The 144,179-nt window shown below is 42.9% G+C and overlaps 1 protein-coding gene across 1 annotated transcript; it reads right to left on the bottom strand.

Moving 5' to 3' along the window:
* Positions 1-12,860: 12,860 nt before the first annotated feature.
* On the bottom strand, positions 12,861-118,561 carry LOC124553941 (ankyrin repeat domain-containing protein 65-like). Its single transcript, XM_047127959.1, has 3 exons — positions 118,441-118,561; positions 44,259-44,835; positions 12,861-13,353 (listed from the first exon to the last, which is right to left on the bottom strand). The coding sequence occupies exons 2-3, from the start codon at positions 44,822-44,824 to the stop codon at positions 12,861-12,863; spliced, it is 1,059 nt and encodes a 352-aa protein (XP_046983915.1). The 5' UTR covers positions 44,825-44,835; positions 118,441-118,561.
* Positions 118,562-144,179: the final 25,618 nt, after the last annotated feature.

Consider the following 144,179-nt stretch of genomic DNA (forward strand, 5'->3'; position numbering starts at 1 on the left):
AATGCCTTTCGTAAGACAACGAAAAATTTTGGGTGAAAAGTAGATGCTTTTGTCCCATAGTGGGCAATGATTTTGGAAGAAGGCATAGAGATGCGAATCGCGCAGATTTGTGGAACAACTTTATGATGTCCAGTAGTGAAATGAGGCGGATGGCTCAGTTTACAAGAGGAGATAAGGATTACAATTTTTTATTCGTTTCACATAGTGATGAAGAAAACTAACAAGGGAATGTTCCAATAAGACAAGTCGAAATCTAGCCCTCTAATTTTTTTCACAGGAAGAAGGCAACGAAAGAAATGCACTGTCAAAATATTAGCTGGTAAGAGACACTACCAAAAAAAAAAAAAGGAAAAAAAGTTGAAAATTGCCAAATGCCTTGCGCGCCAGGCGGTGGTAGATATGTACACCCCTACTGATGCTGTAGCAGCTGCGCATGCGCAACACAGCCGACATCGGTGGTGCATTTATAAACAGGAAACACGACACAACCCCAACTGTAGTTTGTAAAGGACATCTCAGGTAACCTTTCCTTGATAGTTTCTCGGACACTATAGTACAATGTTACTATCGTCTGGAATTAGCCAGTCAAGAAACTTTTATTACAAATTATCAGTTGTATTTTGCAGTATTGGGAGCTACTGAGAATAAAGATAGAGCTGAGTTAATATTTAGTGAGGTTCGGGAAGGCACGCCTACTAACAGAAGATTTTTTTTTGTTCTTGTTTCACAATAATGTGGATTCGAATTAACGTTCTCAATTTAGCAACGATGAAATATGGACAACGTGGCTTCCAGCTGAAATCACCTACCTCTCCTGAGGATGTGCATATTTGTCATTTGTTACTTGATTTCCTTGACATTCATTCGAATGATGTCGACATTTCGTTTGAAACTGTGGATACGTCGGATGAAATACGAAATAACGGTGACGATTCCGTGAACTGTGGTTGGGACGGCGTCTGCAGTGCCAGTAACAGTTGTGAAGGAGAATACCTCCCAAGTCTGAAAACAACACACGTACTGCAACAGCTTTCAGCGACAAAGAGAAGGCAGCGAAGTATCGGTCAGACGAAGGACGGGAAAACGCTCGAAGTTACGCAGTGTGCGAAGGCGTTTTCGTTTCGTACAATCGGAGCGTGAACTGTAGAAGTGGAAGAAGGAATTACAGGAAGTAAGGAATGTGCGCCAAACGGAGGCCCGAAACCACCTGAGTGGAAAACCTGTCGGGGGAAGATGGGGGACTGGCCGGATGGAGAGGCTGTGCGCCGTCGGCGGCGGAGGTGTGCGGGGCTGCAGCCGGCGCGGCCACTGCCGGCTCTGGGCCTCTGGCCGGCCGGCTGCGCGGCTTCCAGGAGTCGCACAGAGCAGGAGGCCGCAGAACCACCGGGTTTACGTCACGTGACCCTGTGGAGCAGCTGCCGGTGGCGGGCAGTGCTGCACGGGAATTCGCGGCTGACTTAAAGGCGAAACCTGCCGCCGTCGCCGCAACTGGCGTTTACAGCGCCGATCAGTCGGGTTTGGTGAGAGAACTGCGTGCGGCCCGCTCTTTATCGTGTCGGGGTGGAAAAGAGGCGGAGTCGGCTGCCCACCCAGTGAATGCAATGACACATTGTTGTACCGTAATGCCGGTGGTAAGTACGGGAGGTTTACTGTTTCCGCAGCTGTACATCTGTCTGCGAGAACCGCAACACAAAGTAGGGACCAAAAATAGAGAATCGACTGTCTAGTGCCAAAGATCTTGTGATCAATATATCAAAATCTGTAAAAATGGGAAAGAATAATTTTCAACATTTCGTTCGAGAAGTATTCCTACCAGCTGCAGAAACCAATTCATTGCTTTTGCTGGATTCATGTTCTGGACATATCGACGCGTCTGTTTTTGTGGAGGGCGACGAAAAATCTGTGGACGTAATGTGGATTCCGCCTGGAATCACTAGTGCGATTCGACCTCTCGATAAAGGATGTTTTGGACAGTGGAAAGCATTTTATCAGGAAATTACCGGACAACATCATTTCCGATACCTCTCTCTCGTTTCTGGTTTATCAGCGGAAGAGTATTCTTAAGCTACCGTCATTCGTACATCGGCAGTTGTCTTGGCCACACTTTACGAATTACGTCAGTCACGCCTGGAATGAAGCGCAATATGCAGAACAATGCCCGGGACCACTTGTGACTCCATCCCAGTCCGGTCTAAATAAAACTAGTGGTCGCTGCATCAACATTTCCTTTGCCCGGTTTGTTTCTGACATTCAAGTGACACTTTGCATTTTTGTCACGACTACACAGAATAAACAAACAACTGTTACGCTGATAGTCAAATGTACAACATTCGATCATCATTGCAAGGAATGGCCTACAGGAAATGTTATAAAATGTGGTACTGCAAGACACATTCCAGTTCAACAAGTTACAAGTCCCCATTGATGGAAGTCGTCTGCCACATCAGACACTGCCATGATTTTACTGTCTCTGCTAGCCACTGATACATGTGCAAGAGTGCAACAGCCGGTATGAAGTTATTCAGACAGTTGTCTGCACAGTTCAAGGCAGGTTTCCACAGCGGCAGACGGGCTGATGAGCGCGAGCGGCAGAGAACCCGCCCGGCAGGCCTCTTGCAGGTCTCTCTGGCGGCCGCACTGCAGCTGCTGGCGCCTCCCTGGCCCTCCCCTGTCACCTCATCGCAAAGTGGACACCTGCAGTTTGACGTGGAGTCCCAGCCACGTGTCTTTCGTGGCCACTCCAACGTCTCAGGAAGTGCATGCTCAGTTAAAAATCACAGTGGAAGCAGTTGTGGTCTGAACGGGATTTGATCCCGCTCTCTCTGGATCACGAAGCGGGCGCTTTGCCACTACATCATAGATCTTTTAGAGAGAAAAAAGGAACAAAAAAGAATATGACCATTAGACGTTACAAACCTAGTGGAAACGCTAGCTGTGTCGCCTCCTCTTCAGATGATACTCGAAGTCGGTAACTGGCGTCCTGCTTGTAATTTTCCCTCAGTGGTAGTGAGAAGCCAGGGAAAGGCGGCAGCCGACATACGAGGAAAACTTTGGACCAGTGGTAACGATAGATGGAGATGCAATTCCAGTGCAAAGTGCACGATCTCCGCGCATGTCACGCTTCCGTAGAAGTTGAGACACTTAAATTCTCGCTTCCCTGCGCCATTTTGGATGCTCCGTCAAGAAGAGTGCGCTTGACACGCAAAATAATCCTCACTGAACACCAAAGTTTCGCGATGTGGCTGTAACAGGACGGAGCTGTATCGTGTGTGCCGAGTATTAGCTCCAGAGAGTAGAAACCAGTAAGACAGCGTTCACAGGCAGTTCTCCTCCGTACAGACGGTTCCAGCCGCACACCAGAGAACGGCCTCCCTCCAGGACGACAACGCGCCACCAGCGGCCCCCGCGTGGAGGCGGCGTCGCCGCCGCCCCCGACTGGAGGCGGACCGCGGCTTCGGCGGCGGCTGCCCCTGCGTAGCACAGACTTGTTCGTCTCTTACGATGCAGACTGACTATTCTGTATCCCGCCCGTTGCCTGCGACACGTATCAAAGTTGAGTAATCGTAATTGTGTTTCGCAATGAAACTGATTCGTACGAGTTGTTTGACTGTTTATGTCTAGCGAACCGAGTATGTAGGATTCCTAGACACAACGTAAGCCAGGCTTCAGGTGCTCAGAATTGCTGTCTGCGTGTCCCGCGCTAGCCGGGCAGGGCTGTACAAACCGCTGTCGTAAGCCGCTCTCGGCGCGGCAAAAAAGGGTGCACCGTAACGTCAACATTTTTTACAAAATACTTGCAGTGCTCCTTAGCAGCTAAAAGTTTGGCAATCCATTTCTTTCGATGTTTTCTTCCTCTGTAAAAAATTTCAGAGTAGATTTCGACATGTCTTACTGGACTGTTCCGTTGTAAGTCATAGTTTGTGTATACGCCCTGAACACGGAGCAGACTGCAGCAGAACTTCGAGACGGAAGACTTTATAGCAGTGGTGACCTGCAGCCAGCACAGGTCACGTGACCGGCTTGTAGAGGCAGGAATAAAGCGGGAAACAGGTACTCGTTTGGCGCTTCTAACCCGGAGCGTAAGAAACGGTCTGACAGATGCCCGTCAATTGTGTGTCTTCAAGGTGTAGCGCAACTATATTATAACAAAAGGTAGACACAATAGAATCCAAAACTCTTTGTTTCGTCATAAAAGGGTGAATCTTTCAGGGTACTAAATGTATTATATAGGAGAGAAGAACACGAGGACAAGCTCACTAGGGTATACGTCATGGTGCGAAATCGCTCGAGATAAATTCTTCGCGGCTGTCCGTGTTGTGACGTCACCAAAGTCTGTCGTGGAGAGAGCACTTCCGCTATCCGTGCTTACTGGTACAACGTCGCAAAAAAACTGCACAAATACTCACTAAGGCTTTGAAAAGATTCTTCCCTACGTGTTGCACGGCAGCAAAACATTTTCGTATTGCGATCAGAAAGCCGGTGACCGAAATTTCGTATAACATCTCGCCGCATGGAAAAGCGCCACTATTTTAATCTCTGCCACCCCATCTGCGGTGTCGTATCCGTGACACTCCCCCCACTAATTTCGCGATAGTGAAGAAGAACTCTGAAAATGACCAGTTGCTGCTCGATACAGTCTGGAGTTGGTTATTACAACGTTTACAATCTCCCTGCCTCGCGGTTACACAAGAATATGTCAGCAGGATCGCAAAAGATGGGAGGTAAACTACACAGCGGTCTAAGCCGGCGTGTCGAGATTCCAGAAGCACTACGGCTGGTCCCGTGTAGCGGAATGACGACGAGAAGAACGCATCAGAAGCGCACAACACAGAAGGCTGGCTCCTCAAACAAAACTTATTTTCTGATCTGAGGGGAAAATGAAAAATTTCCGCAACAGGTATCGCGAGCTACGTAAGTGAACAAGGAGGTTGGAATGCACTCTAGCACGCAACCAAACCGACAGCGGAAACTGGTGTAACGAAACGTTAAAAGTTCACCGCCTCAGGCCTAGCTGTTTTGTGCATAAAAAGCCACACTGATGCGGTATCTGACTACCAAGTAGCACATTTAAGGCATTTGCAGAAGACGGTAGGAAGGCGAATGAGGTGTGAAAAAGTTGCATTGGTGAGGCATTTGATTTTTTTAAAACAGGTTCCTTCAAACCACGCACTTAGTATAGGACATTTCGTGAACAGGAAGTTGTAGGAAGACAAGGGACGCGTGAAACAGTTTACCTTTTCAGAGCCTAAGCTGTTTTGCGCTTAAAAGGATTCGTCGGTGTGATATTTAGCCGGCCGTTGTGGCCGAGCGGTTCTAGGCGCTCTAGTTCGTAGCCGCGCGACTGCTGTGGTCGCAGGTTCGAATCCTGCCTCGGCCATGTATGTATGTGATGTCCTTAGGTTAGTTGGGGTTAAGTACTCTACGGGACTGATGACCTCAGATGTCAAGTCCCATAGTGCTCACAGCCATTTTTTGTACTTAATGCAAACAGGTGTGACGTCACACTCGTCGGCAGCAGTCTGCTGTTATGAGATACTCCATAGTCTTCGTCCTAAAGCCTTTGACACTTTTGGCGTTTATCAGTTCTTACCAGTCAAACTTACGAAAGTTTGACTGCAGACTAAAACAATGAAAAGTTCGCGGCATTTTAAATATACCACGTTTTTCCTAGTTTTCTTCCGGATGAAAAAATTCCCGGGTTTCTCGCGGATTTCCCAGTTGTCCCGGATCGCATACACCGTGAAGACGCAATCGATACCTTCACTGCGCGATAGCAATGGTGATCTTTTTGATGACAGCGCCACGAAGGCAGAGTTACCAAACCGTTTTCCGAATTTCTTTCACAGGAGAGGACGAAGTAAACATTCCAGAACTCGAATCGAGGACAACTGCCAATATGAGTAATTCAGAAGCAGAAATTCTTGGTGCAGCAAAACAGCGTGAACCACAAGGAAGGCAAAGCTTGCGGTCCAGATTGTATACCAGTCTGTTACTCTCACAGTATGCTGATACAGTAGCTCCACACTTAGCAACCATATACAACTGCTCGCTGGCAGAAAGCTCCGTACCCAGCAGAATGGAAAGTTGCGCAAGTCACACCAATAGCCAAGGAACGGGATAAGAGTAATCCACTGAATAACAGACCCACATCACTAACCTCGGTTTGCAGTAGTGTTTTGGAACATATACTGCACTCGAAGACTATGAACCACCTCGAAGAATACGATTTATTTAGAAACAGCCAGCAGGCATTTAGAAAATAAAGCTCTTGTGAAACACAACTAGCTCTTTATTACCACGAACTAATGACTGCTATTGACAAGGGACGTCAATTTGATTACGTAGTTTTTAGGTTTCCATATCGCTTTTGACACCGTCCCTTCTGGTTAAATTGCGCACCTGTGGAGTTGTGTGACTGGATTCGTGATTTCACGTTGGAAAAGTCACAGTTCTTAGTAACTGAGTCATCGAGTAAAACAGAAGTAACGCCTGGCGTTCTCCAAAGTAAGTGTTAAGAGGCCCTCTGCTGTTGCTGGTGTCCGTACACCACTTACGAGACAATCTGAGCAGTGCTCTTAGACAGTGTCTAGCTGGTGCAGCCACTTACCGTTATGCAATGTCATCAGATGACCAAAACGAATTGCAAAATGACTTGGACAAGGTATCAGAATGGTGCAAGGAGTGGTAATTGACTACAAATCATGGAAAGTGTGAAGTCGTCCACATGAGCACGACAAAGAAACCACTAAGACGATAAATCACAAAAATCTGAGGGATATAAATTCAGCTAAATACTTAGAGTTTAAGTTGTTTATACCTTAAACTGCAACGATGACATGGATAATGTTGTGCAGAAAGCAAGCTAGAGACTACGATTTACTGACAGAAGAAGTAGAAAACGTGACAGGTACATTAAAGAGACCGCCTACACTACACTTGTGCGCCCTCTTCTGAGTACTGCTGCGCAGTGTGGGACCCGCCTCAGACAGGATTCACGGAAGAGATCGAAAAAGTTCAAAGAGGGCAGGTCGTCTTGTATTACCGCGAAATGGGTGAGACAGCGCTACGGATATGATACAGGAATTAACATGGCAGCCGTCAAAACGAAGCCGTTTCTTGCTACGGCAGGACCTTCCCATGCAATGTCAATCGCCAGCTTTCTCCTCAGAGTACGATAATACTTTTTTAAGTGTTTGTTTCTCCCGCGACTGTTCGAGAGCGGAACGGTAGGGGAGTAGCTTAAAGGTGGTTCGATCAACCCTCCGCCAGGCACCTAAGTGTGAATTGCAGAGTAATCATGTAGATGTAGATCAGGATCTGCACGGCCCCTCTCACACTGGACATGAGCCACACTCTCAGAAAGAATGTTACCTCCTGCCTGCTGCTACTTCCGTGGCATCGCGCAACACGCCCTTCAGCTGCCACCTTTCTGTTTAGCAGCGCGCAGTCTGTTTTCCGACTAATCGTCCAGTCACCTACGTTTACTGTTTACGATATTCGCAGTGTGCTCCGAAGTATTTAACGGGTTCGTCTGCCGTCATCTGAGCAGAGTTATCTAAATGAAAGATGTCGCATCCTCCAGCCACGCCACAGCACCCTCTAATGTAACAAATACGAGTCGCAGACCGGGGACAGCGAGTACATCAATTACCACGTTACGTGTTTTACGGCGAAGCCCTCCAACCTTTGGAGTCTTCTGCAAGTAGCGGAAACCGGTAAATACACCTGTTGCACATGAATAATAGTGGTAAACGAAATGAATGGTACTTATTCTCGGCAATTCCTGTAGTTCCCATTGCTAGTGGAACCAACACGACAATATCAGTCAGCTTTTAGAGTAATTTACCCGAGATTTTAGGGGCAGAGCGCACCGAAGTCAGGTTCCTGATACAGAGAATAATTCTTACCCGACGTCTTACTTACGTCGTGGGAAAGTGTATTTGCTGCTTCTTAAAGGTCACGCATTTTCTTTGGCCTCCAGGATTCTCACCTCTTTTTTGGTTGATTCTTTTACTGGTAATTCAAGGTGTAAAAATATACTTTTCCCCGGGTGAAAATACACTTTTTCCGTGCTAAGTGACGGTAGGTTCCCAGTAAATTTTCCCTCGGAACTGTAAAACTTATCAATCCTTTGAATGGTTTACGGTTTATACACTGGCGTGGAACTTCCTGGAAAAAATGGAACGAGGAGAGAAGTTTTTGAACGGCCTTTCATTTGCAGCATCATATAGGCCTACGCTGCATACTTTCGTATCGCGAAACTATAAATTTGAATTGCACCAAACACGGCACCCTAGTTTCCGGAGCTTTGAAATCGAGATTGCGACGTCATGGCACGTGACTTGGCCAGCCGATGACAGCAGACATTCAGAGCATAGGACACGCGCTGTATTAAGCCAATAGCAATCACCTACGTAGCGCGAACACACAAATAGGAAAAGTTAGGGGTTTACATTAAAATATGTAGTGTAGCAACAAGAAAAGCCAAGCTTTCACATACAATGTCGATGTTTATGGCGTGTGTTGTACTTTGAGGTACGTCGCACAAATTTGCCAGTAAATTTAAAATACTGACGTAAATGTCTGGTCTTCAGGGCTCGAAACGAGAGTCGAACGCTCTGTTTTTTTAAGACATTCATCCCACTTCCTCACACGTAACATAATTCATCCTGCGTAGAAGCATATTTACTTTGAAAGTAACACTTTTCAAACCACCATTCGCAAAACTATCCCCAGACTGTCACGAATACCTTCGGCTTAGCAGTAGCCACAGAGCGCCAGAAAACAGGCATTACTGCGCGTGCGCAGCTGCAGTGACGTAGGAAGGCCCCGTGTTTGTGTGTATAAAGCACAAAGAGGTGTTACATTACGCCATAAAAGAAACAGGACGTCAGAGGATACTCCGAGTGCATCGGAATTTCGTAAACTATACTAACGTGAATACTTCGGTCTGATGTGCACACTGTCCAGATTCACAATTAAGTAGGTCCCACCTGACATTATGCTTTTCGGCGTGGTTCTTGGAACGTAAGTTTTCTTTCAGTAGCAGTACTGTAGCATCTCATGTTTTTTTTTCTCTTCATTATGACATAATGCCATACATGGCAGAACATGGAAACGTGCACTTTCCATTCAACGAACAGCTGTGGAATGAAACACTTCGTTTCAAATAAATTGACTTCCTCAGCGAGAATAGTAACGCCAGATTTGTGTAGCAAACTGACAACAATAACTTCATAGTTCTGCAAAGCAATTAATGCTTGACTGCCAAAAACTTTGAAATAAAATCCAGAAAAGTGAAACTAATAATATATTTTTGCCTTCAATAAATATGTTAATGTATTTTAATTCGCTTCATAGCTCCCGGCCACAGAAATACGTATTGTGTTCATTTGACGTGGGAGCTGTAAATGAAGAGGAAGCAGCCAAATCACGGAACGCAAACACGGGTCACGTGGACACTACCCCCCCCCCCGCCGCTGCAACTCAGATAACTCTGCGCATGCGCGAATGCGGCAGCCAGGGCGCGCGACGCAGCTAACGGCCGGAGCAGTCCGAGCAGCGGGCGAGTCAACTGCGCATGCGCAACAGCCCGCTGGCGACTGCCCAGATGAACCTGACGTAAGCAGCTGTGACGTCACGCTCACAGAAAGGAGTTTATTGTTACAAAGTATTACATCGTCTTCGCCCCAAGGCCTTTGACATATTTTTAGCTGTGTTTTCTTGTGAATGGCGCATTTCCTTTGCAACTAAAGATTTATTTTTTTCCCTCCCGTTCATGTTTCATTGCTGCAGTGTTATTCTCCAGTAGCGGGATACAATTTGCCACAGAATCAGTTCCCACCAGCCAAAATTACAAAAAATTATCTGAAAACTAAAACAATGAAAAAATTCACGGGTTCTTCCCAGATTTCCGGTTGTCCTGAGTCGTATACAGTCTGTAATTTTTGAACACCCGTTCTTTGTACAAGTATTTACTCCTTACTTTTCTTCCGAACGCTTTTTTACGCGCAAGACCCCCATTTGGTACGAAATCTCCGTACATGTTTCTGAATGTAGCCACGACTCCGAAGGAAGCAATAAAGACACCGTAACTTCCCACCTGAGACTGCTGCACTTAACTATTCCCTGTACGATGTTAGTGAGCCGACGCACCACAATCCCTCCTGCTTGTTCTTCGTACGTCTCTCGCTGATATGGCCACTTGGGCAGTTCTTGCAGCAGAACGGATAGCTATTTAGATGCAAGCAGGCGATCTGTGTGTCCAATTTGGTGGTGAGAGTAGCTAAACCATTTGAAGTAAATTCCAAGACGCCATCACAGTACATTTATTAAAGAGTGCAGTAAAACAGTTTGCATTTGAATAGGTGAAACGGTTCACCACATGAAGTTACAAAAATCGGGACGTGTGTGTGTGTGTGTGTGTGTGTGTGTGTGTGTGTGTGTGTGTGTGTGTGTGTGTGTCGGAGGAGTTTAAAGTCTGACATGTGCCGAGATGAAATCTTGTTCAGAGCCCAAAGGCGACATTGCAGTTGTGAAAATAACTCTTACAGTAAATGAGTAAATGGCGAATATATACATACATTATTGAAAACAGGTTCCCCTTTTATGCAGAAAGAGTAATTTCTCTTGTTACGAAAACATGTTTAGGCACCTCTGTGCCATCCCCAGTGGACATCTGATTATTGTAAGCTGTAGAAAGTGAACAATTTTATGTTTTAATTGATCTAACAAAGACAGGCCTAAAGCAAGTTTTTTTTTCTTCTTACCGTGATTTTTACATTACGCAGTTTAGCAGGACTATCTGTATGGTGTCCTGCACTGCACACCTCTTTATTCAGCGACGTAATTTTGGCGTCAAAACATTTAGCGTATACATGTTATTGCTCAATTTTTTTGCGACATCATTCTTTTGCGTTCTGAGGGGACTGCACACACAAACACACGTTGTGTTTGCCAAAGCCGTTAGCGTTCAACTCTTCTCGAGAGTATTTGGCGACGAATTTGAATTTTGTTTACACTATCGGTCTCTCTCTCTGTCTCTCTCTCTGTGTGTGTGCGCCAGTTTCTTTTCTCTCTACTAATTTGTTGGTTTAATTTCTGGATCATATGGGACTTGCCACTATTTTCCTCTGGTATATGTTTTATTGTGTGTAGCTGCTTTGTGTCATGGTGTTTGCTTACGGATGTTCTGTTCAGTCTGTGGAGTTCGAATCTGAAGCTTGTGCGGCACCGGGTGATTCGGCGGTTTGTGAACGGCGATGCTTCGTGGCTGTCGGTTTCCCGAATATTGTGAAGCCATGTGTGGCGTTTCTCTTTCGGACGGCGAGATTCAGAAAATTTAGTGTGTTTCCTGTTTCCGATCATAGCCTGGTGTGAATGTGTGGGTGTAAGTTGTTTGTCTCGCCGTGTAGCGGTTACACACGTGACCACCTGCTGCGCCACAGGTGGGCCCTGGCGGCCGATGCTGACTGAGGGGAAGTTGCAGGTCCGTCTCGCAGCCGAGTACTGGAGGCTGGCGGGCGCGAGTCTCTGTCGCGGCCCCACGGCTGGCTCGCGAGCCCTCACCCCAGCCACTCACCGTCACGCCGAGCGGCGAATCCGCTGCCGGCGCATGCGCGGAGAACGCCTTCCCGCTCCCCGCCGCCACTGCTGTATTCTGCACTGTTCCCTTGGCTGCAGCGTCACACTGAAACCTGAAACCTGGAAAAATAAGTTGCTGTCGATAGGGAAAGGAACCTCACACGCTCAATCTGGCCAGTTCCCTTTCGACGTCAACGTTTTATGAGTCTTTCACATCGCTTGACACTTTATATAAGAACCTCTTCTGTGCACAGTGGACATGTATCTCTTCCCTATGTGTAACCACCAGGTATTCGCTTCAGTGCAGCACTGCTGTCAGAGGAACCGTGTTTTAAAAGTTAGTTGTCGTAGTGCGTTTCGTTTTTGAAATCCCCGCTGCTCGTTCCGTCATTTTTATTGAACGTCGTAGACTCAGGTGACGAAAGTTAGGAAATAACGACACGCTCATGTACAGATGGCGACAGTATGGGAAAGTGTGTAATTTACATCGAGAGTCAGATCTACATTTGAATTAACGTAACAGCAAGTCGCTCATTAGAATCTCACCAGCAGCTGGAAGCACTTGCTCGATTAGTGGGCCAAAGTAGAGAATTTTATTTATTTTAGTTTTCGTCATAGTGTCACCTCTACGAATCTGCCTGATGCGTGACTCATTCCGTGTGCAGTGTTGCCTGGTATGTGGTGTAACTCTTGCTGGCAATGTGAGGCTGCAATTAAAGGCGGCAAGTATTTGCGTACTGCAGGTACATAAGTGAACTCGGCGTGAGATCGCAACTGAAGACACATTCTGAGTGAACGACTTGTGTGCCAGTAATCTGAGTATGGTGCAGTTTATGCTGGTGTAACATAGCACCACGCATGCTAGCAGCATACAGTTTCCAGTAATGGGGTAATGCAGTGGTCTGGTCCGAACAACGAACGTTAGTGCGGCTGCATGATGTGGTAGGCAACCAACAATATTGCGCCATTCGTGTCTTCAAAGAGATTGAGTGCTGACGTTATCTTGAGAGAGACAGGTGGTGCTTAGTAATAGTGCAGTGTTTATCAGTTGTTACTCAGCTTTTGCAAAAACTGATTGTGAAGTATTTTACAGACTGAAGGGCTCCTCACGTTAGTTTACAGGTATCTCTCGTCGTTGTCCCGGTGTTACCGGAGTTGTCATACGCAGCACAAAATGGTATGTACAAATAAATGAACAAAGGATTGATTTTTTGTATTCTTTATTTGAAACACCAACGCATATGATGTAACTGCTTGTGCTTAATGAATGCCATATGTCAGCGTTGTGTCAGGATATCCACCAGCTCCTGCTTTCCCCTCTCCCTGGCGACGTCCAGGGGGGTCCTGCCATCCTCATCCCGGGCCCCCCTGTCCGCCCCCGCCAGGAGGAGCTCAGCCGCCGCCCCTGCGTGGCCCCTCTCTGCCGCCCTGTGCAGCGGCGTCCGCCCCCACCGATCCCTGGCGTTGGGGTCAGCAGAGGCGGCGACCAGCAGCCGCACCACACCAGCGTGGCCATTGTATGCAGCCCAGTGCAGGGGCGTCCACTGCCCCCAGCTGCTCCTGGCGTCGACCTCCGCGCCGGCGCCGACGAGGCAGCTGGCCGCCGCCACGTGACCCCTCTCTGATGCCCAGTGCAGGGCGGTCCAGCTGGTCCACTCATCCCTCGCCCCCACGTCCGCCCCCGCCGCCAGTAACTCGCGCAGCTGCTCCGCCGCGCCCTGCCTGGCCGCCTCTATCAGCCTCCTCCCTCTCTCCTGTTGAGAGAGGCTCCTGCACAAAACATCGACACTCTCTCACTCTACTACACACACACACACACACACACACACACACACACACACACACACACACACACACACCGAATGAAAGAAACCATCACAGACGCGAAACTTCCAGCAGCCCTCAATACACTTCTGCCTAGCCATGAGTTACAAATGTAGAAATCTTTCCTCTACGATACAGATCAACCAGCGTATGACAGACACATACCAGTATCCCACTATCGAAATCTGCAGCCGCTTCCCGTTAAAAAATTTGTGCACTGCATCTCATTACCAGCTGTTTTAACTTTTTCTCCTAATTCACTCCGAGGAGTCACCTCCTGTCACCTCAGCATCCTGCTGGTAACCGATCTTTGAGCTTCAGAGAAACACACCTCTAACGGTTACTTGTGTGTGGAGCAACCCCTTCCGACACTCGGGAAGGAAACACAGGCAACTAATGGCATCTCTGAGTACAGAAATACAACTTCCTCGTCTGTTAACAAAACGTAGATCGCAACACAGGCCAGACCACATCGAAGGAAAGGCTTAAATTCTCCAGTACACCTGCAGTATGTGTTGTTTAAAAACCGTATCGGACGGAATGTATGCGCCAATTGTGGATGAAGTTGTACACGAACACGCATTCAGACCGACAGGCATCCGCTTTTATACTTCTAAGAGATACGGCAACGCTGACATTTGATTCCTGTTCCCGTGTTAGTGCAATTTACTCCGTAATGTCGTGTTTTTCTGGACAGGGCAGTCGCTGAGCTGGGAGTGAGCGGCGCCAGGCTGTGTGGCCAGACTGGGTCGCCGGGACACCACTGCGGAGCGGACAGGGCGCACGACTTGACGGACACACTGTACCGCGTCCAGGGCAGAGGGCGGCCAGGGCAGGCGACCCTCACAAGCGACGCCCCCTACCGCCTGTCAGCGACTGTCCAACACACTTCAGTATGTGCTCAAAGTATTTAAATAAAGTGTATTCCGTCTACGTACAATTGCGAGTAGTTTGTAATTTCGACCTGAGACCAGGTGTTTCACCGTCAGGAAGCAACCGCGTGCCTTCGAGCAGAGACCAGGTCGAATGTTAGGCTGAGCCGTGCGACAGCCGTGTCTGCAGACGCAGGCGGCTGCGGCGTGGCGCACGCGAGCTGCAGGGAGGGCCGAGCGTCGGCCGGGCTGCCCCCTGTACTCGGCTGGCTCGCCTGCAAGGCCTGCCGCCGTCTTCTCTGATGGCCGCACGGCCGCAATTGACACACTTCGGCTGCGGAACGGCAGTCGGCGCTACACCAGGATGTCGATATTTTTAAAAATATGGAGTGTCCAATACCTCGATACTAATTAAAATGTCAATATCGACACTCGATTTCTTGAAAAAAGTGTGTATCGGCGGGCAAAATATCGGGACACTACTGCCTATAAAAATATCGGCTGCACATTGTAAATATACTGCTGGTTCTAGAGTTGTGCAACTATCGACTTATTATTACATGTTCTGTACATCAACAAGCTATACAGCGTGTATACGTGGACAAGGGGAAAAAAGTTCACGCATTTTTCCTCGGCTTCTCGGTTAAAAATAGACTTTCTCCCGGGTCAAAATACACTTTTTCCGTGTTAAGCGACACTATACTCTTCCTCGCCATTGTAGAACTCAACAATTCTCTGACTGTTATACCGACGTACAATTTCCCGCCACATTAGAAAACGAAACTAAGCGGGGGAAAAAAAAAAAACGTTTTGCAAGACCTCTGATGTCGTCCATATGTTCCTATTATGGAGGTATAAATTCGGATTCCACCAAACACCGCATGTTACTTTCCAATGCATTGAAATCGAGATTACGGTGAGCTTTTGTAAGCCAGCCATAGCTCAAGTCACGTGATCTCTGCAGGTGATGACAGCACACGACACGCGATGTAGTCAGCCAACAGCAACATCACTCGTAAGTAGCGCCAAGACACAAATAAGAAAAGTTGACAGTTTAAATCAATATACACAGCATTCACATATAATATTTGTGTCAAAGATTAATAAGCTGCAAGAGAAGCTTGCACATATAATCTTGATCTTGTTTGCGCGTGTTACACTTCAACACATCACACAAACGTGTCAGTAAAATTTTTAATAACGCGATAAATGTCTGATCTTATGGACTGGAAATCCTTCTAAACGGTCCTCCTCAAAGAGTTATTTTTAAATGAGAGTCAAACGCTTTGTGATTTAATAAATTCATCGTACATTCTCGCACACAGTCCACCTCGCGTAAAAGGAAATTTGCTTTGAATGTAACGCTTCTCGAACCACCATTCTCAGTATTTTCCCGCGACCTGCGCGCAGTCAGGAACCGTGCAACTGCTACGGTCACAGGTTCGAATCCTGCCTCGGGCATGGATGTGTGTGCTGTCCTTAGGTTAGTTAGGTTTAAGTAGTTCTAAGTTCTAGGGGACTGATGACCACAGCAGTTGACTCCCATAGTGCTCAGAGCCATTTGAACCATTTTTTGCTAGAAATATGAGGTTCGTTTGAGCAGCTGACAGAGAGCACCAGGTGGAAGGAGTCACCGCGCTTGCCCAGCTACGATGACGCAGGAGGTCCTCATGTTCCTACGTGTGAAACACTCTGAAAGATCTTACATTATGCTACGAAAGAAACAAGACATCACAAGATTACGTCAAGAGCATCCGGATTTCGTGCACCACGCTAAAATGCACAATTCGCCTTAAAGCGCGCATTCCCAAGTCGAGATTCCGATGTTAATTTTCTTGCAGCACCAGTACTTCATTACATCATGTTTAGTTCTTTATTATGCCATAATGCCATAAGTGCACTTGATGCGCAGCGAACAGTTGAAACTAGGCAACAGTGTGAAATTAAACACTTGGTTTCAAATAAACTGACTGCCTGAGCGGAAAAGATTATTAAAAGCCCAATCTCTTTAGCGAACCTTGAAAAATAACTTGATTCTTCTGCAAAGCGATTACTTCTTGACTGTCAGAGAGGTGGAAATAAAATCTGAAACTCTTAACATACTTTAGCCTTCCTTGATTATGCGAACGTATTTTAACTCAGTTGATAGCTCCCTGTCACAAAAATACGTTTTGTTTTAATTTAACGTGAGAGCAATAAACGAGGAGGAGACAGTAAAACCGCTGAACGTATACACAGGCCACGTGGAGGCGACCCACCCGCCCACCACAGCTCGGGCTGCTCTCTGCACCAGCCCCGGGTCCACCGCATTTCCCAAGGGCGGCGACGGCAGACGGCGGCTCCCAGCCACACTTCTGTAACCACAACAGGGAGCAGGGACTGCTCACACGCCACTCAACTGCGCATGCGCGAGAGGCAGCCCGCAACTGCTCACACGAATCCAATTCAAACAGTCGTCACGTCACGCTCGTCGGAGGCAATTTGCTGTTATCGATCACTGCACAGTCTTCCTAAAGCCTTCGACATAGTTTGCTGTTGGCAGAAGCTTGTATGAGCACTGTGTTTTGTTGTTGTATGTGGCGCATTTCCTTCGCAACTAAACTTTTATTTTCGTTTCTTTTCTGTCGTTCATGTTTTGTTGCTGCAGTATTATTCTGCAGTAGCAGGATGAGAGAATTGTTTCTCACCAATCAAAATGACAAAAATTTAACTGAAAACTAAAACAACGAAAACTTCCCGCAATTCTAAACAATTCCCGGTTTCCTGACAGATCAAAAAATTCCCGGGTTTTTCGCGGATCTCCCGGGTCGTATACACCCTGAGCTAGCACCCTGCCTATCCCCTTTAAAGCAGAACGTTGGACGTTCAGGCATACCGATAAACACTTCGCTAAAAACGGTACCTGCACGCAGGTGGCACAATGAAAGGCATGTGATGGGTCCATCGTCCGCTTTAGTCACACTGCGGGTTTGTCCGGAACACTTCATGCCCGCTTCCCTGTTCTTTCATTTCTGCAAACCCCAGCGACCTACCAGCTGCGTTCTCTTCACCGTGAACCACCATCACCTAGTCGATTAGATCTGAGGTCATTCATCCAAACATACTCAACAGAAAGTTGCTGGCAGATTAAAATTGTGTGCCGGACCGAGACTCGAACTCGGGACCTATGCCTTTCGCTGGCAAGTGCTCTACCGACTGAGCTACCCAAGCACGACTCACGACCCACCCCCACAGCTTTAATTCCGCCAGTACCTCGTCTCCTACCTTCCAAACTTCACAGAAGCTCTCCTGCGAACCTTGCAGAAGGATATTGCGGAGACATGGCTTAGCCACAGCCTGGGGGATGTTTCTAGAATGAATTCTATATACTCAACAGGTTCTTTTGCTATTGACTGGTGACTGGCCACTGATGTAGAATTACTACACAAGACAAACGACTGCTACATCGGAATAATGATGATGTACTTTTCACTGCGGTTTGACTTGGTTTTATTCGTATTTGCATCATAGTGGTGAAATATTGCATTAGTTTCCTTCAGCATAGTTCTATATGCTTCACGCTCATCAGGCGTGTAGTCTTCGAATGCTACGTTTTTTTCGGGTTAGCAGTTTCATGAATTCATTGCTGGCACTGAAAACTGCTACCTTTGACAGAAATAGTGTCATTGTTAAACGTTAGTTCGGAACCGCCCATGTAGTGCTTTCGACTGTCAAACCTTAAGCCAAATACTGTACGACGACACCACCCAAGCATTTTGATACTTTCAGCCCAACATAATGTGTTGTTTAGTTTCTAACAGCCTTCATGTCCTCCCGGTCTTCTTCCTCAATTTTCTGCAACGAGGGCTCAAGCCTCCTACGTGTCTTTCGCGTGATCGGATCATCATCCACAAATAAACTTCTTTCAAAAGGTTATTCCTCAGTTGTAGGCGGAATAGGACACACATTGTCATAATTCCCTTCCTAAGCAACTAGCTCTTTCAACCTCTCGATTTTTCGCTATAGCACCAGTAACTTCTTTCTCTAAAGCATTCAGTTTATCCGTCACAGGCTGGATGCCTTTCTTATACTCCTCGTATTCTAATATCGGCTTCGTCTTCCACTCGAACTAACTTTTCAGCTGTTCAAACGTCCTGTTTTCTTCGCTTGTTTAACAAGCTTTTAATCGTACTTTGCAAATATATTTAAGGATAAATTTTAAAGTCTCACGTTTACTGTGATTTTTATCGTCGATAAACCGTAAGAATTTAACAGACTTCGATATCGTCAACGTCACAGCCATTGACATTCTTGTAACCTTTAAAGTGTGCCTTTCAGCGTTTCATAGTCCTCGTAATTCGGCACATTGTTGTATCTATCTGGTAAAAGAATCTTACTCTTGCAATGCATTTCCGTAACGAGTAAAGCGGAACACGTACTGCAGTAATTTACACGGCGCAAACCTCGGCGACATCTGTTGACGGAAGAGAGCAGCTGCTGACAACGCTGCCACATCCTGCTTCTCTTAGTGTGCCACAGATTACAACAGGGAATGCTTTGCAGCGGTTCGTGCGCACAAACAGTGTCACGAAAACTGAATTAGCAGAAACACGGATTAAAAAAATATATAACGTGTAACAAAATTTTCAACAATACTATTAAACATGGAAGGAGCAACACTTGGTAACCATTTGGTAGAGTATGACTGGTTTTAGAAACTGCAGATTTTGCTGAGAACAGATTTTCAACCTACAGTCCATAATTCGTCATAGATTTACATAGTCCAAAGATATAGTTGTAATATTTATGTATTTTAAAAATGCATTTCACTCGGTTTATAGCGAAACACTTGATAAATGAACAGAGAATCTGGCATCAAACCTAAATTAGCAAACCTTATTCGTTGAAACGTTTGCAAACACCACATCAAAAGTAAATTTTCGGGGTGCTATATCGAAGGCATTCGGCATAAAAACAGGTGGAAGGAAAGGTAATGGCTTGTCTCCACTCCTCTTAACTGTGCACTAGAGAAAAGAGTAAAACTAGTAAGAGAGTGGAAACAAAAACTGAAAGAGCAGAAGCTATCACCAGTCAGACTGGGAACTAAAAACAAAGGTATTGAAATTCACTGTTTAGCATTTCCGAATGATTTTGCCATTCTTTCTGAAAATCTAACAAATGCTGGAATACAAATCAGTCTCTTAGAAGAAATAGCCAACAAAGCAGGTTGAATATCTTAGACAAATAAAATTTATGACAAATATAAAAAATGCTCTGGAATCCACAGCAACAGATATTGGCCAGATAAAGATGGTAAATAAATTTAAATATTTGCACTTGTGAAATAACAAGGAATATCTGCAACAAAAGATGCCTGTCTAAAAATTTGAAGACACAGCACTACAACACAGTAGAAAAACCAGAGTTTCTTTATGGAAATTAATGTTTAGTACTGAACTACGAGTTATACAAAACTGAAGTCCTAGAAAGAAATTCGAAAAATATTTGGACCACCAAAAAATACAGAGGTATGGAAATCAAGAAGCAATGAAGAAGTTTATCGTAGCATTGAAAAAATGGAACACTACAAAAGAGGCAATTGCTATTTTTTGGACACTTACACAAAATGAACAGCAAGAGGTTAACCAAACAGATTTTTAGATGTCTTTGGGACAAGAAGTCAACAATAGCCTGGACTCAGGAAGTTAGGAAAGATATGGAAAGAAACAACATGAGTGAGAAAGATGAAACAGAAAGAGATTTTCAAGAGGGAAGCGTAAAAAAATGAAGGATTCCAAGGCAAGAGGGAGAAAAAGACATGTCAAAATGGTCCCAGGATAGAAAAAGCATATGTAGTGTTAAAAGATGAAAGAATACTAAAGGAAAAAGAAAGAACAACAATGAAGGAGGCACTGAAACTGGTGCGTGGTCCTTAGATGAGCCAAATGAAGAAAAAAACTTGAAGGTTAAAGAAAATAAAACTTAAGGAATTAAGAGCCCTTGCATAAGACTTCACAATCAAAGGTTTGTACAAAATGAAGAAAGCAGCACTTGTTGAAGCTATAGAATGAGTTTCCTCAGCAGCAAATGATAGTGGTTTGTTTAACTACGGAGACTTTTCTCCGAAAACTTCTCGTGAACTGAAAAAAATAGCAAGGAAAAGTAGGGTCAAAGGTTACTCTGTAGTACATACAAAGAAAGGCCTACTGGACTTGGTGAACTCAGAAAAGGAACGTTTGGAAGCAATTCGGCACATTCAATTCTCTACAGAGGTTTTCGAAGAAAAATAACGGCGCGGCTCCACGAAAACAGGAAAACTAGGCCAAATATTTCTGTTCAAAAAAGAACTGTTCACTTCAGTGAAAGAAAAGAAGCTACCGCTCGAGATTCAATCCTGTGATCGTACAGTATTGTTAAGGAAATAACGTTTGGCAGACAGCTTATATCGTTACAATCAAAGACTCTAAGAAAGGTAATCCCGAGTAACTAATGAAAGCTGTTAGAAAGGCTATACAAATGCAGTAAGAAAATTGTCCGATTTCAAGCAATGAGACGAAACGAAAACAGTTGCTGAAAACTATTTTAATCAATCAATTTCATCGAAAAGGAATTTAAATTCAACGATTCACACCTACTTGATCAGATTGAAAGAATAGTAACGTCCAATGATCCAATGAAAATATAAACACAAACACCACCAAATTTTACTTTGAGGTCTACGAAATAGGTGGAGGTAGAGGTTCAAAGTGAAACAAAAATAGTAAATATTACGAAAGATATAATTGGCAAGAGAAGTATAAACAAAATAAACAACAACGATAGCCTGTGCGGTCCTCGAGCAATGATCACTAGAAACATACTTGTGCGATGAACTGACAGATAATGACGCTCTCTACACTAGGAAAGGGAGAGCTCCGCAGGAAGGATTAGCAAAAGAGTTGTGAGCGAGACTCATAGAACTGTGAAGAAGGTTTCAGTCTGGATGATATCGACAATGCAGCAGCTTTTTTTTGAATGTTCAGATTAAAGTTGTTTCCGCTGTTAATTTTAACACAGTTATGCATTCCTCTGGCGGCGAAAAGGGAACAACACTATTTGTACTTAAATAATGACCACCACAATGGCTTCAACAATATGAAGAGTTTCTTTTAGGCAGAATGTCTATTGCAAGATGTGTGACGAATCCTGCAATCACAAGGACAAATACTTCTGCAAAAAAGATACAGGAAAAATGTGCACCTTGTGTTTAAGACCAAAGCATAAAGGTAAACAGCCAAGGATTTAATGCAGAAAGTGCAAGACACACAGTAGAGTCTCGATAGTTCGAGGTAAATGGGACCGGAACCACCTCGAACTGTCAAAAACTTGGACGACCGAAATTTAAATGGGAAAAAGAAATGATATTGTAAGTAATACAGGTCAAAATATGAACTTTATTAAAATAAAAGTATTTACACATGCATTTCCATTGGCAGAATTATTTATTTAGCCAAGTAATAGTGAAGTGTGTGCGACGTTTCCTCGTGGCAGAGTGACGCCACCGGTGTCGCCTCAGGCCGCTGTTCCACGGAGCACATGGCGGCCTCGAGGCCAGCGCGGCCATCCGTGTGACTCGTCACCGGTGCAGCCGCTGCCTCGTCACCCTCGCACTGCCGTCGAATGTCAGCCGTGCCAATTACAGAAGAGTCTGTCACTTCCAACCGTTGGTCCGGATTTAACCACTCGCCTCCTTCCACCTCTTCACACCCTGGCAATCCACTGATTAAATTACACAGTGGCTGATCGTCCTCATCTGCTGAATCTTCAGTTTCTGTGTCCGGCACACTTTCCTGTAGAATTTTCCTCTACCACTTTTAAATTGTGTGACTATTTCGCTCCAAGATTCACTAATCCAGTACACGACGTCCTTCAAAGTCACTTTCTTCAAAGCTCCTACAATGCTTTCGTTGTCTTCGGAATGCAGCATTGACTGTAGCAATCGCCGTCGATACTTTTCTCTTTTTTTAGACATTCCAGAACGCCCTGATCCGTGGGCTGAATGAGACAGGTGACATTCGGAGGGAAAAACAAGGCGCAGTTATCGTCGCACTGTAGTTCTCCTGCACTCGGATATGAGGACGCATTATCCGTGAGCAAAATTGCTTTGCATGGCAGTCCCCTTTCTTTTAAAAAATTCTTGCAGTCAGGTAAAAATAAGTTAAAAAACCAGTTCTTGAAGATTTCCTGATTCATCCAGGCATTATTCTGGTGTGTATAATGACAACCGGAAGAGTTCAGATGTAAACATTCTTGAATGCTCTTGCCTTGGCAAACTTCCCAATCACAACTAGTTTTAGTTTGTGGTTTCCAGTTGCATTGGAAGCTGCCATAACTGTGAGCCGCTCTTTGCTATTTTTGTGCCCAGGAGCAATTTTTTTCACAAGTTCTCGGTGGTAACATTTTAAAATTTAGCCCAGTTTCGTCAGTTATGATTTTTTTAAACTCTACAATAAATTTTTAAACGGCCTGAGCATCACCAGAGAGTTTTTCCTCCACATACGTCTAGTTGACGCACTCCATACCTCTTCTTCCACTTGTCGAGCCAGCCCACATTAGCAGCGAAATTGTCATCTGCTTCCTGCAGCTGGTTTCTGAAAAACGAAGCTTTTTCTTGCAAGGTTGCACGAGAAATCAGAGGACCCTTCTGTCTCTGTTGGGTAAACAACATAAACAATGCCTTATTTTTTTTGGAAGTCTGACTTCTTTATACTTCTTCGACTGAGAGATTCGTGGGAGCATTTCTGTGAAGAAAACTGTTCCAATTTAAGTCGCTTTCTTCGCCAGTCAGCAACCGTTAACTTCACCTACACCATATTCGAGAGCAAGATTTTTTATTGTTTCTCCTTAATGCTTTTAATTTTAGATGCAAAGGCACAAATTTCCTCTGTTTTGTTACAGCACTCATCTTTGTAAGGCGTACAACGGAACACACAGTCAACAAACAAAACGACACACAACACTGTACAGTACAGGTGCTGGGAACTACAGCAGCGTATGAACTCCCCAGTTTTGATCGGTAGCAGCCGGCAGCAGTCGGGGTATTTCGTGCCATACTGACGACAGATGTTCGTGCAACAGGGCAGCGAGCTAACCGTCGGTGTTGACTGCATTGTTGTCTGCTTTGTGCTGAGCTGTACTCTCCCTTTCATTATTTATCATGTCTGTGAAAAAAAGAAAGTAGATCATTGCAACCTCTATTTTTTCTTTTTTATTAAAGGGGCTCGGATTATTGGGAACTCTGACTATCGAGACTACAGTACTGTTTTGGTAAAAAATGCATGGGTAATCACAAGTGAGCGTGTGAAAAGATTTGTGTGAAAAGATTTTCAAGTGCGAAAAGTGTAAAAAATAACGCAGAAGCAGCCTCGGCAGACAACCCTGGCTTCTCTGATTGCCAAAATTGCGCTGATGAGTGTGTGAAGGTAAGTGAAAACAAATGCTACATGCAAAGGAGAAAAAGACGTGGTGGTTACTGCGATAATAAATATACTCGCAATGGGAGTGGCACTAAAAAATTTAAAAATGCACTTACAAAGAGAGGTACTACTTTTCCGATTTCGAAGCAGAACAAGATACAGGCATACACACGCCAAACTTTGTGGCCGTGCACGACTTCAAAGGAAACACATACGAATTTAGAAAACAATGAATTTTGCGAATGGTTGCTGTCACACAGTAACAGGGGCTATAGGTGTATAGCACACAATACAAAGACTTATGATGTGTACTTTATTTTACAGTATTGTGTAAATAACTGAATGAAGATCAAAATCATTTACCAAGGACCGAAGATTATAGTGCTAAAAATACCTTCCCTAAGGCTCAGAGTAACTGACAGCATAAACCTTACCGTATTCACTCGAATCTAATCTAAGCCGCACTCGAAGAATGAGACTAAATCAATGAAAAAAAAATTTCCGAATCTAATCTGCACCTGAAATTTGGGGTTCTAAATTCAAGGGGAGAGAAAAGTTTTTGACGACCCTAACGTGAGACACAATTGGAGCCGAATAGATGACGATACAGCTACAGTAGTGTGGTCCGAGTCGTAGGCTTCACAGTTAAGCTTTATCAAGTAGCCATTGCTACGTCAATTAATCAAAGCGACACTCACAGCCACATTATTTTGTCGCCAACCGGTTTCAACCTGACATGGGGTCATCTTCTGGGCAATCTCCACTGTAAAGTTATAGTATCAGTAAGTAATCATGTACAAGCAATCGCTGCTATCTCCACGCAATAATGTTGTCTGAACATTCATTGCTGTGTGTCAGGCATTATACAGGTACCCTTCCTTTTTCACGTGCTTCGTCTGATTTGAACAGATTGCTTATTTTGCTTTGCTCTGTTTAGTGCTGTTCTCTTTGTCATAGGTGTTTAAGTCACTCTAAGCTGAAAATGCATTATTGTACTGTGTCATGCACTGTTTGTCGCATACTGACAATGAGTGTTTACAACCTGTCCCCGCTTGCGGCATGGCTTGCTTTTGTGCGTGCTTCCGTGGCTTACAATAAAAAAGAAAAAGAGAAATTGTCTCATATGGGAAACAATGGCAAGGGACTGCCATTTGTTGTTACTTACACTGCTGCTTTGTTTGGTAATGACCAACAAGAACCAAATAATAGACAGCGTATGAGAGAAGATGTTGTGAACTGGAGTTTAGCGAAAAATTTTCTCCGTTTGAAAATCTTTGCAGACGCCTCTTTAGTGCATTGCATTCTGCACAGAAATCAACGTCATCTTAGATTTAAAAATCTAGTCAGTTGCTCAGGTTCATTTCTGTCTATCACTATTCAGCATAAGAATAATACGAATATAAACATGACATGATATGTATATTCTTCCGCATTTGCTGTTGTCTCGCTCTAGCTTCGTAGTTTATTAGGCAGACAGAAGTTCAGTGAGACAGCAGCAAACACAAATGAATACATGGCATAATGTTTACATTCTTCTACCTTTTCTTTCAATTTATTTACGGACGCAGAGGTTTTGGCGCCAGTATTTATCTTTTCTGCCTGCAAAGCATGCCTGTGTAGCGCTACATATATTTGACGGCAGAAGTTAGTTGTGGCGGCACCTACCAATATTTTTCAGAAGTTCCGCTTACTTTGCACTCGATTCTAGGCCGCAGGCGGTTTTCTGAATTACAAAAACCGGAAGTACGGCTTAGATCCCAGTAAATACGGTATCCAAGGAAATCTCGCGACGTTTTCCAAGACAATCAGTCTGAAAGAGCTGAAAAAAGGTTACTTTCCACACTTCTTCAATAAGCAAATCAAAATTACGTAGGGCGACTTCCAGCAAACAAGTACTATGGTGTTGACATTGTGGTGTGTAAGGCTAGAAAAGCATTCTTAGAATGGCACGCTCAGGAAGTGGGTGAAAATTACGGGTTTGACTTCCAGAAGGAATTTTCAGAGTATTTCCATTCTGACCGACATATTGCGCCGCAGCTGCCTTGAATTTAGGAGATATTTCCTGGATATTAGTAACATTGATCCTTTCCAGTACATAATTTTTAGTGTTTGTATGGCTATTTACAGGTCAGAATACATTGAACCCAATTGCTGTAGTCAAACATCAAAAGAAGGAAATGTTCAGCGAAGAGTAAATTGTGTGGTTAAATTCGTTTCCTAATGTACAAAATGCATTGAACGGTGGAGAAGTTACAAAATGTGGCGCAAATGTTGACAGCTAGAACGCAAACACAAAATCAGTTTACCAGTATCACAATTGCTTCTGGCACGGCTGTCCAGTGTGTTATTCGCCCAATACTATCGACAACGGCCAACAATGAAACCATGGATCTCTTAGAACTTACACAAGAGTTGGGGTACGCCGGTTGTAACTGTACTGAAATATGGAGCTGTAAGTGGAGTAATTCAAAAGAGAACGTAAATGTCATATAACCCCTTAATCCTAGAGATGTCTTTTTCGGCGCAAGAACAAACGCTGCTAAATTCAAGGTTTCAGGCAAGAAGCTGCGATATATAGACACGGGCAAGCTATATCCAACAGGGATGTTTACGACGATTATATGTTGGTCATCCCGTACAGATACTGAGGCCAAGAAAATATGACGACGAATGATTTCGTTTCGTTAAGTGCAAAGTGCTTGTGCTTCACGGCTTGTACCACTCTGTGCTTCCAGTTGAGCAGGAAAAGCTTTCGTTTGCTCTACATTCAAAAAGTGTAGAAGAAAAGACTGATAGTAGTTGCAACCATAGTGAGCATTTGTACGAACTCTGGAAACTATAGAGCTCAACAAAGCCATCGAGAAGGCTGCACAATACAGGAAATTTACGAGGTGTGGCACTTTGAATGGGAAAGTAAGTGACCTTCATGAAGGTCAAACTAGTCCTTGGGAAGGTAATCAGAAGTCTAACGAAGAATACGGTCGAATTATCGAGGGAAAGCAAGACATCACGCACGATATTAACAATACTGAACCGAACGCTGGCAAGCGGGCTGTGTCCAAAATATGCAATCCCCTGTGGAGAAAATTCGGCCGGGAACAGAACTAGTCACAAACAGAATTTATAGACAACATTGGGCAATGGTACGAGCTCTTACTCGAAATAAATGAGAGGCAATTAACGTCATACTGATCAACGAAGAAATAAGAGGTCCGAAAAAAATATTTTTTGAAATTTGATAACTGATGTACTTTTCAACGCCAATTTCAAAAATGCAATCCAATTTTTTTCTGTAACATCAGGTTTTCTCACAAAAAAGGAGTATTTCTGGGTATAGTAACAATAAAATTTTATTTTATTTAAAAGTAAGTTCTAAACTAGATTTCCCACAGACTTCCACTTCTCTTTAAGCTCATAAGTCATTATAATAACGCTTTCGCTTTCTGTCGAAGCTCCTCTTATTGCTTCTCCAGCTGTGGGGTCGTTGAGGATCACCACATTTTATCATCCAGTAGTAGTCCGCTATAGTGTTGATGTTCAATCTTCCTTGATCTGTTCTTTCCATTTTTTGGGTGTCTTGGTGGAATCTTTCGCCCTGCTCTTCACTTACATCACCAAGGTTTTCAGGGAAGCAGTCAAGATGCGAGTGGAGGAAATGAACTTTAATGCTCACGTTACAGCCCAGCTTCTTAAAGTTGTCGAGCATGTCTGCGACTATTGTCTTTTAGTTTGGATCTCTCGAGTTTCATAGGAAACCTGTAACACCTGATTTAAAAAATGTCCATGCTGTCTTTTCTTATGTTTCCATTTTGTCCACAAACTTGGGATCTGTCATTAGTTTCCTAATGTCTGGTCCGACAGATTCCTTCCTTTAGCTTTGCCTCGGATGAACCAGGAAACTCTCCACAAAGCTATCTGAAGCATTCCCCTTCTTTTGGCAATGTCTTAAATTGTTTCATCAGTCCCAACTTAATGTGAAGTGGTGGAAGTAACACCTTTTGGGATCCACAAGGCTTTTCCTCTAAACGTTCTTAACCCTTACCTGTAAGGTTATTCTGAAGGGCCAACCTTTTTTGATGGAGTGTTGCTTTCTATCTCTACTTTCCTACTCACAGAGAAAGCAAGGGAACTTTGTATAGCCCTTTGCTGACCAAACGGCATTGAAATCACTTTTAAATCACCATGTAATGTCCATTTGTGGTCTGAATAGCAGTGTTTGCTTGAAGCCAGTTCAATGCCTGCGTAACATTGTTTTAAATAAACCGAGTGTCCAACTGGTATAGCAGCGTACTTATTGCCGTTGTGTGGAAGTACTGCTTTAAGGCTTTTTTTGTTTTGAAGAATCAATAAAAAGTCTCCACTCATCAGGAGCATATTCTATTTTGAAACGTGCCATAAGTCCAGGGGGGAACATCACTGCAAAACACCATGTCACCTCCTTGAGGGAAGAAAGATACAAACTCCTTTTCCCTCGATCGATACCAAGAAAAGGATCTACCTGGAGCCAATATATGTTTCTCTTTCAATCTAGATCCTAAAACGTCTGCCGATTCTTTAGAAAGGCCTAGGTCTAAATCGTTCAGTTCAGTTTGTGAGAACAGAATGGGATCGGTTGTGCCAGAATCGTAGCAATCTCTGTCTTCTTGCACTGGAAGAACAAAAATAGCAGTCATCACTGAGTTTTGGGCTCCTCCAAACCATTGGTATTCCAAAATGTACGGACTGCTTTTTAACGCTGAAACCACTGCCTCAGTTCTTCAACACACACTGAACAAACTTTGTGTGGGGTCCAAGGCTTATCTTGATCACCTAACTTTATACAAAAATAGGCGAACTATACCTTTTCAACAAAATCGGAAATGTTTCTTTGTTGCTTTTTAACGGTATAGTTACCACAAATGTAGCACAAGCGATCTGGCGAATTTATATATCGTCTGGTAGCCATTGTCCATAGAACAACTTCACAGCACAAGGAAACAGTCACTAGTTTAAAGCAACAACAACAACAACACGTGAACATCACAGAGTTAAGAGGTACTGTGAACTGAAGGACAACAGCAGAAGCTCACTGCTCAGTGATGGCGGGGGAAGGGGCAGCACGGCAGACAGGCACTGACCTGAAAATACTGCTGGTTTCTCCGGATTACTCTTTATTTTGCGTATATTTAGCATAAAAATGGCTAAATAACAGTTTACGGAGACCCTAAAAACCAAAATTCAAACTCACTAGAGTGCTGAAATATCGAAAAAAGCTAAAACTAGAGAAGACGTTTGTGAAATAACTGTACGTGATGGAATTTCTTCACCAGTTTCCCTGAAATCAGTGTTGAAAACACTATGAAAACCACTTGATAAATTTGGAACGATTTTTATGTCGCAGACCTGTGTAATCCAAGTTATATATCAGTACTATGTCTAAGATCGTACCAACCTTTTTGTGTCCACTTTCACCACTTCCAACACTAGAATGAGGCCGTACGATATGCTCGATAGATTAGGTGATGAAATTGTGTCCTACGACACCGACACTCGTGTTTATATTGACGATGGTATGAATACTGTAGAAACAGGTTGCACGCTTTGTGAATCGACTGACGAATTTGGTAAAGATGATTGCAGTATTCAATGGACAGGAACAGGACCAAAAGGTTGTGCATACAAGACGTACAGAGGTAAACAGACTACCAAAATTACAAAGCTTCACTCTTAACTACCGTAGTGATAAAGGTTTTGAATATGGGAACAATGGCCGAGCTGGTACATTGTTCACAAGACAAAGTCATAGTAATCAACGATATAACAACACACAAGAAACAAAGAACTTTGTAAGTACAGTTACAGGTAAGGAATTTAACTGTAACTACAATAAGCTTATGGCTTTAGAAGAGAATACAGAATAATCGATACACTTCCCTGGGGGGGGGGGGGGGGGTTAGCAATTAATAATGAAATAAAATCTACATGTATAAATAGAATACAGCTATGCTTTCCGCGAGATTACAGAATGCATTGATGATACTGATTGTTGCTGGATAATAAAATAGAGATAACTGAAGAGACACCTATCAACCAGTAAATAATTGAGGTGACTTGTAAGCACAACACAACTGTCTGATTTTAAAGGGTGGACACCATTTAAAATTTTCGAGTGTTGTTTCAGATAGTCATCGCAAAAATGGGCTCGCAAGAAACTGGTAGCTAAACAGCGACCACGGAAAAGTGCCTGCCGAGCGACGACTGAGTGCAGCCTGGAAATCTCAAGAAAGTGGCCGCAAGAAAGTGGACGCAAAATGTCGTTGCAGGAAGGTGGCTGCCGTCTTTTCGTCTAAAACATGCGGGTTCGTGCCATACCGCTGCCCTTACTTAAAATCGCCAAGGTTTCCCAAAAAAGTGGCAGCCAAAAAGGGGCTGCCATCTTCTGCTCTGCGCAAAAAGACTTGTTCAAACGGACGACCACTTTTACGCAAAATGTTTTAAAATCTGCAGTGATAAGATGCGGAAAATTTTTATGCGGAAACTATGTTAATATTTTTACGTGGAAAACATGTGGAAATGATGAAAATAGTCTTTTCGATACAGTTTTCTTTAAGACAAACAGCGAATTTTTAAAAAGGAAATTGGAAATATTTAACAGAAAATTAAAGTGGAAATTTTATAAGACAAAAATATTTTTACAAAAAAATATGTGGAAACGTATATTCAGAAAAAACCGCGTCGAAATATTTTCAAGTCAGGAACACGTCGAAATATTTTCTAGTCAAAAACACGTCGAAATATTTTCTAGTCAAAAACACGTCGAAATATTTTCTAGTCAAAAACACGTCGAAATATTTTCTAGTCAAAAACACGTCGAAATATTTTCTAGTCAAAAACACGTCGAAATATTTTCTAGTCAAAAACACGTCGAAATATTTTCAAGTCAAAAACATGTGGTGTCCCATACCAACGCCTATACTACTGGCATAGTTTGAAACAGTGCTATAAAACTGAAAGAAATCAGGCAACGAAATTTCAAATAAAGCATTGACTCGACAATGCACAGTGAACTGCAAGTTTGTAGGTGAGACAAACTCGTCCCATCATTCAGTAAGGAATTTGTTTTTAACATCAACCATCCGTGATCTGAAGATAAAGTGGATAAAAGAGGGGTTAAGAGGGAATTGTAAGTTCCACAAGATGTATATCAAGGTTAACTACTACCAGTGCAGATTAAAACTGCGTGCCGGGCCGAGACTAGCTTGGGAACTTTTCCTTTCACGGAGAAGTGCTCTACCACGAGCTACCCAAACACGACTCACACCCCGTCCTCACAGCTTTACTTCCGCCAGTATCTCGTCTCCTACCTTCCAAATTCACCACACTCCTCTGCAGAGTGAAAATCTCACTCTGGTAATATCAATGCCTTAACGCAGCAGTACGCAATTATGTCGAGTGTTAATCTGGTCGGTAAATTGGTTGGAAATCTATTTATTGTGCTGCGACAAGTTGGAGGTGCTCTGCCCCCTACGATTCTTTCTCGTGTGCGCCATGTTCAAAGGGCAGTAGGCAGTAGTTACCTCAAAGCAAACAAGAGCAGGAAAATAGGCGTAAGAGAACTACAGCTGTAGTATGAGCACTGCTTCTCACCAATGGTTGGTTAAAGCAAGTTTCTTTTGGTCGTTCTTGGTCTGCGTATAAAAAATCATACTCCCTCAGAGCAAACTATCCCTCCTGAAAGCCTCCTGAAGCGATTGCGACATTGTGATTTGTATCATTGGAAGATTCAGCCTCTAGATGTTTTGTTTGCTCCGTGCCTATAAAACGTATTATCGCATTATCTGCACGTGCACCTCGAAGGAAGACCAGTTCCACGGTTTAAGGTCCACGACAGTGTTCACCTTCAATCTCGATGGTGCGAACCTTTGTGACCACCGGGATGTGCTGTTTTTCATTTGGTGCTTGTTGTTCAAGTTAATTATCTGTCCTGAACATTTCTCTAATGTCGACGATGTCTATTTTGTTATGTGTAATAGGTGTGTCTCATAGGAGGTTTATCTCTGTACATCACGGACACTCACTTTCTGTAGCCCTCCTCATGAAGATGGTGAAACATTAGCAGCTAATATATTCCCCCATCACAACTGTTAATACTATCCAATGAGCCTCACTGAAGACTGAATGTGAGATCTCGCACTCAAGAGGTTCCCTGTGAGAACTTCCACACAGCTGTATACTCACTCATGTGACATGTAGGTTTCATTGAATAACAGTGCACTGACACAGTGGCTCCGAACCCACTTCCTTCGGAACTAATTTCTAAGATACGTAAACACCATCAAGAGCAGCAGGTACATTAAATACACATATAAAACGAAGAAATAATTTTTCCTGACAACTGTAAGCTAAGCTTTATCGAAAATTTCAAGAATGCTTAAATTAGATGTTTTTAGTGTAATATTTGGTTGACGCGGCACTGAGTGTTCAGGCCGGCAGCGCTCACCGCAGGCGACAGACGGTCGCGTCGTCTGGTGGCGGCGGAGCGTGGCGGGCAGCCGCGGCAGAAGAGCAGCCGGGGTCGCCGAGTGGCCGAGTGGCAGGGCTGGGCCTGCTGGAGCCACGGCCCGCGCTGCAAACAGGGGGCGACTGTTCAGAGTGGGGCGCGAACCACAGCCCGAACGTAGGGGACAGCGACTGTGCTGCACTGACAGCACGACTGCCGGGCAGAGTTTTGGAAGCAGTTCAAGTCAGCTAGCTGTGACTTGCTTCTCAGGTTATTTGGAACATAATGTATGGAAGCTGAATATCACTAACAGGGGAGGGGGGGGGGGGGGAAATAGGGGAAACAATCGGACAAGTTCTGTGAACTTACGAGGGTCGTTCATTAAGTAATGCCCCACTTTTTTTCCCCATAATGTATTTATTGTTAAGAGTCAGAATTTGGTGACATACATCGACACGTCTTGCTCGTGTCCACTGTAAGACTGACACACTCGTCCTCTTCAAAGTTGTGTTCCCAGTAGAAAATCTTTAAGCGGCCCAAAGAGATGGAAGTCCGAGGGTGCCAGGTCCAGAGTGCAGCGTGGATGAGGCAATGCGCTCCCGGGCTCTCGGACTTGTGTGTGGGCGTGCATTATCGTAATATAGCAAGATTTCTGCTGGATTCTTGTCCGATTGAACACGTCGGAAACGGTTCTCGTGTGAGTCTTCTCATATGACCCTGAATTGATGGTTGACCCTCTTGCCATCACATCCACAGAAATGACGCCATCACAATCTCAGAAGGCTGTCACCGTGACTTTTCCAGCAGAGGGGGTCGTCTCTAATTTCTTCTTTTGTCACGAATGAGGGTGGCGCCACTGCATAGACTGCCTTTTTGTTTCTGCCACGAAGTAGAGCTCCCAGCTTTCGTCCACCGTAACAATCCGTGAGAGAAAGGCGTCTCCGTCGGTCTCAAAACGCTCTAATAGTTCAGATGAAATGGCCCTTCTTTGACTCGTGTAACCCGCTGTGAGCGTTACTCGAATCCATCGGGAGCACCGCTATCGGAATAGCCGAGATCCCTGATCATTGCAGACGCACTTCCAATGCTGACCGACAACTATAGAGCCAATTGTCAAGTTTTGATGCACCGGTCGGCACGAATAATGGCATCTGCACTATTCAGCGTGTCTGGAACAGTGGCTGTGGCAGGACATTCTAAGTGTGGCTGATCATGGAGCTTGTTTCTGCATTTCCAGAGCGTGCAACTTTCACCACCCGTTGCCCAACTGTGCTATCAACTGCAGCATTGCCACGCACTGCACACAAACGTTTATGGATGTTCACCACGGTTTCTCTTCTTGCGCACAAAAACTCAATAACAGCATGCTGCTTGTAGTGGAACTCGTATGCAGATGCCATTTTGACGCTGTACTACTGATCTGCCATCTGCCAAAACAGTTCGAAACTGCAATGGCATACAAAAAACATGAAATAGGAGGCACCAAAAAGGACTTTTGTCTATGTATATTAACGGCATTTTTTAAAATTTAAGGCATTACTTATTGAACGACCCTCGTACAATGAAAAACACATGAAGCTTGTCACAGATACACAGGAGTTGTTTAATAAACTGTCATTTAGATCAACAGTGGAAAACTAACATACAGTATTTTTTGACGCCTGAGGGAGTGAAGGAGATGATGGCCAGGAATTACAACAGCTATACTGTAAAACTTACAAAAGAGTTGTTTCAAAATTTGCTTCTGACTAAAGCAGACAGAACCATATATGCATGTAATGTCTCTTGATAGCAGAGGTGATGTACTTCTTCCTCAAACATAAATTTTCATGTTAAATTAAGCTGAACAAAACAGACAGAAGATTCCAGTACAGGCTACCGCTAGAAGAAAAAATGGATTACACAGGATAGGCAATATTGTTTCACGAACAATGTTTATAAATTGTCGAGTTACCAGTAGTGTAACACATTCAAGAAACTCCAAAAAGAAAAAGACTTAATATGAAGCATATGAATCAGAGAGAACATGCCGAACAAAATGAACACCCGGCCGTTCAAGATTGTTCCGAAGTTCCTCATCAGAGACTGGTGGGGGCGGAGGTAATGGGCACAGGAATTGTGCCAAGATGGTTACAGGCACGAAGGGCCGCAGACTGGGCAGCTGAAGCAATTTTGATCAGCAACGAACCCGACCACATCTTGCTCAGGGAGTCCACTTCGCCAAACTTGTCTTCAATGTGTTCCACAAAAAAAGGTTTGGCATTGCTGAAGGTATCCACGTCAGTCCTGGTGCAAACCAGATAGCGGCGAAAAGGTTTCGCTACTAGCCGGTGGGCAACCCTCCTCCAAGGGTGTAGCCACGGGAGGGAAGGCTGAAGGGGCAGGAGAAGTAGCACTAAAAGAATCAGTTCCACGGGGAGAGACGGCCGCAAAAGAATGGCCTGAGTTCTGGATCCGTATTCAGTGTCCGCCCTGATACCACCCACTCCAATCAGGGGCTCTCCTCACGTGCACCACCCAGCCACAGCAAGGGCTGTCTGGCACAGCAGCCACTGCCGTGAGATCCAATGCTCCATGACGACAAGCAACCACTGCAGGTGTGTGATCCCTGTGTGTTCAGGGGGCTCGACCAAAAGTATACTAGCGACCCCACCACACGGGCTGGCTACCGAGCAGGCTATGCACCCTAGCATCAGACGACGTGAAAGAACAGGTTGAATGAACTAGGAGGGCAAACGTTGGAGACACTAGGTAAGGTGCTCTTACCCAAATGGCTCACATGACGCAATAGAAATTTAGTAATGGAGGCCAATCCCCAGAGGGGTACCAGGGAATGCCAAAAGGATGAGGTGATTACGCAACAAAGCCAAATTACAAAACCAACATAACCAGGAGGATAGTGGGGCCAACATAAGCAAGGACACCAAGAGAGGGAGAGGAGAGGGCAAAGGAGCAAGGAGAGGAAATGAGGGGAAGGGCAAGGAAATGCAGCCCTGTAAAGAAGGATGGCTGCACTAGCTTGGCACCCCGTGCTCACCACGCACATACTCACGGAAGAATCGTGAGCCCCTGGGGGTATCAGACTGGAAATCATACCCTGCTCTTTGGAGCTCAAGGTCTAGGAATATAGTCTTTAATTAGCAATCAAAAACGTCCTCTGTGCTGGGTTCATTTTGAATAAAAATTGTCAGCGTTGGCAGCCGAAGACTTCCGGCTTAAGATGTCACCATTACTCAGTCAACAGCTTTGTCAAAAGTGGGTGGAGGGGCAGACAGGTTCAGGACACTCTTGCCATTGGGTTTGGAAGCTTCCACTTAAGGCAGATGAATCAGCAATGATAAAAGGCATGAGGATGCAGAAGACAATGAAAACTACTGCATTAGACACAAAGTATCAGCAGGACATGTGGCCGGTAACTGACAAAAGTATCATCATGATCTTGGCAAGAGATTCCTGACTATAGTTCAATTCATTTATCTTGGCGGCTCGCGCATGCCCGCCCAGACGCGGGAGATTGCAGCGTTGCCAGTTGTACGCGCCAAGGGAAGCAGCGCCGTAGCAGTGTAGTTCTCAAACTTACATTTAGGGGGGAGCGCGCAGTTTATGAAGCAAAGCCACCAAGGCTGCACTAAACCTTTCGCTGCTACAGAGACGTGCTCCCCGCATTCCACGCCGTGCGCGATTTTGTAGCCACTGCACTGCTCGCCTGTGCAGACACATAGTGTTCCGACTGCTTTGACACACTTATCATTCGATTTCACAAAAACTATTTGGCCCAAAAATTTGATTTTGACACATCTTCTTGACTGATACCTTCCCTCCATAAATGACTTAATTTTGTTTCGCTTTTCAACGCAGTTATATTGCAGCATTAAATGTAGTAAACCATTGCACGAAATTTTGAAGAGTTTGCAGAGGTAAAGTTCATAGCGTATACTTTCCGTATGTTCGATTGTAGTTACCACAATGTTGAGAATGAAACGTGGACAAGATACCTAAATTTCATATAAAATTTACTGTATAACAACATCTCATTTAATTTAAGTATCAGATTGGTGTCGTATGTAAAATTGAGAAATATTCCGTCTTTTGCGACTGTAATAAAAGTTTTATTTACACCGGGCGCGTTTGACTTTATTTTAAAGCACTTCAATCAATCAAAAGGAAGTACACAAAATACGTTAAACAAAACTGTGGACTTACAAAAACATTAGGACTTGAATATACTGTGTATCAGTGCTCTGAGCTATGTCAAATATAATTTTTGTGTGTGGCACACACGAAAAGCATTTATTTGCTAAAACACTGATCGGCCGACACAAACGTTGAATATTGTGTTACCTCAGCACAAAACTATGAAAGGTGACTTGGCAATGGAGGAGACAAAATGCTGTCCAATGAAGATGCTTCAAAAGAGAAAAACGCGTCTGGTCTAAATAAGACGCTTATTACAGTTGCAGAAGAGGAATATATTTCAATACCATTGGTAAAATTGCAACTGTGGAACAAAAACAAGAAAGAGAACATGAGTATTATTGTGTATGTGCCTTACCCTTCATTGTTGTCAATCGCTGCAATAGTCTTCTGCATCGCTGTAGTCAGTGTCGCAGTCCGAATCATCAGGTCTTAAGAGTTATGGCGATGGGTTCAAGCAGATTGTCAATTACAATTTCCCTGTCCATGTCCTCCCCCTGTAGCCTTTGTGCATGCCGAACACATTCAGCCCATGCTGAAGGAGTAATTCTGTCAAGTGCTTCGTGCAGAAGCCTTTCTGTATCGGCAATTTTAAATGTCACGTTTCGTTCTGCGACATACCCTTTCACTTGTGCCCAAATTAACTCTATCGGATTGTATTGGCAATGGTACGGTGGCAAACGCAAAACTGTGTGTCCATGTTCCTGTGCAATACAATCGATTTCATAAACTTTTGTGCGAGGCTTATGAAGCACTACAAGATTCAACATTTCAGCACAAGTTTGGTTGGCAGTATGTGGAATATTTTTACTTGCAAGCCATAACATGATATCGGCTTTTTTTGTACTTGTTGTGGGTGTCTTAACAACAACAGAGTGATAACTCGCATTGTCCATTACAATCACCGAGTTTGCAGGCAAGTAAGGGAGAAACTGATTCCTGAACCACAATTTAAATGTCTCAGAGTTCATTTCGGAATGATAATCCCCTGAATTTCTCTTTTTTGCCCGGAACACTAATTTGCTTTCTGGAATGAATCCAGGAGCAGAACCAGCGTGAAGCACAATTATTCGTCCACCTTTACCAACTGGTACTTTAAACCCACCCGAACCATCACTCATTTTCCAACACACTTTCCTTGTGTGATTTTGGTTCACCCATGTTTCGTCCAAGAAAAAAATGTTCTTATTCCTGGATTTTCTTACTTCAATAATACGTCTTAAAAACTGTGCCCTTGAAGCAGCGATATCACTACGTTCCATTAAAAACTTTCTTCCGTCATTGGTATGTACATATTTGAATCCAATGTTTTTAAGTATTCTATTCATTGAAGTCATGCTACCTTTAAAATTTATGGTTTCACGCATTTTCAAAGTGATTTTTTTTACAGTAGGAAATTCGCCTGTGTTGTACATGTTGAGCACTTCTCGTCTTAGAACATCTTTGTCGAAATTATCTAAATTAGTTACAGTCCTCTCACGAGTGCGATATTTCCCTGGCGATCTGAAAAGTGGGCTTCCACAGGTCTCCGTAGATAACTTTCCTTCATTGGCAATCCGCTGAACGGTTCTCATGCTAACGCCTGTCGCTTCTGCAGTGCGTTCCTGAGATCTGGCGACATCCGTGATAGGTCCACCATTTTCTGCTTCGCGCTTGAAAAAAGCGTGAATCTGGTAAATTATGTCCCTCGCCTGTTTATGGAGAGTTTGTCGCTTACCACCATTATGAGCCATGACAACTTGCAACAAATGCGATAAAAATTCACCAAAGAATAACTACAATCACATTTAACACTCGCACTCGCCAAGACATTCCCAGCAGACCGTTCAGAAAACTACTGAACACTCATTGGCTGTCAGCGGATGTGTGACGTCAGGTGCGTAGAACGAGCCTTAAATCGACCGCAGTCGTTCATGGTTCCAACTATACAGTGTTCATTTTAATTGGAGACATTGAAATATCCGCAAATCTACACATCGGATCAAACAAATTTATAACTAAATTTTTTTTGTCTCAGAGGGGGACATCCAATGATACCAAATTCGACGAATTTGTAGTCAAATTTGTTATAATTGGATGTCCCCTTCCGGGAGGAACTAATTTTCATTAGGATTTCTTTTGGCTCTGTGTGTCGTTTTCAAGAGATTTCAATGTCCCCATAAAATGAACACCCTTTATAACATAAACAGTGTTTATAAATTGGGAAATATTCTATCTTTAGCAACTGTAACAAAACTTTCTTTATACCAGAGTCATTTCGCTTTTTTCTAAAACGTTCTGATTAAAACGAAGTTGGCGAAGTACACAAAACTGAATTTTGGACGTAATAAAACATAAAACTAAAATATATTGCCAGTGAGGCACAGTGCGCAAACATTTTGTTTTTGTCACAACAGACAGCAAATACTTGCCAAAACATAGATCAGTCGACGAAACCATTGAATATGATGTTGCCAAAGCAGCGAAGCAAAGAATTCCGTCAGACAATCAAATAGCTCGGCAACGTACGAGCCGAAATTCTGCTCTAAATAATACTTTTAATACTGCCGCAAAAGAATATATCTCAATATGAATAGTAAAACAGCGACTGCGGAAGAGGCGATATACAAACAAAACGGATAACATGAATATTGTATGTGTGCCTTTTCGTTGTTTTTAATTGCTGTGAAAAGAAATATTGGAGGAGAAAATTACAAAAACTGAAAACTTATTATGATTATAATGAAGCACAGGAAATTTCAAAACATTACATTCAAACAAATAAAATTCATTAAGTAAGACACTTCGCTATTGTTTTTAAATAAATAAAATATTAAGTATGCAACAAGCCTTGAACTCAGAATCTTCCGATTAGCAGCCCAACCGCTTAACCATTACGCCAACGCAGCTACTCATTTCTCGCATCTCGTGGAGCACTCTATACGTCTGCAAAATACCGACAAACACTGTTGGGATGACTATGAATTACTCACGTTGCGTCGAAGTACAATAGGAAATAAACAATTACCGCTGTTCTTTATTGCGAAAAAGCGGTTCGTGAGACTGATACAAACACCTTTCCTTGCTATCGCCTGAATTAGGAGGCTTATTGTTTGTTTGGTTTAATTAATTAATAGAATATGAAGCAATTGGTGTAAAGAATGCTTTTTCCAAACTTTCTATAAAAGAAAGTCTGCTATCAAGACATTGCATTTGTTCAATTACTTCATTTATGACTGAACATTTCTAAAATTGAAGACACTCGTCCGTGCTCTGCACTGCAGTCGAGATCTGGCAACGTCGTTCTCTGTTCATTGGCTGACTGTGATTTGTGACGTCAAATGCGCAGAACGAACCTAAACTCGGCCACCAAGATATATGACGCGTACCTTAGTGCCTATTTGGATACCTGGGGGAGACTGCCAGAAGTGACATGACCACGAGAAAAAGATTGAATGACCAACGAAAGGATGACATTATACGAGTCGAGGCGTGGAACGTAAGGAGTTTGAATGCAATAGGAAAGCCAGACAATAACAAAAGGGAAATGCTAAAGCTCGATTTGGATACGGTGGTGGTCACTGAAGTGAAATGGAAATAAGGCAAGGACTTCTGGCCAGACGAGAGTAGGGTAATATCAACAGCAGCAGAAAATGGCGGAACAGGAGTAGGATTCATTATGAATAGGAAGGTAGGGCAGACGGTGAGCTACTGTCAACAGTTCGGTGACAGGGTTCATCTGAACAGAATTGAGAGGAAACCAACACCAGCACAGACAACGAGAGTTCAGGTATACATGCCGACATGACAAGTTGACAATGAAGATGTAGAAAAACTATGAGGGTATTGAACACTTAATCCAGTATGTAAAGGGAGATGAAAATCTAAAAGTGGGGGGAATGCAGTTGTAGGGGTAACAGTAGAAGAAAGGGTTACAGGAGAAGATAGACTTGGTACTAGGAATGAAAGAGAAGAGAGACTAGTTGAGATGTATAAAAAATTTCAGCTAGCAATAGCAAATACTCTCTTCAAGACTCAGAAGAGGAGGAGAGGGTACACTTGGAAAAGGATGCGAGATATGCGAAGATTTCAGTTACATAGCATCTTCAGGCAGAGATTCACAAATCGGATACTGGACTGTTAGGTTTACCCAGAAGCAGATACGGATGCAGATCACAGTTTAGTAGTGATGAGTAGGCTGAAGTATAAGATACAGTCAGGAAGAATCGGTGTGCAAAAAAGTGGGATATAGTAGTACTAAGGGATGAAGAGTCTCTGTGGTTATAGATACTACCATAATGAACAGCTCAGGAGGTAGCATAGTTGAAGAGGAATGGAGATCTCTCCAAATAATCACAGAGGCTGGAAAGGTAGAAAGCAGGTAATTGCAAAGAAACCGTGGGCAACAGAAGAAATACTTCAGTTGATGAATGAAGGAAGTACATAAATGCTCAGGGAATTCAGAAATACAGATGAACAAGTCACTTAAAAATGAGAAATAGGAAGTGCACAGAAGCTAAGGCAATACGACCACAAAGAAGAGAAGAAATCTGTTGGGAGCACTCAACATACAGAAAAGCCGAACAAACTTTGGTGAAATTAAGAGCACAGAAGGTAACATTAAGACAGACTGTTAAATGCACAGAAGAGAGCAGTTAGTACGAAATTCCTGTATGATGGGGAAGACTTGGCTGTCGTAACAGAAGGAGAAACAGGAGTCGATATGGAGAAGATATGTGGTCTAGTATTAGAATCAGAATTTAAAAGAGCTTCAGAAAATTTAATATCAAATAAGGCAATATCAAAAGATACAACATTCCGTAAGATTTTCTAAAATGATTGGGAGAAGTGGTAACAAAGTAACTATTCACATTAGTGTGTAGAATGTGAGTCTGGCAATATACCAACTGACTTTCAGAAAAAGATTATCCAGACAATTCTAAAGATTGCAACAGTTGACTAGTGCGATAATTATCACATCATCAGCTTAACAGCTTATGCATCCCAAGAATGGAAAAGAAAATTGAAGTTGTGTTAAGTGTCAATTGATTTGGCTTTAGGAAAGGTAAAAGCAGTAGAGGCAGTTGTGATGTCGCTGTTGATAATGGAAGCACAACTGAAGAAATATCAAAGCACGTTCATAGCATCTGTCAATCTGGAAAATGCGTTCAACAGTGATAACTTGTCAAAGATGTACGAAACATTCAGAAAATTAAGGGTAAGCTGTAAGAAGACACACAACATTCAATATGTACAAGAGCCAAGAGGGAACAATGAGACTGAAAGACCAAGAACAGAGTGCTCGGATTAAAAGTGTGGAAGACAGGGACACAGTCGTTTTCCCCTACTGTTCAATCTATACACCAAAGAAGCAATGACGGTGATAAATGAAAGGTTCAAGAGTCTAATTGAAACTCAACATGAAATGATATCAATGATAAGATCCACTGATGACATAACTATCCTCAGTGAATGTTAGGAAGAATTACACAGCATGCTGAATGGAATGAACACGCTAATGAATACGGAATATGGATTGAGATTAAATCAAAGGGAGACAAACTTAGTGAGAAGTAGCAAAAATGAGAACAGCGATGAGCTTGACATCAGGATTGATGACCCCAAAGTAAATTAAATTAAGAAGTCCTGCTATCTACGCAGCAAAATAACCGCCAACAGAGGAAGCAAGGAGTACATCAAAAAACAGAGTACCACAGATAAAATGGCATTTCTGGTCGAGAGAAGTCTACTAGCATCAAACACTGGCGTTAATGTGAGGAAGAAACTGGTGGAATTGTTCGTTTGGAGCACAACATTTTAAAGTAGTGAGACATGAACTATGGGAAAACTGGGAAAGAGAAGAATGGAAGCATTTGAGTTGTGGTGCTACAAAGAACGTTTAAAATTAGGTGGACAGGTAAAGCAATAAATGAGATGATCTCTCCACAGAATAGGCAAGGAAAGGAATATATGGAAAATATTGATAAGAGCAAGGGATAGGATGATAGGACATCTATTAAAACTTCCATTGTGCTAGAGAGCTAAACAGAGCAAACACTGTAGAGGAAGACACAGATTGAAAAACAGCCAGAAAATAACTGAGCACGTAGGATGCAGGCGCTAGTCAGAAAACTGATTGGGGGGGACATGTACAGCAGCTTCCTACGAATGTAGAGAAATGTAAGTTAATGCGGATGAGTAGCAAAAATATCTTATCAATATTGACGTTGTAGGAGATGTATCAGACTCCAACAGATGGGTTAGGAAATGAAATCTGCTGTATCCTAGTAGAGGAAAACATGGTGGGATTCACTGAGTGGCCTCTGGTAATGCCAGAGACGATTTCAAGCAAGACAGGACATACATTTGGCACACGCTCCTGCAGCATGCACTCAAGTGATGTAAAAGTACACACCGTTCCTGCATGTTTGTAAGGGGAACATGCAGCACATATTCCAGGCACTGGCTGAACAGAGGGGAGAAGGAAATGTGGCTGGAAGGCCCAGCATTGTGTGCGACCATGTTGTCTTGTTTACTGCATTATTCTTTTGTTGTTTGGTTCAAGTGACTCTCAGCAGTATGGGACTGAACATCTGAGGTCATCAGTCCCCTAGATTTAGAACTACTTGAACCCAACTAACCGAAGGACATCACACACATCCACGCCCGAGGCAAGATTCGAACCTGCGACCGCAGCAGCAGCGCGGTTTGTTGTTTGGTCACGGAGTGTCTGGGGAGCCCCTGTGCTTAGACCATGTTGTTTACTGCACACACAACCATATGCTACTCTCTGGAGCCTGGCATATTTAATGTGGTGTGCCTTTTAAGTCATACCACCACTTTACTGTTTGAGGGTAGCAAAGTAAGTTTTGTACTGAAGTTGCTGGCCTATTGCAGACATATACTGAGGAAATGGAAGCCAATTACTGCCGTACCGTCCTATACTGTGTCGGAAGCTCACTGTGGCACAGACGGTGACACCAGATCTCGATTACCCCGACTGACACATCGCACTTCTGAGTAGCCATTCTATGCTTGTGGGACAGACCTTTAACGCGAACGTCAGTAGTGGTCCAAGGCCGTCACCTAAGTCAGCACCTCACGGGATGTTCGCGCAGCAGCTGGCAGTTGCAGCTTTCACGATCAACCTGTGCCCAGGTCTGGCTGTCAGAGCCGCCTCGGCCGCTGAATGCACACTGCGAGGCGTCAGTGTGGCACTCGTGTTGCGACAGCAGTATGTTTACTACGCCTAGAAGGTAGGGTAGGTCAGTATCTGCCACACTGGTACAAGAGAAATGCGAAACTGAATACGTTGCTGTCCTCCTCGACGTGTCGCAGAATGCTAAAATCTTTCTGGTGCTGTGCAACATACATAATAGTCTTCAACTCCTCATTATGCAGCACGATGCCAGTTGGAGCTATCATACTGTCAACTGCAGCAGTGGCACCGGACAGCTGATGGCTACTTTTAGTAAAGCTGCCGAACATCACAGCACGAGCATTCATCTGGTCGGCTACAAACTGCACCCGTCACTGTGTCCGTTTTGTGCCCACAGCAGTAGTCTCACTTCCTAGGTACACTATCAAAGTATCTTGTTCAAAGGCTTGATGCCAAAATCTAGATGAATGGGCTCTACACATGCTTCATAAGAGAATTAATCAAATGAGGACGGATTTCTTCAACACTGAAATTATCCCCTCTATGATTTGTTTACTTAACATAACTGCTAACAAAAAGGGCTGAATATGGAGCTTTGATAAACCATTCATGACAGGACAATGACAGCATTGTGAGCTATAAGGAGAGACAATCACAAATATTGTACTGTTAGAAACACACACACACACACACATTATTGGTAAACACAGAATAACGTCTTGCCCTGGGCTCACCTGGCTTCTGCTGGTGGTTCACTGAGCAGCCGACTGACTTCAATCAGATGCTCAGGGCAGCTACGCATAGCATCTGCCCAGCCCTGCGTCGCCATTACTTTGTGTGTTTGAGACCTTATGAAGTGGATGGCGGCCGCAGTTAGGCTGGGGCACGAGTGCCTCACCGCCAGCACAGCTGCAGCCGCCGCCGTCTCCACCTCCAGCTGCGCCGCCACCTGCTGTTCGCAGGCGGCCTTCAGGGCGGACAGGCCGTATTTGTCAGCTGCTGTCAACAGCTCCGGGGCAGTGTCGGTCGTGTGGGGTGCCTGCAGGGTGTACATGTAAGACAGTAGCTGCCTCAGCACCGGGCCCTCCACGTCCGCAATTCTGACCTCGCCGCAGCTGGCCTCCAGCGTGTCGTGCTGGAACATGGCTCGGAACACGGGGCTCCTGGCGGCCAGGACCGCGCGGTGCGCCGCCAGCCGCGTCTCTCCCGCCACCAGCGTGACGACCGCGCCGTCGCCCGCGTCCAGCAGGGCGCCCAGGTCCACGGCCGCCGTCCTCTGAACCTCAGCAGCTGCCGACATGGCGGAAGGTCCTGAAACACGGCGCCACCGAGCCCACCTTACACGGCACCCTCCACACTTGTACGACGCACGTGCAGACCTGTACAACAACAGCTGGTGAATGTTGTCCACCAGTGATCCATTACAATGTCACGATATCCTGTCTGCGTAAAACTCTTCCAACAGCACAGCTTTCGAGATTTCCCATACCGTTGCAGCACCCTGATTTTGGACAACGTGTCTTCAGAAGGGGTGCAGACCTCATTCCCCCAACTTCTTTCTATAGAGTAGGGTTGTTCAATCACGATGTGTTTCTAAATGGAGATAGTAACTGTCTCAATCTCTCTAGTTATTTACAGAAAGAATGACTTGACACTTGGTATGTGTATTCTCTGCTTTTAACAGCTATTTCTGCAAGTCTTGTAGGAGCTGCCTCACGCAGTGGACAGACAATCAATCTGCTACAAGAGTTGGGGGTGACTTAGTGGCAAACAGTGCTACGGGGTAGTTGTGGCACCCAGACCGAATCCCCTGACATTTCCGACAGATTCCAGCAAGACAACACCAAACCGTCAACTGGTGAACTCTTAGCAATTCGTAGAGAATTGTCTCTTCCAGTTAGCTGAGACGTGCTATCATTTTGTTACTGATGTCAGACAGCCACAATACAGGAAACTGTTCTCTTAACACCAACACGTTGTAAAGCCGTCACTGATAGGAGAAGCGGGCTCGTTGTGAAGTTAAGTCAGTAAGGCCAAATGTATCATGGACACAGTGATTTCTCCACCAACAGGCTCTGGCAGCCACGGTTTTACCTTCTGATCTGAAAGACGTGCTTAAAGAAAACGATCAAAGCTCTGAAGTCAAATAAAGTGTTGCAAACGACTGTTTAGAATCATCAGAATCTCCTCAGATTTGGTAGCTTTCCAAAGGAGAGGTATTGAATTCTGGAACTTGAAGCTGAATTTTAAGAACATTAAAACAAGATTCCAAATCTTTTTATTTGAATTATTTCTGCGATCCTCTTTCACTAGTGAAGTTAGTATTACTCGCAATTCATTTTAATCACTCAAATATTACAGAATAGAGCCTCCAAGGGAGAGAAGAAAACGAATATAAAGGTGAAGGATAAAATCTAAGCAGTCCTGGCAAAATTCCGTTTGTGGTCAAAGTCTTTACTGAAGGCAGTGTTTCAGTCTGTCCCTTACTTTCAGAAGGCTGTCAGAGAGAAGTGGGCCAGTTGGTGGTGTAATTTCTCACATTCCTTGCACGATGCACAGCTTGACTAACTTTGGAGAAAAACTATTAATTTACTTTCCAGAACTGAACTCTCAAGCTAATAGTGGGCATAGATGGATGCGAAATCCTTTTGCAGCTATGTCAGTACAACTGAGCGATCTGAACACGAAGATGACAAACAGTCTTTGCTTTGGACATCACGCTTACATAAAATTTAAATCGTAAAAGACTCACGTGTTCTGCATGAAGAGGAAAGACAAATATCCACAGCTGGAGAGCGAAGCTTTAGAATTCTTAGTGCGATTCACGACTTCCTAGCTATAGAAGTTAGCACTCTTCATTGGTGAACATGAAAACTAAGACCAGAAATAGGCTTCCATTAGGAAACGAGTTGGTTACTTTATCTCAAAAACAAAACCACAATTTGACAAATTATTAATAAATGAACAGGTACGGCCGTCTCATGAAAATAATTATATTTTTTTCGCAGTTTAGCACCTACAACCCTTGCTCACATTTACCTGGCAAAGCCACACCAGTAACAGATGTCGCCAATATCAACCTATGAATAAAAGCTGTTAATAACAGTAAAATCCTTGTAAGCGTCAAGTATGATTTTAAGTAATACAAATCAAAGACGGACATTATTCATCAGATTGCTGTTCACTGTTCATTTGCAAACACTGTTCATTAGCGTATATTCGCTGAATGTGCCACTTTGCTCTTGGTGGTACGGCTTACACTACGCGGGAAAGAAATGACATAACGGAAAAGGTGGAAGAATAACTAGTGTAATGTTTACAACTGTTATAACCAAATCATCAATTGCTAGAATTCTTCTGTCAGCAATTCGGTTCATTTCATCAGTGAAGTTACAAGAGCTTTTCGGTCTGCAAAATGACACTATAGAAGAAATAAATTGTCGAATCATATGTGAAAATTTAATTTACTTTGTGAAAACTCAGGGAGAGCATAAGGGAGCAATTGACAGGAATGGGGGAAATAAATACAGTAGAAGAAGAATGGGTAGCTTGGAGGGATGGAGTAGTGAAGGCAGCAGAGGATCAAGTAGGTAAAAAGACGAGGGCTAGTAGAAATCCTTAGGTAACAGAAGAAATAATGAATTTAATTGATGAAAGGAGGAAATATAAAAATGCAGTAAGTGAAACAGGCAAAAAGGAATACAAACGTCTCAAAAATGAGATCGACAGGAAGTGCAAAATGGCTAAGCAGGGATGGCTAGAGGACAAATGTAAGGATGTAGCGGCCTATCTCACTAGGGGTAAGATAGATACCGCCTACAGGAAAATTAAAGAGACCTTTGGAGATAAGAGAACCACTTGTATGAATATCAAGAGCTCAGATGGCAACCCAGTTCTAAGCAAAGAAGGGAAGGCAGAAAGGTGGAAGGAGTATATAGAGGGTTTATACAAGGGCGATGTACTTGAGGACAATATTATGGAAATGGAAGAGGATGTAGATGAAGATGAAATGGGAGATATGATACTGCGTGAAGAGTTTGACAGAGCACTGAAAGACCTGAGTCGAAACAAGGCCCCCGGAGTAGACAATATTCCATTGGAACTACTGACGGCCGTGGGAGAGCCAGTCATGACAAAACTCTACCATCTGGTGAGCAAGATGTATGAAACAGGCGAAATACCCTCAGACTTCAAGAAGAATATAATAATTCCAATCCCAAAGAAAGCAGGTGTTGACAGATGTGAAAATTACCGAACTATCAGCTTAATAAGTCACAGCTGCAAAATACTAACACGAATTCTTTACAGACGAATGGAAAAACTGGTAGAGGCCAACCTCGGGGAAGATCAGTTTGGATTCCGTAGAAATGTTGGAACACGTGAGGCAATACTGACCTTACGACTAATCTCAGAAGAAAGATTAAGGAAAGGCAAACCTACGTAGACTTAGAGAAAGCTTTTGACAATGTTGACTGGAATACTCTCTTTCAAATTCTAAAGGTGGCAGGGGTAAAATACAGGAAGCGAAAGGCTATTTACAATTTGTACAGAAAGCAGATGGCAGTTATAAGAGTCGAGGGGCATGAAAGGGAAGCAGCGGTTCGGAAGGGAGTGAGACAGGGTTGTAGCCTGTGCCCGATGTTATTCAATCTGTATATTGAGCAAGCAGTAAAGGAAACAAAAGAAAAATTCGGAGTAGGTATTAAAATTCATGGAGAAGAAATAAAAACTTTGAGGTTCGCTGATGACATTGTAACTCTGTCAGAGACAGCAAAGGACTTGGAAGAACAGTTGAATGGAATGGACATTGTCTTGGAAGGAGGATATAAGATGAACATCAACAAAAGCAAAACAAGGATAATGGAATGTAGTCTAATTAAGTCGGGTGATGCTGAGGGAATTAGATTAGGAAATGAGGCACTTAAAGTAGTAAAGGAGTTTTGCTATTTGGGGAGCAAAATAACTGATGATGGTCGAAGTAGAGAGGATATAAAATGTAGGCTGCCAATGGCAAGGAAAGCGTTTCTGAAGAAGAGAAATTTGTTAACATCCAGTATTGATTTAAGTGTCAGGAAGTCATTTCTGAAAGTATTCGTATGGAGTGTAGCCATGTATGGAAGTGAAACATGGACGATAAATAGTTTGGACAAGAAGAGAATAGAAGCTTTCGAAATGTGGTGCTACAGAAGAATGCTGAAGATTAGATGGGTAGATCACATAACGAATGAGGAAGTATTGAATAGGATTGGGGAGAAGAGAAGTTTGTGGCACAACTTGACCAGAAGAAGGGATCGGTTGGTAGGACATGTTCTGAGGCATCAAGGGATCACCAATTTAGTATTGGAGGGCAGCGTGGAGGGTAAAAATCGTAGAGGGAGACCAAGAGATGAATACACTAAACAGATTCAGAGGGATGTAGGTTGCAGTAGGTACTGGGAGATGAAAAAGCTTGCACAGGATAGAGTAGCATGGAGAGCTGCATCAAACCAGTCTCAGGACTGAAGACAACAACAACATGTGAAAACAGGTTCGGTTAAGCAATTTGCGAAATTTTCGAGTCAAGTACCTGGACAGACGACTACCAGCAGAGAGAGAAATACAGAGCCTGTATAAAAACAGGCGCACCTACGGCTCTGTGCAAAACTTAGAACGACGGAGAATTCCTTCAGTTGGCACACGCAGAAGTTACCGCAGACACTTGCTGAATAATTGTTCAGAGCCCAAAGAGGTCTACATGTAAATTGTTCCAAAAGGTGCTCTTGAGTAGGAGTTCCTGCCAGATGTTGAAGAGCTTTAATCTGAAGACGTAACGTGTTGTGCAACAATTAGTGGAGGATGTTTGTCAAACGTTTACGTTACTGAAGGCGGCTTTTCAGTAACATCGACGATGGTTTGTTAGACCCTTTCCGTTAAATCACGAGTGACTGTAAGCATGGTTTCACCTTTCTCGTCACTTGAATTCACAGAACACGAGGTACTGGGCAACAGAGAACCCCAATATAGTTTGTCAGCAACCACTCCACGATGAAAACGTCTGCAATTGGCGCGGTGTAACAGGAACGCGCATTACTGGACTGTTTTTTTGACACGACCCTCAACAAACGTTTGATACATTCTGTGCTCAGCTCACTGAACATGGAAGACAATACTGCTGCTTATAGCATGATGGGACAACATGCCACACGTCTAAGGTATCGCTGGAACGAGTCCACGATGTCTTCACTGAGGACCTAGCTGTCAGCAAACATTCATGGCCACCACGTAGGCCGGATCTAACGACGTGTGATTTTTGTTTTAGTTCCTCGCTTCTGTAATTTCACTTAATTTCCCTCACACTTAAACAGGTTACCTTTCTCAGCGCCACCCTGTATTATAGCGATGAAGAAAGAACAGTCACACTTCACTTAACGAGCACCTCCTATGAGGGTCATTCAAGAAGTCTGGTAAAATAAGGCGAGAAAAACTTTGTCGTAAACAACTCAACTAACCTCTGGACAGTCACCTTTGAAGCATATAAGCTTGGTCCAGCAATCTTCCACCTTTCTCATCCATCACAAAAATAGGTCATGTCAAACTGTGAAAAATACTTGTTGACTGCAGCTATCACTTCCTCAATGAAAATTTGTTCCCAGCAAGGCAGTTTCAAGTTACGGAACTGGTAATAGGACGTGCCAATGCAAATTTCTAACGATCCAACAATGAAGAATAATAGAGTCCAGTTCTGTTTCTGCCCTTTTCCAAGTAACGGGTGAGTATTATTGCCTGGGAAGTCCGAAATCAGTGGCCGTAACCTTACCAGCTGACGAAGTGGCCTTTGGCTTCTTCGGTGCACTTTCGCCTGCCTTTGTCCACTGTTTTGGCGGCTGCTTCGACTCTGGTGGGTAGGCCGTGTCTCAACAGCCACGAGTCGGCATGAAGAGTCTGGAGCAGTGCTGTTTACGGTCGGCAGGCAGTGAGCCGAAATGTGGTGCCGGATGGGCTTTCGGTCGACTGTGAGCTGCCGCGGCACCCACATCGGCCACAGCTTCTTCAGGCCACCAGGCTACTCCTCCATGCTGGGAGTATCCTTTGGATTATTGCTATTCCCATTTCTTGTAACATTCAAATGGCATTTACGTTCAATACCCTAGCAGAAAGTTACTTTTACGTAATTAAAGCTTAAGGATCATTAAATGTCAAGATTTGGGCATATCACCGAAAACACTTCGTTATTGGCTGAAAGTCTAAAGCTCTCCTGACGTCACAGGCTAGGAGTAACACGAAGGTTCGAGTGCGTTACAGGGTGTGTGTTGGCCCAAGTTAAGACGTTCTTACGGACTACTTCCGCTACGTAGTGATGGGAATCGCAATTACAACTTCTAAGTAACAATAGAAAGGAGTTGTGTGGACACTTAAGTGGAAACCTTGCCCAAGTTGATGCGTTTATGTTCCACCCATTTAGAGCGGCGGTATGTGCAACGACCGATATTCTTCTCTCTCCAGTTCGTAGCATCATTAATGTCGCTCAAAACTAACGAAATGTGAGAGTTTGCCAAACGTGTCGGTATGTTGTAACCAGGTTGTCGAGTACAAGTCACGAGCCACGACCCCCGAAGCACAATAGAACTGTTCTCTGCAAACCCCTGAGCTGATTTCCTTCACTGAAGGCACTCGCCAGAGACCGCAGCCAGCACGCGCTCGGTGGGCAACGGACAGACGGCAAAGAGGTCGCAGCTTCGAATCCTGTAGCGGTCACGTACTCCTGAAAGTTTTACACCAAACACGAAAATACCGCTAGCACGAACTGATTGCAGTAGCTGCTTGGGTGGTGAGATGTATTATTTACAGCATAGTTTGAGAAATGGACAACAAAGGCTAAATGCATTTACTTCGCGAACCCACAACTCAGGTTTTTGGAATTAACTGCTAATAGTTGAGAAATCACCATACGCCCACAGTACAAAGAGGCGTACGGCGATGAGGTCATACGGAGAGATATGAAGCGTGTACAAGATGCAGGTAACACAAACGTTAGGGGTGTGATGTTTGTGTGTAAGGTAACGTCAGTGTCTGAAGCAAACTTACTTCATTTTTCATATAAGACGATGAAACCTCAAACGGTTAAACAGTAAGGATCATAGCTAGACAGTAACAAGATAAAAACATTCTTTGTATGAAATGAAAAGTGTGTGGCCACAAACTGCAAAGTATCTTTTTGTACGTGACGTGTGTGAAGAGAGATTGCAACTGAAGGCACATGTAAACAGCAAGGAGAAAGCAATCACATTCTGTGTCTGATCGGTGTGGTGAAGTTTTGTAATTGTGATTTGGCTGCCATACGAGAGGTCTGTCGAATCGTTTCACACCTAAGTTAAAATATTCTTTCGGGTTAAATTCGAACCGGCGACCTATGGTACACAACTCGTAAAATTTGATGGTCTACCGGTCTAAGAACTGAGCTACCAACTAACTGACAAGGGAACCTCCCCATCGCACCCCCCTCAGATTTAGTTATAAGTTAGCACAGTGGATAGGCCTTGAAAAACTGAACACAGATCAATCGAGAAAACAGGAAGAAGTTGTGTGGAACTATGAAAAAATAAGCAAAATACACAAACTGAGTAGTCCATGGGCAACATAGACCACATCAAGGATGATGTGAGCTCAAGAGCGCCGTGGTCCTGTGGTTAGCGTGAGCAGCTGCAGAACGAGAGGTCCTTGGTTCAAGTCTTCCCTCGAGTGAAAAGTTTAAATTTTTATTTTCAGACAATTATCAGAGTTCAGGCACTCACACACAATCAACTTCGCTCTCCAAAATTCCAGGACATGTCCAGATTTGCTTCGACATATGCAGGATTTGACGGTCTACACACGGAAAAACTTGAAAACGTTAAAAACATGTTTTGACAGAGCACAGAGAAAACTGTGCGACTGTGAAACTGTTGCATTCATTTGTTGCAGTTTATGTGACAAACTCTTATGTTTTCATCACTTTTTTGGGAGTGATTATCACATCCACAAGAAAACATAAATCGGGCAAGGTAGAAGAATCTTTTTACCTATTCGACAACATATTTCTGTCATGTGACGCACATGCCGGCACATGTATCAGATGTGTTTTCCTGGATCAAATGTTTTCGGTTCCCATTGCAGAGGCACATCCATTCGTCTACTAATCGCACGGTTTTGCGGTGCGGTCGCAAAACACAGACGCTAAACTTATTACAGTGAACAGAGACGTCAATGAACGAACGGACACATAACTTTGTAAAAATGAAGTAAGTAAACTTTTGGCTCGAGGGAAGACGAACCAAGGACCTCTCGCTCCGTAGCCCCTCACGCTAACCACGGGACCACGGCGCTCTTGAGCTCAGATCATCCTTGATGTTACCTATGTTGCCCATGAACTACTCAGTTTGTACATTTTGCTTATTTCTACATCTACATCTATACTCCGCGAGCCACCTTACGGTGTGTGGCGGAGGGTACTTATTGTACCACTATCTGATCCCCCCTTCCCTGTTCCATTCACGAATTGTGCGTGGAAAGAACGACTGCTTGTAAGTCTCCGTATTTGCTCTAATTTCTCGGATCTTTTCGTTGTGATCATTACGCGAGATATATGTGGGCGGTAGTAATCTGTTGCCCATCTCTTCCCGGAATGTGCTCTCTCGTAATTTCGATAATAAACCTCTCCGTATTGCGTAACGCCTTTCTTGAAGTGTCCGCCACTGGAGCTTGTTCAGCATCTCCGTAACGCTCTCGCTCTGACTAAATGTCCCCATGACGAATCGCGCTGCTTTTCGCTGGATCATGTCTATCTCTTCTATTAATCCAACCTGGTAAGGGTCCCATACTGATGAGCAATACTCAAGAATCGGACGAACAAGCGTTTTGTAAGCTACTTCTTTCGTCGATGAGTCACATTTTCTTAGAATTCTTCCTATGAATCTCAACCTGGCGCCTGCTTTTCCCACTATTTGTTTTATGTGATCATTCCACTTCAGATCGCTCCGGATAGTAACTCCTAAGTATTTTACGGTCGTTACCGCTTCCAATGATTTACCACCTATGGCATAATCGTACTGGAATGGATTTCTGCCCCTATGTATGCGCATTATATTACATTTATCTACGTTTAGGGAAAGCTGCCAGCTGTCGCACCATGCATTAATCCTCTGCAGGTCCTCCTGGAGTACGTACGAGTCTTCTGATGTTGCTACTTTCTTGTAGACAACCGTGTCATCTGCAAATAGCCTCACGGAGCTACCGATGTTGTCAACTAAGTCATTTATGTATATTGTAAACAATAAAGGTCCTATCACGCTTCCCTGCGGTACTCCCGAAATTACCTCTACATCTGCAGATTTTGAACCGTTAAGAATGACATGTTGTGTTCTTTCTTCTAGGAAATCCTGAATCCAATCACAAACCTGGTCCGATATTCCGTAAGCTCGTATTTTTTTCACTAAACGTAAGTGCGGAACCGTATCAAATGCCTTCCTGAAGTCCAGGAATACGGCATCAATCTGCTCGCCAGTGTCTACGGCACTGTGAATTTCTTGGGCAAATAGGGCGAGCTGAGTTTCACATGATCTCTGTTTGCGGAATCCATGTTGGTTATGATGAAGGAGATTTGTATTATCTAAGAACGTCATAATACGAGAACACAAAACATGTTCCATTATTCTACAACAGATTGACGTAAGCGAAATAGGCCTATAATTATTCGCATCTGATTTATGACCCTTCTTGAAAATGGGAACGACCTGCGCTTTCTTCCAGTCGCTAGGTACTTTACGTTCTTCCAGCGATCTACGATAAATTGCTGATAGAAAGGGGGCAAGTTCTTTAGCATAATCACTGTAGAATCTTAAGCGTATCTCGTCTGGTCCGGATGCTTTTCCGCTACTAAGTGATAGCAGTTGTTTTTCAATTCCGATATCGTTTATTTCAATATTTTCCATTTTGGCGTCCGTGCGACGGCTGAAGTCAGGGACCGTGTTACGATTTTCCGCAGTGAAACAGTTTCGGAACACTGAATTCAGTATTTCTGCCTTTCTTCGGTCGTCCTCTATTTCGGTGCCATCGTGGTCAACGAGTGACTGAATAGGGGATTTAGATCCGCTTACCGATTTTACATATGACCAAAACTTTTTAGGATTCTTGTTTAGATTGTTTGCCAATGTTTTATGTTCGAATTCGTTGAATGCTTCTCTCATTGCTCTCTTTACGCTCTTTTTCGCTTCGTTCAGCTTTTCCTTATCAGCTATGATTCGACTACTCTTAAACCTATGATGAAGCTTTCTTTGTTTCCGTAGTACCTTTCGTACATGATTGTTATACCACGGTGGATCTTTCCCCTCGCTTTGGACCTTAGTCGGTACGAACTTATCTAAGGCGTACTGGACGATGTTTCTGAATTTTTTCCATTTTTGTTCCACATCCTCTTCCTCAGAAATGAACGTTTGATGGTGGTCACTCAGATATTCTGCGATTTGTGCCCTATCACTCTTGTTAAGCAAATATATTTTCCTTCCTTTCTTGGCATTTCTTATTACACTTGTAGTCATTGATGCAACCACTGACTTATGATCACTGATACCCTCTTCTACATTCACGGAGTCGAAAAGTTCCGGTCTGTTTGTTGCTATGAGGTCTAAAACGTTAGCTTCACGAGTTGGTTCTCTAACTATCTGCTCGAAGTAATTCTCGGACAAGGCAGTCAGGATAATGTCACAAGAGTCTCTGTCCCTGGCTCCAGTTCTGATTGTGTGACTATCCCATTCTATACCTGGTAGATTGAAGTCTCCCCCTATTACAATAGTATGATCACGAAACTTCTTCACGACGTTCTGCAGGTTCTCTCTGAGGCGCTCAACTACTACGGTTGCTGATGCAGGTGGTCTATAGAAGCATCCGACTATCATATCTGACCCACCTTTGATACTTAACTTAACCCAGATTATTTCACATTCGCATTCGCTAATAACTTCACTGGATATTATTGAATTCTTTACTGCTATAAATACTCCTCCACCATTGGCGTTTATCCTATCCTTGCGGTATATATTCCATTCTGTGTCTAGGATTTCGTTACTGTTCACCTCCGGTTTTAACCAACTTTCCGTTCCTAATACTATATGCGCACTATTTCCTTCAATAAGAGATACTAATTCAGGAACCTTGCCCTGGATACTCCTGCAGTTTACCAATATTACGTTAACTTTTCCTGTTTTTGGTCTCTGAGGACGGACATTCTTTATCAACGATGATAATGTCCTCTCTGGTAAGCCGTCAGGTATTTTATCGTTTCGCCCAAGGGGGGGTCCCTCTAACCTAAAAAACCCCCGTGTGCACGCCACACGTACTCTGCTACCCTAGTAGCTGCTTCCGGTGTGTAGTGCACGCCTGACCTGTCTAGGGGGGCCATACAGTTCTCCACCCAATAACGGAGGTCGATGAATTTGCAACCATTATAGTCGCAGAGTCGTCTGAGCCTCTGGTTTAGACCCTCCACACGGCTCCAAACCAGAGGACCGCGATCGACTCTGGGCACTATGCTGCAGATATTAAGCTCAGCTTGCACTCCGCGTGCGATGCTGGTTGTCTTCACCAAATCAGCCAGCCGCCGGAAGGAACCAAGGATGGCCTCAGAACCCAAGCGGCAGGCGTCATTCGTTCCGACATGTGCTACTATCTGCAGCCGGTCACACCCAGTGCGTTCAATAGCTGCCGGAAGGGCCTCCTCCACATTACGGACGAGACCCCCCGGCAAGCACACCGAGTGCACACTGGCATTCTTCCCCGACCTACCCGCTATTTTCCTGAGGGGCTCCATAACCCGCCTAACGTTGGAGCTCCCTATAACTAATAGGCCCGCCCTCTGTGACTGTCGGGACCTTGCCGGAGAATCGGCCACTGGCCCAACAGGCGAGGCATCCTGTGGTGGCTCGGAAACGATGTCATCACCACTAGGAAGCACCCCGTACCTGTTGGAAAGGGGTAAGGCAGCTGCCACGCGGCCAGATCCCACCTTCGCCTTTCGGCCAGGCACGCGCGAGCCCACCACTGTCCGCCATTCACCCTGGAGTGATGGCTGACCGGTAAGATGCTCACTGCCGGAAGACGCAGCGACATCAGGGGTTCCATGTGATTCCAAGGCCACCGAAGTAGGCATAGGTCTCACCACAGTTGCCCCAACGCCACTACGAGCCGACGCCTGCGCCTCGAGCTCGATGAGCCTAACAGACAAAGCCTCCACCTGCCCCCGAAGAGTGGCCAATTCTCCTTGCGTCCGCTCACAACAACCACAGCCCCTACACATGACTTCATAGTTCAACAAAACTTCTTCCTGTTTTCTCGATTGATCTGTGTTCAGTTTGTCAAGGCCTATCCACTGTGCCAAATTATAACTAAATCTAAGGGGGGTGCGATGGGGAGGTTCCCTTGTGAGGTGTAGTCGGAAAAACGACAATTTTCGCTAGGAGTTTAATTTCGTGGAATGACGCTGTTCTTGCTCGCAAATGTGGTAAAGTTTATCTCTGCCGTGTATCGATGTAAACTTCACAGTGCAAAACGTTTTTCATTAAATTAGGGAACTCTTGCGTTAACGTGGTGGCAATTTGCCGGTACAGTGAAAACCACATTTTACTGATCTCTGGAACACTCTGAAACCACTTTTCAGGAGTTTTTATAGATGAATTTGTACAGTATGGTACTACTCATTTGCAACCCGTTTTCCGAACCGGAAACTCCAAAACAAGAGGTCAATTAGCATTACGACAGTAGGACTTTCAGATTATTCAAATTTTATTTCCGTTTCTATAGACCAATACTGATACTAAAGAGGAAAAGAAGCATGTCAAGCGCGTAAATGACCATCATTCAATACAAATTCCCGAAAACTCTCAAATACCCCATAACACGTGTAGCACATTACACACACACACGTCTCGGCAGTCCAACTTTTATTCGGCGCCCCTGCATTACCGTGTGTTCAGTGATGCTGCACACTGCGCGGGAACTCGATCCAATTCTGTTTTTAGTTGTGCGGCAGCCCAACCCTCCTAATGAAAGAGAAAGTTTAACAACAGCACGAAACTTTCTCTCCATTTTCAGTCGCATTCGGTACACTGACCAATTCTGTGAACTGTACGATGTGCACCGTTGAAATTCTTCAACGCCACCTTTGGAATAATCACACTTACGAAAGAGCAATAAAAAATGTTGCGCTCTTTCGTCGGAGTTTAGCAGACTCGTGAGACGGCCCCCGTACACAGAGGGTGGCCCGCAGGACGAGTCCCTCCCTCCCTCCTCCTGCTGGACTCCAGGCTGGACACCGCTGCCCTCCAGGCCGTCGCCGACTCTCCTCACGTCTCACTCACTGCTGCTGATTCGCGCCTTTAAGTCGCAATTTATGAATTTCATTTTAGATTCGTCGTCATTAACCGACACGAATTCGACGAATCTTCAGATAGCAGTTCCAGTCAACAAGCCGTCTTCAGTGATCAGAACTCATGTTTGAAAGTAGGGAAGGACAAACACCTTTCTTGTTAAAAAGGATGTACGTTGTTATACTTTACGTTACTATCTAATAAACTGTTTTAGTATTTTTTACGGAATGAAGCGAATTATCCTACTTATAGGTGTATTCCTACAGCAAAACATGCTTCGGATAATTTACTGCACGAGAGACTCAGAAGTGAATTTTGTTAGCTTTACCGAGGTGCCACTTCATCGTCAGTTTGTAAATAAGTAGGTATTTATTCGAATTTATCCAAGTTCCTCACGCGATTTTCTTGAATGAGTTATCGAACATTTCCCTGAAAACAGTTTACAGATTTTTTTATTCATCGTTAACACCGAGTATTTTTGATAAATGAATCAATCCGGAATTTATGTTAAACAAGAAATTACGTAATTTTTAATAAAAAATAAATTATTAGCCCTATGTTTTTGTATTATGGGATCTGTAGTACCCGCACAGGGAGTTGGCTGGTTCTTTCATTTCCTTTCGAAAGACGAAATCATTTTTCATTAATTGCAAATGTGTTTGGTATATTTCATTAAAAAATATTGCACTAGTTTTCTTTAAAGTATTTTTCAATTCCTTGTGAAGCATCATCGTAATCGCAACGATTCAATTCACGTAATCACAATCGACAAGAAAAATGAACAGGGCGACAAACAACGACGATTTTGTGGCAATCCCGATCACACTACAGCGCTAGGGGAACAGAAGCGACGACGACACACGGTGAGTCCGTTGCAGTCTGAGGCCGTCTGCAGAACGTTTCCCAGAGACTGCCGCACTTCACGCCTCCTCTCGCTGCAGTCAATCCTACCCGTCTACTGTTTGTGGGCCGTGGTGTCCTTCCATCGCCGATGTCGATATCCCGTGTGACGGAAGAGTCTCCGGTCGGCGCTGGTCGAGCCAGCTCGCGTTGGAAGCCAGCCGGCGTCCCTAAAGCCGTCGGCACACGGACCGTGGATCCCAACGTTGGGTGTGCCGAGTTTCTGACGTCATAGCGTGGAATAGCACGTTCTGGAGTCTTTCCGAACGTGCGGAGCAGTATCTGGCATGTCAGATATTCTGAGCGTTGACCAATGAGATGTCACAACGCCACCTACGTCACACGCACGCCGTGTCCATTCATTACAGAGTTGTGAGGCGCCATATTGGCATTCATTTCAAGCTTACATGTATATATGCCGTTTGTGAGCACCAGCAAATTGAGAATCACTGGAAAACCCGTTGTTGACAGTGTGGTTCGTTGCAATAAAATAATGAGAAATATATTCGTGGCAAAAGAATTGTTGTAACTTGCGTCTTATGAGAGTAGGCTATTTGAAGGCAGCGACACACTCAAGATCCACCCAGAACGCATTATTCTTGGTTAAATTTGATATAATTAAATTTTAATTAGTAACATATCTACGATAAGGTTTTCTGCAAGGGGTAACATACTATCATTGCCTACTATGGATCTGTTGTGGGTCTAGCGCAAAGAGCAGCGTCATTGTCTAGTATTGTTTGTTGGTTGGGCCGCGTCTTGACATTTCTAAATTTTATTTCCTAACATTCGCGTTTTTATTAGGTTCTGATACTTTATTATTAGTTTCATATAAGTATATACTATAATATTTGATGTTATGTAAATACAAGTTCACCTTTTTCTGAGGGGGTGACTGTTCGATTGGCTTAATCTACAAGACAGCTTGCGCTACTTGTATAAAGATATTTTGCTCCTTTTTCTTTTACGCTTCGTAATTCACATGTTGCAAAGCTTTTGCTACTGGGTAGGAACCGTGATTAAGTAAGACTGATCTTGGGGTTGTACTAAAATGTGGGAATGTTTATGTTATGCGGAGAAGGATCCCAAATTTGTACCGCACTGTTTGTAATGCAACTTTCCTAAGCCTGTGTCCTTATTGATTGGACATGGTAATTCCCTTTTCGTGGACGATGGAGGAAACGTGCGTTTTAATAGAGCTAACGTGGGAATTTTACGCGCGCCCGCTGAGTAAACAGTGTGATTTACGAACTAGAAACATCCCTCGACTGCCGCTGGAGTGCGTTGCGATCGCATATACCACGTTGGGGGCTCACGTACCGTGTGCACAAGTAGCATCGTTCCTGAGCGATCAGCAGCGCGTTGAACTCGGCACGCTCAACGTTCACGTTCGACAGCACGGTCCGTGTGGCGACGGCTTAACCGTGGTGCACGGGCCTCGCCGCGCTCGTCTTTTGTCGCGCCGGATGTACGGTGGCGATCACTGGGCGCCCCGACGTGCGAGTTTTTTGTGGATTCGTCGTCTCACGCTGAACAGCTTCCCAGCTCGTAACTTGCAAGCTCCAACTTATTCTGTCTTTAACTATGGCGGTTCTTGAAACTTATTGTGGCATGGGTAGCTGCCGGAGATGGTTCTCAACTTGGTTCCACAGTGGCCGTTTTAAGGAGGCTGATGTTCCTCATTTCGCTTCTCATCGTCTGTGGAGTGAGTGTTTTAAGTGGTTTTCATGCAAGTATTGTTTTAGGCCATAGTGGCCGCTTGGGGGCTGGTTGCCGTTGTGTAGGCGCCCGACAGCCGTACAGTTAATGGTTTAATTATTTGTCACGGCAGGATTGGGTGTGTGTATTTGATGCTGAAAGTGCCTCAAGGCAACTGGAAGTGATCTCTTAAGTTTCCAGCTAATTTAGTCGGAGACGGGTCCTTTAGAGTATTGCTCCACAAGAACTTGGGGGCACGCTTACTATATATTCGAGTGTGGCTGTGATTTGACCTTGTTTTCGTTGCAGTCTATTTGTGCTGCAGGCCATTTGTTGAGTCTGCTCGTTTCGTGGCGTCGGTGGGGTTTTGGATTCTCGTCAGGACAGCTCACTGTGAGGCTGGTCGGGCTATATATATAGACATACACCGCCTGCTAGTGAGCCCTTGCAGAAGCCGTGGGGAGTGAAGGCTCGGACTGCCTGCCTGCCGCAGCGGTATTGCTTCCGAATACTGCTGTGGGCTTTAACGATGTTCTCTAAAGTTAGGTGAGGCCACTTTGTCAATATTAGCGTTTCTGTAAGTCATTTTACAAGTTATTACTAGCCATGCTCATTCAACACTTGTGTTAATCATTTGTGTATATGCACCTCGCTATTTTCCTGTGTGCCAGTTTTGCGACCTTGGTTGGCCCACTTTGCGTTTTTAGTAGAAGCATGTTCACTGTGGACCTTTATGTGGCAAGTTCAGTTTTATGAAGCTTTAAGATCTTTGTTTCTTTTAATGAAGTTGTGGTATTATGCGGCTGTGTAACTTTGCGTTAGAAGTGTTTAGCGTTACTAGCCTTTTGAGATACGGTGAAACAAGAACGAATGTTTATGATTGATTATTCACCGTGCCTGCTATCCATATTTTGGTTGCGTATGCAAAATATGATTCTTATTCGTGTTTGTGCAATTCAATTAAAGTGAAAATTTTTATATTGCATCAGTAAGAGGGCGATTGTGTAAATGCAAGTTTATAACAAAGTCAGTTTTGAGTGAAATTAAAATTGTGAAACAATCACAAGCTTGTCCACCACCAGTGATCCCGGGCTTCCTATTTCATTTAAACAACTTTGGTGACATTGTAATTCTGATTTTCTAAAGAATTTAGTTCGGTTTGGTTTTGAGCATGGTTACCGACATGCATTCCAGTAACAGTGGTGTGGAGCCTTGCACGTGAGCTTGTATGAAATATACGTGTGTCTCGCTCTCCACGAGTATTTCTGTTTCCGCGTCATATCGCTACCACAGCAGAGGATCGGCGCGGAAGCCCGAGTTGTGAGTAAGTACTGCACGAGGCGCTGGCCTGCAGCTGCCCCTCTGCCACGGCTGGACTGGAGAACACAGTCTGCACACAGGACTCTGCCTCTGCCGCCTCGGCGCCCCCCTTCCGTCCCGTTCCGCAGCTGCCCGCAGAGTTGGACGGATGTCGCGTCACTTCTCACCGCTCCAAGTCTCTGCGTGTTGCAACTCATCGACAGGTATAACTACATTCGAATTTGCTACTACTGCAGTTGAACCTGTGTGGCTTTACAATGTGCTTTCGCGAAAACTTTTCAAAATTTTCGTTTGACATTTACACCATAGCAATGATCTTCACGAGACAATTCTGGTTGTACAATTTGAAGCGATTGAACTTTAGTCGATACTGCGACAGCGACCCCTGTGATTTTGTGACCCCTGTGGATCGCTGACCACACGCTGGAGAACTCTGTTGTAGAGAAACGGAAACACTGGGTGTGCCCAGAAGTAGTAATTCAGACAGGACGGAATAGGGCGTGCACAGGACAGCACGTGGGTGGTGGAACCGCATTTCGGAATAGAAATCTAAACCATCCCTTCCCGGGCAGGTTTCAATTGACATTGTGTATAGTATTTCATATCGATCTCTGTCTCAATCACAGCGTTAGACCATTCATAGCTGTGTCCGTAGCGTTTCCTGTATAACTGTTCTTGTGTCAGGAGCTGCAGCACGAGTAGTTCTCGCCAGTTTCTCAGCTCAATCTGTGTGCGGTAACAGGATACCTCTCAACGTGTTGTTCTAGGACAACATGTGCGACGTTTGACGATCTGTTTTTTCTTGGCCTGTGGTTTCCTCTTTTCTATTTGTTACTAGTCTAATAGTGACGCCCCGGCTAGACTTGACGGATCGAGATGCCGACCGCGGTCGGAACAAGAGCAGAAAGGCAGCTGCGGTTTAGCTCGCCAGTCTATTAGGGAAACCAGAAAACTGACAGCCAATTTAGTCGCTGCTGGAACACTTGGAATTTCTGTTTTCATCTCACGCCACCTCAGGAATCGACCAGCCACAGACGTGATCATGACAGGATTAAGTTTCAGTCATTTCGTGGAGCCGTCTCGTCGCCTCGTTCTTTCCTTTAGCCACTACTACATGTATCGGGAACAGGGACGATACAGCCGGCCGCTGTGATCGAGTGGTTCTAGGCGCTTCAGTCCGGTACCGCGCTGCTGATACGGTCGCAGGTTCGAATCCTGCCTCGGGCATGGATGTGTGCGATGTCCTTACGTTAGTTAGGTTTAAGTAGTTCTAAGTTCCAGGATACTGATGACCTCAGATGTTAAGTCCCATAGTGCTCAGAGCCATTCGAACAGGAACGATACCTATTTTCCCACATTAAATACTCAAAATGGCGAACGGTCTTGTTTATCCTAGTTGCAGAGAGAGAGAGAGAGAGAGAGAGAGAGAGAGAGAGAGAGAGAGAGAGAGAGGGAGAGAGAGAGAACTGTCTCTGCTGGACGCAACTAAAAACATGAGTCATGAGGCAGGGCAGGGAATCGAACGCAGGCCTGTAGGGCGGTAATCCGTCACGCTCGCCACTTTTTTTCGTTTCCTTATTTTTGTTCGGCGGTGTTCATTGCGTTTTGGTCTGGGCGGACGTCACATAACGTCCGTTCAAGTCGATCGTTGACTCCTTTACTCACGTTGTTTTTCTTTATTACAGAGAGCCACCGGCCTTTCTGACCGAACACGCTAAGCTACCGTCCCGGCTACAAGTGTTTTCAGTAGTTCATGTTACTGTGTAAACTGATTCGAAAATACAAAGTGAAGTGGACTGACAAGGCAGCCAGTCCACAGTGACGGGTAGCCGATAGAAAGGCACGCGTACACACTCACGCCGACGGGCGTCAATTCTGGAACAGGATAACTATTGAATGGTAGCAAGAAAAGTACGTAGCTGCTTTATACTTAACTTTATTATTTGATGACTACAGCATTCTTCTTGAGACATTTATACTGTAACTCTCAAAGTAGGTAAGGCTAATGGCGCCTTGCTAGGTCGTAGCCATGGACTTAGCAGAAGGCTATTCTAACTGGCTCTCGGCAAATGAGAGGAAGGCTTCGTCCGTATGGTCGCTAGCAATCTCCTCGTACAACTGGGCGAGTGCTATATCGTCTCTCGAGACCTGCCTTGTGGTGGCGCTCGGTCTGCGATCACTGACAGTGGCGACACGCGGGTCCGACATGTACTAAATGGACCGCGGCCGATTTAAGCTACCACCTAGCAAGTGTGGTGTCTGGCGGTGACACCACACAAAGCACTGACGCAGTCCTAATGCCCTGCGTCACTTCAGCTTCTGAAGAAGCACAAATATCACTCATATGTCGGTTGCCCATGTTGTGGTCGATTAGCGGAGCTTGTTCCTTCAAGGACACCAGCCCCTGCACAACTGAATATACCACAAGCACAACCCATCTAGTGCCAAGTTTCTTTATTTGTATGGTGGCTTGACAATCAAAATACACACCTGTATTAACATGCTGTCTGCTTTCACAGCACTGCAGTGCTTATTCATAAGTAGGGCCCGGATTTTAATGACAAGTCCTATTTTTTTCTTAACTATAGGGTGAATTTTAGAACAACTTATACACAAATCTAGGGATTTTAGTGTCCAAAAATGTATTTTGATTGTGCACAGTCATATTTCAACAATTTTGCGGCTAACTTTTGATATAGTAAGTCATATTTACGTCAACTTTTGCCAAAAATACATATACCGTTTTTCTCGTATCTTACGGGACACACGAATAAGAAAATGAATATGTTGCTCACGAGACGATATTTAACGTGCTATAATGAAAGATAAAGAGACAAATCAGTACACAGCTTTATTTCTCAGGACTGTAGCAGAAATCGGTGAACCACAACAGTCGTTTCGCAAACATAGAACATTGTTGTGCAGAGTCGACAATACGCTCTCAGAGCCAACAAAGGCAGCCTCTGCCGTAATGATCATCGCAGTCGCACAGGTGTTCCCAGTAACCAGATTGCACTGCAGCCTTCGCCTTGTTCAACATGCCTAAAGCAAAGTGCTCCGACAGCGTGAATTTGCGAGGATGTGTTCGAGAATTTGGAGAAAAGTTCTTTAGTGTTGTCGTTGTTGTTGTCTTCAGTCCTGAGATTGGTTTGATGCAGCTCTCCATTCTACTCTATTCTGTGCAATCTTCTTCATCTCTCAGTACCTACTGCAACCTACATTCTTCTGAATCTGCTTAGTGTATTCGTCTCTTGGTCTCCTACGATTTTTACCCTCCACGCTGCCCTCCACTGCTAAATTTGTGATCCCTTGATGCCTCAGAACATGTCCTACCAACCGGTCCCTTCTTCTGGTCAAGTTGTGCCACAAATTTCTCTTCTCCCCAATTCTATTCATTACCTCCTCATTAGTTATGTGATCTACCCATCTAATCTTCAGCATTCTTCTGTAGTACCACATTTCGAAAGCTTCTACTCTCTTCTTGTCTAAACTATTTATCGTCCATGTTTCACTTCTGTACATGGCTACACACCATACAAATACTTTCAGAAACGACTTCCTGACACTTAATATTCGATGTTAACACATTTCTCTTCTTCAGAAACGCTTTCCTTGCCATTGCCAGTCTACATTTTATATCCTCTCTACTTCGGCCATCATCAGTTATTTTGCTCCCCAAATAACAAAACTCCTTTACTAGTTTAAGTGTCTCATTTCCCAATCTAATTCCCTCAGCATCACCCGACTTAATTCGGCTACATTCCATTATCCTCGTTTTGCTTTTATTGATGTTCATCTTATATCCTCCTTTCAAGACACTCTCCATTCCGTTCAACTGCTCTTCCAAGTCCTTTGCTGTTTCTGATGGAATTACAATGTCATCGGCGAACCTCAAAGTTTTTATTTCTTCTCCATGGATTTTAATACCTACTCCGAATTTTTCTTTTGTTTCCTTTACTGCTTGCTCAATATACAGATTGAATAACATCGGGCACAGGCTACAACCCTGTCTCACTCCCTTCCGAACCGCTGCTTCCCTTTCATGCCCCTCGACTCTTATAACTGCCATCTGCTTTCTGTACAAATTGTAAATAGCCTTTCGCTCCCTGTATTTTACCCCTGCCACCTTTAGAATTTGAAAGAGAGTATTCCAGTCAACATTGTCAAAAGCTTTCTGTAAGTCCAAAAATGCTAGAAATGTAAGTTTGCCTTGCCTTAATCTATTTTCTAAGGTAAGTCGTAGGGTCAGTATTGCCTCACGTGTTCCAACGTTTCTACGGAATCCAAATTGATCTTCCCCGAGGTTGGCTTCTATCAGTTTTTCCATTCGTCTGTAAAGAATTCGCGTTAGTATTTTGCAGCTGTGACTTATTAAACTGATAGTTCGGTACTTTCCACATCTGTCAACACCTGCTTTCTTTGGGATTGGAATTATTATATTCTTCTTGAAGTCTGAGGGTATTTCACCTGTTTCATACATCTTGCTCACCAGATGGTAGAGTTTTGTCTGGACTGGCTCTCCCAAGGCCGTCAGTAGTTCCAATGGAATGTTGTATACTCCCGAGGTCTTGTTTCGACTCAGGTCTTTCAGTGCTCTGTCAAACTCTTCACGCAGTATCGTATCTCACATTTCATCTTTATCTACATCCTCTTCCATTTCCATAAAATTGTCCTCAAGTACATCGCCCTTGTATAGACCCTCTATATACTGGTTCTTTAGTACTGATGGGAAAATATTTTGTAAATTGCTTGAAGTTAAAGTTAGTGCAGAAAAGCGCTTTAATGTGCAACAACACCGTAGTACTGCACTCCAGCACGGCGCGTTCGCGGCGAATTTATTTTTCAAGACTGCCGCATTACTGAGAAGCGACAGTAAAATTCAACACCTCTTGATACTTTCATCGTGGATAAAATTGTTGTGGGGGGGGGGGGGGGGGGGCACCACACCAGGTAAGAAATTATTTCCTAGCAGTATTGCAGCCTTACGATAACTGCCGTTTTAGAACGAAATGTAGAGTGACGATTTTCTATTTCGTTACCATTTTATTGAAACGTTAAAGATAAAAACACAGAATTTCAGCGAATATTACTTGTCCTGCTTTCCGCTACAGGATGGACGCCAGGTACCATTTGTTTTCGAGTAATGCTGATCCGGAGTTGAAGCCTACCAGTGAGCTTGCGTGGGCGGATTTCGTCCTCTCCGTAGAGCAAAAGAGCAGCGAGTAAGTGTAAACATAGACACATTGCACACACGTGAAAATTTACATCGGAGCGCACACAAGTCTACGAGGCTAATTTTCCTAGGAAATCAATCACGGAAACGTCACACCGTAGGTGTGCCAAGTCCCCCGGCTGTGGCCGACCGAGTCTCCACACTGCCAACGTAACGCGAGAATCGATGAAACCGCCCAACACTTTGCAAGCTGAAAGGCGGTATGGCAACTCGGCCTAACTGCAGATTTTCTCCTCAAAACAGTACTGTATTATCGTACCGAAAATGCTGGGAAAATCATTGAGACGTTTATTTCTCTGCTCCTGCATCACGAATATTTTCTTCAGTCTTTTGCCAGGAATGTATTGCAATGTAGCCAACTCAATTTCTTCGTCGTGTTCAACGTTTTGAAGCACATTAATTGAACACACGTAGACTAGGAAGGCAGCCTGCACCCACCCGCTGGTGTGTGTGTGACCGCTCTGTAGTTCCTAACCCGACCATCGTGCTACTTTTTATCCCTTTTAAAGAAAGTACGTTTCATTTCAAGGCGAGGCTACGCACTAGAACTTTATTTTTCTTCAAAACAAATTTAATCAGGGTGTATACGTGGACAAGGAAAAAATTCCCGGATTTCCCGGTTAAACATACACTTTCTCCCGAGTGACAGTATATTTTCCCTTATCAATCGTTTGAATGATTATAGTTTTATACATGGGCATACAATTTCCAGGCACTTTAGAAAACGAAACTCATGGGAAACGACACTATTTGGAAATATCTTTGATGTGCAGCAACATGTACGCTGCGTATTTTCGTATTACGACAGCACACATTGGAATTCCACCAAACACCGCATGTTACTTTCCGAATCATTGAAATTGAGATTTCGATGCGCTTTTGTAAGCCGTTCGTAGCTCATGTCACGTGATCTCGCCAGCCGATGACAGCGGATATTCAGACCATAGGACAGGTGATGTAGTCAGCCAACAGCAACATCACTTAAGTAGCACGAACACACAGACAGGGAAAGTTGATAGTTTAAATTAATATACATAGTGTTGCTACAAGAAAAGAAAAGCTTTCACATATAATATTGGTCTCAAGCTGCAAGAGAAGCTAAGCTTTCGAATATCCTGTTGATCTTTTTTGCACGTGTTACACTTTACGATGTATCACACAAATTTGCCAGTAAAATTTTTAATGACATAAATGTCTTATCTTCAGGGTTCGAAATTCTTCTGACTGGCTCGTCATTAAAGAGTTGATTTTTAAATGAGAGTCAAACGCTCCGTGATTTAATAAGTTCATGGTACATTCTTGCACATAGCTCAACTTACGTAAAAGTATATTTACTTTGAAAGTAACGCTTTTCAAACCACCATTCGCAATATTTTCCCGCGACCTGTTAGAAATAGGTTCGTTTCAGCAGTTGCCAGACAGCGCAGATAACTGGCGATACCGCGCTTGGATAGTTATCACGCCGTAGAAGCCCGTATGTACGTACGTGTAAAACATTGAAAGATCAAACATTATGTCATAAAAGAAACAAGACATCAGAGGGTACTGCAAGAGCATCGGAATTTTGTGAACCATATTAAAATGTGCACATTTAAAGTGCATACTTAAAGGGCACATTCGTATGTCCAGATTCCCAATGAAATAGACCTCGACCTGATATTAAGCTTTTCAGTGTGGTTTTCGGGGTGTACACTTTCTTGGAGCACCAGTACTGTATTATATCATGTTTGGGTCTTTATTATGGCATAATGGCATCCGTGCTAGGAAATGAAAACGTGCACTTGAAATGCAGCGAACAGTTGAAACGAGCCAGTACTGTGGAATTAAAAATTTCGTTTCAAATACATTGACTGCATTTGCAGGAAAAGTTAACAAAAGCCTAATTTCTTTAGCAAACAGACAAAAATAACTTCATTGTTCCGGAAGGCGATTAATGCTTGACTGTCAGAAAGGTAGAAATAAAATAAAATCTGAAACTAATGACATTTCAGCCTCCCGTAATTATGTGAATGTGCTTTAATTCACTTGACAGCTCCCGGTCACAGATATTCGTTTTGTTTTCATTTGACATGAGAGTAAACGAAGGGGAAACAGCAAAATCACTGAATGTAAACACGGGTCACGTGGAGACTACCCACTGTAACTCGGACTGCTCTGCGCATCAGCCCCGGATCTACGATACTTGCGAACCGGGTCAATATTTCAAAAAAATCGAATTTTCAAAATGTGTCCATCTCGTAGCGCACATCTTTCTGAAAAGTCTGAAACATAAAACATACGTATTCGAGGAAATGTAAGGCATATTATTTGGTCTTAAGTATGGCAAAGTGCAGTGCCACGCCTCTTCAGAAAGCCTTTTTCTACCGCACGTCGAAACTATATTCAGAAGAGTGGAAATTTAAATGTCCTCTGGTGCCTCTCCTGCTCCCAGTCGGCCGGTTTGACAGCCTGCCCCTCCTTAAAAAAAATCTCAATTAATGGCGGATGGGATTATTTGCAATCAAGAAAACAAGGACTCTTCACAAAATCTGAACTCTTCATTGCCTAACAGCTAATAATTTGCTGTTTTGTGACATGAAATTAAATATGGGATATATAAAGCAGATACGGACAAGAGATAAGCAAGAAAGTACACATTTCTTCAAACCTTAGCTCTTAGAATTTTCTCTCTAGTCTTGCTACAGCTTTACATGGCGTGCTTTCCTTTCTGCGAAAGAATCTATTACCTCATCAAAGTTCGTCAAACGTTTTGCTACATGAAAAATCGAAATTTCGTTATCTAATATTAAAAAAGCTGTTAATACAAATAATAGCGGAGACTGGTGTGGTTTTCGATCTGATTACATCTAGTTTGTCACTCTCTGCTGGATAAAACAAAATACGCCTTTCTAATATGGCAGCAATTTTGTAACGCACCAAATAAACGAGACTGTTTTGGCACAAACGGCCATTTTTATAACACGACAGAATATAATCCAATAAGTAACAATATCATATGCCTATTAGGCCTACTACAAGCAAAAAGCTTTATATTAGGAAACAGTTTCACATTTCATTCATACGCACCAGTTTCTCAAGCATGAGATCGAAAAGTAGTATTACGAAATTTTTATATAAATTTGGAATCGTCTTACTCTTTCATAATTTGTGTGATGTCCCCGTATCTTCTCCTTCCTCGTTCTAACAAACAATCTTGTCATCACCAATTCTGTAGCTATTCCTGCCATTGTCAAATTTTGTTCGGCGATTAACTTCACTAACCCTGCCAGAATCACAGGTTTATTTATCCAGCGATTATTTTCCCATTAGACCTTATTACGTTCCTAACAATACGTTTTCCGCGTTACTTCGAGAATAGAACTAAGGCGGCTGCTAGCCGGGGACTGTATAACGGTCCTTACTGGTATAGCGATCTGGTCAAAATTTTCTGTCAACATTTCGTTTTATCGGATACACTGAGAAGATAATACGTAATATTTCTCATCTGTTATTCCTGTCGGTCGTTTATTTCCATTCTGGTACACTGAATCTATGGATTTCGCTAGTAATTGTGACAACGCTGATCATTCGCAAACCCAATCAACCACATAATCAGACAGCGATTGGCATCCATCCGTTCGGCTTTACTCCCTTCAGCTCGTATAGCCCCATCCCCTGTTGTCTGCGGAAAGTTTATTTCTAGATGCGACGAGGATTCTCCTGGCAGAGACATCACGTACACTATGCACACATTCAAAAATCAACTTATGACTCGTTCATAAATCAATTTACAATGTGTTCAAAAATGTTTCAAGACAGCAGGGACGTGTTTCAAAATCATATGAATAATCTAGAGACCAACGAGAGTTGGATGCTAGGCGTCTTGTGAAAAAGTTTTTCTTGCTCAAGAGTATGAATATGGCGCCCCCTTTTCCCGGTAGCATCTAGCTGCTTGCTGCGACTGCCTGCACAGCCAACAGCCACATTCCTGTAGCCAGAAGCGGGAGAATCTACTACTCGAACTGCGCATGCGCATGAGCCCGCGCGTAACTGCTAAAACAAATCGAATGTAAACAGTTGCGACTTCACGCTCATTGGAGGCAATCTGTTGTTATGAAGCACTGCATAGTCTTCCTAAAGCCTTTGACACATTTTCAGTTGGCAGACGCTTGCATGAGCACTGTGTGTCGTCGTTGTAGATGGCGCATTTCCTTTGCAATTGAAGTTATTTTCGTTTTCTTCTGTCGTTTATGTTTTATTGTTGAAGTGTTATTCTGAAGTAGCGGGATACAGTAATATCCTTTGTTGGAGTAGCTGTTCTCACCAGTCAAAAATACAAAAATATAACTGAAAACTGCAACAATGAAAAATTCCCGGAATTCTGAAAATATCCCTGGTTTTTCCCGGTTTTCTCTCGGATGAAAAAATTTCCGGGTTTTTCCCGGATCTCCCGGGTCGTATACACCCTATTAATGGTTATTTCACATATTTCGAGTGTCTACTCTCAGATCACAAAACGATCTGGATGTATTCAGATCACAAGTAGGTCTACGAAATTCTTGGAACACGGACTGCGTAATAGGCTGTACCACTCCGAAAGACGCGAAACAATTTTTCGTTTTTATCGCCTTCAAACGGAACCGCCTTACACCCACCCCACACACACACACACACACACACACACACACACACACACACACACGGTCCTTGTGCCGAAGTCGCGACTGCAGGCGACGAAGCCCGCTGCTCAACTTGCCGAGAGGTATTCTTCCAGTGAAAGCACAGATACGCCTGCATCAGGCCGGCTCGTGTTTGTGCGCACTACACGATCGTATTCCAGTAACAGATGCGTTTTGTTTTCGAAGAGCTGACGTTAGTTCAGTAGGCGTTTATGTGAGCGAACACTGAGAAATCTCTGCCATGTCCACTTAACTACCGTGCTGAGGTTTTGCTATATGAGAAACCTAAATTGAGTGGCCATCTGCCTCATTCACGATGCATTTGAAGTCGTTGGCTGCCACGATATTAAATCGTAAAAGTAAAGAAAAGAAAATGTGACAGCCGGCAGGCAGATAAAGTACATCGGAAAGTTTCAGTATTATTGCCTCATATTTGACAGAATCTATACATTATATCTAACTAAAAGGCAATACACGGAAGCGACAGACGTATTCCTCACGGCAGGAAACTTATCGAGAACTTACTGCAAATTCGTATTCCGCACATCAATACTATTAATTCGGTCTCTCACAATTCAACAAGAAATACATCATCAATAGATTAGAAACGAGTTTAATTCTGTTACCAGGCTAACACAACCCACCATCCACTGGAATCGTGCGTGCCAAACGAACGGCATACACGACAAACTGAAGGCTTGGAGAAACGTGATGGTCAGTCGCTCTCCCACCGAAAGTCTGGCAGTTTTCCAGATCTCACATAAAACTTGATCAGCGTATATACTTCCCTCAAATAGACTATCTTGCACTGCAGTAAACGAATCCGTCACGTTACGTATTATTTCTGTGTTGTATTACAGGTCTCTACACTTTACGCAATACGTGAACAGCGCCAGAAATTGAGCTTCGAATTTTACGTACAGTGTTCACTTAATATCAGCTCACACTTGAAGAAGCCCGCTTTTAACGTTTCACTTTAACCGCGCTGCGGCAACGTTCCGCGTACTTTGTCACAGCCGCGATGATGACAAACCTTCCTCGATTCTCACAATTACTGCACTGCAAGTCGCAAATCTCAATTCTACCGTCGTTATAGGCTGCTCATAAAAATTTCCACTGCACTTTCATCGCGTCATTTGAACGTCAAGTGAAGAAGTCGGTAAGTGACAGCGTCAGAAACGGTAACATTCTTTCGCAACAAAAGATACGACTAATGCGCAAGCACGATTGCAACAACTTCTATGAAGCACTGCAGTACAGTCTGGTTAATTTGCACTCTGTTTTAAACAAAGCCATGTCTCTCTAGCGTCATATCCCTGAAGTGTGTGCCCTACGATGATATAACTTGGCCGGTACTTGCAATCGTGCGTGTGCATACTGTCTGCAGACTGTGTTGCGAATAGCGTCGGTACTGTGAAGAAATAAAACTCCACGTCTGATGCCGAAGTTGACACGGTGAGCCGCGAAAGTGTGGTAGGTGACGTTCTGTATTGTTTTTAGGGTTGGGGGAAAGACGTTAGCGAGAAAATATCCGAGTCTCTGAAAGCAAGTTGAGTACCGCAAATCTCTAAGCTGCCTCATTCTCAAATACTCGGTGAGTAATGTCCGCCGGCCGCTGTGGCCGAGCGGTTCAAGGCGCTTTAGTCCGGAATCGCGCTGCTGATAAGGTAGCAGGTTCTACTCCTGCCTCAGGCATGGATATATGATAGGTTAGTTAGGTTTAAGTAGTCCTAGGTCTAGGAGACTGATGACCTCAGATGTCAAGTCCCATGGTGCTTGGACCGAGCGAGGTGGCGCAGTGGTTAGCACACTGGACTCACATTCGGGAGGACGACGGTTCAATCACGCGTCCGGTCACCCTGATTTAGGTTTTCCGTGATTTCCCTAAATCGCTCCAGGCAAATGCCGGGATGGCTCCTTTGAAAGGGCACGGCCGACTTCCTTCCCCATCCTTCCCTAATCCGATGAGACCGATGACCATGCTGTTTGGTCTCTTCCCCCAAACAACCCCAAACCCATGGTGCTTAGAGCCATCTGAATAATGTCCTGGTTTTTCAACGCCTTCATTTCCGTTTCCTCGAGACACGCTAAGCTTCCAACTGATACTTCTCTTACTGCGTGAAAACCGTACCCTAAGATTACACTACTTTACCAGTGGATTACCAAAGCATTTTGGATGTTTAAATTCGGTCAGTTTACGTGAAACATTTCTGCTGGAGGTTCCGTAATGGAGATGACTACCGCTGACGTAATCGGAGGCGTAAGACGCCGTGTCGCTCCAAAACTCATTTAATCCAAAGTGCTGCAGTTGGTGGCTTTCGCAAAGTTGTGTCCTATGAATATACGTTACTTCCCTGCAGTGGCATAATATACAACGTGTTTTCATTTTAAATATGTGTCGTACCAGAATTCTTAAGGAATCTCGACTCGCACATCGAAACAATGTCCGACTGAATGTGGCGCTATTTTCCGCTCGTTCAACGTTATTCCCTCTCAGGTTTTCAGCGCTTAAATGACTAGAACCGCGATAAATAACGAGCAATGAAACACTCGAATCAGTAATTTAAGACACTAATCCCCATCCGTAGCGATGCTAATTTTTTTCCCCCCCAAAGTAAGACACTGTATAAGAGAGGAGCAGTTTTCTGACGTTGCTCTCTCGTGAGTTTGGCGACGGCCGACTCAAAAGCGACCAAAACAAAGGAGCAGCCGCGGCTCCCGGAAACTGCAGTCGGGGCCAGCTGCCCGCCTTCCCCTGTACTCCCGCGCAGAAGAGATGCCCTGAGGACCTGCTGACACTGGCCGCCTGGCTCCTCCCCCACTCCACGACTGCCCCGCGCAAAGCGCCGGGGCGCGCCGCGTTGAGTCCTGGGAAGTTAGCACCCCCTTTTTTCCGAGAAATACAAATTTTTTGCGCGGTTCTTGTTAGATGTGCCACAGTTCTAGAGTTCTTTGCACAAAATTTCAATAGTTCTGCAGAATACGAGGTGTGGCTAGAAAAAAACCGGACTAGTACTGGTGAAACAATAAAACGAATGCAATAAGGCTGAAAGTCGCGTAGTCTGTCACGTGACTCTCGCTCCGCCTACTGCTCGAGTTTCATCTGCCTCCTGCACTCAGTCTGCCCGTGGCGTCTGTTTTAAGTAGTTGACGTTTTGTCTGTGCGTCGGAAAATGTTGAGTGTACAGAAAGAACAGCGTGTTAACATCAAATTTTGTTTCAAACTAGGAAAATCTGCAAGTGAAACGTTTGTAATGTTACAACAAGTGTACGGCGATGATTGTTCATCGCGGACACATGTGTTTGAGTGGTTTACACGATTTAAAGATGGCCGCGAAGACACCAGTGATGACACTCGCACTGGCAGACCATTGTCAGCAAAAACTGATGCAAACATTAAAAAAATCGGTAAACTTGTTCGACAAGATCGCCGTTTAACAATCAGAGCAGTGTCTGAGTTAACAGGAGTTGACAAGGAAAGTGTTAGGCAGATTCTTCATGAACAAAGTGTGTTCAAAAATGGTTCCAAAGTGTCTCACAATTGAACAGAAGGAACGCCGAAGAATGATTTGTTCTGACATCCTGGAAAACATTGAAAGTGATCCCACCTTCTTACAAAATGTTATTACTTGCGATGAATCGTGGTTTTTTTACTTACGATCCCGAAACTAAACGCCAATCGATGCATTGGAAAACTCCTGGTTCTCCACGACAAAAAAAAAAAAAGGCACGAATGTCAAAATCGAAATTGAAGGCAATGATGATTGTTTTTTTTATATCAAAGGGATTGTGCACATTGATTCGGTACCAGAGGGACAAACAGTGAATCAGCATTACTACATTAGCGTCCTCGCTACCCTACGTGAGCGAGTACGGAGAAAACGGAACGATTTGTGGAGAAAAAAGTCATGGATCCTTCACCAAGACAATGCCCCAGCTCACAGTGCGTTGTCAGTGAAGACGTTTTTGGCAAAACACAACATTCCCATCTTAGATCATCCACCCTACTCACCTGATTTGGCTCCCTGTGACTTTTTTCTTTTCCCTAAAGTCAAGTCAGCTTTGAAAGGAACTAGATTTGAGACTGTTGAAGCAGTAAAAGAAAAAGCGACGGAAGTTATGTATGGACTTGCCGAAAATGATCTGCAGCGTTGCTATGAACAGTGGAAAACTCGTATGGAGCGGTGTAGAGACCGAGGAGGAGAGTACATTGAAGGAGATAACATGAAATTGTAAATAATTGTAAATAAATGTTTTTTCCAGCATCAGTCCGGTTTTTTTCTAGCCGCACCTCATATAGCGACGAAAACAACAATGTATAACATAGCTGATTCAGGACCCTTTCCTTACGATACAATTCTCACTGTTGCCACGATAAATCGCTTCTGCACGGATTCCAACCGTATTGATCATTACAAAAATATAACCATTAACCAACGGCGCACACTTCTTGCGGCGTTGTACAAAGCATTCAGCTTGTCCGCTGTGAAAATACCACACTTGACGCTATTGTAAAATTTACATCATCATCCGTTCATCTGCAGAGTCAGCATCTATCGAATTATCTTCACGCAAACGTGATGCCAGGATCACACACTTCCTCATTTTAGGTACAGAGGAAACCAGAGTTCAGTCTTGTGGAAGCCAAAACAGGGACTCTGGGCAGCACTTCCTATACTGATAGGAAACTCTTAAGAGAAATCTCACGCTTGTTTTTCTTCATCGTGCCAACAAAAGAAAAATTCTCCCTTCATAGCTCTATTATCATTCCAATACTAGTAAACCAGTTGTCCGCGTTCACATTTCGACCTGACTGATATATAAGTTTACACAGTCACAGACCATCAAAATGTTTATTGCTCAGTTGGTAAATCCTTCTGGTTGCAACACAGCGTATATTGCCAAATTTTACGGGTAAAATACTTAAGAATCCACGAAAGCATAGATTTTAAATCCATACTTGTTTGAAACTTCCTGGCAGATTAAAACTGTGTACCCGACCGAGACTCGAACTCGGGACCTTTGCCTTTCGCGGGCAAGTGCTCTACCATCTGAGCTACCGAAGCACGACTCACGCCCGGTATACACAGGAGACGAGATACCGGCAGAAGTAAAGCTGTGAGTACCGGGCGTGAGTCGTGCTTCGGTAGCTCAGTTGGTAGAGCACTTGCCCGCGAAAGGCAAAGGTCCCGAGTTCCGCCCTCCGAGACGCCTTCGACACGACGTGACCGGCGCCCTCCCACCCCAGTCGCTGAGGACGTCGCCCACCGGTCCCTCCAAAGCCCCGACGTCAAGTGTGGTGCAGTGCGTGAAAGTGTTGCGAAAACGCGCGCAAAGTGAAAGTGGGTACGTATAGCAGTGCCAAAGTGAGAGTTACGTGTGCCATTCGTAGTCAAAAGTGTCCAATAGTCAAATACAGCAGGCAAAAGGAAATAATCAGCCATAAATTTAGTGTAAAACATACAAAGAGGTGTTAAAAAAATCAAACAGTGTCTATCATGTCATTAATGTGTCCTATCACTCACATTCTCTCTCTCTCTCTCTCTCTCGCGCTCGCCACTCAAGGTACGTTTTTCCTTTCTCTTATCCTTTTTTTGTTTTGATTTCTTGTGTTGTCGTGTTTTATTAATGTGCTATATATATACATAAATTTCGGCCCATCATGTGCTTTAACGTAGCATTCCTCCTTGCCACTAACAAAATATTAACATTAGACATTCTTCGCAACAAATTCCGTGTAAACTGTTGCATCCACCCTTACGCAGTACATTAACAATCTCCTGCTTTCACGAATTTACCCACATAGGTGCTTTGGTATATATTCCATATTTCGCTTCAGCAAACTTGCCAAAATAGGCCCACTTAAATACCATAGATGAATAAAACTTTCCTTTTTTTGTATTTTAAATTTAAGAAAAAATACAAATAATAATAAAAAAAAATCAAAGTAACGAAGGTTTGTAATTAAAAAAGACATAAACAACTGACGTGGAAAATTTATCTGAAGGGCACTCAGCGAAAAGTGTTGTAATTCAACCAAAAGACTACTCAAAAGAACAATCAAAACACAAAACGAGAAAATGAAAATAACCGTTCAATAATCAACCACACCACTTCATGTAAAGATCTGTAATTGTTAAAAATTGTAAATAAAAGTTTATATACGTTAAAAAATAAATAAAAAGTTCGTGTCTCGGTCGGGCACACAGTTTTAATCTGCCAGGAAGTTTCATATCAGCGCACACTCCGCTGCAGAGTGAAAATCTCATTCTGGAACCAAACTTGTTTGTTTTGATACGTACATATTGGCGAAAACTGCACCTTCCACAGAATCCTTCCAGCTTCTTGTCTACTGTAACATTTTCTCCGCGGGTAGAAGATTTCTGGTAGTTGCGTACAAACACAGTAAACATTTCCCGAATTGCTGTTGGCTTGTCTAATTGTCTCCTTTCATCACGAATAGCGCGACTAAAATCTAAGGCACCCCACAATAAATTTGAAACGTTTTTATGTTCATTTGCGAGGTGAAATTTTACAATGCCATTCCCATCAGCTCCACACAGATCTTCCAGGCTTTATCCGCTACTTTTGTTAACAACAATTAAAAACAAGAGACTGATGAAGGCTTTCAATTCAATAACATCTATTGATTTTACCCTCCTCTCACGCTGAAATGAAGCTTTGACGCTCTCAAATTGCTGATTGGAATACAAAACTACAATAGACAAATATCGCCATCTATGAGGCAATTACAGCATCACAAATGCTGCTTTGGCTGCGCCTATTGGTCCAGGTAAATTTCGAATAATATTATCCTCTTCGAACAATATGCTTTGGATTTCTTCAACATGATCTAGTATGTTCCACTTAAAATAATAAAATTCCTATAAAATAACGCAACCAGGCGCAGTGTATTAATTTGATATTTGACGTTCAGACAACGGACACTGACCATTAGACAGTTCAGACAGAATTCAAGTGCATTTTACATTCTGGATCAGCTTTGTACTACTTACTACGTCAATAAACAAATTAATTGCTGAAATGAAATACGAAAAGGCACAGTTGATAAAAACGAGCAATCGGCCCATATCTCATCAGGAGAGCATAAGCGTCGATACTGAATCAAACAACAATGAGAGGCATACAGAGAAAGGAAGTTATAACGAGAAAGCGCCAGTGCTGCAAATTTTTGAAAAGTAATTTACAGAAAATTTCGGCATGTATCAATCTCAACAGCTGCAACCGATGGAAGGATAATAAAAACTATGACACGTCCCTGAGACCTCTCAAGACCAAAAAACAAACGAAGCACAGCAGCTATGCAAACGTCGTGGCACTACATCTGGAAACAATGAACACGTGAACTGCGTCTTTTAAACAATCGGCAAGTGACGTCAGCGTAGCAGTTACAATAGAGGTAGCATCAAAGCTAATGACAGCAACAGCTGCACTTTTTGGGTAATGTTGGCAGCTGTCTGAAACAGACACAGCCGACATGTAGTGTTCCCAATGGTGCCTACTTTTAATGATCATTTCTTTGGGGCGTCGGCCAACTTATTGAGTCCTTGCTGTAGCTAGTCCATTGGTAGCTCACAGTAACGCGCGCCGCGTCGTGTGAAGGCGCCCGCCACTGCTGCACTTCGCTCCTTTATCTGCCCCTAATGACTAAACGTAACAAAACTACTCACACTCATGCGAATGATCATTATGATCGTTCAGTCAGAGCTCTACTACGGTGGGTGCCCGTTGTGTAAGTGATATTTATGAACCGAAATACCCATAAAAATGTACAATCTACCAGAATTGAAACGTCTTCTCAGCATGGAGGAATTTAAAGTAATCGATGATAGAGGCATTCAATTGACTCCGTCTCATCCGGTCTTCCAAAACTGTCCGAAAATGTCTTCAAAGCATATTTACACAACAATTAAAGAAGATCGTCATGATCTGCTTACTTTTGTTAGAAACACCTGCAGGCTGGAATGTTTCGTTGAAGAAAAAGACGACGACAGCAAAGATGAGTCGTGGAATGTTTTGGTTCTTCGTGCAACAAGGACATGACAAAGCAATTTGACCTACTACTGTCAGCAGAAAAAATGGTCTACCGTAAAAACAACAAAGAGGTAACTTGGAAAGCTTTCAAGACTGGAAATAGGGAAATGGACCGATTTGATGGCTGATCAAATTTATGAAAATCACAAAATTCCATGTGCCTTTTCTTTCAAATACGCAAAAGTGTGTGTGGTAGTTCAAAGTACTTCTTGAAGACCAAATGAAGATGTACAGAATGTGGAGCCACGTTCAAAGGGATTGCTCTGAAGAAGCCAAAAAAGGACAACGATATTATTCTAAACTGCAGACTTTCAAACTTTTCGGACGATAGAAATCACCTGAAAAGAAGACAACTTCGTGGCACGAGAAGACAACAGGTAGCTGCTAAATTGGTTGCTAACAGGATGCCTGCAGCTCTTTGGCGAAATGATGAAGCGAAAAGTATGTCTTTCGGAGACATGATTCCTCCAAATTTACCCAATGCTGGTGTCTTGAGAAAGGCTAAAGAAGAGTAAAGGGACAAACGATTTGGTGTAACAACTTGTAAGCCTGATGAAAACCTGCAAACCGCAAAACATACAACCCATCGGGACGAAATTCACGCAATCGGATTGGACCCATTCTTCAGTATATATTGGCTCAAAGATCAAAGTCAGTTGCACAAATATTGTCATCAAATGAATAGCAGTGAATACGATTCAGTAGATGCTACGGGTGGCGTTGTATTTCGAGTTATTTCACGATTTGGGGATCTGTCAAACAGAGCTGACTGTGTGGAAATTAAGTCAAAGTACATATACCTGTACGAGTACATACGCATCCGCGAAGTAAACGTCACTTGTAAAGATCCAAATATCATCAATCGATCATGAATCATTTGCCCAACTTATCAGATGATATCCTCTAGGCATGATGCATCATTCTTGTCATTTTTCTTTATGGAAATCGTCAGATCTGGAACTCCCAAACCAAAAATCATGGTAACTGATTTTGGTAAGGCTTTGTTGGTTGCCATTTCTAAAGCAATAGCCAATTGTTCGGACTTAACGGATTATTTGAATAGGTGTTATATTGTTTTGCATTAACGAGTAATTCTACCCTCCTGTTGTTTGAGAATAGATTTAAACCATTTCAGGCTGCATTCACACTGCGCGCCGCACCGAACCCGGACGGCGAAATGGGGGAAAATCCACTTCTCCGATTTTCATGTTTTAAATATTCTTAGCGGTATATAAGACTTCGCCACATCGTTTTATGAACTTATTTTTTCCTTAAAAGCGTTACTTACGTCGTGAAAAAAGAAAAAGTCTACTTTTCATTTCGCGTGATTTCTTAGTTTTGTAACGCTTCCCAACCGATTTCGAAGAAAGTATGCGGCTAAAAAATCTGATTTTTCTATACGTGGTAGTGTAACATCTTGGCTTCGTATCGAATCATTTATCTTTCCATATTTCTTAACAGCCATTGTGAAATGATGCTATTTGTCAACGTTGTGCACTTGATTTACAAATCTTGTAGTGAAACAGTTATGTAGCGGGTAGCTTACTGTTAGATCCGTTTTAGACCATACATTGTTGCGAATGAAATGTAGCTAAAAGTACCAAAAAGTTTTTGAAATGATAATGACACTGATATCTGTCTCTGGTCGCAAGTAATGCGAGATATTCAGTGGCGTCAGTGCCGCGTCCGCAAGCCACGGAGTTCGCGCGGTTACAGCTTGGTTTAGTGTAGTCATATAATGCAGGACAGAAAAGAACCAATTACTAGTGATCAGCGCAGACCTAGTGTCGGTCCCTCGTATTATTTTAATGGTCTCATTCTCTAGATAAATCCAAATGTATAAGAATTTTTCCCTCGGCTACCGGACAATCATCTGCTATGCTTTTATAATTGGCCACACGTTGCATCACAAAAGACAATTATTTGTCATCAACATCCTACAATTAGTATAATGTACATTTCATACTTCGAACTAAAAGATAACTTAAGCGCAATTCTGTAGTCTCGTTGTCTACTTTGACAGAAAAAATATGGAGAGTTAATGAAACTACTGTGGATCGGCACAGATGCGCGTTTGATTGTTCTTCATTGTTTTTTTTTTTTCTTCCTTGGCGGGCGCTGCACTGGCTAAATGGCTGTTAGCTGCCGGAGACCAAATAAATAAATTTAAAAAATCCCCACCCTTCGACAGCTGACAAGCAAGTCAGTAGAAACGCAGCTGCAGTCAGCAGTTGCTCGCCTCGCCTTTAGCTAGTCTGTGCTGTCGTGTAGAACAATATGTCTTCACTCTTTTATTGGTATTGTTTTGACTCTGCAGTAACTCGTCGAGTTTTGAAGTACAGAAGAACTAGGACGTTATCAATTCATCCCATAAATAGCGACAGACATTTAGGAGAGTTTTTTTCTTTATATGAAGAACTTAAAAACTATCCCGAAAAATTTTATTCATATTACAGAATGAATCATAATACATTTCAGTATGTGCTACAGAACATTCAATACAAAATTTCGAAACATAACACAAATTTTCGCAGAAGTATAACAGTGGTCTCGAGGTTCTAGGCGCTCAGTCCGCAACCGTGCGACTGCTACGGTCGCAGGTTCGAATCCTGCCTCGGGCATGGATGTGTGTGATGTCCTTAGGTTAGTTAGGTTTAAGTAGTTCTAAGTTCTAGGGGGCTGATGACCACAGCAGTTGAGTCTCATAGTGCTCACAGCCATTTGAACCATTTTTGAAATATAACAGCCGATGACATTGTAATTCTGTCAGAGACAGCAAAGGACTTGTCCGCCCCAGTAGCTGAGTGGTCAGCGTGACGGATTGCCGTCCTCTGGGCCCGGGTTCGATTCCCGGCTGGGTCGGAGATTTTCTCCGCTCAGGGACTGGCTGTTGTGTTGTGTTCATCATCATTTCATCCCCATCCGGCGTGCAGGTCGCCCAATGTGGCGCCGAATGTAATAAGACCTGCGATATGGCGGCCGGACCTGCCCCGCGAGGGGCCTCCCGGCCAATGACGCCAAACGCTCATTTCCATTTCCAGCAAAGGACTTGGAAGAGCAGTTGAACGGAATGGATGGTGTCTTGAAGGGAGGATATAAGATGAACATCAACAAAAGCAAAACGAGGATAATGGAATGTGGTCGAATTAAGTCGGGTGATGTTGAGGGTATTAGATTGCGAAATGAGACACTTTAAGTAGTAAAGGAGTTTTGCTATTTGGGGAGCAAAATAACTGATGATGGTCGAAGTAGAGAGGATATAAAATGTAGACTGGCAATGGCAAGGAAAGCGTTTCTGAAGAAGAGAAATTTGTTAACATCGAGTATAGATTTAAGTGTCAGGAAGTCATTTCTGAAAGTATTTGTATGGAGTGTAGCCATGTATGGAAGTGAAACATGGACGGTAAATAGTTTGGACGAGAAGAGAATAGAAGCTTTCGAAATGTGGTGCTACAGAAGAATGCTGAAGATAAGGTGGGTAGATCACGTAACTAAAGAGGAGGTATTGAATAGGATTGGGGAGAAGAGAAGTTTGTGGCACAACTTGACTAGAAGAAGGGATCGGTTGGTAGGACATGTTTTGAGGCATCAAGGGATCACAAATTTAGCATTGGAGGGCACCGTGGAGGGTAAAAATCGTAGTGGGAGACCAAGAGATGAATACACTAAGCAGATTCAGAAGGGTGTAGGTTGCAGTAGGTACTGGGAGATGAAGAAGCTTGCACAGGATAGAGTAGCGTGGAGAGCTGCATCAAACCAGTCTCAGGACTGAAGACCAGAACAACAACAACAACAACAGCAGCAGAAGAAAAATTGTGTATAACGATAAGGTAAGATTCGTTAGTACATACTTTTTGGTTGCAGTAGAACTTTGTACAGCATTCACTGCCTCCAATTAATTGTAGTCATGCTTTTGTGTTTTAAATTTCACAAACGCTACCTCTGAGGGGAAGAGAGTTTATGGGACTCCTGAGAATCATTAGGAAGTAATTAGCTTCGTCATTTCTTGCTGTGCCTTCAACGAAGAATCGCAGAAATACTTCTTCAGAATTTTCCAACTTTTTTCTTCTTCTTTTTTCATCATGATGCAGCGCTTGGCAGTGGTGATGGTTCATTATGTGGAGCCACTGATGACCTCAGAGAATTCTTTTAATTACCTTGTAAGATAGACAGATTGATAGGCGAAGAGTTTTGAGATAATGCCCTTTGACTCAGTGGTTCTATTTCCACTGATAAGGAACTGCCTCAGCATGACTTTACAATTCATTGTCATCTGGTAGGGACACATTTCCGTCCCTCAGTGACACTCATATCTGTCTCAGTTTTCAAGTAACTGCGAACTATTGAGTGGCGGCAGTGCCGCGATCGCTGGCAAGCTATTGTTGTAAATGCATGTAAATACGGCAGATTAAATAAATGAAATAAAAGTAATTTCGCATTTATCATTATAATAAACGTAATTTTTCCTCACCTACTATGAAATGTGGGGTAACATCTTAAAATAAAAGACGTCTGCAGCCCCACTTGTGCTGAAAGCAGATTGGAGACGTGCGGCGCGTGTACTGCAGAAGCTGCGGTGCTGCTCCACAGGCTCGCGCCGGCAACATCAGACACTCGGGATGTCACCGCAGCCTTATGGTCATGATTTCGAGGTGGAAATGCTTCTCAAGAGGTAAATCACAAGTCAAACAACTTTACCTTCGAGTTTTGGCCATATTTACATGACAGATTTTCGTGATATTGAAAGTGCTTTGCGCTCACTTTTGGTTGTTGCATTGAGTGAACATCTTGGTATTGATGTGTGCGGTCAAGAATATTCATCAATGGAACATCAGCGCCACCTTGATATCATTATCAGAGGTGGTCCATGTCATTCATATATTGACGAAAAGAGAGATGATAAGAAAACTGAAGATGTTGAAAACAATGATGACTGTGTGAATGTATGCTTTCCCGGCGTATACAGCTGGCGAAGAGTTCTCGGGCTTTCAGCCGGGTGGCGGTGTCTTCAAACAGCGACGTTTCGACGAGTGACATACTCATCATCTTCTGGCGAAGTGCCGAGGCTTTGCGGATGCCGGTCCCTTTATACCTGCGGTGTGCCCCCCACCACCTGGCCGCGGGAGGCTGGGTCCAGTGGAGCCGGCGGGCGAGGTGGAGGGGGAAGCGGGTGCGCCGTTCGTGTCTCCGTCAGAGCATTCTGATTGCGTCTCGTGAGCTGGACGGTTCTTGTTGCGTTCCTGGCGTATTGCGGCTAATGCTGGATTCCAGGCCGCGCTCAGTTGATAGCCTTCGTCCCTGTTCACAAGGTTCTCGTGGACCCGTATTTCTATTGATTCTTTAATGACGCTATCCCAATAGCTCCCGGCTCGGCACAGCACCCTGGTGTTTTCGAAGTCAAAGGTGTGGTTTTCTTTGATGCTATGTTCAGCTATAGCAGATTTCTCTATCTGTCCAAGTCGAACATGCCTGATGTGTTCCTCGCACCTTTTAGAGATGCAGCGCTGCGTTTGACCAATGTACTGCACACCACATTCGCAGGCAATGTTGTATATGTAAGTAGGCTGTTTATGTTTTCTTATTGGCAACGTTACGTAGCGCTCAGTATGAAAATCACTGACTGTGCTGTGTGCAGTCTGTGGCTAGTTTGCATTGTTGTCTGCCATTGTAGTGTTGGGCAGCGGCAGCTGGATGTGAACAGCGCGTAGCGTTGCGCAGTTGGAGGTGAGCCGCCAGCAGTGGTGGATGTGGGGAGAGAGATGGCGGAGGTTTGCAATTTGTCATGAACTGATATATATATTATGACTTGTGATGATATCAAGGTAAATACATTGTTTGTTCTCTATTAATATCTTTCATTTGCTAACTATCCCTATCAGTAGTTAGTGCCTTCAGTAGTTTGAATCTTTTATTTAGCTGGCAGTAGTGGCGCTCGCTGTATTGCAGTAGCTTGAGCAGCGAAGATTTTTGTGAGGTAAGTGATTTGTGAAAGGTATAGTTTAATGTTTGTCAGGGCCATTCTTTAGTAGGAAATTTTGAAAGTCAGATTGCGTTGCGCTAAAAATATTGTGTGTCAGGTTAAGCACAGTCCTGTAAAATTGTCAAAACCCCTTTTTCATATGTCGACCCTTAGCCTAGGATACCTCACTGGAATCTTCTGATTTTTTCTTGTAGTTTGTGTATTTAGTGTAGCTTTTGTTTATTGCTAGCGCGTAATTGTAGAGAGAATCTCCTTTGTAGTTGTAGTTTTTCATTGTTGTACAGTAAAACAGTTGTGGCATGCATGTAGATTTGCACCAAGTATTTCGCAGCTACGCTTGCAATTAACTAGATATTATTTTCAGTGCTATGTTAATGTGTTCTCCTATTTTTGCACTTCAAATTGTGCTTTTCTGTGTTATCGTGTGAAATATTGTGACAATTATGGCGTGTGAAAAACGTAACACTAGGCTCCAAACTAAACTGAGAAATAATAGTGATGACGAGCGTAGCTTATCAGCGCCGCCGAGTAATGAATTTACTAATGTTCAAAGTAGTAATTTGGTAACTGTGCACAGGGAAATGGAGCGGGCGTAAAACAATGGCGTGGACAGTGAAACAATTAGTGAAGAGGGAAGCATTATCGATCGATCGGTCGGCAATAGCTCGCCTCAGGAAGCCGAAATGACACGACACGATCTCGCAAATACTGTAGATTCAGGTTTTGGATCCTCACCGTTTTCTCAAATAAGTCAAGACACATTTTCTGCTTGTCAAAATGTGAATGTTTCCGGTGTAAATTCACTGCCGAAAAGCACTGAGGAACATGTTTCAGACACCAATGCATTGTTATTACAATTAATACAACAAATGGGACAAACACAGCAAAAGCTTCAAAAGTTAGACACAATGGAACAAAATCAGAGACAAATACAGCAAAAGTTAGACACAGTGGAACAAAATCTTCTAAAGTTAGACACAGTGGAACAAAATCTTCAAAAGTTAGACACAATGGAACAACACCAGGGACAAACACAGCAACAGTTAGACGCAATGGAACAAAATCTTCACACCACGCTTGAACAAACACGTGAAGATTTAACTACTGAGTTACATAACATTGAATCGAAATGTCAAAAAGTCTGTAATGACGTAAAAACACAAATTTGTGAGCATTTTCAACCTATTTTTTCGCGGCATGAAAATGCATTACAGAATCACGAAGCAGCCATAAAAGAACTGCAAGCCATTGTTCATGAAAATCATGAGACCTTGTGGGCTAAAATTGACTCAGTTGCATCTACCGATTCGGTTACACAACTTGCAAAAACTCAGGAAAACTTAAAAGACACAGTAGAAAGACACATGGAGGAAATTAGTTCATTATCAGAGAAAGTAGTTGAACTTTCGGATCAGCTAAATAACTTATCTACAAAGGTAGATGATGATCTGAATGACACAACACCTGTAGCCTTCACTGACACAGAAGAGTATGAACAAATTAGGAAATTCAAACAAAATCAGAATCAAATCAATACACAGTACAAAAGAGAAATCCGGGAAGTGCAAGATCAGTTGGCACAAGTAGTACAAGAATTACGTATTTCAGAGGACACTCGCGCCCCAATACGGGAAGAGGGACATACAAATACGGAACAGACACAAAATAACAACACAGGGCACTTCGGAAATTGTGAAAGAAATTGGCAAGGTACACCGAATTTTGAGATAGAACCACCGAACAGAATCAAAGAGCTTGTACCTTTCCCAAATACACGTAAACTTCGACACAAAGACATAATTGATTTGGCTCTTAAAAATATAAAATCTGCAGCAGACAAAAGGAGAAAACTACACGGTAAAGCAAATGCAAAGAAATTGTATATTGGTCAGAAGGTTCTCATTAAAGCTCATTCATTGTCACATAAGAAGAAACACTTGAGTCACAAATTCTTTCTAGTTTACAATGGACCTTACAGAATCCGACATATACCACATGATAATTGCGTTGAAGTTGAAACTCTGCGAACTAGGAAGAGTAAAGGTTTACACCACATTTCACATGTAAAACCGTTTATTGAAAGATAATCTGCTTTTTAACTTAGTCTTTGTCATAAAATTTTTCGCTTCACATTACTAATATGCTTTGTCAGATTTAGAATCTGTTAACATGTAACAATGTTTGAAGTGAAATATCCAGTCAAGAACCAAGAGAACTTATTTAAACAGAAATGACGAATGCATTGTTATAGTGAACAGACGTCACAGTGTTATTGTGTGTACATTCTTGCTTGTTTGTTGCACGATTATGGAACGACTATAAGGCTTACATACTTAGAACATTTACCAGTACTGCTAATGAGATTTTAATGCAACATTTTGGTTTATTTGAAAATACATTCTGAATTTAAAGTGCTTTCTGAGAGATACCAGATGACACAGAGGTTAGTTTATGTGACAGCTACACGATTTTTATCACGACGCTACTAATGAGTGACAATTTACAATGTTGCTTTTGCGGTGTATCTGTTTTATATCTGCACAGTTTTCTGAATTCTTCTGGAAAGAAAAACATGTTTTAGCAGTAACTTTTGTGGTATAGCAACAATGAGACAGCCTTTTTCGTGGCACAACATTACGTTACTGTACAGTACTTTCTTCATCACGCCAATAAGCATAATAACTACGACATCTATACGCAAAGCATTTCACTTTTGTTTATCATGTGGTAAGTACATTGACTTCTGCAGAACTTAGCTTTCGGAGGACGATAACTACGACACTTCCACAGAGATTATGTTGCGACAAGATGCACAGTTTAGCGCTACAGTACACGCATTTGAGTGATTAATCTTATACTTAAAACACTTATTTTAAAGATTTTTTTTTAATTACAAAGAAAGTTTTCCGTGATACATTTCGTTCCATTGCGGTAATTTGTAACACCTGGGAGTATAATTACATTAATCCTCAGGGGGTACACGCCTACTTTGTGTACCATGTGTGTGGCAACCACAAGGAACCCTAGCTAATATGGTATTTGCTTATACAACTTTACACATCGGTACCATATTTCTCTAACACACAAATTACACAGCTATCTGATTATTTAACTGAGAGAGACAAACATTTATTTTACTACATCAGTGACACATGTTTACGCAATTATACAGTTGGATAACTTCACACTTATGAAACTGTATTTTGTCTGTACTTTGTAAACTGTTCATATTTTTTCGGAACCATTGTGATACTATGAGAGCTTTGAATGATGTATTTGGTATGGATTCATGATTTTTAAAGTACTTTTGAGGCAGATGACACTTTTGACATGAGCAGAGAATTTTTTTTAATTATTGGAGGAAGCTACGACGATTTTGAGATTTGACTGAGGTGTTATGATGTTATTTTTACGACGACGATGTGTATTATGCTGCTGAGGTATGTTTATGATTAATAGGCTGAGGCTATATGAGTTATTTGAATATGCTTCATATTTATAATGACGAAATATTGACGAGTGTCGATGGATACGTATATGTGTAATAAGGTAAGGAGTAATGAATAGTGGGTAGGGACTCTTGACTTGTGAAAAAGGATGTTGGAAACCAAGAATCGTACTTTAAGAGTTATGACATGTGTGAATCATGTGTGAATGTATCACAATGCCACTGAACATTTTTTGGACACTGTTATATTCATAGGATTTTGTTTCTACACATTTGCAAAGTAAATTCTCGACCTGTGAAATTTTGTATATATGACTGTCACTGTAGCGGTAAATATTTCCGTACGAAAGTTAAGTGACCACCTGCACGTAATGCGTCGCGGGCACCCAGCTGTGCCAGACGCCTGGAGAAAAAGCCATTATTGCGAGCCCTTTTCAGCGGCACAGGTAGAAAAAAAAAAAAGGGGACGTGGGACGTGTCAAACACCTGGAGAACAAGCCATTAGGGTGTGCCTTTCATCGCTAATGCGACACCCTCGTTACTTGAAAACATATGATTACTCACACTTTGTGCTAATTACTGAAATGCTTATGAATTGATGGGAAATATTCGTACATCTGCACACCTGATTACGACAAGCGTCTTTCTACGAGAGTTGAGAGCTACTAACTTATGAAATGTCACATGACTACTGAATGATATTTTTATACTTTGCTTTTCGTAGTTGCTTATTTCACTTGATATCTGGTTTCCAGCTGTGTTGCAGCATTAGTTTTATAAAATGAAATGCATTTGCTAATGTGAACACTTTCTGTCAACAGATCTATTAAATAATTATTTTATGATCCACATTCTTTAAAAAAAGGAGCACTTGGAAAGGAAAGAACAATAAGAAGGGACTAATACCAGTAACTGCATCTATAATTTTCTTTTCAAGTACATGGTAATATTTCTTTTTACAATCAGTTGTTGTGGTGCACCACTTTAATTACATAGACATTAAGATGTGAATATACATTTCCCTTATCTGCATTGTTGTTTAGTGTAATATTTTTTCTGCTTGCGCTATGTCATGTTTAGGTATAAGTTGCTGCTGTTTGCCAGGCATAGTGTTATTGAATTTGACTTTTGCTCATTTATGCTGCTAGCTTTGCCAATTTGCATTTTTTTGCATTGCTGTTTGTGTTGACTTGTTATGCGATGCTGCATTGCCTCGTCCCTTAGTTTAGCATCTGAGCTCAGTAGATTTAAGTTAGCTTAAGAGGGGGTAGACTATATGAGAAACTGACTATGGAGAATAGGTAAAGAATGCATTGCGAAGTTATATAAAAAAGATTTGGGCCCAAATGAGTATTGTACAATCAGAAATAATTATTTTGAAAGAAATATGAACAGAATACAGAAAGCATGCTTGGATAAGATTTTTTTGGTGGAAGCAAAGGTTGAAATAAGACGAAAGATATATGAAGTTTTGGGTTGGACTGCAGTACCAAATGTTACACTGAAAACGAACCCTGTCCTTTCCTATTGGTGTTATCCCACTATATGTTTGTGTACCCTTGAGTATTTGTTTTCTTCCTGTCTCTGTGTACTGTTTCATAGAATTTTTTTCTCTTCTAATACTAAGCTATATTCACTATGAGGAGGAATACTGTTATCCTCAAATATAAGTTGCATTAATAATATGTTATTTTCTTTGTAAAGTTGTTTACAATTCTGTTCTGTTTCAATGTTCATGTGTGAAATTAATGTTTATTTTTGTAACACTGATGTATATGTTTATTTCTATTCTTTTGTAAAGCCTGTTTTACTACAAATGTTATCTGTATTGTTATGTTCTTTAATGATGTATTTTGTAGCTTTGTTATTGTATTCTTATGTTATAAAATTGCACTTGACACCAGTTCATCATATTATTAACTTGTAAGTTCCATTTCACTGCACACGTTTCTGTTGGTCATAGTATATGGACAATATGTGAGAAGTAGGGACTGATAGTGTTTGCACGTGTGTTAATGATTCAGCAAGGGACTGGATAACAGCATTGTTGGTTCTAAGGACAGTTCCAAAAACTTTGTGAGTGCACAAGTGGTGGTTTATGGACTTGCTATATTATCCGCAAGACTCTTCAATGGTGATTGTGCACCTGCACAGTCACAACAGATGGCTGCTGGCCATCTCTTCAAGGACTACAGTGGGTCTACATCTTTGATGATCCATCAATACCATTATTTCTACAAGGACTGCAGTGGGTCTGCACCTCTGGTGGCCCACCAATACCGTAATCTCTACCAGGACTACAGTGGGTCTGCTCTGTGATGACCTACCTACCAATATTCTTCAAAACGTCGAATGACTCTGCTGTGGGTTTGCTCTGTTGTGGAGCATTACCTGTCTGCATGTCAAGAGTCAGCACTGTTTTTCCATTGGAAGGACAACACTACTTCTTCAAGACTGCATGGAAATCCACTACTTCCGTGTGCATTTTCTTTTACTGCTCAGACTTTGAGACAAACACTGCTATTCTCCTGTTATGTACGATTAGGACTGTCTTTAGGGACTGTGAGAAAATTTGAGCTTTTGACCAACGTTGTATCAATAAGTGTGTGCATTTTATATCTTTGTTACTGTAATTGTGAAAAATTTTTGTCAAATCTGTATTGGCCAGTGCCCAACACCATTTGTAAAAAATTTTTGTGGGGAGCATGGGGGCTATGTAAGTAGGCTGTTTATGTTTTCTTATTGGCAACGTTACGTAGCGCTCAGTATGAAAATCACTGGCTGTGCTGTGTGCAGTCTGTGGCTAGTTTGCATTGTTGTCTGCCATTGTAGTGTTGGGCAGCGGCAGCTGGATGTGAACAGCGCGTAGCGTTGCGCAGTTGGAGGTGAGCCGCCAGCAGTGGTGGATGTGGGGAGAGAGATGGCGGAGGTTTGCAATTTGTCATGAACTGATATATATATTATGACTTGTGATGATATCAAGGTAAATACATTGTTTGTTCTCTATTAATATCTTTCATTTGCTAACTATCCCTATCAGTAGTTAGTGCCTTCAGTAGTTTGAATCTTTTATTTAGCTGGCAGTAGTGGCGCTCGCTGTATTGCAGTAGCTTGAGCAGCGAAGATTTTTGTGAGGTAAGTGATTTGTGAAAGGTATAGTTTAATGTTTGTCAGGGCCATTCTTTAGTAAGAAATTTTGAAAGTCAGATTGCGTTGCGCTAAAAATATTGTGTGTCAGGTTAAGCACAGTCCTGTAAAATTGTCAAAAGGGGACGTTTCATATATACCAGGTGTGTTTAGTTTGAGTGGGTCTTTAGCTGTGCCCAGCAGCTCTTTCGTCTTCGGCGGTGTTCGGAAGACGGTATTTATGTTAGATTTTCTTAATAGCCTCCCGATTTTGGCTGATGTGGGCCCCAAATATGGAAGAAAGGCGAGTCTCTTGTTAACTTCCTCTTCCTCTTCCTGAACTTTGTCAGCCTGTCTCCTCTTGAAGGCCCTGCCAATCTGTGTTTCACTGTACCCGTTTTTCCGAAATACCTCTCTTAGGTGGTGTAATTCGTCTGAGAGGCTTTCTTTGTCACAAATGACGTGCGCCCTATGCACCAAGGTGGTCAGTACTGACTGGCGTTGCGCCGGATGGTGGCAGCTGGTTGCATGGAGGTACAGGTCTGTGTGTGTCTTTTTTCTATATACTGAATGGCCCAGCGTGCCATCCGCTTTCTTCCTGATCAGTATGTCCAGGAATGGAATACAGCCATTCTCTTCTACTTCCATCGTGAAGGTTATATTCTCATGTATGCCGTTTAGGTGGTCCATAAACTCCTCCAGCGCCTGCCTGCCATGCTGCCAAATCACGAAAGTGTCGTCCACATAGCGGAAGAAGTGCCTGGGTTTACGGTGAGCAGTTTGTAGAGCCACCTCCTCAAAGTGTTCCATATAAAGATTCGCGATCCCTGGAGCAAGGGGAGATCCTATGGCCACTCCATCCACTTGTTCATAATGCTCTCCATTGCACTTGAAGTAGGTGGTCGTAAGTGCATATTCAAAGAGCTTCACTGTTTCAAGCTCGAAGTGCCGATTAAGGAGCGCCAAGGCGTCTTGTAGCGGTACTTTTGTGAACAAGGAGGTGACGTCGAAGCTCACGAGTAGGTCATCACTCTGTATTCGGATGTCCTTCAGTATTCTAACGAAATCCGCGGAGTTTTTCACGTGATGACTGCAGTGTCCCACCAGCGGTTTCAATAGTGTCGCCAGGTATTTGGCCAGTCCATAACTGTGCGAGTTGATAGTGTCCAGAATCGGACGTAGAGGCACCCCATCTTTGTGAATCTTGGGCAACCCATACAGGCGCGGTGTCGTTGGCGCTCTGGGATACAGCCGTTTCTGCACTGCCTCTGGTAGATCTGAGTCCTTCAGTAGCGCCACGGTTTTCCTGGTCATCGTCGATGTAGGGTCCCTGTTGAGCTTCCTGTAGGCTGGGTCTTGCAGCAGAGAGCAGATTTTCTGTTGGTAGTCGACTGTGCGAATCAGCACCGTCGCATTTCCCTTGTCTGCTGGGAGGACCATGATGTCAGCATCATCCCTCAGTGCGCGGATAGCCTCTCGCTCCTGCGCAGTAATGTTAGCTTTAGGGAGTAGTGACTTGTCGATGATCCTGCAGGTCTCCCTTCGGATCTGCTCAGCTTCCTCCTTGGGTAGGCCCCGGATTGCTTCCTCTACGCTGCTGATGATGTCCCGTTTCGGTATGGTCCTTGGTACAGGTGCAAAGTTCAACCCTTTCGTGAGGACACAAGTTGTGGCTGCATCTAGCACCTTATCTGTCAAATTTACAATAGCTCTGGTGCTATTTGTCACCTTCTGGGTCGACTGAGCTCCAGAGAGTCTGCCGAATTTGTTGATCTGTTTTGCGGCAACATGTCGTTTCTGCACCTCACTGTCGGCGTGAGAGCTGCAGTCAACCCACTCCCAAGTGTGTGCCGGTAATGCTTCTACCATTTTCAGGTGACATGCGATCAGGATGCGTGCATTCTTGTCCAGTTCTTGCCGTGTGTAGTGAATGCGTTCCCTGACAATGGCCATCCCTGCTTGCCGTAAAATACGTTCGGTTTTCTTCGTTTTCACAGGATGTCTTAATTCCGCAAATCGTGGCAAGATGTTCTTGTCTCGGCAACGTTGGAGGAAAGCCAGTGAGCTGAGCAATTTGGCTTTCCTGTTGCGTTCTTTCTGCAGCAGCTTGAAGCTACAGAGCATCTCCTCCCCGTAGAGGTGTCGTAAATGTGAATGTATGCTTTCCCGGCGTATACAGCTGGCGAAGAGTTCTCGGGCTTCCAGCCGGGTGGCGGTGTCTTCAAACAGCGACGTTTCGACGAGTGACATACTCATCATCTTCAAGCGAAGCCAAAATCGGGAGGCTATTAAGAAAATCTAACATAAATACCGTCTTCCGACCACCGCCGAAGACGAAAGAGCTGCTGGGCACAGCTAAAGACCCACTCAAACTAAACACACCTGGTATATACAACATTGCCTGCGAATGTGGTGTGCAGTACATTGGTCAAACGCAGCGCTGCATCTCTAAAAGGTGCGAGGAACACATCAGGCATGTTCGACTTGGACAGATAGAGAAATCTGCTATAGCTGAACATAGCATCAAAGAAAACCACACCTTTGACTTCGAAAACACCAGGGTGCTGTGCCGAGCCGGGAGCTATTGGGATAGCGTCATTAAAGAATCAATAGAAATACGGGTCCACGAGAACCTTGTGAACAGGGACGAAGGCTATCAACTGAGCGCGGCCTGGAATCCAGCATTAGCCGCAATACGCCAGGAACGCAACAAGAACCGTCCAGCTCACGAGACGCAATCAGAATGCTCTGACGGAGACACGAACGGCGCACCCGCTTCCCCCTCCACCTCGCCCGCCGGCTCCACTGGACCCAGCCTCCCGCGGCCAGGTGGTGGGGGGCACACCGCAGGTATAAAGGGACCGGCATCCGCAAAGCCTCGGCACTTCGCCAGAAGATGATGAGTATGTCACTCGTCGAAACGTCGCTGTTTGAAGACACCGCCACCCGGCTGGAAGCCCGAGAACTCTTCGCCAATGATGACTGTCTTTAGGAATCAATTTTGAACTCTAAGGAATCAACTGCAAACGCGTGGTTTGATAGGGGAAACGTATCTACAATGAAGCTGAAGTCATCGCGAATCAGACTAAGGATGACAATCTCTTTGATGTGAATCCGTACAACATTCCTAATACTGCAGAGATGCTGAAAGAGTTGATGTACTATATACCACTGTGAACAGCTCTGATGTATTCTTCTTTCCATATTCCTTTATCTATTCGTTCGTCAGCAGCGACTGAAGGACAATTTTCAAAATTAAAGACAATGGGCTTTGACAAGCTGCCTTTACGAGTAGACAAATTCATTAATCAACATTTGAATTGGCTGCGTGAGGAAACAAAACTGTTAGCGCCTCTAATGATGGAAAAAGAAGTTTCAAAGCAAGCTGAGAAGCACAAACCAACTGAAGAATCGTTGCCTTACCATAAAGAAGAAAACTGGAGAGGAAAAAATAAGAAGCTGAAGATAACAAACCCCCAAAAGCAATCATATACTCGATAATTCTGAGAGCACACTGAACAATACCTTGCGAAGTGGCAAAGAGAGAGACCGAGTGGGTCTCTCGTAAATGATGTTATCTCATTAACTGTTACCCCACAAAAAATGTTATTACAGTCTTTGGTAGAACTTTTTAGGGTCCTATTAAGCAATGCCATCAGACCTTTTGTACGAATTTATTACTTTCACATGACAAAAGTGAGTCCCACATTAATTACCTCATATAATGTCATCGTCACAAAAAATGGTATAGTTTTCAGTAGAAGTCTGTGGGTGCTATTCAGAACTGTCATCAGAACTATTCTACGAATTTTGTTTTCGTAGAGAAAGTGAGTATCAGATTAAAACTATTATCGCCACAAAAATGTTCTTATCATTTTCAATGCAACTCTTCCAGTGCTATCCAGAACTGCCAACAGAACTGTCATACAAATTTATTTTTTTCCAAACTGACCATTTTTTACTATACCAAAATTTCGCCGAGTTATTGTTTTCTTCCCGAAATTCTGCATAACTATTCGTGTTTTGAGCAGGGAACTCTTAGAACTATTGCATACATATCAATAACTATGGAAAAATTTATATTTCTGGTAAAAGGGGTGCAAACTTCACGGGGAAATGCTCATAAGCATTCCTTATTAAATTCCGTTACTACGTAAACAATTACCTGCACAGAATATGTTACTAGTATTTTCGACAGCACTCTTACAATGCTATCCAGAACTGCCAACAGAACGTACGAATAGACATAATTTTTTGTAGAGTAAGTGAGCCCCACAACTAATGAATTACCTTACAAACTACTATAACCACAGAAAATGTTATGATTATCGATAGAAGTCTTGGGGTGTTATCCAGAAGTGTTCATCAAAACTGTTGTATGAATTTATTTTTTTCTGTGGAGACAGTGGGTCTAACATCAAAGCAGTTACTGTATAAACTATCATTGCCACAAAAAGATGTTATTAGGATTTTCGTTAGAGGTCTAAGTGTTCTGTTCAGAACTGTTGTACGAATTTACATTTTGCTAAAATTGACAGAGAATATTTCCGATACGAAAATTTTTCGACTATTGTTGTTTTCTTCGTTACATTCTGCAGAACTATTCAAACTTTGTACAAAGAACTCTAGAACTATGGCACATCTATGAAGAACTATGAAAGAAATGTGTATTTCTCGTGAGAGGGGTGCCAACTTGACACGACTGCGGCGTTGCCAGGTCGGCCACCGGCAGGCGAGGGAGCGGCTGCGGCAGAGCCGGCGAGGCGTCTACGTCGGTGTCCGCACTGCCGGACCGGACCGGACCGCCTGCCTCCACCCACACCGGTTTGTCTCGCACTGCCGTATACAGCTGGCAGCACGAACCCCGTCCCCGTTTACACGGGACTCCAAACACAGGATTTCGTAATCACATTTCCGAATACCGCTTCTGTGTAGTCATGTAAATCTATTCTGGAAATCCGCCTCCAGTTGCCGATTTTCCGAACTGCGCAATCAATTTTCACTCCCACGTAAACGCAACCGGTTTTGGAAAATCCTTGGGCTGCCAGGCTGCGTCTCGTTTTTAAAAATTTTCGGCTAATGTGGCCGGAGTGGGTTTATGTACAGTGAAGGACAAGCAGAAATATTAGACATGAGCTATTTACACCTCGTGTAACTGAAGGGAAATAGCTACTGTGCTGTCTAAATGAGAAACTGCAACAGCTGTTTTCCAGGCGACACATTTAACTGGGATGGCGAATCTGCTTCAGACCTTAACGTGTAAAAACGGCGGCGAAAAACAGTTTCCGAAATTCGGTTTTCGTCTTTCGGAAGACGTGTAGCATGTAAACTAGTGACAGGAGCCATTTTAAAGGGCGTTCACACTAGGGCCTATGCTAGCGTGAACAGGAGTCCGGTCTTTAAAAGGACTCCTTTTATTTCGTTCCGTGTCCCGTTGTCCCGCAGAATAGTAAAAAAAAAAAATGGTTCAAAGGGCTCTGAGCACTATGAGACTCAACTGCTGAGATCATTAGTCCCCTAGAACTTAGAACTAGTTAAACCTAACTAACCTAAGGACATCACAAACATCCATGCCCGAGGCAGGATTCGAACCTGCGACCGTAGCGGTCTTGCGGTTCCAGACTGCAGCGCCTTTAACCGCACGGCCACTTCGGCCGGCGCAGAATAGTCAACGGGTTGGCAAATGTTCCGGTTTTTCGTATCAGAAGTAACCTTATCTTTGATGCTTCACTTTCGTTTTTATTTACTTTTACCTTAATATAGTGTCATAGACAGTTTAACATTTTCTTCAGTCTTGCTTTGTCTTGAAGGCAAAGATTGAATGAAGGAGGTTTATTTTCATCACGGGATGAGGTGAGGTGAGAACAGAACATTTTCCGTCATCGTGTTTTCTGCCAGTCACCTACGCATGAGTTTCGCGATTCGTATCGATTATCGGCTACCGCAGAAATGACGGGCGGATGTAACACGTTTTCGTTAAAGAACGTTATACGACTATCAAGTTGTATTCGTGTTTACAAATTAGCTATTCCCTGCTAAATGACAAATTTGCAGTGGATGCAACCGACACGATGTCTTCGCACTGTTACACACAACAGTGAGAAGTTGGCGGCAGTTTCAACACTCGGTTTGGCGTGCTTGCCTCAGTCCGCTGTGTGTTAAACTACTTCCTGCCCGTTAATATGGGGAAAATAAAGTTTCTTTCTTGAAAAGAGGATTCCTTTACCTGATGGAAACCGCGAGTACGAAGGTGGTATCTACGCTCTGTCATTCAGTGTTTTCCACTGAACATTGAGATTGAGGACTTACCGATACAACGAAGCACAAAGAAAATGAAGCACCTGTTGGCAGTTTCTGAGAGGACTTGTAGCTGCGTCACTTCCTCTGTAAGAACGAATGAACTACAAACAGACGAAGACTAACGCGGAACAAGTGCTGTTTGGGTTCCATACCGCAAAACACAATCCTTCTTTCCATTCAATGAACTGCACGACTCTTCTCGTCAGAAACCTATTCGAGAAGAAATTCGCATGTTCAAGGACAAAATCAAATCACGAAAGGTTAAAGCTGGTGGCGATTCTAGCTACTCGTTTCACTCCTGCAAAAGGTGTTCGATGCAAAATAACCTGTCTTCCGAAGACTGGTTAGCTGTAGTCTGGATATTTTTAAATAGAAAAATATAGGTGACAAGATCGGCACATTTTGTGCACATATAACTGTAATACCAACTTTGGTTCTCGCAAGAGGGCAGGAACAAGCGATGTTTACTCCTAACTGAACAGTGTTCTCGAGATGAACTTTGAAAGCATCGGGCGTGCATCCCGCGTGGTACACAGAGAAGCTGAAACACGTGCACACGTTCTTCCCTTTGACACAGAAACAGTAGTGAATTACAATTTTTCAATATTCAATGAATCAGTGTTGAGAGCAGCTATGATGGTTAAATATACTGAACTGAATAGTCCCGGTGACCAATTGATCGACCTTACTGGCTACATGAATCCTACAGAAATCTAAAGACTTTTATTGTAAAATATGTACCATTAGTGCTACATAATGTGAAAGTTACGGTGCTACATAATGGACTCTTCGCACGTACAAAATATAAACTGCGTGCGGAATGTGCATTGTAAGTATCGAACAATCTGGACGCTAAATTAGCGACAGTAGAAAGGCCAAAACCTTTCAACGAACGACGAATCCACGAACTGTGTAGGTGCAAAAAGCGGTGAGTGCAGCCCCAGCAAGGAATAACAACTGTGATACACGGAAAAGACTGAACCTGTAAATAGTACGTAAATTTATGGCCCATGCCCGAAGCGTGTAGAAATATCTAAGCATTAATGTGAAGTTTCACGTACAAAATAGTTGTATGAAATGTACGAAGCTGTTGAAATATCACGTGCATAAAAATGTTGGATGTAGTGTCAAACTGCAGTGTGTAACGTGTAAACACGGGACATCTAGACGCTTTAAGTGACAGGTGGACAAACATACAACAGAAAACCCTAACGGAACACGACGACTGTATGAATGCAGTGCGTGTGTGACGGGAGGTGTTGAGAAGCTATGAGCTTTGCATTTTATTAAACAGTGCGGTAATTCGTCACGAAACGAAATAACAATGAAGCAAAAGACCTAATAAGATAACTATATAGAATGTATGTAGCAATGTAATTGTTCTTCTACTCGCTGCCCCAGGAAACCAAAAAGCAAACGCACGCTAATGCGGCCGCCTCGCATTGCGAGTTGTGAATTTTAAATAATATATGGTAATTTATGCTGACTGAGCATTTTTCTTTCATGTGCAGAAGTAAACATATTATTTGTTGGGTTTTCAGTACGCTGGATAAACAAGAACGGCCAAACAATCTATCATTCTTGGTACACATCTTGCACAGAAATAATTTCATTGTTAACTTCATCGCCGTCATCAACGCACGGTTTTTCAATATTCTCATCATAATTAGTAAAGACAAGAAAGCGCATAAATTAATTTATTTCGTATTAAAGCAAAAACTAACATTCAGTTCAGTACATTCACAGCTTCTCGGCAAAACAAAGATTATTCCGTTTAAAAAAGAAAATACTTTAATACAAAGGTTCCCTTTAATTAAATTTCTCTACGGTAGAGATATCCTGCAGCAATATTACAATGTGGTAACACGAAATATAATCCCTGAGATTACGTTTACGTTTTTTTCTCCATGAACGCTCCACGTGGACATCGATTTTAACGGATTCTAAATGCGGCTCACGCAACCCTATACTAACAAGGCGGCGAGTCGCGTGCTGTTAAATACTTGGTGCTCGGAGAACTATTTTACGGAAGTATATATTCCGGTCCCCCATATTATCATTCTTTCTTGTGTCCGCTCCGGCAAAGAAGTGCTCTATTCACACTCTTGCCGAGCGTAAGTAGCAATCAAGTTGGGCGTTAAGTTTTTCTTACAGTCTTTTCGTCACATTCGTTGAGTATACTTGAGACGGTGTCCGGATCTGGGCGGTAGCCGTACAACTGCAATCCGCTCATCGTAAGAATAAACCTGATGTAAACAAACACAAACGCTATGATCGGTCAGAAGCCGTAGCACTCTTACACTGGTGTTACGCTCTTTGAAGTAGATCCTACTTATGTGTTAGATATCTTGTTACTTAGTTACGTTAAACGGAACTTGGGATATTCAAATGTATCAACAGCCATCAACGTTTTTCTTTATCACGCCTTAGCTACGTAGTTTTTATTTAGAAAGTCGTGCAGTCACAGCCTGTGCAGCTGCGTTGTGCTCTGACTATCGCCTTGCTAATGCGCAGTGCGAAAATGCCTGAGGCTACTTTCTGTTCCGTAGTGAAACGCGCGAGTAAAGCACAGTTATAAGCGCCGAGAAATAGGCTGTCCTTAATGATCTTCATAAATTTACGGAGAAAATCGGCTTTGAAGTTTTCCCAGCGTTCTATATTAGTCAGTTGATAACCACACACACACACACACACACACACACACACACACACACACACACACACAATAAACGAGTACTGCAGTCGGTAGCGTGATTGTAAAAATGTGAACCAACTGCCGTTACTCGTGCGTTGTTTTGAATCTCCTTAGTATAATTTTTTTCTCGTTTAAGGTGAAATACCTACATCTCGTAATTTTAAATCTCATCATTTTTATGAGCAGTGCAAGTCTTCTTGTTTCTAATTACATATTGGACATGAAATTCCTGTTTTAATTTCAAGTACAAATTTTTAATTATCGATGTATTATGAAAGACTGTACATAAAAGTTGTTTAAGTGAAGGAAACAATATAATTTTTTTAAGGCAAAAATGAAAAACCAAATCTTCTTTATTTGGGCTATGTCCATCGTTTTATGCCACAGAAGTAGGTAAGTATCGTAGAATGATGAAAAACAATCATTTTCACAGCATCGAGCGCTTCACACACACGCTGCATCTTTACATTTGCTACTGTACCATTACAAAATGAACCCAACAGAACCGATCTGGAGCCAAGCTGCGGGATTTGACCCGACAAGTAACAAGACTGTCAAGCTGCCAGACTTACTGGAAATAACGCACGCAGCTTCTTCACACGTCACTGCCGAACGCTGGCGGGATATAGGACGGCTCGTCATAACAGAAAATGAGAAAATGCTGCGCATGGTTGGCTTCGTGGATTCTGTTGTCGATAGGCTGGTTATCAATTTAGCAGGTGACACTTCCAGAACTGAAATGTATTTCTCTGATTCGGATAAGGAAGGAGCTAAGAGATTACCAGACGACTGCCTAAATAATATCTTCAGTGGCTTCAGTATTTAACTATACGGTGAAACCCTTCAATACTCTTTCGTTACACACAGCTTAAGCAACAAAATTACCTTTCATCATTCTTGTTTTCAATTTAAATATTACGTTAGCTAAAAACGGTAACGTTGTGCGGTTTTCGTCTAGTCGTCTAAGGAGCATATTGTGGGAGATTTGCAGTGTATTGTTTCAGCCTGCTTAAAATTCAAATGACATAAGAAGCTGTATTGCTGCTCTGCTCGTCTCGTTTTACGTGAGACCTGCAGCTGTACCAGCTGGCCGGCCAGCGCTGTCCGAGTTAAATGCGCCGCTAAGACTGTTGTCCCGTATTACCGGCCAGCCGATGTGCGCGTGACACACAGCACAACGTGTGCCCTTATTGTCGTAGTTGGCAGTACTCGAGACAGCTTGGCTGCAGTCCCACGTGAGACGGGAATCCAACGAGGTTCCAGCAAACGCGGAAGAATACACAGTGCAATGTTTACATCGGGTTTATTCGTATGATGAACGGATTACAGTACAATACAGTATTAGCATTCCCTTCATGCATTCTGGAACGTCTGTTGGAAATAAGCACATCTTTCTTTCTGAGCCAGAGTGTCATTTTTAATTGTCTTCACGTGTGTTTCAACTTAAAACGTTAAATTGAATTCTGTTCGTCACTTATCATTAAAAACAGTGTTTCAGTTTTATTTTACCTCTTCTCCCGCCTGCTTACTTAAAAGTGGAGTGAAGTCCTGTTAAATTACAGTATCTTCACTTTCATTTTGTTGTCCATTCTCGACATTGTCATGACACCCTTCTTTTTTGAGTTCACTTACTCTAGATGACGTACTTTCTGTGAATAGGGCATCATCGATATATTGTTGTATCCGTCAGTTCCACCAAATTCTTCTACTAAACTGTGAACTTCATGCTCATATGCCTTGAGGTTGTTTTCTGCGTCACCATAGTTAGTCGCTGAAGCTCAGTCATTAAAAACGATGCCTTCCTCCTTGAAACAGTTGTGACTAGCGGGTGTTACTCGTTTTAAGGCTGAAGAAATCCACAGAACTACTAACGTATCTTTCAAGTTCATGTCCAGATTCAAGACTGTCAATTACAAACGAACCATGTCAACAATTTCTCTCTGTGAAACAATTAGAAATTTTGAATTCTCCTGATCGAGTGTTTGACAACTTTAAGCTGAGTTTGGCGGCAAAAATATTTTGACATTTTTTAGTGCAGCGTCGCAACGGGAAGTGGCATATCCATAAAAATGATCTCCTCCTCCGTGTTTCCATTCTACTATCAAATTGCAGCAACCATTCTGCCATTGTTACTCTCGTCATCCAAGATGGTTTCTGAGCAAACAATTCCACGTTCTATGTACCTAAGCCAATACCCTCAAAACAACCAGGTTTAGCGGCCTCACCAGTAACTGAAGGATTTTCAAATTTATTTTATTGACACACAATACAGCAGTTAGTCGATGTTTTGGTTTTTGCTTCGTGAATAGTTTTCAACTTTCAGGACCATTGTTTTACTAGGAAGAGCTCAAAGGCCCCGTCTCATTACAGTTAAAGATGTTTCCTGCTTCATAAACCTCACGAGTTCCTCTTACCCAAAACTTCCATTGTGAAACGATGTTTTCGTCCGCTGAGCTGTATCCACCACACACCGTTACACAAGAGATGTAATGGTAGTCCTTAAATTTTCCGGTCAACCTACTGGCTTTAAAATCGTTAAGCCGCAACTTCTTGGCGATTCCGAGTACTTTGTCGCGCATCAGATGTCCACCATGTGGCAAGTTATTGCTGCGAGCACCGCAGGACCATTGAGGTGTGAAATTGTCAGGTTTTGAGCCCGGTGTGTTGGGAAAAGCGCGTTTACTAGTAAAATTATCGTTTCCAGTCCACGATTTCGGAATGCCGTTTTTGTTTCTCAAAACGCCACTGATCTGTGTTTTCCTATAACAAACCTCGTAGCCATCTCTCTACACCAAGCTTTTTCCCTTTCCGCTCGAATTATCTCTACCTCTTCGTTCGCGGCACCTGAGCACAGCGGTACACGGACTCCCTCCCTGGCTGGGAGGCAGCAGCAGTGAGCTCTTCTGGCGGCCTTCCTCCACACGGAACACTGGTCTAGCCGCCTTCCTGACTCAGAGAGGAGGAGGCGCAGCAGTGGCGGCGACATCAAAGCCGTAACGCGCCTTCTGAAGGCCTGCACTGCCGGCAGACTCGCGACCTCCGCCGTTCCCACGCCGTCCGCTATTTGGGAGTTTTAACTCTTGGTGGAAGAGAGGTTTGTATCTCCGCCTCCGTTACTGAGAATGTTCGCTACCCCACACAAGGGCCAATGTCATTTGGCAGGGGAATTCTAGTTTTTATTTATCTCAGCGAAGCGATGCAGTCCTACACTGAAGGGCCGAACAAATTTGTACCCCTGCCTAATATCGTGTAGGACCCCGCGAGCATGCAGAAGTGCCGCAACACGACGTGGCATGGACTCTACTCAGGTCTGAAGTAGTGCTCGAGGGAACTGACACCGTGAATCGTGCAGCTCTGTCCATAAATCCGTGACAGTACGAGGGGGTGGATATCTCTGAAAAACATGTTGCAAGGCATCCCAGATATGCTCAGTAGTGTTCATTTCTCGGCAGTTTGGTGGCTAGCAGTGTTTAAACTCAGAATTGAGTTCCTGGAGGTACTCTGTAGCAACTCTGCACGTGTCGGGTGTCACATTGTCCTGCTGGAATTTCCCGTAGCAATGCACAGTGGACACGAAAGGCTGCAGGTGGTCAGAGAGGATGCTTACGTACGTATCCAGACGTATCACTCCAACTGCACCCGGCCCACACCTTTACAGAGCCTCCACCAGCTTGAACAGTCCCCTGCTGACAGCCAGGATCCACGGGTTGCTGTCGTTTCCATACCCGTATACGTCCGACTAGGTAACGTGTTTCCAGTCATCGACACTCTAATGTCGGTGTTGACGGGCCAGGACAGGCGTACAGGGTTGCTCCCTGGGCTCCAAAAGCTCATTTCGATGACGTTTCGTCGAATGGTTCGCACGCTGACACTTGTTGCTGGCCCATCATTGAAATCTGGAGCAATTTGCGGTAGGGTTGCACTTTTGTCACGTTGAATGATTCTCTTCAGTCGCCATTGGTCCCGTTCTTACAGCATCTTTTTTTCCGACCGCAGCGATGTCTTACTGGATTCCTGATACTCACGGTACAATCGTGAAATTGTCGTACGCGAAGAACCCCACTTCAACGCTTCCTCGGAGATGCTGTGTTCCATCGCTCCTACGCCTATTGTAACATCACGTCCAGATTCACTCAAGTCTCGATAACCTGCCACTGTAGCAGCAGTAACCCATCAAACAACTGCGCCCCACACTTGTCTTATCTAGCCATTGGCGACCACAGCGCCGTATTCTGCCTGTTTACGTATCTCTGTATTTGAATACGCACGCCTATACCAGTTTCCTTCGTATTTCAGTATCTACGCAAAGGTTTTCTTTTTGCCTAGTGTCCCTTTCTGGAAAACTGAAACAACCAGAGGTCGTACAGAGTTTCAGGGAGACCATAAGGGAACAATTGACAGGAATGGGGGAAAGAAATACAGTAGAAAAAGAATGGGTAGCTTTGAGGAATGAAATAGGGAAGGCAGCAGAGGATCAAGTAGGTAAAAAGACGACGGCTAGTAGAAATCCTTGGGTAACAGAAGAGATACTGAATTTAATTGATGAAGGGAGAAAATACAAAAATGCAGTAAGTGAAGCACGCCAAAAAGAATACAAACGTCTCAAAAATGATATCGACAAGAAGTGCAATATGGCTAAGCAGGGATGGCTGGAGGACAAATGTAAGGATGTAGAGGCTTATCTCACTAGGGGTAAGATAGATACCGCCTACAGGAAAATTAAAGGGACCTTTGGAGAAAGGAGAACCACTCGCATGAATATCAAGAGCTTTGATGGAAACCCAGTTCTAAGCAAAGAACGGAAAGCAGAAAGGTGGAAGGAGTATATAGAGGGTCTATACAAGGGCGATGTACTTGACGACAATATTATGGAAATGGAAGAGGATGTGGATGAAGATGAAATGGGAGATATGATACTGCGTGAAGATGTGGTCACAACAGCCTAGGCCAACGCACGGCAGCAACTGCTTCGTTGGCCGGAACTTGGTTATCGTGTGCGGGCGGCAAATCGCAGCCGACGAAGCGTTTTGCCTCGGCTGGAGTTCGGTCCGCTGGCGATAGCGTCGAAGCGTTGGCGGTCGGCTGGCGTTGGGACCCCACTGCTCTGCTCTGTTCATCGTAAGAACATACCTGATGTAAGCAAACACACACGCGATGTTTGGTCGAGAGACGTAGCACACGTGTTCTTACGCTTTTTGAAGTAGGTCCTACTTCCGTACTGCTTATCTTATTGCTAAGTTATGTTGAACGAAACTAAGATAATCTAACGAACTACCAGCCACTGACATTTTTCTTAAGGGCCTATGTACTTTTTATTCCAGATATCGTGTACAGTCACAGTCTCTGTACTGGTGTCCTCTGATGTCACACCTTTAATAAGCAGTACGAAAATGGCTGACGCTGCTTCCTGCTATGCAGTGAAAAACGCGCGTGGAACACGGCTAAAAAGTGCCGAGAAATAGGTCGCTCTTAATGTTTTTCGTGAGAAAAAATTTGACGCAGTTGACATACAAATACACATTGAATGCATAGCGGATGGTTAGTTTGTTGCAGCTCATGGATCGCTCGTTCTAGTCCCGTATTGCTCATCCTCCTCTTCATCCAATTTGAAATACCTACATGTGGTAACTCCGAAATCCATCATTTTCATGAATAATGCACGTCTCCTTGCTTCTAATTACACACACCACGCACAATTCCTGTGTTCATTTCACATATATATTCTCAGTCGTCGATATTATGGAAGATCGTTAGTGAGGGCTGCTTAAATTAAGGAAACAAGTTGATTTTTTAGGACAAAAATGAAAAATCAAATATTGTTCATGCCACAGATGTAGTCTCACACGAACCAGGTAACTGTATTAGAAACATGAGAAACCATTTTCACAGCATCGAGCATGCCATACAAATGCTGCTGCATTTTTACATTTACCACTGCACCGTTAGCACATGCAACGACGTATCAACCACCCGTGGAGGGGGGGGGGGGGTAGCGGCAAGGAGGGGCAGTCACTCCCCTCCCACTTCCAAATAAGGGGAGGGGGGACATACGGTTTCTTCCCATCCCCCCCTCCCCCCCAAACTAATTGGCTTGAAGACTCATTTCATTTCATATACGGACAGAGCCAGGGCAGACAGGAAGATCATTCGCGATCCGGTATAAGGAACATGAAGATGCGTTCGGTTTAGGAAATTATGACAAATCAGCTGTTGCGAACCATATATATGAAACAGGCCATCCTCTTAATAGCATAGAAGATAACGTAGAAATATTGCACGTAGAAAAGAAAGGGAGGAAACTTAATTTACTACAGGAATTCGAGATAGCTATCCATGAAAAGAAACGAAGCAATATTGTAAATGCACAAGCTAATTTTAAATAAATGATTTTTAGCGTGTTTTTAGAATTATTTTAGGGTAGGTATGCGACCTTAAACTTTTAGCATGTCACTGACGGAGTTGCGAGAGGCTAACGGTGGCAGACCAATGCAATAAGGAAATAAGGCGCCCAATAGCATAGCGTTACCGTCAAGCACACGGCTGTAACCACGCCACGACACCTACGCACGTCAGTCCACAACAGCTCCCGAGCCGGCATACTTGGTAGCTATGGGACGGCCATCGACTTGTGTCAACAACTTCAACGTAAGACGAGGACCCACAGTCCAATACACTTTTAATTCTGCTTTACTCTATGGACTTCCAACTATTTGTGATGGTATTTTGTCTTTCTAGTCCGTTTAATTTCATGACAGACTTTACAACCTGATGATGAGAGCACTGTCTCTTGAAACGAGTTGTTAAAATATATAAGAATCGCGGTTGAATACTAACAGTGATAACCAGTATAGCGAGAACTGCTACCTCGACTCCATAATGGATTACATTTTAAAAATGAATTAAATAAGCTGCGTCAAGAAATCTGAGCCGGCCGTTGTGACCGAGCGGTTCTAGGCGCTTGAGTCCGGAACCGCGCTGCTGCTACGGTCGCAGGTTCGAATCCTGCCTCGGCCATGAATGTGTTAGGTGTGAGTAGTACTAAGTTCTAGGGACTGATGACCTCAGATGTTCAGTCCCATAGTGCTCAGAGCCAATTCATCCAGGTTTTGTAACTATATTCTCCCACTTCTCAGACAGACCTTTATGGGAAGGGGGGGGGGGGGTGGAGCTACGACGTACACGAAAGTTTTTACAAAAAGGTGTCATTATTTCAGATGCAGCGGAAATACTTTTGAGTTGAAGGGGGCACCAAATCTGAATCCAAACGGGAGAAAACCGTCGTTGGATCTACGTTGGGGTAATCAGAACTCTTGACCATCCGTATCAGCGGCAAACAGGTCAGGCCCAAGGATTCAAGCAGGAGAAAGCGAAGAAATGTTGCAGAAAAAATTAATAACGATTGGTGAATAAGCATTCCCTACCACTACAACGAAGCAAGCAGACGTAAAGATGTCGGTAACCAGTATGTAACGATATAAGAAATTCTTGCAGAAAGACGCAAACTATATACATGTAACAGTATCGAGAACTGTAATGGAATAATTCCTGTAAGTTGGAAGAAAATTAGTATTTGGACGCACGCGTTTGAGCCAGGTGTAGTATTGCATACAAATCCCTCCATAACCCATTGCAGCTGGTCATGAAATCAGGCATCATGACAGTACCCACGGATCATCCATTTATTCCACGGGAAGATATAGTCCACCGTTGTGGCAGGACCAGAAAAGTGAGACGTATGTTCGGAGATGTTACTATATAGCAGGCTGTCATGAAGCTCATGTCACGTGATCTCGCCGGCCGATGACAGCAGATATTCAGAGCGTAGGTCACGTGATGTAGTCAGCCAACAGCAACACCACTGTGAAGTAGCACGAACACACAAACAGGGAAAGTTAACAGTTTAAATTACTATACATAGTGTTGCTGCAAGAAAATCAAAGCTTTCACATATATTGATCTTTTTTGCGCGTGTTACACATTTATATGTATCACACAAATGTGCCAGAAATATTTTTAATAATGACAAATGTCCGATCTTCAAGGTTCGAAATTCTTCTAAATGGCTCGTCATCGAAGGGTTGGTTTTTAAATGAGAGTCAGAGGCTCTGTGATTTAATAAATTCATGGTACATTCTCGCACTTAGTTGAACTTACGTAAAAGGATATTTACTCTGAAAGTAACGCTTTTCAAACCATCATTCGCAATATTTTCCCGCGACCTGTTAGAAATAGGTTCGTTTCAGCAGTTGCCAGAGAGCGCAGATAACAGGAGAAACCGCGCTTGCGCAGCTACCATGATGTAGGAAGCCCTTTTATGTGCGTACGTGTAAAACACAGAAGGATCATACATTATGTCATCAAAGAAACAAGACATCAGAGGATACTCCTAGAGCATCGGAATTTCGTGAACCATACTAAAATGTGCACATTCGAAGTGCATGCTTGAAATGCACATTCGTGTGTGCAGATTCCCATTGAAGCAGACCTCGACCAGATATTAAGCTTTGCGGTGTGGTTTTCGGGGTGTAAATTTTCCTGGAGCACCAGTACTGTACTGTATCACATTTGGTTCATTATTATGACTTAATGCCGTACGTGCTAGGAGGGTGAAAACGTGCACCAGAAATGCAGCGAACAGTTGAAACTAGCCAGTACTGGGGAATTAAACGTTTCGTTTCAAATACATCGACTGCCTCTGCGGAAAAGGTTAATAAAAGTCAAATTTCTTTTGCGAGCAGACAAAAGTAAGTTCATTGTAAAACTTTGAACATAGCTGCTAAGGTTCAGTGACCGTGTCAGAATTATATTACAACAAATAAGCCCTCGGTCACAAATATTAAGTCAAAATTGACCAGGTTTCGACGCTACTATGAGCGTCGTCTTCAGAATTAAACTAACTGTTCTAAAACATAATAGGTATATAAAACATTAATAAACGAAAGTGTGCACTGACTGGAAAGAGATGCAGTACTTGGAACTCACATTCTAAAAAATCTAAGCAGGACAGGCGACGTCATGAGAAGTTGCAAATACGATAAGATGGCGAGCCGCTAAGGGCTGCTCGTACCTGAGTGAACACGGCTTGCAACCAGCAGGCACGATTTGGTCAGTATACGTTTCTTTCCGAAAAATATTGCAAGTGATCTTGTCTTCTATTGTAACCGTCAAGTCTAACTAATGTAACTGGCGGTTTTCGTTTTCGAGTTCAATAGTGAAAGAATTTTTTTCATGGAGGTCGATAAAAAGTTTAAAAATATGATCAGTGCTATCGGCGGGTCGGTTATAGATGACTAGAATATCATCAACGTATCTTGTGTAAGAAATGATACGTAGTGAACCGGCTGAGAAACGGTTAAACATCTTTTTTCCCAAGGAATTGATAAAGATGTGGGCAAGGATGCCGGCTAAAGGGTTGCCCATAGCGAGCCCATCAGACTGCTGCTACAGTTGTCCGTTTAATTCCAAGTGGTTGTACTTGACAACGGCATTAATGAGATTCATAAAAGCGGTAATCTGTTCATCTGATAGATCTTTATTAAATTGACGTAGATTTTCTTCCACAATGATGAGCGTCTCATGTACTGGCACATTGGTATAAAGATTTTTAATATCTCAGGAAAAGACCTTGGTGTGTGAACTGCATACTAGGTTTTTAATATTTAGAACCAAAACGTAGCTGTTTGGAACAGAATAATTATTTTCGAAAGCGAAAGATTTTTCAAAGTTTCGTGCAGAAATCGGGCCAAATTGTGATATGCGCTATTCATGCTATTGGAAATTGGACGTATTGGGTGATTAGGTTTATGAATTTTGAAGTGGGACCGAAGTTTAGTGGTCTGAGGGTTCATATTAATGAGTAGTTTCTTTTGGAAAGGTTTTATAAGAAATTTTGCATTGTTAATGGCTGACCTCACTTCTTTCTGTAATTTAGGAGTCGGATCATCATGCAGCTCCGATATGTTGTTTCCACTGAAGAAATTTTCAGTTTTAGAAATATACTCAGAAATATAAGCAATGACTAGACAACAACCTTTATCGGATTTAGTTATTAAAGCATTTGCTGTTTTAAGATTATTATTAATGGAAGTTACTAAAATTCTGACGTTATGCGTAGCATTAGGCAAAGTAGATGTATTTTTCTCTAGCATGCGGGTTACATCACACGCAATTCTGGCTTGAGAAACATTATTAATCTTCTTATAATCGAGACCAAATTTTAAATCAACAAGCATATTTTCTCTCACATTTCTGTCTAAAAGGTTAGGCCTGACGTATTTTAGTCCTTTTCCTAACAGGACTTTTTCATTCTGAGTAAAGATGATGGTTTTATTTAAAATTCTTTCATGAAAGATGTGACTGCTTTTACGAAATGTATTCTGAGGGCGTTTTCGTCAGAAAGCAGACAAAAAAGGTTGCTAGGCTTCTTCTCGTGTTCCTGCATTATATCTATTTTACAAATCTCTAGATGTTTGTTAGTTTTGTCCATGTCGTCAATATATGTTCATCTTGTAGCGCACGTCTTTATGAAAAACATAGAACATGTGTTCGAGGAAACGTAAGACATTATTTGGTCTGAAGTGTGCTAAATTGCAGTGCCACGCCTCTTCATAAAGCATTCTTCTACCGCACGTCACTGTATTTCGCTCTGTGGAATTGAAACGTGAATATTTTATAATGGATGCCACCAAACTATATTCAGGACAGTGGAAACTGAAATGTCCTCTGGTGCCTCTTCTGCTCCCAGTTTGACAGCCTGCCTCTCTTAAAAAAATCTCGCAATTAACAGAGAATGGGATTATTTGAAATAGGGAGAACAAGAACTCTCCAGATAATTTACACTCTTTATTCCCTATTAGTTAATAACTTGCTGTTTTGTGTGGCATAAAATTAAATATAGGATACATAAAACCAATAAAAACAAGAGGTAAGCAAGAAAGTATACATTTCTTCTAGCATTTTTTTCTCTCTAAACTTGCTCTGGCTTCACATGGCGTGCTTTCCTTTCCGTGAAAGAATCTCTTGCCTCAAAGTTCATCAAACGTTTTGCTACATAAAAAATCGAAATGTCGTTAGCTTATACTGAAAAAGCTTTAAACACAAATAATACCCAAGACTGGTATGGCTTTTCGATCTGATTACGTCTATTTTGACATTGTCTGCTAGATAAAACAAAATAGGCCTTTCTAATGTTTTGGCACAAATGGCCATTTTTTATAACACGAAAGAATATAATTTACAAAGTACCATTATCACACGTCTATTACGCCTACTACAAGCAAAAAGCTTCATTTTAGGAAACAGTTTCACATTTTATTTATACGCACCGGATTCTCAAGCACGAGATCGAAAAGTAGTATTACGAAGTTTTTATATAAATCTGGATTCGTCTTATTCTTCTAAAATTGTGTGATGTCCCCGTTTCTTCTCCTTCCACGTTCTAACAAACAATCTTGTCATCACCAATTCTGTAGCTATTCCTGCTGTTCTCAAAATTTGTTCGCCGATTAACTCCACTAACCCTGCCAGAATCACAGGTTATTTATCCCGCGATTATTTTCCACTTAGGCGTTTTACGTTTTCCGCGTTACTTCGAGAATAGAACTTAGGCGGCTGCTAGCCGGGGACTGTACTACTGGTCCTTACTATTGTAGCGATCTGGCCAAAAATTTTTTGTCCAAATTTCATTTTCATGGATACACCGAGAAGATAATACGTAATGTTTCTCATCTGTTATTCCTGTCAGTCGTTTATTTCCATTCTGGTACTCTGAATCTATGGATGTCGCTAGTAATTGTAACAACGCTGATCTTTCGCAAACCCAATTAACCACATAATCAGACAGCGATTGGCATTCATTCGTTCCGCTTTACTCCGTTCAGCTCGTATAGCCCCATCCCCTGTTGTCTGCGGAAAGTTTATTTCTAGATGCGACGAGGATTCTCCTGGCAGACACATCACGTACACTACGCACACATTCAAAAATCAACTTATGACTCATTCATAAACCCATTTAAAATGTGTTCAAACATGTTGCAAGACCAACAGGGACGCGTTTCAAAATCATATGAGTAATCTTAGAGACCAACGAGAGCTGGATGCTAGGCGTTTTGTGAAGTTTTTCTTGCTCAAGAGTATGAATTTGGCGCCCCCTTTTCCCGGTAGCATCTAGCTGCTTGCTGCGACTGCTTGCACAGCCAACAGCCACATTCCTGCAGTCAGAAGCGGGAGAATCTACTACTCAAACCCGACTGAACTGCAACACACAGAAACACCATGTATCCAAAAAATTGTCTTCGGAACGAAATTTTAGAAAGGATTCGTTCGAAATTCTTGATCTCAATCTGAAAAAATGATCGAAGGGCAACCAAGAGGATTTAAAGAGACTATCCCATCTTTAAGCGGTGGTTATTACGTTCTCCCAAATACGTCCTCCATCTACAAGACGTTTGGAAGAATTGCTTTGAGTAAATACAACAGACTTCAACCTGGACAGGTTTTCTGCACAGCTCGAAATGATGCGAACCATTACGACTGGTATACAACCATGTAACGTACCCTATACTGAAAGAAAACTTACCGCTGAACCTGTTAGGGTTAAAGAACTCCTCCAGGAAGTTATTTGCCTCATCATTCTGGTTCTGCCCGTCACCATCCTCAGAGGTCATTCGGCGCTTTGATACGATTTAAAACTTGCCTCAGATGAACGCTGACTCAATCCAGTCACCCCCTTACTCCTCTTCCATATTCATCAAGACACGACTGGAATAATTAATCTTATCCATTTCATGAAAAAATTTGTTTCCCGAACCGTAGAAAGGAAAACTACATTTGCAAATTTTACCTACAAATTTTTAGTCTAAATAAAAACAAAATAAATGTCCATTTCAAAATACGTTTTTCTTCTTCCATTATGATGTGATGCACGGTGTTTATAAAATAATAATAATAATAAAAGGTTTCTCTACCCGATTGTTAACCATAATCTACAGTAAATAGGTATTCCTTTTCGTAAATGGTCTGAAGAAAGTAGGACCAAGGTCTTTTTAATTTTTAAAAATTAAAGCATCGAGACAATTTTACAGAGGACGAACCTTAAAACTGGGTCCATATTATTTAACGAGTTGTTTCTGTAGAACAGCGGTGAGTACCTAACACCTTCCCACACGGTCGGTATTTATGTTTTCTTAACGGTTTTGCAAAAAGACGAAATCAGCAAATGGGTTTCCATGAACCCCCTCCCCCTGCCCAAAGAAATGGTAAGTCACTGAACGGGTCGTTCTATTAAACAGCCTTGACGCCACATCAAGTCTTCTCTTCCGCGGTTTCCTTTACTTATTTATTTATTTATTTTTTTGTCTTCACAACACAGGACCACGTAAGCAGAACCGTTGTTCCAGCTCCACGTACTGGAAACCCTGTCTTATGCTCGTACCGCGTGCCTGGAGTGCATGGAAGCGAAGGTGGTTTTCGTTTTCCAGTATATGTCCATTAAAACGTACCACGAACTTAATTTCGTAGAGTACAATTTAATAAGCAATGACTCCGAAACAAGCCACCTAAACCTCGCGAAAATTGAATATAATCTGGCTTCTGTTCCGGCTGCTGTTTTCGGCCAATCACAGCACAGGACAACTGTTGCCATGAGAAGAGTCACTGACGTCACACTATTTGTTAATGACGGGGAAATTCTCCGTACAACTTCGTGTGCGTTATGTGGGTAACAATGAAATTTCCATCCCGACGACAAATTTATTACCGTCTATTCATCTACATACTGATCAGTGAACGTTCTCATCTGAATTCTGGCCTCCATATAACACTACACATTTGCAGTCGAAGATCATACGGTTAGAAACATGTAAGGAACGACTAGTAAAGATATTGTTCTCCGGCTTGGACAGAAAACGCATTAAACTGCACATGATTATTGATGCACGAATTTCGTGAAACAAAATGTACCAGTAGTACTCTACAAGGTGTGGCGATAATAGCCTTGTTAATACCACTACCCATCTAGTTTGACCGATCATCAAAACGCCGGAAAGTCACTCCCAAAACGCAGTATGCGTGAAATACCTATAACAACAAAACCTAATTTAGTCCCCTTACAAGACATTCACATGCTTTGCCAAGTAAAGCTTCCCTTTCAGTCTAAGGTACTTAAAAGTTTCAGCACACTGTGCCTTTCAAGCAAGAATGTAGGAGGAAAATAAATGTGGTCTGTCTGTGCACGCAGGACGTCCCGTGAAATTACGACACAGGTCAAAGTAAATATCTGACATCGGCAGGGCACTCATGGGAGAATTCTTTTATCGTTCTAACGTTTGCTGAAGTTACCTTGCATTTTAGGTTTTAATTTGGAAGGTATGATACACAGGGTGAGTCAGGAGGAAACGTACATGTTTTGACGGGTGATGGCATTAGTTATTCTGAACAAAAAACTTGATGTAGATATATGGCCTATTCATAATGGTTTCCGAGATAGAACACTTAAGGTACATTTCTATTTTCGTTCTGTATTATTGTCTTTTTACAATGTACCACATTTACACAGATGAAGTTGGGACGAGTTTTTTGGTACAGGACGCTTTCGGTCTATCAGGTGGGAAAACTGCCTCAAACTGGCCTACAAAAAGCTACAGCGCACGCGCCAGGTTTTCAATATTCTCGCGATGTCTCCGCGCAAACTGTTAGTCATAGACAAAAAATAAATAGGACCTTTTTGTAGCAAATTAAATTTAGTTTAATCGTGTACTAAGACACGTTCTCCTTGGAATACGAGGTGTTATTAAGAAGAACGTACGGAAGTAATAAACATTCTATCTCGGAAACCATTCGCAATATGGCAAACGTCCACATAAAGTTCTTTGTTCAGTATCACATACTACCGCATCTGAAAGCATGTACCTTTCCTCCTCACTCGCCCTGTATATGGCAAAGTGCCTTAATTACAGTGCAAATGTGGACATCAGCCGCTGCTGCATAGCAATCCGTTGCCCATTCACATCCAATAGATTACCCGTCTCCAACCATACCGTCTTATTCCAACCTAACCTAGAACACCTGTGCTACTGACCTATCAGCGTAACCAGGGTTTCAGGGACGTAGTGAGGAGGTTATATCACTCCTTGTACCTGGACGTTTGTCTACTGTTCGCATTCCTATTTTTTCGTTTACTTCAACAAAAGACGTTGAAATTACTCTTTGCGTATTAGTATCAAGAGATCCGCTTGCTGTGATATAAACTGCACTGCTTGCTCTACGTAATAATACACTTTACATTGTAGGCAACTACAGATATAAGAATGTATTCTAGTTAAAACCGCAGCAGCAGTTGATTAATCCTTTATTTAAGCTAATAAAGTGTTACTCAACAACTCCTGTGCCTTTGTTTAACAAGAATATATATGTGAATCCTCAGTTTCTACCAAGCGACAATTGTGTCGTAAAGACATTTAAAAAACTTGGAACGAGAAATGTATCTCGCGACGAAGTAAACGTACACGAACCTCGTGTATCACCGACCGCAAAGACGGCGTAAAATTTTATAGTAAATATTAAGTTTACTCTTCGTATCAAGGAGTAAACTTCTTAAATGTATGCAATTAATACGGGAGAATAACGCTCCTTGATTATTGTTGTAATAGGTAGAAGACATACTGTACCACGTAAGTTAGATGTTGCTAATACTGTACGTTAAAGTTTAAATGTGCGTTATTTCGATGTACAGTGAGCCATCATGTTCCTCGCATCGAATTAATTTTTCTTAAGACGTTTACAGCTCCATAATTTTAGCGGCCTCTGCTTAGACGCCATTACGCGTCGCCCTATAATGCGAAATAATGCGGAAGCTCAGATAGCCCGCTTTAACATTTAACAAATTTTTTCACAGCAGTCAGCTGCAGACGAGAGCAAGACTAGTTTTGAGATTTTACTTTCCAGCTTACGCCGAGAGCCAGGATTTGACTACCACATCCTGAACATGTTGCGTGGGTCCAGAATGATTTCAATATATGAGTCCATGCTCCGAAAGTACAAATACGTCGAAGCTAATAATGCATTCAACAAGTTTTGCATCTTGGGCCACAGAATTACACTCGCGCGTCTATTTGAAGACTCCGAACTAATGAGAAAAATAGAAATAAATAAATATACTACTCCGGAAGAGACACTTCACAACCTTTTGTGTCTATCAGTCCACGAGCGAACTGCCAGTTGGTGAGTCCAACGGACATACTGTGAACCAGAAGTTCGCCTGTGCACTGCTCCATCACGAATATGGATAATAGTTTACTGCAGTAACATCTGTAATCGTCACACCACGTATTTCTATATCGTTCTGACCAATGATTAAGACTTTTCAGAAAATACATTGAGGACGACTGGTTTTAGCAAAAAAATGTTTCAATTTAGGCGCTTAATGTACGGTATTGTTTTCCTCATTCAAATACTTACATTGTTAGAAAAAGGATTGCAGTTTGGTAAGAATAAGCCACAGTCAGTCTGAAGATACAAGATTATTAATCTACGTGACTACAGTACTAAACCCGTAAAGGCGAACATTTTGAGGTCAACGTAAGAATTCATTGATTTCTGCAATTACACAAATACAATAGAGACGAAATGGGGCACAACCTTATCTAACTGACTACCCAAGAGGCGGAATTGTCGCCGAAAACATTACTCCACAAAAGTAAAAATATCAACTTGCTGTTTGCAAATGCAGGACAGGGAGAAACAACCTCCATTCCGTTATGTTATTCCCCACCTACAAGCAGGGTAGTTCTTATATACATCAGACGTAACGAGTACAACGCAACATTTCGAGAAAACAATTCAACAAAATGGCGCGAAAACGACAAAAATATCTAGTCCGTGACTGTGCTTTTCATTCTTGCCTATAGTCAGTACAACAGCAGATTTAACTGGAATTTCGATAGCGCTTAAAAATACCAAGATTTTTAATACGTAATTCGCTAGCATTTTGAGAACATAGTAACCTTCATAGTTTGCTTTATACGCAATAGCCTCGATGGAGAACACAGAAACCGCACAACTACCACGGCCTTTCAAAAACAAACGTAAATAATTCAACATAGCGGGAACGAATGGAAATGGTCACCTTTACCTTATTAACGGAGAAGTAGATATCAACTCGGAAGCTGCAGCACAAAATGCGGATGCACGTCTTCACACTGGAAACAGCTCGCTACAAATGCGGCAGACAACAGAAGGCGCAGGGACTGCCACGCTGCCAGTGCTGCCAACTGCTGAGAGGGCGGCAGGTACCAACTGCAGCCAGCCTCTCACAGGGGGCTGTGGTCTACTCACGCAGTACTGGCTCTGGAATTTCTGTAACAATGAGACGCTAAAAAGAATAAACAGAGTAATACGTCTCGATTGTGTCACACAACGATGAAGTACATTATAATGGCGATAGGACTTTTAATAGCTTTTCGTATAAAATTATAAATATAGAACAGAGAAGAAACGTGAAGTGCAAAAATATTTTTTGTTATCCCGTTCTGGGAAACGAACGATATGTTAATATTCAATGTAACTGCTTCAATGGAAATATGAAACCTACTTAACAGTCCTACATACGGCTAATAAACACACTCTTCATAAAGCCATGTGCAAGGACCCCTTCTGGTTCGTCCTGTAAACAGTATCAAATCGGTTCTGGAAATGCGATTACCGATGCCGAATTTCCTACTGTGTTTTTAAGGTAAAAATCAATACGACGGCATTCCATCATTTTACCGTTTTAAGCACATTCATTTTATCAAAGATTAAGTATGTAACTCCCGAGAATGCGGTCAGCACCTTTGTCCCGTCACGTCTGGCATGTGTAACGGTGCTGGATGACAAAACCTCGCTCAACCAGCACTGCTCAAGTGATATAAGTTGCAGATACGTCACTGAATGACTTACAAACGTAATGACATTGTTCTGAATTCCATCGCATTTAACTGAACTAGCAGATCGTAGTAATGAAGAAGACGAATTTATTTTTGCGTGAATTCTCCTTGCCCTGCAGCCCACAGAGCTTTGTCGCTGCCTCAAGCGACTGACTGTTGCTGCTAGCGCTCCGGAATGTCGGCAGTTTAACTTCCTCTGGAACAATGTCCGTTTTATGAAGTAAATGAACACGTGAAAAAATGTTAATATATGTACAAACAGCATTGAGACTTTACATATAGCACGGTAATAAGCATGTAAACTTGTAAACGATAAATTACGTCGGTGGGACACACAAAATTGTGATTAGGCTGCATAAGGACACATTTAGAGGTATGGCTCCACAGACAAATTCGCAAAAGTTATCTTTCTTCCCAAATGAGGTTACGTATTGTATACTTTACTGACAAACGACACTGAGTTCCACTAATCACTTGTGGCGTCATGTTTGCATAACACTCCCACCTTCCTACAGCAAAGAGTTGTGTGCTCTATTGCGCAATCTGTCGGCCTATAAAAACAGTTCATTATTTTCGCAGTAGCCATGGACGGGATATAAAAACTTGTCATCTCCTGGCTTCTTAATTATCACGTCAGCATTCAAACGTGTTACTTGAGCGTCGACCAGCGGTTTGTTCACATGCCGTGATAATGATTTATTATTGTGAAACAGCGGCTAGAGCTCGCATGCAGACGTGGAAAGCGTATCGCAAAAGTCGTCGTTCATTCCAGCAGAAACTACCTGCCTTATTCGTCACTAGAAAATGATACTTACTGATGTAAGCGACAATAATTTTTCCCTCTGCAAAGTTAAATGTTTCGTCAGATCTTCATTGCAATTACATTTTTCCTCAGTTCAAGGGTTTTCAGTTCTTTAGCAATGCGTAAACGAACAATTAATAAGACGTGCAATTTATAAAACGCCGTGAAAACAGCACTGTGCCGAAAAATTCCGTTAAACTGCAAAAGGAATATTTCGCAGCGGCATTCTTGTGACGCACGCTTTCGGCGTTCTTGCCGCGTTAAACGTGAACAACGAATCAAGATCCGGACGAAACTCTCAGCCGTCTCTTTCTGGACCAGCTGACTGCAGCCGTGCTGCCAAAGAGGGTGTCTACATCTGCGACACTGCTTCCACCATGCTTGAAATGTAAACAAGTCTTGGTAGTGACCGTAGACTGTTAACACTGAAAGCCGTCAAACCAACATCGGAGGCGAATTTGCTTACGTAGAAATCTACTTATGAAATTTAACATATATTTTAGAATCGACAGAGCTTGGTCTGTTATTAGCCTCACTAAGAAAATACATTTAGCACTCGAAAAGTTTCCTCGTTTTACGAAGTTACGAATTTCAAGGGAGCACTTTTTGTTTGCCATTAGCATCAACACACTGTAACAACACCTCAGTGGTGTATACATAACCGGCTTATATATAATTTTTGTCGCCTTATTTGTGTTTTACAAGCTGACTGGTTGGCATGTTTTCCTTATTACGGCTCCTACCATTGCGAAGTGTTTCTGCGGCCCTTTACATATTCCATCCACATATTAATAGGCTGTTATAATTCAAAATGGTTCAAATGGCTCTGAGCGCTATGGGACTTAACATCTGTGGTCATCAGTCCCCTAGAACTTAGACCTACTTAAACCTAACCAACCTAAGGACATCACACACATCCATGCCCGAGGCAGGATTCGAACCTGCGACCGCAGCAGTCGCGCGGTTCCGGACTGAACGCCTAGAACCGCTTGACCACCGCGGCCGGATAATGGTCGTGCTGATAATGGAAATGAAAAAGTTGTTATTTTATCTCGTATTATCGAGACCTTCGTATTTCTGCAGTTTCTTTGCGACAGTGCCTGATTAGCTAAAGATCACGGCAGGCGTGTCTTGCTGCTACACTATGATGACGTCGTAACATCGAAACTCGCATCTCCTTCATTACGAACGGCTCTGCACTGCCACAAATGCTACCCCTGTAATCGAGAAAGCCTGGCCTTACATTCTTCTTATTAGAATATAAGTACCCTAAAAAGATCCGTGCTTATCTGAAGAGAAGAATTTTTTCCCATTTAATACGTCTCATTTTTTCGAGTATAGTTATTCATCCACTTTGAAAGCGTGTAAATGGCCGATATCTGTCCGATCGTGTGTAGCTCACCGGGCATCAGACGAGAAACTTGGAATTTTTATGCCTTTTTTTTCTCCTCGATAAACGGATCACGTGTCCTCTTTTCACAACATGCTAATAATATTTCTGTGGCGTCTTCCATCTCGAAGTTCTACAGTAGTGTGTTTCAGATTCCTGCTATATAATAAAACAGTCCCGCAATTTGTTTGACGACCACGAAAAACGATAGTAACCATTTTTATTTCATCTTATAAAGTGTGCTTTACGTCGGTGATATACGTACGTAGGGAAGCTTATCTGGTCCTCAGTCAGTTTCTGTGAAGGTCAAGTAGTTAGACTACAGGGGGTAGTCTCTGCAAACCGATCTGCCAGTGGCAATTCTGCACTCAAGTGGTAATGTGTCTTTACTCGATGAGAAGTTTGGTCGCCACCCCTGAACTCCTAAGGTTTTCCTGTGAAATATGCTTCCAGCACTTCTTTCCGGAACGAACGTTCTCCTGGTCGCTTAATGAGACCATGCGTGTAATAATCATGTAATGTAACAAGATCACTTAGAGAAAAACGGTTTCCGGAATTTGCGTCACTATTTCATTACAGGCAAAAGGTAAATAAGTGGACTATGGTTTGGTTCCGGTCAAGAGAAGAAATGAGGGTTACTTGCTTCCATAGGTTACTGTGTCGTAGGTATATGACGAGATACAAAGAGCAGCTAATATCAGCCTAGCCGTCAGTCTCTCAGACATCACTTCCACATCGCAGACGCTATAAAATTATTTCACCTTTACTCCCGATTATAGGAGGGATGTGATCAACCCAATTAAAGTTTCGCTTCATTTTCACTGCTTAGACAGTTGACCGAAGGTGCGCAGTCTTTCCTCTCATTAACACCGATACTGTAGGCTCTCAGATGTCGCCGCATCGTAGCGGGACCGACACCCTTGTCACGACACTCACTTCTTTACTAGAGGACTTTTTGTAACCAAGAAACGTATTTTACATCTTACTTCGTGGCGGCTTGGTTAAATGTATCGCATTTCCTTTACATAGTTACCGTCTACTGAACTTTAACGTTATAAATCTCTACCAACACATTCTGTCATTTTGCTGTTTTCGACACTTTCTACCATAGACGAAGTGTATTACACCTCTGAGAATTCGACAATTAGTCTGTCGTGTCACGTCTGGTGGATACAGGGCGAGGAAAAAGAACTCGAGCAAAATTGCAGGGCAGAAAGAGAGCATCAAGCAAAGGGGTTTCGGCATTGCGAGTTGACGTGGCAGCTGAATATTTACGGCGCTATACCAACATCAAAACGGTGATCATACTGAACATTCGCTGCACATACCTATGTTAATCAAGTGTTGGCTCGTTTTTCACTCATTTTGACCCCTTAAAGACATGTTCAAACATGAAACGTGGACATTTGATTCTCTTCGTCTCTAAAGAAGTGCTGGATGTTACGTCAGCTTAGTACGATACACGTGTAAATAATGCCGTAACTTTATATTGTTGTCATCGTGGCGGTTGGTCAGTCCAAACAGCCTGATTAATCACACATTTTCTGTAAATTACCAATCATTTAGAGCAAAGACGTCCGTGTGTGAGATTTGAATTACGTCCCCGTAGCGCCGAAAAATACGCAGTTGCGACCCCCTAGTTGCTGTACTCAAATTCCTATGTTTCACGCTGCCTTTTCGCCGCACACTTTTGGTCAAATTGCTTCTCCGCAACCTGTATAACGAAGCTGGATTGCAAACCTCGCTCAACCAGCGGTGCTGAAATTACTCATTTTTTACGTACGCTACACAGACAGGGTGGGTCAGGAGGAGAGGTTCATGCTTTGAGGTGTGACAGTATTACTGATTCACAACAAAAAACTTCATACGGACGTATGCCCTATTCCGAATGGTTACCGAGATAGAACACGTTTAGTATCACTTTTGTACGTTTTTCCTGAATAACTCGAAAACCGCACCCTCCAGCGAAAACGTGTCGCAGTACAAAATTAAGCTATATTAAATTTCCTACAGAAGAGTTCCTATTCATTTTTTTATCTAGAACTAATGGTTTGTGCGAAGAGAGCGCCAGAACGTTGCAAAACTCGCTCGACGCGCATGCGCTGTAGTTTATGTAGTTTTTGTAGACGAATTTGAGGCCGTTTCCCGACTGATAGGCCACACGTGTCCCGTACCAAACTGTTCGTCTCAGCTTGCTCTACACTACTGTGGCACATTGTGAACAGTGACAATGTATGGTACTACAGAAAATAAATAACAGTGTGTTCTACCTCGGAAACCATTCGGAGTAGTATTCAGTATCACTAATACTATGACCCCTCAAAGCAGATACCTTTGCTCCTGACCCATCCTGTACGTCAGTGAATGGCTCCCAACCCGGTCGGCCGACTATATTCTGCCACGTCACAGGAACGCCAGCACGCGACACTCAGAATCACGAAACCAGCGTCATACCCGCATAATTACACTGTACTAATTTTGAGGACATTTAGACGTTGACCACATTTGCACATAGTTGTAGAAGCTGAATTCCTTTCAGTTAATTCTCCTTCTCCTGCAGCCCACAGAGCTTTGTTGCTGCTGTACTCCATCATAAGAATAAACCTGATGTAAACAAACACAAACGGGATGACTGGTCAGAAGCCGTAGCACGCATACACTGGTGTTGTTACGCTCTTGGAAGTAGCTCCTACTTATGTATCAGGTATCTTATTACCAAGTTACGTTAAATCAAACTTTCAAGATATTCAATTGCATTAACCGGCCATCAATGTGTTAGCTACGTAGTTTTTACTCCACAAGCCGTGTACAGTCACTGCCTCTGTACTGGTGAGCCCTGGTTGCCGCGCTGTTAGTGGCCGAGGCTGCTTTCTGTTCTGTGGTGAAACACGCGTGTGGGACACAGTTAAAAAGTGCCGAGAAATAGGCTGTTCTCGATGATCTTCGTAAATTTACAGAAACAATCGGCTTCCAAGTTTTCCAAGGGACTCTGTTAGACACATGCAGTTCAGTTTCAAAGCCACACTCCTTGTCGACGTCTGTGTCGGCATGGTATCTCAGTGTGTTGCCGGCACGGTAACTCTGCGTGTTCGGTCAAAGGGTTAGCTGCCCCCTGTAATAAAAACACTGAGTCAATGGATCAACGACGAACTTAAACGGGTGTCTTGCGACGTACGCCCCGAGCAGATACAACGAACAAAAACGAACAAAATGAGATTAAAAAAAAAGTGTGTTCGGTCAGCGTCATATCTGCCGTCTATAATAAAATTAACTGAGTCAGTGGACAAACGATGAACTTGAACAAGAGCCGTGGAACGTCCGCCACGAACGAATACAAAAATCAAAATGAGATAAAAAATATCGGTAACCTAGCAGATTAGTAATTATTATTGTCTGTATATCATGGTCCACGGGTTCAAGCCTCTTCCAAGTCACTTTTTTTTTCTCGTTCAATTTGAAATAGCTATATCTCGTAATTGTAAAATTCATCATTTTTTATGAATAATGCACACCTTATTCTTTCTAATTACATTATTACACACGAAATTCCTGTTTTCATTTCAAATACAAATTATTAATTATCGATATTCTATGAAGCATTGTTAATAAATGTTAATAAATGATAACAATGTAATATTTAAGGCAAAAATGAAACGCCAAATACTCTTTATTTGGACTATCCGGATTGTTTTATACCACAGATGTAGATAAGTATCGTAGGAACATGGAAAACAATCACTTTCTCAGCATCGAGCACACCATACAAATGGTGCCTTTTAACATTTTCCACTGTGCCATTACAGTATGAACCCAACAGAACTGGTCTGGAGCCAAGTTAAGGGATCTGTCCGGAGAAATAACAAAACACTGTTAAGCTGCCACACGTACTGGAACTAACAAACGCAGCTTTTTCACATGTCAGTGCCGAACGCTGGAGGGATCCAGAACGGCAGAAAAGAAGAGGAGAAATGTGGCGCCTGGTTGGGTTCGTGGATTCTGTTGTTGATCGACTCGTCGTCAGAGTAGTGAATTTCTCGGATACGGATGGGGAAGGAGCTAAGAGTCTCCCTGACCACTGACTGCAATCAATACCTTCATTAGCTTCAGTATTCAACATTACGGTGAAATCTCTGTAGTACGCTTTTGCATCACACACAGTTCGCTCAGAAAAATTACCCTGCGTATAAGTTGGGAATTTTCATCACACTAGTTTGTAATCGGAAACCTATGTAAGGTAAGAACGAGAGCATTTTATGCTTTGCGTCTCGCCGCCTAAGAAGCGAGCGGCAGTGCCGGACTTTTGCCGAATATTATTTCATTCGTTTTAAAAATTAAGTGACATTTGAAGCTATATTGTTTCTTTGGCCGTCTCTTTCTGCGTCTCAACTGCAGCTGGTCTCAGCTGTGCAGGTTAGTTGGACCGCTAGCTGGCCACTGCTGTCCAAGTTTAATGCGCCGGTGAAGCTGTTGTACCGCGTCACAGCTCAGTCTGTATGTGTGTGCAACACAGCATAAAACGTGTCCTTGTGATCGCACTTGACTGTACTGGACACAGCTTGGCTTCCGCTCCACGTGAAACGAAACCCAATGAGATTCGAGCAAACGCGGGAGAATACATGGCGTAATGTTTACATGAGGTTTATTCTTACGACGAACAGAGTATAGCGCCGCGCAACGTTGGCAGTTTGAAGTCTCCCGCGAGTCGTGGCGGTTTTCTGAGGTGAATGAAATTTACACCCCAGTGTTGATCGTCGCAATGAGAGTGAATTCCCACTTGACGCGACGGCTTAATTTTTAAAATCCACCCACAGCAGAAGGCCGCGAGATGCCAGCCGCGTGTCCCCCCCACGTGTGAATCACACTCCTAGCCGCTGTCCAGTTGCGCCATTTTAATGCATCCGGACAGAGTTGTTCTGCACTCGGCACGTCCCTGCACGGCCTTCTGCCACACAAGCCTCCAGCAGGCGTCACCCTGCACTCCTCAGAAGGGGGAGGCCGTGGGAGGAAATCTTCCGGAAGACACGTCAAAACATACGGTCAAAACGTTCAGTCCAAGCCAGTTAACGCACGAGATACTGTCTTATTATGTTCACCTGGATGACACGCGTTATGCGTAATATGCGTAGTGGTAAGGGGTGGAATGCATTTACACTCCGTGATAAACAAAGTAAGACCCTGCGGAATATCAGACCAGCTGTGTGGCTGGATTGCAGAGTTTTAACAGACAGAACACAGCATGTTGTTCTCAATGGGGAGACGTCAACAGACGTTAAAGTAACACAGGGGAGTGTTAAGGGACCATTGCTTTTCACAATACATGTAAATGACCTAGTAGATAGTGTCGGAAGTTCCATGCGGCTTTTCGCGGATGATGCTGTAGTATACAGAGAAGTTGCAGCATTAGAAAATTGTAGCGAAATGCAGGAAGATCTGCAGCGGATAGGCACTTGGTGCAGGGAGTGGCAACTGACCCTTAACATAGACAAATGTAATGTATTGCGAATACATAGAAAGGAGGATCCTTTATTGTATGATTATATGATAGCGGAACAAACACTGGTAGCAGTTACTTCTGTAAAATATCTGGGAGTACGCGTACGGAACGATATGAAGTGGAATGATCATATAACATTAATTATTGATAAGGCAGATGCCAGTTTCAGTTTCATTGGGAGAGTCCTTAGAAAATGTAGTCCATCAACAAAGGAGGTGGCTTACAAAACACTCGTTCGACCTATTCTTGAGTATTGCTTATCAGTGTGGGATCCGTTCCAGGTAGGGTTGACGGAGGACATAGAGAAGATCCAAAGAAGAGCGGCGCTTTTCGTCACAGGGTTATTTGGTAAGCTTGATAGCGTTACGGAGATGTTTAGCAAACTCAAGTGGCAGACTCTGTGAGAGAGGCGCTCTGCATCGCGGTGTAGCTTGCTGTCCAGGTTTCGAGAGGGTCCGTTTCTGGATGAGGTATCGAATATATTGCTTCCCCCTACTTATACCTCCCGAGGAGATCACGAATGTAAAATTAGAGAGATTCGAGCGCGCACGGAGGCTTTCTGGCGGTCGTTCTTCCCGTGAACCATACGCGACTGGAACAGGAAAGGGAGGTAATGACAGTGGCACGTAAAGTGCCCTCCGCCACACACCGTTGCGTGGCTTGCGAAGTATAAATGTATACGCAGATGCAGATGTAGATGAAGACGTATAATGGCTAGAAAAATTCCTCTCGACTCAAGGCAATATCTAAATCACGTACATGGAATGAACGGATGTGCTGACACCACCCACCGATTGTTAAAATGTAACAAAAAAGCTGACTGCATCGTGTGTTTTGTATCGACACGGAGTATCATCGCAGGTTGAGAAACTGTTTTACTTCGTGGCAGTGTGTGCAGTTGTTGTCCTTCGGCTCCTACGGATGGCATTCCTACCTGGCAGCGGATAAGGAAAAACATCTGTCGGTGGCCTTCAGACACTGCACACGTCAGGGGGAGCACCGCATTCAGCTAACAACTAATTTACTGAAGAGGCGATAAGAACAAAAAAAAAAAAAAAAATGTCGGCAATATTATTCCGTCGTGTAGCTGGCTACGGTCGATCGCGAGAACAAAGCCCACCAAGCTTTATTTTACGGTGTTGGACTGCTGCGTCCACTGCTCTTTGGCGTATGTGAAACTTACCTTACACCATGACGATACACACATAGACGGCACAGGCCTCTACTCTTGCCGTGTTAAGGTTCGAAACCGAGTGGATTAGACAGTTACAGTATCTGTAGCTGGAACCAAACTCTGGTTTCAACAACTGATCTCCCTGTTGTATTAGTGTCACACACGTAGTAATAATTCAGATAACCTAATTTCCCCGAAGCTCGCAGTGCTCTTGCGACAAGTATCCTTGTTACGTTTGGCCACTTGGAACGACAGCAAACGTTTAAACACTGTCCCGTCACTTCCGTACTTCCACGAACGACAGAATTACACTCATTCTATGAATTCCTCTTCTTGTTGGACTGCGGCTCATTTAACTGGCCGCTCCCACACCCCATCCAAGGATTTTGAAACAGGTCCACTGCGTAGCTTGTGCAGTCATTTGGCTGAAAATTCTCATTCTTGAAAGAAAGTGTACAGACATTCCTCACTGCTCTGTTACTGGCTGACTGTGAAGACTCTTGTTTCTCGTGTGCTTGTGGTGGCCGGCAAGCACTTGCATCTTAAGCAGCGCCGACCCACCTGGAAGCGGCCGGCGCCTCTCGTTAACTGCGCCGCCAACCTACACGAGGGAAAGACGAACTTCGATCAAGACAAAGCAGTTTTTTTATTCTCACTACTGTGTTCCCTTCCACACATTTGATTATTCGTGTTTTCTTATTCCTGCAGAAACAGACATCATGACCACCGTCCCTGATTGTCCGCTGTCTCATTTACAAAAGCGGCCACCCCAGAACACAAACTTATTGTTACTTTAATAACAGCTGTCAGTACTCGAAATTGCAATACCTAAACGCAGTCTGCTGTAATGATAGTACATTACGTGTGATCTGATAGTCGTTTATTTATGAGTAAAAATGCCTGACAGTTGATCCTCAGTATTTGCTATGTTGAGATAATGTATTTTAACCACTCTGCGAGTGTCAGCTATTGAAACTGCCAGTGAAGTAGTGTCACATCACTCAGCTCCATCACTAAACTGCCATTCACATTATCACTACCAGGAGAGACACGACGTTAAAGCCAACACTACAGTCACACAAGTTTCCGTGCGTGCCTACACCACAGGTGATGGACAGATTGAAAGAATGGACGATAAAAGAGATTACTCAAATAGTTAAGCGAGACAAAGTTTTAAAATGTGACGAGAGACTGGAATACGGTAGCTGGTACAGGAAGAGAAAATAGTAAGAAACTGTAGGCTTTGGGGAAGGGATGAAAGGCGAAGCCACCTCATAGAATGTTGCACAGAACATAACGTAACCGTCGCCAACGCTTCGCTCAAGAACCATGAAAGAATAATACATATTTGCAACAGAGTTTTCGAAACCAGATTTGAAACTGTAATGATAACTAAAGTGGCAGTAAACGGTAGCAGATAAAGGACGTGGAACCTGAATAAGTTAAGACCCAGAGTTTGTCGATAATCTTAAAGGTATCATAAAGCAACGACTGACTGAAACAGAGGAAGGAATCCATTACAGGACGAACGGATATCTTTGAGAGGAGAAGTGACGAATGCAGCAGAGGATGTAAATCGGAAAAAGGTGCAGGAGAAATCCTTGGAAACAACATGATATGTTCAATTTAATTGACAGGAGAAAATATCAAAACGCAGCAAATCAATTAGGTCACGCGGAAGAGAGATGTCTAAGAATGCCGTTGACAGTGTCCAAAATGGCAACAACGATTTTGCACTTGGAAAACTGAAGTGTCGACATTAAATAAGAAACAAAAAAGAAAATCTTACTCAAAGGAGAAGCAACTATCAAGTGCTCATTTGGCAAGCCAGAACTAAGCAAATAAGAGAAGACTACAAGGTGGAAGCGATATGTAGAGAGGAGAGGGGGAGGGGCTATACAAACTGACATGGCCACAACGTTAGATTCCTGTGAAATGTCTGAACACGAGAGACAATACAGTTCCTACCACTCAGCTAAGTAGACAGACTGGAGAAAGGAAAACCAGTTTTATAGCATTTCCATATTCAGAGCAAAGTTTCGACAATGTTAACTGAAAGACACTCTATGAAGCTCTGGAGGTATCAGTGATAAAACACAGGGACACAACATTATATGCTTGCCGGTTTGATCGAGAGGTTCTACGCGCTTCAGTCATCCTCGGACATGGATGTGTGTGATGTCCTTAGGATGTTTAAGTAGTTCTAAGTTCTAGGGGACTGATGACCTCAGATGTTGAGTCCCATAGTGCTCAGAGCCATTTGAACCATTTTTTGTTTATCAACACGTTGCCAACCTAACGAAGTATTTAATGAAAAGTAAAGCCTGTTCATTCTGTTCCCTTTATATCTATGTGTGTGTCTAGTTAGTCAGGGTGAATTTTTATTACTACTATCTGTTTCGATAGCTTAAATAACTTGCATTCGATAATCTAACAATACAGGCTCATAAAAACCATACAATTTGTGTAAAAATTTCTTAGATCGCCGCTGAGCAGCGACCACCTGATATTTCAAAGAATATCTTACGCGCCACGGCGCAGAATACGAATTGTTCATAATTGCATCGATAGAGATATTTTCTGTTTCTTATTTTCTGACAGCTGAAGAATTGTAATCCTCTCCTGTTACCACAGTCCTGCTATATTTTTTAAAGACGGCGGACGCGTATATGGCGTGGTCCGCAATCGCTAATTAGTTGTTATAAAATATCACTATTGTGAGAATTTGTGTGCAGCTAAGATGAAATGTCGAAAATGCTAAAGGACTTTATTTACAGAAACAGCCAGCATGATATAAAATTGAAATGTACGGAGCCTATTGTTAGCACTACTGACTAAGGCAATTAGATTGGTTATTGTGCTCTCAAATGCTGTAGTGCCTGCTGAGTACTTAAAGTATTTCAATGGTATCCATCTGCTATTAATGGCAACAGAAATAACGGTGTTTCTATAGTTTTCATACAGCTACCAGGGACCGACTGCATGTCGGCAAAACGTCGTAGTTAAGGCAGAAGGCTCATTGTCATTTACCTTGTTTGTGATTTAAATCCAATTTCTTTTAATGTGTGGTGTAGTATAACAAAGAATTTCCAGCTCTGTCTGGTCCCTTAGGTCTCTCTGTTCGTAGTTGCTATCTGTCGTATCCGGTCGTGATCGAACATGATCACGACACAAGTAAATTAAGTGGCAATGCGAACTCTGTTGTTAATCTTGAGAACGCTACGCCTTCTGCAAACGATTTCAGATGACCTATAAACTATCACATACAGTACTTAAGTTTTTGAAAGGTCTTTGCTCTTCCAACCAAGAAGTGGTGCAAAACTCACAACAGATTTCTAAATCTTGACGAGACAATAATAATTTAAGCAAAATATAAATACATTAAAAAAAACACCACACTTTGCACCCGGACAAGGACTCTACTGAAGTCACGAAAATCAGTCCTCTTGTGTTTGCTGCTAATATAGATCGATGTATTTAACAAAAGATTTATTTCTCATGCGCACGCTACGCGCTTAAAAAAATTGTGGAGGAAAATTTCAGAGAGGAAAGACGAGCCGAAGGCGGAAAACGGAGAGATTTTACATCCAGTTGCCAACTTTCAAGACATCAAACGTAAGTTACGAAAAAATTTCCATATGCAGTTGTGACACTTCAGTAGTACAGTTGTCTTTCCAGCTACATTACCATTCTTCCTTTTACTTGCACGTGCACATTTAAAAAATCAGCTTGAAATTCTTTTTTGGTGAAAATGTAGTAGGATTTGCAACGTAGTATCTAAATCCCATTATTGAGTCTTGGTTTCAATGTGTAAATATGGCGCCGTGTTACATGTAAAATGCTAGCGCTGTGTGCTAATTCAGTTGTTTAGTATGCCCGTCTTCATCTTGTCTTCGCCGCTTCAGTTCACAGACGTTTGTTAGGCGAGTGCAACTCCCATACTTGACAGACAGCACGTGACCCGACGTCACAAGCAAAGGACAGACGAACCGCGTTGCAGACCACGTGTAGCTGACGTAGTACTGTTGACAAACAGACACCGCGACATGGAGGAGGGTAAACAGAAATGAATCCCGACAGCAGGTGGCAGTGACGACATGAACAGGACTCAATATTCGTTGCGCTCACGTGCAACTAGCATGCAGTGGAGGCGGGGGCTAAGGGCCTGCCGCACTGGGATGCCGCGGCATCTCTGCTGGCAGAGACGGCCGATACAATACGTCGGGCTGGATGGGGCCTCCCGCACCTGGCCTCCAGCTGACGCTGCCAGCACACCCGCCGCTCCAAGCCTCTGCTGGCGCCGCTGCCGATGAATCACGAGGAGGCTCACGGCAGCTCCCGCAGACCTGCCACGCCCTACCTGGCGCTCACCTGTGCTCAGTTTTGTTGCAGTTTTGCACGTGCGCCACGACGGATAGTTTCCATACGGAAGCTTTTATATGTGAAATTCAGGCGAGACCAGCAATTCGGGACACATCATCCGTGGATTATTCGAACCGCGAACTGAAAAAAACGTGTTGGGAACAAGTTGTTGATATTTTCGGAGGAAAAGAATCGTCTTTGGAAGTGAATAAAGAACTCGGCAAGTGCTTCAAAAACATATTTTTCATTACTAAAGTTTACTGAACGTAAGTACTTTGCCATTTGAGGGGATCCTGATTAACAAAATACTCTGAAAATTTGTCTCTCACTGCAAGTGCAGATCGACCGCTTCTGCCCGAATGGACTGCACATTCATTCTTCTCAAAACCAATTACTTCGAGTGAGTCTTCATAGACGAATCCATCTCTTGCACGTACAAAATTCAACGACCTTTAACTATATCTTGCGCAAAACCAATGCCCACATTTAGTGGTCGATGAAAGATTCTCGACTTGTTGGAGAGGATGCCAAAGGCACATTCCACACAACGCCTAGCCCTGGATAATCTGTAACTGAACATCTTCTTCTCGCAACTAAGATTATTTCCACCGTATGGACGCACCAAATTTTCACTCGTGCCAAAAGCCTCATCTCCTACCAACACATAAGGAAAAACAGCTGAATGTTTTTCTGTCACTGGTGAAGCTTTAGGTATCTTGAGGGAATTGTTCATTGGTTTCTTGTAAAACAAACTGTCTTTGAACATTGCCGAATCATTACTTTTTCCATAAGCTCCGACGTCTACGAAAGTAAAGTTATAGGTAGCATCGCACAAAGCGAGAAAAACATTGGAAAAGTAATTTTTGTAGTTGTAGTACAAGGAACCTGAGTGAGTGGGCTTAATCACTCGTACATCTTTTCCATCAATTGCTCCAATGCAATGAGGAAAGTTGGCATTCTTTTCGAAGGTATTTGCTATTTTTAACCATTCTTCTGTTCTCGGCAAAGCTTTACTTGCATACAGTTTCTGCCGTAACGGGATACACACTTCTCGAACAATTTCTGTGATTGTTGTGTGCCCGAGGCGGTATCCGTAATGCAGTTCCATGAAAGAACAGCCAGTCGCCAGACACCTGTAATAAATTAGGCAACAATGAGTACGACAAGCGATTCGTATGACTAGTTTTCTTCTTATATAACGTAAAATGCCACATGAAAGTAAACGACTTTTCTGTGAAATATTAAAAGCTGTGCTATAATGGACGCAAAAATCAACAATACAAATCCTCTTGCAAAAGTTAATTTTTCTGTATTCATCACTTTTCGATGTTTACTCGCGTCTAGATTATCAAGTTGGCATGTGTACATCAAAATTGAATAGGTATTCATCTTAATGTCGCTTATCGTAGAAAAGTACCTACTGTACATCGTACTTATCGACTAACTCAAGACGAATTTCTCCCCTGTTTTTAATGAATTATTAGTCATGTTTATCTTTAAGTGATGACGCCATTCTCTTGCGCTTTCGCGTATTTAAGAACTGAAGCGACACGGCGCCGCGATTGCCAGCTGTCTAATGAAATAATAATCAAAAGCATGGATCGCACGAATCTCAGGCGGGCAGTACCAGCGCGACGTGTCCGCTACAATTCGGATAATCACGAACAGAATACGTATCACTGAGGTCCGTATAATGCAGTCTCCACCGTATATTTGAATTTTTTAAAAAAATGATGGGACTATTTCTGACAAACAACACGGATCGTGACAAAACGTGCATACATTTTGTTGCAGGCTTGCCGTTGCAGAAGAGGTGGAAGGAAATCCTTGAAGTCAGGATCGGGTGCCACAAGGAAGAGCCAATACATTTACTTTAACCAACTGTCGTTCCTTCAGACCGTTGTCAGCATAAGGGAATCTGAACAAGCTGAGGATCCGCACGAAAATGAAGAAGAAGAAGAAGAAGAAGAAGCAGCTGCATCTCGTGCAGGTGCGGTTCCGTTAAGAAGAAATAGAAAAAGGAGGAAAGAAGATGACGAATAACGACTAATTAAGCTGCTTAATGCGAGTATTCAGCAAAGAGAATTACGAGAGCGGCAAGCAGAAGAGGATGAAGACAGAATGTTTTTGTTGTCTCTGTTAAACCCCCTTCGTGGTATTCCCAAGGAAAGGAAAATGGAGACGAAAATTAAAATAATGAGTGTGATAAATGAAGCTCAGTACGGAGCACGCTATTTACAGAGTAATTTTCATTCAGGACACTGGCCAATAGGAAATTATCGTCCTACAGTTTCCTGTCACCCTGTACCTGATGCTCCTCTGCAGTCGCAAACTACTGACACAGAAAATTACTATCCACAACACGCACCTCCAGAACAATGTTACACAGTTACGTCTCCAGCTGCAGCAAGTGATGTTAATGTGTCAGAGTCGTCAGACGTTGTTGATTTGTTTCAAGTTTTTTTTGTAACACTGCTTTGCCTCATTTGTAGTATTGCTTTAAGTTTAATTGTAATATTGTTTCAAGTTTTATTTGTAATAGTGAATTTTATTTTGTAATAATGTACTTTTCGGATTAAAACTGACAAAACGCTTCTATGTATATGTTACAGTTACAACTCAAATTGCAAGTATCACTGCATAAAACAAATAATTAGCTACAGAGTAGACAGGCAGTTAGTTACCTTAATGTCACGAAAATCTTTTCTTCTGGTGAGACGGCTTGCCTTAAAACAGTGTCCTTTTTCTTCAGTTCATCTCGGCAGATCTCCACTAATACGTCGAACGAACGTACTGACATTTTCAAGTAATTAAAAAATTTATCACTGTAATTTCTTAAATCATTGTACAGTGTATGAAATAATCCGTTTACATCACGATCAGCAATGAAGGGGTGTACCCAGAAATTCTTCTTTCTCTGCGTTCTGTTTCTGTGCCGACGACGCACAGCTACTGGCTCCTGTACGTCCGTCAGACCGGAGCATTCCCCCCTGCGGCGCCCCTGCTGGCTGACGCACCGGCAGACCGCAGAGACGCCGTGGCAGCCCAGCGCGACATGGCCCTAACGCCGGTGCTATAGTAACTATCGAATTGAAAACTGATCTGAATACCCAATTGGGCGAGGTCAAGTCGGAAATAAGTGGGCAAATCGAAGCAGTAAAAACTGAGATCCGTAAACAGGTTGAGGCTGAGATTTAGTAAATTTGGTGCAGCACTAGGAGCTGCCAAGGGGGAAATTAATGCCACGATAGAAGCACACCATAGCGAAACTGTAGCATTAAAGGGTAATTGTGATGCCATGTCAAAGGAGGTCAGCGCCGTGAAACTGGTTGTCACTAATATGGGAGAGGAGATAGATGGTTTGACGAAACAAGTAGAATCACTTGACATAGAGGAGCGGGTAAAAGTTACGGTAAAGGCTCACGCCGAAGCGTTATCTGACCACTGCACAGAGTGGATAAAAACCAAAGACCATCTGATAGAAATAAAGGTAAAGGCAGAACTGAAGGAAGTAGTAAGGAAAGTTACTTGTGATCTTTTGGCGGAACCAAGAAAATCGGGAGACACCGTGTTATCTGAGCTAGGACAGATAAGGCGAACTTTGGCACAAGACCTTCCTCGGTGGAAGCAGCAGGTCATTGAAGAGGTGCAGACACTAAAGAACAAAGTGGGAAGTCCCTCACATCTGGTGGGTAGCGAATGGAATCACTCCCCATACCGAAATGACGATAGGCAAATTCATTACAGCACTCCACTTGATGACGTCATACCACAGTCCGACAGACGCAGTGCGTAACCACACCGAGGTGAACAGCCCACCAACACTCATAACCCAAATGCAGGAAGAAAGTGTATTCAAACACAAAACATTTCCAACCTTCCACCCGCAAAAACGTGACATACATCCGATCGTATTTTTGCGAAACTTCTCTGGAGTATTTCCGAACAGTTGGACAGACGAGCAAAGAATACAGTTTGTGACGGGTATATAACAGGAAATGCCGCCTTATGGGGAATAGAAATGACAGACAAGTGCACGACCTATCATAAATTCGAGCGGATGTTTCTGAACAAATTTTGGGGTGATGGTGTTCAGCATCGCTTAAGAAAAGAAGTGTTCAATGCGGAAATGTTCAATTCGAAACACGGCAGTCTCAGAACATATTTCGAAATATATTTAGCAAAAATTAAATTCTGGGACTCGCCAATTACAAATAAAGACGCGATCAAGATTTTGAAAACTAAATTGCCCATCTCTATACGGGAGAAATTCGTTAACGTTTCCGAGGACGCTACCGAAGCATTTGCTTCCATGTTGGACTCATTGGATTCGATTCGCGAAGACGCGGTAGCAAATGCTGGTGGCGCTCCGCGTGGAGTGGGCAGGCGGAACAGTGTGTAACGTGCGTGTGGGGCACACGATACTCATTAAAGCCTGTACTATGGTAAGTGAGTGGGGTTCACCTTACGAGACAGGATTTTTGTATAGATATTGACCGCGTGTACCTGAATGGAGGCAAATCAGACTTACACCCACTCAGTAATAACAATGATACGTCAAATAAGTCCGAAATGCAACTACACGTCAGGACGGACAAAAAACAACACAGAAGATGCTACCAGTTTGTTAATAATACGGTCGCCAGCCTAATTAGGCATTAACTGAGTTTCTTCCCTGTACAAGTTGGCAGATATTCGTGCAACGCAACAAGTAGTAACACTGCATAATATAGTAGAATTTTAGAACCAGAAAATCTATTGAACTGATAATTTCACTTTCTGTACTGATATGGAAAAACCATAAATACATAACACTACACTATAATGTATACTACAAAACTTCGTACTGTCTATTGATCTGATTAAAATCGGGCATAGGCTACCCTAGAAATAGCACTTTCGAGTCACACATACAATGTCAATTTTGACAAAGATAAAACACTGATAAATTTTGGCTTTTATATTGGCTTTAACTTTTGCTGGTCAAATCAATTTAGAGCACTTCAGAATTCAAATGAATAAAAAAAAGGGGGGGGGAACCCTGAAACTGTTATGATCACTGTATTAAAAAGTTGATTATTGAAATCATTATGCGCTCAAGATTTCCAATATATGAGTTACTACACTTTTTATCTTATTTGCTGCTTATTTAAATACCTTTATATCTGTCTCAAAATAATTAAACTTCATTACTAAATCCATATTAAAGTTATCTTCCAACTTTGTCAGACCTTCGTCATTAATTTACTGGTTCATTAACAAAACAGTTCTTTAAACATCATTCTAACATAGCTAGTTCTGCAGGTAATTATTATTAAGACAAACTTTATTTTTTCATCTCGGGACGCTCGGATTGCACAACATTTGGAAAGGACCCTACCTAGGTTAGTTGAGAGGATAATTAAATGATAGGACAGTTCTGGTAAAATTTAAGTTCTCATTGAACAGTATGGAACAAAAGTAACACTGGTCCATACGAATACAGTACTAAAAGTTTCAACCTGTTCGTATCGATGCGGCGGTTGGCGGGCGGCGAGACGGCGAGGCACAGAGCACACGTACAAGCACAGCTATGGCTATTGAAGTATCGGCACTTAAATTCTTCTTAGCGTCGACATACTTTTCCGTTTAGTGCCTATGGAATTTTGCCATGCTGTATGGGCGTTGGAACGGCATACCCGAGCCTCAGTGAAACTACGTCTTCCAGGAGAGCCTCCTCGCTCCAGAACGTGTTGCTCAGACCAGTGCCAAACTCCAGCTACCACTGCTGAGCCCGTTGTGCCGTGCAGTGAACGCGCGCGTTTTCCCGCGCTCGCCTGCCATCCACCTTTTACCGCTCCCCTACAGACAGGGTATTCACCCGAGGTTTTTCATTTTACATATCCTAACTCATTGCCTACGTATGGACCAGACGCACAGTTACAATTTTAAACATGTTACAACAGTTTCAACATTTGTTACCTTTCAATTCTATTACAATATTGCTTGACATTTGACATAAACATTAATATTCACATTGAAATTTGTTTACCGTTTTCTTAACACAATGACATGAAACAAAACAGAAACAGGATCAGAACATCAGTTACACTAGTTTATCGAAAAATCAGATGAAAACAAAATTTACTTATATGTACAATAGTTACAAGTGGAGGTTGCGCGGCCAACAATGGCAGTGAGGGAAGAGCGCGCGGAAGCGACGCTCACTGCCGACCGTCCGGCGGCTGCAGAAACCAACAGGTGTCGACCGGAGGGTAATAATAAACAGCGGGTAGCACACAACGGCCACAGTACGGAAACTCGGCACACAATTATCCACAAAATCAGTACGGAAACAAACCACCACAGCCAGGAAACTATCAGAGCGGAGCAGTCTTTAACAGGACGCGGGAGTGGAAATCAAATAAATGGCGTGGGACAAGCGCAGGACGACAACATTTTGCTAGTAATGGCAGTACAATACACTACATGGCCCAGAATACATTTTGACCTCCGACAAATATAATTTTTTCCGGTCTCTCAAGTGATTATGCAGGAAATCCGAAGCCGAAACGGCAAAAGACTGCACGAATCTATTATGCGTAAAGTGGATCGAACACGGGACGAGAACCTTGTCCACCACCCTTCGTGCCACAGTCACAACACCAACACGAAACGGAGGAGACGTTAAGGGCGATATCCGATAGGGAGAACCACCACAATCAGGAAAACTAGAAACAGCATTTTTTAACCTCCACAAGAAGCTGGCACCAAAATCAGGCAGGCGTTGACTTCACTGACAACGTATGCAAACCTCCGTAAGAAAGCATTTGACAAAAAGGTAAATAAGGTTATTGAATACAGAGAAGGTGAGAGAATCTTACTAAGGACTCACTTTAAACCATCGTAAGTGGCAGCGCGTTTACGAAGGCCCATACGTTATTGTCAGGAAGCCGCACGCAGGAAGTTACTTGCTAGCCGACACCATTAAAGGTCTGTTCGACCATAGTGACTTAAGAAAATTGCACAGTGGTAACACAAGAAAGAAATTTACAGGTGTTTGTAGTACGAGGCAATTTCAAAGCACCATCAGAGAACGAGGTAAGTCGTCGATGTCGAATGGTAACTCAAGAAAAACGACAAGCCAGCAGTTAGTACGTCTGGAGGCCATCGTACAGTGCTGAGTGTGTGAGGAAAGTTTGTACCGATCTGGTAACTGAATACAGGTATAGGAAAATGTCAGAGAGAGAACTTAGTACTAGTTCTAAGTTAATATATAAGTATGTAAGTATATGATGCATGCTCGTGTGGTAATCAGCCCCCGGTATGTATAAATCAAAGAGGAAGGAGTGGTCAGTGCCGTTCTCTCAGGTTTTATAATGAAGGATTTATTTCTTGTTGAGAAACTAAAGTCTCTCGGAGTACAAGTTGTACACCTGTGTAAAATAAAGGGTCATAGCTTTTCGTGACTAGAATTAAAGAATAACAGAGGATATCGTAATGAGAGTGACACATTACCTAAAAAAAAAGAGAAAGAAGGAGTAGAGATAACGCTATATTATGAGTTCCATGGAAATATTATACTTAGGAAATGCCAGCCCCAGACTAAACGTAGCAATTAATAACAGGAGTCCACAGGCTACAGGGTCAAGTAACCAAGTAAACAATTGGTCAAACAAGCACATGCATAGAGGCGTGTAAATGAATGAATTATGTTTTCTAAGTGAATGACACGCAAAAAGCAATTGCAGTAGCATTACCGCTCGCATTTAAATGTTTCTTGTTTGGCATGATAATTTTTATAATGTCCAGATTATTTAAATGCTGATTTTTCTGTTCCTTTATAAAATCTTATCCAAAATACCGACCCCTGATAATCCTTCAAACATCATATTCCAAGGATCACGTCGTAGAGATTTACTTATACTGTCTGAGCAAAGCAACTCACATGAAAAGCGTGTAGCTTCGCGACGAGATGAGTTAAATTTTGCTTGTTGAAGCGACCTAGAGTCGAGCCATTGTTTGGCATGCAATTGAGTTTGTGGTCTTTGTAACGCGCGGTTAGTTAGTCATCGCCCGTATATTTTGAAGCGAATAGTATTCAGCATGCAAAAGGAGGCAGTCTCTATGTCTGGAGGCTGTCCTCAATTTAAATAACACAGTAAACACAATTAAATGGACATGTAAATGAAAAGAGTGATATAAAGAGGAGTGTTCTCAAAGAGGAAGACAATTAGTTTGTCTTTGAGACAATTAAAAATGTAATAAGAATTTGACAGTAAAGAATAAATGAAACTGGTAACTGAGTTTACAAGAGGAGACTGAAGAATAGTCTTAAGTGGAAGACGTAAATTTTAACTGGTAAGCAAGAGAGAGCCATAAGAAAATGACGACAGCAGTTCTGTACCGGACGTGATCATTAGATTAAGAATATATGTCTGTATATATAAGCAAACTATTTAAATATTATTAGTCAAGGTATCTTGTTATCCTTCTGTGATAGTGTTATTTTTGCAAAGAGAAAGTGAGATAAAGGACGAGGTTTAGTTCACGAACGCCTTTCAAGGTGAAAGTGAAAATTTGTGCGTCGAAAAGCGAGTCTGTGTGACGACTCTTTATACCACACCTTGTGTGTTTCAGTTTTATTTTTAACGTGTGCAACGGCCAGTGAATAAGTATCGTTCGCCATGCAGCCCTCGCAAGCCAGCAGAATAACTTCTCCTCGCTCACCTGTGACTCCTTCACGGACAGCTGACGAGTGGTACGACTAGATGACTTCGTCCAGGCTTCGTCGGCGAAGCAACAGCAGCGATCCTCTAACAACGCGCTTTAAACGCACCACGTTATTGGCGGACAACACATCACACGACCAATCTACGATTGCGCTCGTTATTCTGGCCGGTGTTGATCTGTCAACATTGCCGCGCGGCGGCGTATGACGAAGTAATGGATATTTGAAACTTTACAGAGCTCGTACGGAAAGATATAGGTGTTCATTCTTTCCGCGCGCTATAAGACATTGGAATAATAGAGAATTGTGAAGGTGGTTCGATGAACCCTCTGCCAGGCACTTAAATGTGATTTGCAGAGTATCCATGTAGATGTAGATGTAGATGTAGATGTAGATGTGGATGTAATGGCCGGGTCTGCGTGGCTCGCTCCGGCAATAACTGAGACTTCATACTACTTTGAAGGACGTTGTTCTCTATGTACGTAGAAAACATCATATTTTAGAGACTGAAAGAGAACGATTTGTATTAAGCAAAGAATAAAATGGTCACGACTAGAATAGATTTCGGTCACGGTCAGAACGAGGTTGATATTTGCCTTAACCGCTGTCATAAACAAGAGCAGAAGTCAATGCGAAATGAAAAAAAGAAAGAAATGATCCTTACCCATCCTGAACCCATTGTAATTAAACCGATAATTTTAAGTAATACAAATGCATAGAATTCTCTATTTATGTTCCAGATTCCATGAGTTGACGGAGAAAGGCAGATTCCATTCAGTGAAGTGGTAGGAAAGGGACTCCCATCGTAAGCGATTCTTGACAAACAATTCGACGGCACAGTGTGATCCACGAACCAATGTACAATGTGTGTAAAATAAGAAAGAATATTACGGTGAAATAAACACGAGCCTACCGACCTTGTAGAGACATTGAAAATTTGGAAAACGTGTGAAAGAATAATGAAAATGTCATGTCAATTTCATAGTTTGTAAGCATTTTAGGATTATATAGGTACTTCTACGTGTATGTATTTTTTTCTCTGCGACAGTACCTGCCATGTCCACTTAATGTATATAGCTCTTTACTGTGAATAGTAATACTTTCCATGTTGACGTAGGCGTTAAGAAACCCTGTGACCAAAACTCAGATACAGATGAACTGCACAGAGACATTTTTCACTAATGATCTTAACAATGAATATTTTCTCTGTTATGGTAACTTGAGGAAACGTAAAGTGTGTACCACTATATGACTACTCAATTTCAGCAATGGACATGTATTTAATGCCACTAATATTACGGGCGACATGGGGACGGAAGCAATACCTCCTGTATTCCTCTCCTCCTCATGGGAGGCGGTGTAATATTGGTATCTGTTTCGACAGCTTAAATAAACTTACATTCGAGAATGTAACCATGCAGGCTCTTAAAAGCCATACAATTTGTGTAAAATTTTCTTAGATCGCCGCTGAGCAGCGACCACATGATATTTCAAAGAATATCTTACGCGCCACGGCGCAGAATACGAATTGTTCATAAATTTTATCGATAGAGATCTTTCGTGTTTCTTATTTTTGGACAGCTGAAGAATTGTAATCCTCTCCTGTTACCACAGTCCTGACAAATTTTTTAAAGACGGCGGACGCGTATATGGCATGGTCCGCAATCACTAATTAGTTATTATAAAATATTACTATTGTGAGAGTTTATGTGTGCAGCTAAGATGAAATGTCGAAAATGCTAAAGGACTTTAGTTAAAGAAACAGCCAGCAAGATATAAAATTGAAATGTACGGAGCCCATTGTTAGCAGTACTGACTACGTTAATTAGATTGCTTATTGTGCTCTCAAATGCTGTAGTGCCTGCTTAGTACTTAAAGTATTTCTATGCTATCCATCTCCTATTAATGGCAACAGAAATAACGTTGTTTCTATAGTTTTCATACAGCTACCAGGGACCGACCGCATGTCGGCAAACGTCGCAGTTAAGGCAGAAGGCTCATTGCTATTTACCTTGTTTGTGATTTAAATCCAATTTCTTTTAACGTGTGGTGTAGTATAGCAAAGAATTTCCAGCTCTGTCTGGTCCCTTAGGTTTCTCTGTTCGTAGTTGCTCTCTCTCGTATCCGCTTGTGGTCGAACATGATCACGACACAAGTAAATTAAGTGGCAATGCGAACTCTGTTGTTAATCTTGAGAACGCTACGCCTTCTGCAAACGATTTCAGATGACATATAAACTATCATATACAGTACTTGAGTTTTTGAAAAGTCTTTGCTCTTCCCGCCAAAAAGTGGTGCAAAGCTCACAACAGATTTCTAAACCTTCGGAAGAGAATAATAATTTAATCAAAATATAAATATAAAATAACACCACAAGTTGTAGAAAGCTGTATGTGAATGTAATATCTGCCAGAGTGTAGAAGAGAGTTTTCGTTTTCAGCTGTTTCGAGTTGTAGTTTCAATATTTTGTGGAGGGTTTCATGTAAGAATAAGGACAGAGGGGTTGGGTGCTAATATTCTGCTAATAATCATCCTTTGAAATGTTTTTTCTACTATTTTATCTGTTAATGTAAGCAGGGAGTTTACATGAACTCCTCCACAAAATATTTAAAGCAAAACTGAAATCAGCTGAACACCAAATGTTTCAACCAATCTCTGACAACGATTGTATTCACTTTCAACTTTGTATAACTCTCATACAGAACAGAAATAAACAAACATTAGTTTCCAGCATGTAATTCGTTAGGTTGGAAACATGTAGTAAACAAACCAAACAGGAAGAGACATGAAGTGAACACACTACAGTTACGATTTTAAATGACAGTTTTCGGTGAAATGTCTACAGCTAGTGACAGACGAAAAACGAGCGAACGTCAAAGCGAGGCGTCCAGGTGAGAGCAAACTCAGGTGTCTGCCAACAACTCTATTAGCTGTAAGTAATAACTTATTCACGTAAAAAAAGGTGTGAAATGTTTTATAATCTGCAAGTATCACATATAAAACCGAAATAGAAT

The sequence above is a fragment of the Schistocerca americana genome, chromosome 11 (genome assembly GCF_021461395.2).
Source record: "Schistocerca americana isolate TAMUIC-IGC-003095 chromosome 11, iqSchAmer2.1, whole genome shotgun sequence".
Classification (NCBI taxonomy): domain Eukaryota; kingdom Metazoa; phylum Arthropoda; class Insecta; order Orthoptera; family Acrididae; genus Schistocerca; species Schistocerca americana.

What these genes read in the sequence shown, in the direction of transcription:
- LOC124553941 (XM_047127959.1), bottom strand. Translation starts at nt 44,824, where the DNA reads ATGTCGGCAGCTGCTGAGGTTCAGAGGACGGCGGCCGTGGACCTGGGC. An exon ending in GAACCACCAGCAGAAGCCAG is followed by an intron (nt 13,354 to 44,258) that starts GTGAGCCCAGGG and finishes TGTTTTGTGCAG; the next exon opens with GAGCCTCTCTCAACAGGAGA.